This window comes from Rattus rattus, chromosome 4 (genome assembly GCF_011064425.1).
Source record: "Rattus rattus isolate New Zealand chromosome 4, Rrattus_CSIRO_v1, whole genome shotgun sequence".
Taxonomy (NCBI): domain Eukaryota; kingdom Metazoa; phylum Chordata; class Mammalia; order Rodentia; family Muridae; genus Rattus; species Rattus rattus.
Window position 1 is genome coordinate 137,928,963 of NC_046157.1, and position 144,179 is coordinate 138,073,141.

The 144,179-nt window shown below is 43.7% G+C and overlaps 1 protein-coding gene across 1 annotated transcript; it reads right to left on the minus strand.

The window, feature by feature from the left end:
* Positions 1 to 23,125: 23,125 nt before the first annotated feature.
* Positions 23,126 to 116,866, minus strand: Klf7 (Kruppel like factor 7). The gene is made up of 5 exons (XM_032901220.1): positions 116,744 to 116,866; positions 115,474 to 115,713; positions 73,305 to 73,932; positions 35,821 to 35,944; positions 23,126 to 29,382 (listed from the first exon to the last, which is right to left on the minus strand). The coding sequence occupies exons 2-5, from the start codon at positions 115,573 to 115,575 to the stop codon at positions 29,331 to 29,333; spliced, it is 906 nt and encodes a 301-aa protein (XP_032757111.1). The 5' UTR covers positions 115,576 to 115,713; positions 116,744 to 116,866; the 3' UTR covers positions 23,126 to 29,330.
* Between the last annotated feature and the right edge of the window lie 27,313 nt (positions 116,867 to 144,179).

Consider the following 144,179-nt stretch of genomic DNA (forward strand, 5'->3'; position numbering starts at 1 on the left):
TCTCCCCAAGAGAGCCAGAGAGTCCATCAACAATGAGTTGTCAAACTGAACAAAAGCCACAAGTTACACTGGTTCTGTGGAGCAGCCCAAGGCAGCATGCTGTCACGGAGACTACACTAAATCCGTTTTCCCCTCTTACTCTAGTCCATAGGGAAAGCTCCCCTCATCGGCGGCAAAGTGCCTAGGATGAATTAGTGTGCTCAAATTAAATTCCTATAAGCATATTTTAACGAAGCCACGTACATCGGTCACTTCTGTCAATGCTAGAAGTTGAAGGAACATTGGAATGAATACAGAAGTTACAGAAATAGAGGAGCACACACCTGTGCCAAATGGATTTATCTAACTCTGATAATTTGCAATGATTTGGAGTAAGAGCCGGTCCTGGAAAGCCCCTCAAAGAAGGCAGCAGCCTTCCTTTTGATTTGGAAAGGCAGCCAAAATAGAAATATAAGGGTGTAGAAAGCACCCAGCCTCTTACATCACTCCCCATTTGGAGGCTTTTCTCTGTAGGGACTTCATCAAAGTTAGCATCTGAGACAAATCGGTGTGAGACGACCTCAAAGTGTTTGGCTCACAGAACTAGGATTGTCAATGCTAGCATTTTGTCCAAGCTCCACCCCACAGTAACCTGGCAACAGCCAGGTATGCGTGACTCTTTATAAAAGGGGTTGCTTGCCCCCCTTCTCTCTCTCTCTCTCTCTCTCTCTCTCTCTCTCTCTCTCTCTCTCTCTTCTCTGCCTCTCTCTGTCTCTACTACCCACTTGACTCTCCTCCCCATGCCCTGAATAAACTCTTTTCCATACCATACTGTCCCGTGTGTGGCTGGTACCTCAAGCGAAAGGGACGCCTCAGCATGGGCCTGGGGAGGCCTCCCCTTTCCCCCACACCTGACAACACATCCACCAAACATATTCCTCCTCTCTTTATCTTTTTATAAAACACAGCAGTCAGTGTTCTCCTAGGCTGTCCATCTTCATCCTGTTCTTCAGTTGTTTCAAGAGAGAGCAGCACAGATCTAGATCTGGGTCTTCCTGTGGCTTTTCATCAGTTTTAGAGGAAATGTGTGTGTGCCTGCACATACACACACACACACACACACACACACACACACACACACACACACACACATGCACACACAGTTCACAAAATGCCATTCTCAGTCCCAACTCTCTTCTTCCTCAAGCCTGAATCTCAGCTATACCCCTCCTACCCTCAAACATGAACTTAACCCTGCAGATCTCCATTCCACCACAAACCTAGTTATAGCCTCTTTGATGTTCCTGTCCAATCAAACATAATTTCTTTTAGAAAGCTAATCTGGCCACCCGGTCTAGCTTCCTTCCTGCCATGTGTCAGCACTGTTCTGCAGTCTGTGGTGACCATGCAGGCAGGTGAGTCACAGCCCTGGCACTCAGGGAGCACCCAGTTTGGTGGGACAAGACACCAACCTAGCAAGCATGGACATATACAAGTGTGATAATTAAACATGAGGCAGATACTGTGTGGAATTAAATTATGAGCTGGCAAACCCCACAGGCAGTGAGGGGCAGTGAAGGGCCATGAGTAGCATAGGCAGGTATCCTGCTTAAGGGAATGGCCAGAGAGTGTGAAGCCCTTCCCACATATGTTCTGTAGCCTGCCCTTCCCCATCACAGGCAATAAGCAATATTGATAAGTGGTAAGTGTATCCTCCAGGTGGGATTATAAATCTATTCATTTCCTCATGTCCCCCCCCCTTTGCCATTTAACCTGGTGTCTAGGATATGTTGCTTGAGAAATATTTGTTTGGTAAGTGCGTATTAAAAGGAGAAAGGGCCAAGTTTAAAGATCACCACAGTGGTCAAGTGAGAGCTTATGATGAGAGCTGACGGTGTAGGGGATGTAATGTGAGACTAGATGTGGCACTGTAGAGACCAGAGGAACGGTGACTGGAAAGGGGAGAGCATTCAGAAGAGACGGAGCCTCCCTTCATGACTTTGGATGTAAATTTCAGAGAAACTTGGAGAGCAGCAGCCACCCATTAAAACCCTTCTGGGCCCGCAGCGAGGTAACATTACACTGCTCCTTGCTGGATGACCAAGTGTAGCCAATGTAGACACAGCTGCGTGTCACTGTCTAACCTGGCCTGTGTACATCTCCAGTCAGGATTCTCAGTGCACTGTTTCCTCTTGCCCTTGGGATAGCAACACCTGAAACTTCTGAGGATGTCATGTATTAAAGATGGAAGGATCTTCATGACCTGGTCATGACCTGGCCCCTGAATGGGGTCCAGAACCAAACCTGCTCTTCTCTATCCCTGAACATCTAAAACTACCCAGAGTTGCTTCAAAGTCCAGAAGGGAATAAGATTCGAGAAATTAAAGAAGAAAATAATGGCTTGGGTTTCGGGGTTGGGAAAAATGATCAATTTAATCTTTATAAAGCTGAAAGTTTTGGAGAAGAATGTACAGAGGGAGTAGGAAAAACGCGTCCAGACTGGGGATGAGGTGGACAGATAGACACAGGTGTCATCTGTAGTACAAGTGAGATCAAGGGAGTGGGAAGAACTACAGATCACAACATCTGGAGACCAGGAAGAGGAATAGACCCAAAAGAACAGTGGAGGTGAGAGAGAAGACCAACACAGCAGGCAGCAAGAGACTCAACATCTCCCATTCCATGGCAAGGCCAGGAGGAGCAGAATACTGTCAGGATGCTGGTGGTGCTGAGGCCAGGGCAAGAGCACAGCGAGAGTAGAAGTCAGATTGTACCTGACGTCATGAAAACACACGGAGGCCTTCCCGTGAGCTTCCAGAGGATACTGAAGCAGAAAGCTGAAGATGCCTCTCTCATGAGGGTCTGGAGGGTGAGCATCCATGGGATGACCCTGGCGAGCATTTGAACAGTTTAAAAGATGTGGCTAAGGACATGTCTCATCAGGGACTCTTTTCAGAGGATTCATCATCATTGAATGAAAACACAAGTGCTTTGACTTCATAAAGGGTCAAGATGTAGAAAGAAAGGAAAGGTTCCAGGCAGAGGTGCAGGTGGCAAAAATTTGTCTCCACAAGGACCAGTTCTGCCATTTGGGCAACCTACTCCTTAGCTCTCCCACCAGCCTGTAGTTCTCATCCCGTTTTAAAACCTGTCTTCCTTTTAACATTTCACGTCTCCAGTTCTACCAACTTCTGCCCACCAAATTTTAAGACAGTGTCTGGTGACAGTGCTTGGGACTCAGATGGCACTTGAAATAGGTGTGATAATCAAGTGAAAACTGGATAAAGATGCACCCTCTTCCCCACTGAGACAGGACCTAAGGGGTCCTGAACTGCAAGGTAAGCTGCTTCTCTTGAGTTGTAAATTCTCAGACGTCTGGACCACTGGAGTGGGAAAGGAAGATCTCCTTTCTGGCCCTAGTACAAGAAAGATAATAGAAGCTCAGTGAATGTCAGCAGCTCTCATATTAATATCAACCATTTCCCCATGGAGGGGACTTGTTTTTCCCCAAAAGCATTACTATGGACTCTAAAGCCAAAAGATCTTTCATGGCTACAGCTAAAAGCCAGGACTTCCATGACAGGGATATTTGCAGGGTCGGGATGGAAAGGGGGACAAGATGACCACGAAGCCTGGGACTCCCCAAAACCAGGGTCCTCTTTGCACTTTCATCATTTCTCCAGGTGAGGTGGCACCCTCCGGTCGGACCCGATAAGACTGGAAGAAACAATGAAGAATACATACAGCCTCAAACTTGCATTCTAATCTTGCATCACAGTTACCCATGGCTTCTAAAAAGCCTTTCTTTTGTGCCTCCTTTAGCCATCGTGAGATATTAAACTGAATTGCAATTTATACCTAGTGTGATTAGGCTAACTGTAGGCACAGGTTACAAAACATGCTTACCCGCTTGTGTAATGTTAAAGCTCTCTGTCCACTTTCTGTTTTTCAATCATGCAGGAGCCCCAATCCATAAGGAATGAGGTTACCTGGCCCTCTCTGACCTTTCGTGGCTTAGTGATTTTTAAGCACAGGAGCATGTTTGAGTCACTAGAAGAATCTTGGGAAATGAAGCTCCACCTGACCCAAGATCATTATTCTGGAAGTCTGGGGTATATTTGGGACCCGTGTCTATGCTGAAATGCCCTGGGGTGTTCTGATTAATACCCATCACATGGCCCAGTTGTCTCGCCTGCTTCCCCATCTGGGGCTCCACTCAGGTTCGCAGCCTGCGTGTCATTTACCAACATATGCCCTGCCTTGGAGGGCCTGGGGCAGCTGCACGTGTTCTTTCACAGTGTGGGCCAAGTGAGTGGTCTGCTTCTTGCCTCCTTATTAGGTTGAAGCCCTGCAGCCAGACATCAGTGCAGTGCTTCTAAAAAGCCATGTGAATTTGCCTTTAGAAACGGTTTCTGTATTTTTTTTTTAAAAAGAACCATCTATCTTTCCTTCCCTCTCTCTTATGAAATTTCGTGTGGGAAGCACATGTCCTCAAACTTGGATTGCTGATGAAAGAGAAGCTTGCCGTGTGGGGGAGGCTTTAATTCCCACAGCACTGGACATGGAAATGTGCTCCGTGAATCCCTGCTTCCCCCCAGCTCGTGTGCTCTCAGCATCCCAGAGCCGTGTGCCTTACATTAGCATTGAGTGGCTTTGCTCTCCCCTCTAGGACATTCAGGACCCCAGAGATACATGTGTAGCTCAGAGCGTCCAAGAAAAGCGATTGCCGATATGCCGTATACTCTTGAGGGATACTGTGGGACACAGATGCTCCCCGTTGAGGTGACAGACCTCGTGTCATCTTTGCACCACCAGAGGGTCACAGCAAATTAGTATTTCTTTTGATCCCTTTCAAAGAGAGGAAAATCTGTCTCCAGATCACATTTAAATTCTGGACTTACTGGCTATCTACATTTGATACTAAATCATACCCTGTCTCATAAAATCAATGATCATGCCTTTCTGTTGTTTCATGACTTTATATGAGAACGAATTACACTGGACCCATCATACACACACACACACACACACACACACACACACACACACACACACACCAATCTCCCCATCCCTAACCCCCAATTACAGGAGATTACAGGATTGTCCATGGCTATCAGCCTTTCTCACAATTCAGAACCCTGGGGGTCTTCGGCAACTTCAGATCAAACGAACAAAAGAGCTTAGAATAGCACCGAAGCATTTCCTATTACTGGGCCAGTGTTGGGAATGTTGTCACATGCAAATGTCACCAACACTTGAGCCTTGTCCTTAACTGGGCAAAAGGTGATAAAGTTGGTTAGCAAAAAATATTCCTGGGGCTGGGGATTTAGCTCAGTGGTAGAGCACTTACCTAGGAAGCGCAGGCCCTGGGTTGGTCCCCAGCTCAAAAAAAAAAGAACCAAAAAAAAAAAAAAAAAAAAAAAAATTCCTATTGTCCAGGTTGGCTCCCTGGAAACGGTCAGTCTTTACTCTATTGGGGGCTTCTCTGTAGACCTCACTATCTCAAAGTCCTGAAGCTTCCTGAATCCTAGAAATGCCACAGCAAAAGAACAATAAACCAAGAAAATGGTTTGGGAGCTTTCTTACTTGAGGTACAACTTACATTTACACAGATGTTGCAGCGATTGCCAGGGGCCTAAGGAGCCATGCAGTCTTAAACACAGCTGGCAACCATGTGAATCAGCATTGCCCAAAACAGGATCCACCACTTTAGTCTATTGGGCCTCGCAGTAATTTTTTAAACCAGCAAAAATTGCCTATACTTACTATGTGTATATGGAGAATGGCTGAACCACGCTAATTCACATTTGCATTCCATCAGCTCTGTTTCTAGGAATGTAACCCTAGGAAGTAAAGAGACAAAGGTGCAAAGATACCCATTTGAAAGTTTATGAAAGCCAGGCATGTTAGCTCACAACTGCAATCTTAGCACCAGGGAGGTGGAGGTAGAGGAGGGTGGGGCAGTATTAAGGAAAGTCTTGGCTGAATAGTATTCCATGGTGAGGCTTCATGAGAACCTGTCATCAAAAGGCAAAGCAAAACCAAAACAAAACAAAACAAAAAACAAAAAAACAGCAAACAACAAAAACCCAAAAAAAACAACAAACAACAAAAACCCAAAAAACAAAAACAAAATAAAACAAAAAAAACAAAAAAAACAACAAACAACAAAAACCCCAAAAACAAAAACAAAACAAAACAAAACCCCAAAACTTAGTGTGTTGGCTACATTTTTTAATCTTTTTAAATTTTTTTTTTTTTTTTTTTTTTTTTTTTTTTAAATTTTTTTTTTTTTTTTTTTATAAAAAAAATTTTTTTTTTTTTTTTTTTTTTTTTTTTTTTCCGGAGCTGGGGACCGAACCCAGGGCCTTGCGATTGCTAGGCAAGCAAGCTACTGAGCTAAATCCCCAACCCCAGTTGGCTACATTTTTAAACTGCTATTCCATGCTTCATCGACTCAAAGATGCCTGTAATTTAAAATATGCCCTGCCCATAAAAAGGAAGAGTGACTACTGATTATCATAGGCAGACTTTTTAACTGTAAGAAACTAATTACTTTCAGAGATGTTATACTAGTTTTTTTTTAAACTTATAAGTGATAAGATATTTTCCCTTCCAAAGTGGACATTTGTGTAAAGGAGGCAGGTGATAACCTCAAGGCCATGTCTCAAAGTCCACCATCAGACAGTTTTCAGAAGCCCATTTGCCTGACTGAGCCCCTGTGTGAGCACCATTTTCAGTTGAACTTAGCTAATGGGGTCAGGAAGAACGCTGGAGGCCTTGTCAGAGAAGTTGCTTGATGGGGAGACAAAGGAGAAGGAACAAGCTGGACGTTATGTGTGTGAAATGTTCCCTACAGGCTTGAGTTGTGAGCATTTGATCCCAGAAGGCACCCTGGTTTAGATGCTGGAACTTAGGAGGCAGGGCCTAGCTGGAGGAAGCAGATTAGCGGGCACACATCTAGCATGGGTCCACGTGGAGATTTTACCCTTGGCCATTTCCTGTATCACTCCCTGCTTCCTGGTTCACCATGATGTGACTCTGCCTTTCTATCATGATGGATTGTACCCTTTGAAACCATGACCCTAAATAAATCCTTCTTCCATGAGCCATACATGCTGTCATGTGTAGATGCTGTCATGTATACATGCTTTCATGTGTAGATGCTGTCATGTATACATGCTGTCACGTGTAGATGCTGTCATGAATAGTGGCCACAGTTCTGATTTGTTTTGTTTTAAAGTTACACCAGTGGTATGTGAAGGAAGAGGGTGACTACTGTGATCGTGGAATAAGGAAAGGAGAGAGAAATCACAATAAAGAATTTTTGAAGCAATCTATATAATTTATCTTCTTCACAGTTGCACTAGTTTGGTATGTGGTGGCCCTGGGGCTTGTATTCCCTCTAGCCTCGACTGCAGAGCCAAACAGCAAATGCTTAAAAGGAGAACTCAAAACAGGAGAGTTACTGCTTGAAATCCCTTTTTTTGTTTTTTGTTTTTTGCATTTAATTAGATTACATTATTTAAACAGTCATAATTGGATGATAAGCAATCATTTAAATTTATTGAATGTGCGATTTTTAAATTCCCAAGCATTGTACTAGGTGGAATGTTATTATCAATTAAATTAGCCTTCCTACCACTTTTGTTCTCAATAACTTTGCAGCCTCTACCCCTGTCATCTGGAATTTTAGTAGCACCCAAAGTAACAAAGACTCTGTGGTTACCTGTGTGTCTCTTTAAGTAAACGAGGTGACAGCTGTTCCCTTGTCCACACTCCCCTGCCCCCTTCTTTCTTTACAAAGTAATTTCATTCTGGCCATTTTCATTTTTATTCCTGAGCTGTTTCTTTCTATACACACACACACACACACACACACACACACACACACACACACACACACACGAGAGAGAGAGAGCGAGAGCGAGAGAGAGAGAGAGAGAGAGAGAGAGAGAGAGAGAGAGAGGTAGCTTAGCTCCTAGTATCTTTCACAAATGGACTGCACAGTCTCCTCTAATGCTCGCCCCGCCCACCCCAATCTGTTCTCTCTTCTTCCTCTTGGTTTCATCTCTGTATTCATTTCCCCTTCAAAAGCTGTTCTCATACCTCAGCATCTCTCCTTTGGCTCTCCTCATACCATGGCATCTTCCCTTCGCTCATCTTTTCTACTCACTTGATTATTCTCCTCTGAGCTCTCATTCCTCTCTCCAAAACAACTCAACCACATTCTATTCTTTTGGTCCCTTTCTCTGACAATTTGTCCATTGTGGTCTAAATATACAGGCATAGGAAGATACAGAGAGGGAGGGAGGGAGGGAGAGAGGGAGAGAGAGAGAGAGAGAGAGAGAGAGAGAGAGAGAGAGAGAGAGAGAGAGAGAGAGAGAGAATATGTCAGGTTCATTAGGGAAACCCCTTGTGATCTTAAGACTGTGGCCATCATGAAACAATTCCTGGTTAGGCACACATACCCCTTTAAAAATTCAACTCTAGGTTTTTCTGTAGCTATTTTTCCTAATGAGAAGGAGAGACTGTTAAATTTGGAACAACTCCATGCACAAATATAACTCCCAGGAGACTGTTTCTTAGGCAGTTTATCTTCCAAAGCTGCCTTTTGCTTGAGACTCTTGTTTTGAAGTCTTTCCTCTTGTTGATACATAAACCAACTATGAACCTAAAAAAGAGTCTAGAATTATACTCAACTCACAAACAAGAAACCTGGCTGAGGATTCAGCCCTTACTGTATTTGAATTGGCTTATTTACTTCTGAATTGTGAATCTCAAAGCATACATAGTTGGAAAGGTCCTTGGCAGGTTTTCCTTTATAGACTGGGACTCTGAAAATACAAAAGGCTTGTACTTGTATTGGCCGTTCAGCAAACACTAGGCAATTTAAAATTTAAATTGACTAAAAGCAAACACAAAATATGCATCATTTCTTAGTAACAGTGGCCATTTTTGAGCATACAATGGATAAAGTGGCCAGTGACTACCAACATTGGACAGAACAGTTACACATTCCACATTAGCAGAAAGATCAATTGGTCTGACATCGTATGGGCCGACGTTTAAGAATCAGGAGCTCGTGCAAGCTAAAACCCAGTGCACTACAATTTTTTTTTTAACTTTGTGGTGGTTTACAGTATAGAAACTGGAGAGGTCACATACAGCAGGAAACAGAATTAAGTACAGTTTCATAAAGCTGATTGCTCATGTAAACGTGAGTTTCTGCTTGCAAAGCATTTTTCATATCTGTCATTGTATTTGGAGCCCTGTGTAATAGGAATGACTCGTACTCAACATCCTCACTCACAGAGAAGGGATTCGTAGCTGAGAGAAATTAGGGCTTGCCCAAGGCCAGGTGTTTTTTGAACTAGGACGCAAATTCGAGTCTCCTGTCCAAAATCCCTTGATCTCTGTCATGTTGAAATGTACCAGGAAGATGGGAATTAAAAAAAAAAACTGATCAAATGTATGGAGAACACATTAAAAGCCAAATGCTGTGCCAGCGACCTCAGTATGTCACCTTATACAACCTTCAGCCTGAGTTTCTGCCTTAGATGCCCTTCTGAGTGCAACTCAGGCTCAGAAGCAACCACAGCCTAGACAAGAGGGTGGAGCATAGGGGGAGCCAAGGAGAAACCAAGACATGTTGGGTTTGTTTTAGAGAGCAAGAGCTCATGACTGGTTGACTGGAGAGGAGAGGGAAACTGAGGAAGCAAAAATATCTCAGTCTTTTCCCCTAAGGAATTGGCTAGACATGGAAGCTCTTTCCTGACACAGTGCATATTTCTCCATGAAAATCAGGAAAGGATGCTGCTATTAAAATTGCCATGACCCTTTATCAGTAGGGATAACTCATCTCTGGTCACAGGGGCTTCCATCCTGTCCCCAGCTCTGTGTCCTATGTCCCCTCTATAGCACCTCTCTTTCTGGGTGCTCATTCTCATTGGGTCTTAGTTCAAATGTCACCACCTTAGAGAAACCTGTTGTAACCATTCTAAAGTTCACTGTCACATGCCTTGTCTGTTTCCTTGTAGTGTTGTATCAGAATTTTAGCTGACACGTTCACACAGTATCCTCCTCAGTCATTGTCCAGGGGCCCTGTCAACTCTACCTGTTGGTGTATCCCTCAAACCTTGAACAATGTCTGGCATATTGTCACATTGGATGCTATGTGATTTATTTCATTATTTCTGGACTTCCTCTGCTCCACAGATGCTAGGTAAGGTAGCTAGGCTAAGGGAACAGAGGGGCGTAGACTTCTGTTCCACTGCTTGGTTTGATTTGTTTTATGCCTCTGTGCCGGTTTCATGCCTCTGGACTTCCATGCGTGCAGTTCCCTCTCCCTGGAACGCCTTTTCCTTGCCGATTTTATTGTCCCATTTTGTGGCTTAGTTGAGCTTCACTTCTCTCTGTATACCCTCTGCAGTTGCAATCCTCTCCTTTGGCAGGACAGTTTCTCCTTTAAGACCTGTGTGTTTTTGAGCAATGTGGATCTATACGTCCATAATAAAGCTCATATTAAAATTATAGCATTAGGTTGGGACACTAGCTTAGCTGACAAAGTGCTAACTACATGTTGAACTGAGTTTGATTCCCAGAACATGTGTGTGTGTGTGTGTGTGTGTGTGTGTGTGTGTGTGTGTGTGTGTGTGTGTATAAAATCTGGGTTTGGTGGTGTGTGTAATCCCAAAGTCCTGGGAAGGCAGAGATATGTGGATCCCTAAACAAACCTTAAGAGGTGAGCCCCAGGACATTGAGAGGCTCTGTCTCAGAAAAACAAGGTAGACACTACCTGAAGAAGTCACCCTGCACACACACACACACACACACACACACACACACACACACACAGAGAGAGAGAGAGAGAGAGAGAGAGAGAGAGAGAGAGAGAGAGAGAGAGAGTCATGATCCCAGGGTTGTCTTCCCATGATCCCCCTTCTAGAAACAGCTACCTTCCACTTACACTCACGTGGATCTCATGTGGATATCACAGGCACCATCATAATGGTCCTGTGTCTTTGTAAAACCACACTTGGCCCTTGCTGATTCGTTGAGGTTCTGCCCCTGACTGAAGAGGAGGAGGAGGATGCCCTCAGTCAAGAGGGTTTTGAGCTCTTGGCCCAAACAGAGCTCATCAATGACTTTCCCTAGGAATTATGGTATTGCAACCAAGAAGTCAGCGTCTCTGGCTTTGACAAAGTGCACTTTATAGCTATGGCAGCCCCATTTTCTGATATGAAGGCCAAGGAGTAGGAGTTTTTAGAGAGAGAACAGTGAAATAAATGAGCAGAGGGGAAGGCCTGAGCACTTGAGTTCCTAGTCTGAATGTTTCTAGAAGTATATTCCATCCTATATTCCTGTAATGAATTATGTATATGCTAAGATACTTACAATGAACTCCGCTTTGTGCAAGGCCCCTTTATGTTGAGTTTCTGTCACCACCAAGGCAAGTGAGTAAGTATAAACACACAGTTCTAACTAATATAAATTGCCTTGTGCGTCTTTGAATTCCCAGTGTTTAGCACAGTCTTTAGCTTAGCATATACTCATTAGCTAAATTAGTAAATTAATTAATCCCAACTCCTGTATCATATACAACACCAAACAAAAAATGCCTCCTCTTGTAAAAGAGCAAATACAATGGTGTAGTTGTGTTTCAGCTTGTAAAACAAAGCTGCCTGCTTTACTCTAAACATAGTAGAGCATATCTTCAAAGCGAGCAAGCCTACAGAATACTTTAACTCAATTACAAATGAAGATTTGTTAGGCGATGTGAATCTTTATACAACCTATCATGGTTGGGTTAAATTTGCTTGGTATGGGCTGGACAGCACACCAAGGAGAAAGAAAATTATTAGAGTTGCAATGTATTTTTTTAATCTCAGGTTTCCTATTTAGGGTCCTCTAGCCAAACCTCCCTGGGCTAATGGAACCTCCCTGGGCTTCAGTGTCCTTCAAATACAAAGGAGAGGTGGCGCTAAGGATACGGGCTTAGATGGAGGCTGTTTTCCTAGTCCCCTGCCATGAGAACGATTACTTATAATCTAGATAATAAAGCAATAAAATCAGATGTGCTATCAGAGTTGTAACCACACTACTGCCTGTGATCAGTGTGTGACAGTCACTGTCAAGTGTCTCCTAGAGGAAAAACAACTCGTGTGGTCCAGTGTTAGCAAGAATGAGGAGTGCCTGAGTCTAGAGCTACAGCACCAGCTAAAAAGGCAGGCGTCTGTTACTGGGCAGGGGGCGATGGCAAAGACCGGAGGCTTCCTGGAGCTGGTTGGCTAGACACCTTAGTCCAATTGGTGAGCTCCAGACTGAGTGAGAGGCACTGTTTCAAAAAAAGGTAGAGAAAGACAGAGGTAAGAACTGACCTTGACCTCTGGTCTTCACATCTTAAACACATGCATGTACACACACACACACACACACACACACACACACACACACACACACACACACACACATTAAAACTGAAAGTTCCTCTTAGACCCATGTGGGGATGATTTGGAACCCTTGGTGTCTTTCCTTTCTCCATCTTCATCATTTCTCCTTGAAAGCTGCTCCTCCAGGCAGGAATGTTTTCTAACAACAGCGCGTTGGCCCTGCTTACATTTTATTTTGAAGGAAATCCAAACCAGTGAACAAGCAAGTAAGTGGAAAGGCATGCTGTTGGGGAGGGGCAGGCATGCAGGGATCATTCTGTTCAGATCGTCTAAAAATACATCATCAAAGACACTGTCCTCCGAGGGTGGGGCTTGTGGAGAGCCGCTGGTTCAGGGTACCAAGCTCACCCCAACCTGGAAAGGAAGGAGAGACCGGAAGCCAGCCAGCTTAATCACAGTCCCTCTACAGGACCGGGTTTCCTACCCTCTTCCTGCCGGTGCTCTCCAAGAATTGTAGGAAATAGAGGTCCAACGTGGAAAAAAACAACACTTAGCAAAGAAAATGATAAACATTCCTACTCAGGTCCGGTTTCTGAGAACACATTGATTAGTTTTTGAGGAATTGAGTCATCGGAGAAATGACCAGAAGGAAGCCGGGGAAAGCCCACCTAGTGGCCCCACCAGCTACTAGGTAGACTCTGAGGGGGTGGGGGCACCGTGTTTGGGAACCCTGAAGGGCAGTCAAAATGACTAACAAGAAAACCGCACACGTACTAGGAAACTCCCCCAGTGATTAAAAACTTTGTTTGTGATAATATGCATACTACCACAGGAAGCATACAAGGACGCCCCGATGTTTCCCTTGTGTGGACTAGGGTGATTCCTGCAGACATCTTAAAGAGCTGAGAGGGGCTGGAACAGTACGGGTGGTAGATAATTCATAATTAGTGTGTGCTCAAGTCTCCTCAATGCTTGTAAAATTAATCTTAGAATATTTTTGGAAGTAATTCTAAACTGCAAGAGGAAATCCTGTTTAAAAGACCTGGTGCAGGAGGGGAAGTGGCCTGGTGTCTCCCTCCTCCTATGTCTTTTTTTTTTTTTTTTTTTTTTTGCAGTGGCTGCAGCACTGCTGAAGGAACAAAGCCCAGAGAGGCCTAGCAATGGGCCTCAGGCCACACAGCTCACCAGAGGCACAGCCGGAGAGCTAGGGAGATAAATCTAGAGCCTTCTTCACCTATCTTTGTCTTCTAGTAGGCTGTTTTACACATGACAAGAAAGGCGTGTAACGTAGACACAGATCTTTGTCCTAATTGGAATGGAATTAGGGGTTTTTCTCTCACTGTGTTCTCTGCTCTTGGCTCTCGTGGAGCTGCTTTGAAGAATCCCTGTTTCCCTCTGTCACAGGTGGATGTCACAGGTACGAATGAGGAGGAACTCATCTTTCTGTTAAGGTGAGTAGGCGTGCCTTCCCTGAAGGTAGGAGTTCACCATGAATTATCAGCACACAGAGTTCAGCTGTTTGCAGGGCTAGATGGAAGGTTCTAGTAGTTTATCTCACTCTGAAAGGGCAGACCTTGTGCTATGCCCTGTGGAAGAGTCCCTGGGTAAGATGCTTTGCTCCTTCCTCACCTATGGCTTACCTATGGCTACCTGAGCTCTAGAAGGATGAACACATATTCCTTGCCAGGGTTGAGTCCCTGACCCTGAACAAGCAAAATTGTTTCTCTCAGGAAACCAGAATGGGGGACCAGGAGATTATCAGCTTCTGTGGGGAGTCAGGTGATAAGTCATGCCAGGAAAGAAACTCAAAGTGGGGGAACTGTGGTGGAAACTAACATTGCACCATATGCAAGAGATAAGGAACCAAGGGAATTGGGAGACACAAATGAAGTTGGGGGGGGAGGCAGAAAGGAGGGGGAAGTGTGGAAGGGAAAAAGAAAGGGAGGAGGAATGGGGGAGGGAAGAGGGAAAGAGAAAATCCTTACATTCCCACAGGGAGTATTTTTCCCACAGTAGCTTTTCCACACCCCCACCTCTGCATCTTTCTCTGAATCCTGGATACAACGGTAATATGTGGGGGGTTTTGTTTTTGTTTTTTTGTTTTTTGCCTTTCTTTGCTATTAGAGAGGACATGTTGGCTTCTGATTCATGGAAAAGCAATAGAACGGAAGATGCTTTGCTCTGAGCCAGGTGAACAGGTGCTGGGAAGGGGTGCCCCTTTGAAAACAGGGGAACCAAAAACAAGGCTACGGAAGAGAGCGAGTGAAAACAGAGGAGACGGGGTGTGGGGAAGGCCACCCATCCCTGCCTGCTTGTGAGCCCCGGCAGGAGGGGAAGATGGCTGACTTCCAGACACCCATCGACTCCCTGCCCAGCCAGTTGCATTTTCCATCCCCCAGAGCCAATCAGCTGCTCATCACGGCTGCACGGGGAGAGCATCAAAGGGATTTAATAATGGTTGGCAAATGTCAAATTACATTGAATCTAAACCAAATTCCAGACATTTAGGACTGTGCAGTCATTAACAATCAATTAGCGCTCTCACTTTTCAGTCAAAGCATTTTTATGCTATTTCCTTTCCAGGATCAGGAAACATGCTTTGCCTGCCCCCTCCCCCACCCCCGCCCCCAGCAGTAGCAGGACAAGGCATGGGGCGAGCTTAGTCAGTGGAGGAACAATTGAGTCCCTGTTCTCATTGTGGCTTTACTTTCTCTTATTTGTTCTCCCGATAGAATTTTTTCAGGAGGAAACGTTTCGAGTTTGTACATTCCGTCCTGCAAACGTGGCTTTGGGGAAGAGAAGTCGTCTTTCCTCTTTTATGGGCAAACACAAAGGAATGAAAAGCAGAGCTGTGGAGAGTCATCCACACAACGGTTTTCTCGAGTTGGACACTAAGGGGTCTGTGCACCGAGGAGCCACGCATTCCAACCACAAGGGAGGGCGTTCTGTGAACTCTTGTCACCTCTAACCGCTCAGCGCTAGGTGCAGGGGGATCACATTCCAGCAGCAGGGCCAGTAAGCACTGACCACAGAACAGGACATTGCTCTATTGATTACTGTATATCTGCTTCATCCTTCCCTTTCCAAATTAGATCAGATTTATGGCAGGCCCCTTCCTGTTCCCCAAGCCGCCCACAACATCTCCATCCTGTAGGTCAGGTGAAGGGGATAAGCAAGAACCTGTATATGAACATTTTAAGAAAGAACTTTCATAATCCCGAAAACTCACACTCTGTTTGTGTTTCTCTATTAGGGCTTCCAGAAATGTTATTTTTAGAGTAACTTTCTCAAAATATGGAGAAGCCCAGATTCTACAACTATGACACATAGTCCTTCCCCTACAGTAGTTGATAAAATATAGACATAGAACTAGACTTAACTCAAAATGCTTTGTTGACAGACATAAATCTACCTCTCTCTAACATAGGGTTCCTTCAGATGCTCAGTCCTAAGTGTCTTCGAACGGTGAAGAGAGACTTGGCTGAAGATAGTGTCCCTGGCTCCTCTGTAGCACAGGATGGCCCAAACTGTGATCTTATACCCCGAAGGAGGTGAGTCCTTTGGACTCAGTGTTTCATATTCCACTTAAGGCTTTGTCATAGCACGTCTCTGTGCAGGGTATCAGCTGCCAAGTGAAACAAGATGGCTGACTCAAGGCCAACAAAACGAAGAGTCATAACTTCAAGGAACTGTGCCCGGAGAGGATCACGCTCAGAAAAGAGGCAGAGAGGGGATGGCCACAGGGTCAGAAAAGGGTGCCTGCTGTCAAGACTGAAGGCCTGGGTGCCTGCTGTCAAGACTGAAGGCCTGAGTTGGATCTCCAGAACCTATACACCAAGTGAAACTGATTCCCCAAAGTGTCTGTCTCTCTCTCTCTCTCTCTCTCTCTCTCTCTCTCTCTCTCTCTCTCTCTCTCTCTCAAAAACAAATGAATGAAAACGTATAAAGGAAAAGGCCCATGGAGGTTCCATTTCAGCGCATCCTCAGAGGGAGCTGTCTGTGACTTTTTTCCTTCCACTCTGAAGTCACCTGAAGTAAGGGGTAAAGGAGTGTCTTCACTGTGACCAGCTCTAGAAGACACAACTCCAACAATAGATGCACCGAGCTAGCAAGTCACAACTGCAGCTGTTTGTAAATCAGTATTTTTACAGAGCAAAACCAGGAAAGTGTTTATTTGCTTTATAAAAATATTACTTTGCTTTGCTATCTGATTCTTTCTGGATAGTGTCTCTGATATGAGGGTGCCCTGGAATGACTTGTCAGAGCCTGTTAAAAATATCCTTGTCTAGCCCACAGCACTAATTCCTGGCCATTATGGTCAAAATAAAGTCTGGAATGAAACAGAAAATGGTACTTATAAAACAAATGCTGGCTGAGTCTGATATGCGTAGTCATTGGCTTCCACTCCAAGAATCATTGCACGCAGTAGGCTTCTGCATACATTTAAACTGAGGTTGATACTATTTTCCATCACTGAAGTGAGCCAATTCAAGCCAAATTAAAATATATAAAGGCAGGTTTATTGGTAAGCTGCTCTTGCATGGGTTCACAGCTCCCAAGGAAGGAGTCCAGGAGTCAGGAGACAGAAGGGAAGAAGACAAAGAGAGAAAGAGCATGATGCATGAAGAGAGAGAAAGAAAGCAGAGAGGGAGAGAGAGTAGAGGGGAGAGACCAAAATGCCTGAGTTATAAAGGGAAGAGCTTCTGGCAGAGGGGAAGCCCAGTCCTTGGGCCATAAAGTTCAAGGTAGGGAAGGAATATGTCAGCTATGCCCTGTAACAGGTAAGGCCTGAGGGATATTCAGAGAACCTGGAGGCCAGGTCTGCTTTGGTACGTAAAATATACACCTCAGTCATTTGTCTGAATCCCAACAGTTAATTTCTGTTTAGGAATTAATTATTTCATGTAAGTCAAAGCCTACCCTACAGTGGTAGGACAGACTGCAAACTAAGGGAAGTGGTTTGCATTTGGTCATGTTATAATCCTGTCTCTCTAGGATTCATGAGCTGACTACTCCATTATTACAGATACTTTATTGTCTATGTGTCGTAAGGAATATTGACATCTGTAGAGCCGACTCACCTTACACAGCATGTCTTCTAAGTGGCCGGCTCACTGCCTGACACAAATACTTAATATGTGAAGATAGGCTGGAGTCTGCCCCGTACTTCTCAATTTTATGACTCCATGAGAAACCAGAGAGCCACTAATTGCATTTGTTATTTATTACCATCCTAAAATTTGCGGAGAAACAGAGACTCGAGTTGGGAGGTGACTGTACAGAAGAGGAAAAGAGAGTGCAAAAATGCTGGAGGAAGATGGGCCATGCATGGCACTGGGACCTTCTTAGAGAGGGGTGCCCAACGGGAATGTTGGAATTGGTTCTAAGCAATAGGAGGACAGAAAGATGGGTGAGAAAGGAAAGGAAAGAGAATAAATGCAGAGAGAAAGGAAACAGCAGCATACAAAGCCACAGGATCCCAAGACCGGAAATTGAAAGTTAATGAAAGCCGAGGTTTAAACTTTGCCCATCACTTAGTACTGTTGTCAGGCACTGGGTACCCTCTGCTATGAGTTCACCAGAGCATGTAAACATTACTCCAATTTATCATTTTCATTTCTAATAGTTGAATTCTTTGCTCAGAAAGTCTGCACGTAGCTCCCATACGTCTCAAAATAGTTTGCGGTTTTAATGCCAAGAACAGAATATGTCGTGGAATAGCAGAAAATACACCATTGCTACTTTGGCTCTGATGTTATTTAGAGTCCTAAATGATGCGCCCTTAAATATATCCCCGCTGGCTCAATCATCCTCAACAGTCAGAGAGCCAGTTGGCTTTAGACTCAAGAGACCAGGGTTTTGGAAGCTGTCACTTCAAAAGACAGAGTCAACTTGCATGGTAGGGATATGCAATCGCCAAGGTTATTTATCTAGAGGTGACCCATTACTCAGTAGCTGTTCCTTGAAGTCAGCTCTGCAGACCTAGGCTCCTGAAGATGCTTCTTTTGATCACATGGGAGACCTTACTGACAACAAATAGTGCTTCAGCCCTTGATCCCCTGGTTGCCTCATGGCCTGGTAGGAATGGGTAAAGTGTAGCCTGTCTGGCTGTTTATCCCTCCAAAGTCAGCCACTGTTTCTGTTTGTTTCACCCATAATGTCAATACCTCTCATCATCTCTGGCTTTCGTGTGGAAGAATAAACTCATGTTTATTAACTCATATTAACATGTGTCCGTATTAAGAATCCGTAAGACAGAAAGAATTGCTTCTTTTTGGCTAGTTTAGGTGACAAAATAGGAAAGACCTTATGCAAAAATAGAACTGTTGAATAGAACATGAAGGATCTGCAAAATGATTAGAAAAGTATTTAGGAGTCTGAGTTGTGTGTCTGTGTACACATGTGGGTATGGATACTGCCTAGGGACCGAGGAACCGCGCATGAAGGTGAGTCCATTTTGAAAATGGACTACCCAGCATGCTTTGCTTTCCAGGCACTGAGTATTGTCCATGGAGCAGGAATAAAGGAAGAGAATTTGCTACTGCCGCTTCCTACTCGAGGCTCCTCCGTTCCCAAGCTAACAGCATACACAACATACATGTGAGCCCACAGTGAGAATGTCTTCAGAGCTGGGTCTTCTGAGGCAGGGAAAGTGAAGCAGGGCACACACATCTGTTTCCCAAAGAAGCCTAGAGGCTTCAAGAGCACTCCGTCCGGAAGTAACGTCCCATCAAATCAGTCTGTATTACATTCATATGCACTTACTTTTAGATTCAATTTGAAATGTGCTCCAAGGAGAGGCATAGGGGCTAAACAATTAGCTAAAGAGACACGGTGCAGCAGACACTTCAGAGAATGGCAACAGACCATGTCTCTCAAGTCCTTACAGCAATTGGGCATTGTAATGTAATTCAAAGACAGGTAGTTATATTTTGAGTTATTCTCTTATTTTCATTTATATTTTAAAAGAAAATAGTTACCAAACCAATGGTCTAGGAATGGCTTTGCTTAGCACAAACTAGAACCTAAATTTAATGCTTTAAGAAGTACATTGATTTCTGGGTGTGGTGGGCAGATGCCTTTAATGCTAGCATTCTGAAGGCAAGCGGATCTATGTGAGTTTAAGGCCAGTCTGGTCTACAGAGTGAGTTTCAGGACAGCCAGGGTTACACCGAGAAACCCTGTCTCAAACAACGCTAAGCATAGCAAAACACACGAAACAAAAACCAGTCAAAAGCACACTGATCTGAAGAAAATTACTAAGAAAATAGTTACTGGTGCAAAGATATCACCAGGCTTGTGAAGGTCATGCTTAAATAGCTCTAGCTGAAGAACCACAGCCAAGACCAATAGAACTCGGCTACCTATCAATACCCCTGGGCTGACGTCATTGTGCAAAGAACACGCTGTATGAACCTGCGCAACGGAACTCTCTAAACTCCACTGACTCAAGTAATACAGCGGCATCGGTAGACAACTCCAAGACGCCTTGTATTCTGGGTAACCTGAGGGTTTCCTTCTGTGGTAAGTGGGGAAGAACGAAGGAGATGGTATCAGTATTGATACTGATGTGATTTGAAACATTGAGGTAGCTCTTGGTTTCCCTAAAGCAGGGACACAGAAAGTAAATGTATCAGGCTAGGAAGCAAGGAACTGGGGGCCACCTCTGTCATTTGTGTAATGTGGCACCAATAAAGATCATGGACCCTCCTTAAGCCCCAGTTTCTTTCCTTATTTTTATTAATTATTTTAACTTTCAAAACAGTATATGTTTATTATAGAACATGATGTTTTGAATTGAATGGTGGACTTCTCAAATCACCCTAATTAGGATATTTCACATACTTACCCATTTATTTATTGTGATCAGAACATGTCACATCCATTTTGCTTGTGGTTTTCAAGAATATAATTATTTGGGACTGGAGAGATGGCTTTGTCACTAAGATGACTGATTTTTTGCAGAGTTACATTACGTTTCCAGAACCTACATTAGGGAGTTCACAACCACCTCCTTCAGCAACAGAGGCTCCAATGCCATCTTCTGAACTCATGGAGCCTGCACTCACACATGCACGCACATGCACACATGCACACACATGCATGCCCCAACCTCCACAAACAGAAAATACTAGAAACAAATCTTTAAAAGAGGAGTGCACTTAAATCGACTAGAGTCCATGTGTGGTCCAACAGATCTACTGAACTTCCTCCTTCCCACTGAAATTTTGTCTCCTTTGATCATCTTGTCCACTCAGCCCCACTCAGCTGTTGTGGCCTTCTGCTTTTGTGAGTTCAACACAGAAGATTCTCTCTATAAAGGACACCATGCAGTATTTGTCTTTGAGGGTGTCCATTTTCTCCACTTAAGAGTCCAAATGGCTATGTTGGTGGACAGTTTCTATTCAACCTATATACTCTTAATAGAAAGCTGGAGGTAGCTTAGGGAAATGAAAAATTCTCTGAAACAGAACTAGTTTGTGTAGATTTTCTTGGGCATTTTATCATTAAAAAAATGCCTTGGTTGTATGAATAGCTAGAGCAAAATCAGATGTACTTTTCAAAGGTAATAAAACTCAAACCAGTTAATATGGACAGTTTTGAAGGTTTCAGATGAAATATTGAAAGCTGGGAGCTGAAGTCAGGGAATTGGCACATCATAGGTCAACCGGAGACCCATCACTTTTAGGTAGCCTCAAAATCTTATTTTAGTTAAAAATTGTAACCATCTCCTCTTCTAAATCTGTAAGTGGAAGATGAGCTAAAAACACTAAATTATTTATCAGTTCCATTGAACTCTGCGTTTTCTGAGACTTCTTAGCACACCGTTCTCCACTGGGTACATAACCTCGTATTATAACTACAGCACACTCAGCTTCTTCCCATCCAAGGGAAGCCAGGTTACCCTCTCAGACTACTGTTGGGTTCCAGTTGCAGGTTTTTATTTTTATTTTCTTAATTAAGACATTCCCAGTCTCATTTTTCTGATCTTCTAAAAAAAATGTCAAACAAAAAAGCTTTGTCATATCCAAAGAGAACAAAGATCACAAAACAAACAAACAAACAAACAAAAAACCAAACCAAAACCATAGAACTATTCCACATAAAGTATAGTCTTCCAGGGCCAGGCGAGCAAAGCCCAGAGACCGGAGCTTCCCTCAAATTTATACTGCATAAAATGGATGCCAGCAAGATTTGTCAACAATGAAAGGTGCTTGACAACAAGCCTGACCATCTTGAGTTTCATCTCTCAGACCTACATGGTGGAACGGTCTCCTGAAAGTTGTCCTCTGACCTCCACATACACTCCATGGTGTGGTGTGGTGTGTGTGTGTGTGTGTGTGTGTGTGTGTGTGTGTGTTTGTGTGCACTCGCACATGCATACACACAAGTAAAAATGTTTAAAAAACAAACAAACAAACCAACAAACAAGGAGTAGAGGAGTGAGCCTTGTCCCAGGGTAATGTTGCAAAGCTATCTTTTCCCTTCCTGCTCAGAGAAGCTTCCAGAGAATAATTTTGATTATGAGAATTAAATTGCTCATCTGCTGAGGCCAAAGCAGGGGACTAAGGAGTTCCACCGTTTTAGTGTTGTGTCTTCCCTCACTGGGTCAAGTTATTGCCTTTCAGCTACATTTGGGCCACTCCCCTGCTCAGAGGTGGTAGCGGAGAATTAAGACTTTCAAAAGCATTTCTCTGGCTCCAAGCACCTATTGTTAACATCACTGGACTTTGAAGTGGGAAACCGGTCTGGTATTACCCATCTATCTCTTGGCAGCTCCCAGCCCACTCCTCATACTCATTGTCCAGGCAGCATGGCCTGCTCTTGTAGCAGGTTCAGTCCCTGTAGCCATGGTTTCTAATGTGGACCCTTATTGATGCTTTTCTTCAGGTTTATGCCACTAGGGGTAGAGGATTTTAGTCATCATAGCCATTTTAGAAAACCCAGAGCTTGAGAAGAAACCCCCAGGAGCTGTGTGTCTCCAGGGACAGTGTTTATTGTTGCTTCCAGTTAATAATACTGCTTACCCCGGGAGACTGGCTGGGCGAGGAATGCTGGCTCCTCTGAGTCCCTTCCTACCTTGATGTGCCTTCTAAAAGCCCAGCACAGAATCCATGTCAGAAAGCTCTTCCTTCTGAGAATTCTCTCAGATCTCTCTTCTCTTCTGCTCCTTGGGGTGCTTGTATCTGTTCCTTCTCTGTGGAGCCACCTGGGTTTTCCTGCCCTGCTTGGTCACTTCTTGCCCTTTCTTACCCACTGTTGCTTGTACATACCCTTACCTCAGGGGTTCCCTCAACCTTCCTACCGCCATGCCTTCTCTACAAACCGCCTCAATTGATCCTTTCTAAACACACTCCTGCTTAATATCAGCACAGAGCAAACTGCCCCTTTTCCCTCATCAAATAATCTGCTTTCAATAAGCCTCACCCAGCTCCCTAAACAAATAGCACTCCATAATCGACCTCATTCGAAAATATTGCTTTTCATAACCTCTAACCATTTGCCATTTCTCCTTTAATTCACTGAAACCATGAAGAACACACAGGCACACTCAGATGCGTGTGCACATAAACTTGCAGGCGCACATGCCCGCGTACACACTACCAGAGAAAAATTACAGTTTTTGCCTTCCCTTCATGAGAAAGAAAAGTTGTTTGAAAAATATAAGGAGCCACTTGTGTCTACTTGAGGAGTTTCTCCCTCCTAACGGAATGAGCTGTGGGGGAAAACAGTGAAACCATTCCAAGGCCAAACACATTCTACTTGTTTATTACACATATTACGTTCTTAAATAAAAATGCGTCACATAACATTTTTGCATAGATATCTTACAATATACCAATTTAAAAAAGAATTATGAAACAGACCAGTAACAAAAATAAATTTTTTCTTCATTAATAATTTTGTAACATTAACATACCACCATCATATAATACAAATAATAGTTTTAAATCTTAAGACTTTTGTACAGCAAAAAAACTTGACAAAGTAATATATTTATATATATATATATAAAAAGCTTAAAAAAAATAAAATGTCAAAAAAAGGCATAACCGAGGGCTATAAGACTGGGTACTTCTGTGATATATTATAAATACCAGAGAAGGCCTGAGAGAATGTGACAGGGAGGTGGGGGGAGGGGAGGGGCTGGGAGCAGGTCTTTCCAAACACACTTGTTAGACACGTCCGGCAAAATGAAAATGTATAGTGCAAAATTAAATGTCTTCAAGCAACTGTGAAGAGGATGATGGAGGGTAGAAAAAAAAGTTATGGCGGCTGGGAAGTCATGTGTTAAGAGCAGGAAAGGGAGAGGGTTGGGGTGTGGCTGGGAAGTCTCGTGTTGAGAGCAGGAAGAGGGGAGATGGGGTGGAGGCCAGAATTGGGGGATGGTGTGGTGGTCGGAGGGAAGCAGGGGAGGCTCTGAAAACATTAGACATTTAGTTTGCCTCTGTGTTAGCAAGGGGAACTTGGCCCTAACAGGTGTATTTTTTCCTCCCTGGAATGAAGCAGAAGTGAAAATGGAAGAAATCAAATTGTCTGAGCTTGGGTCAGGAGATGCATGCTGGGAAGCAAAAAAGAAAAAAAAATGGCCATGAGCCCCCAAATCTTTAGGACCTTGGTTTACAGAAATTATTCTGCCTCTGGTCCCAAAGACTAGGATTGAAATGTCCCCTATCCCCACCCACTGCCCCTCCCCTGAATGTGGAACTAACTCCCAGTGGTATGCTTTGTATATACTGGCGTTCTAAGCATCCATCCCCCCAAAAGAGATTAGGCACTGGTGGCTACCCCTCTTATACCTCAGTAGCCTGTTTCCTTCTGCGAAGGTACAGTAGGTACATGTGCACACCCATGCCGGTGTGTGCACACGCACCACCCTCATTATTCTGACGTGGGGTCCTTCGTATGGCAGTAGACAGAAGCTGGGCTCAAAGCAATTACGATTCCAAAGCTCACAGTTGAAACCAAAATCGTATAAATGGTCCCAACCAAGGATACATCAACCTTCCCTCATGACCAGAGAGGGAGCCCTGTTTGGAAGAGTCTCTTGTTTGGGATATTTGCTAACTGACAGCTTTGATCTCACTCCCGCTGTGGATACCTGTTTCCCAAGGACTTACACGAAAATGCAGAACACCTGAAGAATACAGTACTATATTGGAAAGATGCTCGTAAGAAAGTTAGTTGCAGCTTAGCCATTCCCTTTCTGGGATCTGTTAGAGGAACCAAGAGCGGAGATTTACGTGTTAAAAACAAGAAGCCCTGAAGCTCAGGCATTTGTCGTGAGATACCACATTTCATAGGAGCAGATTTTGCTTCCTCTGACATATTTCTGTTGTCCGTCTCAAGTGCTTCCAAAGATCCTCAAAGAGAAAAACAGGCCATCAGGAAGGGCAGCAATGGATACTCAGGCGGGGCCCTCCGGTTCCAAAGGAAGCATCACCGTGTTTCCCGAAATGCAACCCAGACACTCAGAACCAGGTATTCTCCTGCCCCAACTTCTGCCACTTCTATTTTTAAAAAAAGTTGAGGGAAAGTTTTCATTAATTTATTTCAGCAAAGTCCTACTTACTGAATTTTCACTTGGGCAATATTCTAGGTGCAAGATTTCAGCCAGATGTGAGGTCTTTTGTTTTCAAAGGGAGAAAAATCAGACTGATTTCTGGAGTCAAATGGGTTGTTCATGCCCTCCTCTTTCCTTCTGAAGTAACACACGCAGAAGAGGAAATATAAGTAGTCTCCACTTTTACTTTACAAAGTGACTTCCACAGAGAAAATCACTCAGAACCATGAAAAATAATCACACCGAGATTTGCACTAGCAAACCGTTTCTTTGGGACGCAGAAGTGGAGGCTGCAGGCAGGACAGTTCTGAATGCTTGAGTTAGCCAAAATCCCCTCCCCAATTGTTTCCCTTGGATGCAAATAGACACAGATCATTTGGAAGCATATCCCAAATTCAAGTCCCTAAACAAACTCTTCTCAAATTCCAAAGAAGATTTAAAAATAAAAAATAAAATAAAACGTCCTAGGAATCCATTCTGCTCATCAGACAAGAGGTTGGCTCTCTTTTTACCCTGTTATCATCAGGCAATCAACGATGGAAAAGGGTAGAGGTATGCGTGGGGAGGTGACAGCAGGGAGAGAGGGGAGTGGCCGAAGGAAACCGGAACGGACAGGGAAATGGCCAGCATGAAGGTCATTTGGGGGTCTCCAATATTGTTTTACAAAAATGCAGCTTTATCACGGAATCCAAACATCTCTTTTTTTTCTGGACAAAGTACTCATCCGCACAGGCCTGACGCCGGGCCAGTAAGCTGAGAGTGGAGGAGGCCAGGAGCAAGGAGCAGCATTACAATGTCGGGTCTCCACGCCCCTGAAGGTCACGTGGAGGAGAAGGAGGCGTAACTTGAAGTAAAGAAAGTCGCCAGTGGCTTAGAACCGTGTCTTCTACATAGCCAACTCTGGACCCTGGATAGAACGCTCAGGAGGACAGCCTGTGCCACACTGTGCCAGGCTTGCCCTGTCAAATCTGGGATCCCCTTGGAATGTTAGGAGGTAATGTCTTAAATTGTGAAAGGGATTTCGTGTTTCAAATATCCGTGACGCTATTCTAGATACCCAGTCCTCTTGGGAGCCAAATCCACGTTGAGGTTATTTCTTGAAAAACTTGCTCCCTCCAGAGGCGTCAAGTGACCACCTCTGCTGTTGAGAAAGAATGGAGGCCATGTCACAACCTATTTCTAAAATGTCCAAGGGCTGCCCGCCCCGAGCTGAGGACTGGTTATCCTCCCCAGGTGTTCATCGGGGCTAGAGAAGAACAGATTCAAAGCCATGCGCTTAGCACCCACCAAATTCTCAGGCCAATTCCCACAGTCGACAAAGGACTCGGAAGCAAGCAAGCACCATCATGGTATCTTAGCGCATCCTGCTCCAAGAGAGGTCAGGAGCAGATCACAAAGACCTCACTGATACAAAAGAGAAATTACCAAACGTTTCAGACACCAAAGAGGACCAAGGGGCCTTTGTTCTGCCACATTCAAATGAAACCACAGATGACGAGGGGGGGACGAACAGCAACGATTACTCTTTTGCATTTCTTTCTTTTTTTTTTTCCTTTTTCTTTTTTTTTTTTTCTATAGAGCCTTGCATTGGTCAGTACAAAAAAAATTAAATTAAGTACTATAAACCTTAGTAATGACATTTTGAGAGCAAGAGCAGCTCCAGCCTGGGAGAGAACATCTGTAAATCGTGGCAGCCATGGCTTAATGCCATCCCTGGCGTGTGCGTGCATTCATGCTGGACACTGACTGCTACAGAAGGGGGAAAAAGAAACAGAGCAACAGAATCTGGGCAGTCTAAAGTTTTCATCTAGTGCACTGACTGGAGGCGCTACAGTTCAATACAGTTGAGGTTCAAGGTCCCTCACACATCCTTCATCCAAACAGGATGCAGCACACATTCAAATATAATCCCGTGGTGTGCCCTGGTGGACTGGCACCTGTGTAGTGCACTCCATTGCAGTAACGAGATTGTCAGCGAGCAGTGCTCCAGAGCAGTCCTAAGTCATGTCCACTTTCAAATCTTTGGAATAAGTCAGATTTCTTTTTTTCTTTAATACCCTCCAACTAACATATACATAATTGCTTCTGGCAAATGGTGTGTGTGTGTGTGTGTGTGTGTGTGTGTGTGTGTGTGTGTTTACAATGGTTTCTTTTTTTCTCTTTTTTTGGTCTAAATTGAAAAAGTATAATAAAAAAGAAATTTCTAAAGGCTAGACCTTGAAATGCCCCAACTGTCCAACGGGAAGCTATACAGCATTTGTGACAAAGCGGTCCCTTTACCCTCAGACAAGTAGATTCAACATTTCAGTAAAACCAAAGTTGTAGAAAGCTGAGAGAGAACCCAAGTGCCAAGGATCTTGAAGGCTGCTGTCATATGTGTTTGTGATGCTTATAGTATTATTATTATTATTTCCTTTAAGAGACTTCAGTTTTGCATCCCAAATATGTATGGGCGGCATTTTAACAGTCAGTGGGTAGTGGGTGAAACAGTCAGAGGAGGGCAGGAGGGAGCCAGCTGGTATGAGGAGCAGCAACCACGGACGGACCGAATGCCATTTTTGTTTGTTAGACGTGTCTTGAAGGGATGGTCCCAGAATATACAAAATATACAATCTGCCTTAATACCCACCCCGCTCGCTTGCATAGGCCAGTTAGTGGTCCTAAAGGCAGTCTTTGGAGTTTAGGCCACTGCCAGCTAGCTAAGAATGCGGGAGGAGAGAAACCAACATCGGGTGTGTGTGTGTGATATGCAAGTGAGCAAAATAAATCCCTTGGAGTCGGCTTTCAGGGTAAATATGAGGCCTCTGTTGATCCTGGGTGCTCTAGGTCACAAGCCATGGTGGGTCTAGACAAAAGAACAAGCCCCCCCAAAGAAATCCCCCCTATACCCCTAGAGACATTGTAAGAGAGACACCTCTGCCCTTTCCTTAACGGACAACCTTCATTCCCACAATGGCATTTTGAAGTATGTATTTAACAAGTGGGTACCATGATCTCAGTGGGTGAGTGAGGGGCGGGATGGGGTGATGTTTTGGGAAGCCTCTAGACGTGGGAGGCATCTGCAGGCTCCCCCGCTCCTGGAAAGAGTGATATTTTTGGCTTTTTGTCAGGTCATAACCCAGAGTTAGATTAAATACGCAGCTGCCCTTTGAGACTAGCGAGACTATGCTGTAACTGGTTATAGGGTAGCAATGACAACACAGGAGCTGCTCACTGTGAGCTGAGGTCATCACGCCTTAAGGAGGGATGAGAGAACTCTGATGTCCCGTCTGATTGGCTGCTTCGAGAGCTAGACATCCAGGTGCCGAGAGAGTCCTGGAGAGGTTTAGTCCATGGAGAAAAGATAAAACATTTAAGCTTCCAAATAAGCTTTTTTTTTTCCTTTTTCAAGTTTTCATTAGCAAAAAATCAGAGAGATTTAAAAAGAAAAAAATCTAGCACTGGCAAGAAGGTGAGGCTCAAGGGTATACTGTGATTTATCGTCAAGGACTTTATTCTCTTGGCCACTTTGCAGTCATGCTAGAAGTTTCCAGAATCCCTAGTGCATATGATGTGCGAGAGTCAGAAAAAGTAAGAAAAGAAAACTCCTCCCTCGAGAGTAAAGTCTAGAGAGATGCAGGCCAGAAAGGTGTAAGGTGTAAATCCATAGTCTGCCGCCGCTAAGGCCGTTGGTAGCGATTCAAAAGATCTCAGAGGTCCTAAGAAGAACCAAAACCAACCGACAGTTCTGTGAGGAAGTCTGACGTACAGAATAGCAGGACTTTGCACACACAAAGGACAAATAAACCAGGAGTTAAGTTTGGCTACCAAACTGCAATTTGGTTTTCTAGGTCAATCTCCCCCAACTATTTAAAGAGAAACATTAGTGCTACACATATGCAACCGTAAGATGTTGGATTCTCTGAGCACGTTGCACTGAGAAGTAAGTTATGCAAGCCTCTTGGACTGCCGGCCACCATGGAGACATCTGTTTGCTTGGTTTTCCCTTGGCAACAGCAGGAAGAGATCCAGTAGTGCTGGAGTCAGCAGCCAGTGCTCGCCCAGTTCACCTGGCTTCCTCCTTCCTTGTCTTCTATCATCTGGCTAGGGCAAGGCATAAGAAATAGATGTATATACTTTAAATATAGTTGAGTGCATGACAGTGGGTATGTGTGTGGGTCTGTGTGTGAGAGGGTGTGTGTACGTGTGCGTGTACATGTATGTACACAGAGGTTTGTAAGCGAGAACTTTCTTCTGCGAGGCAGTGCTCCCCGCCTGAAGTCCAGCCCTCTGGTCACGGCATTTCCTTCGGACATTGGCTGCTGCCATGGCAACTCTGGCCTTTGCGGTTGTTTTGTTCTTGTTGTTGTTTACTTTTGTTTGTTTGTTTGTTTTTAAATTTTGTTCTGTTTTGTTTAGATATGTCTCTTCATATGGAGAGCAAGATGATCAGACCTGGAGAAACACCTAGAATGATAAAGAACAAGTGTGTTAGAGAGGTCTGGCTACTTCAGCAAATGATCAGTTCTAAAGAGATAGCACCCGTGAGTTCCAGAGAGAGGAGGCAGTGTGCTGGAGGCATCAGCTCTGGTTAAACTGCTTTAATTCAAACCCTAGCTCTTCCAGTCGCTATGTGGCTGATAGGGACCCTTGGGGCACGTCGTCTCATACTTTCGTTTCAAGGATTAAGCAAGATAAGTATTAGAATATCACATTACAGGCTGGAGAGATGGCTCAGCGGTTAAGAGCACTGACTGCTCTTCCAGAGGTCCTGAGTTCAATTCCTAGCAACCACATGGTGGCTCGCAACCATCTGTAATGGGATCTGATGGCCTCTTCTGGTATGTCTGAAGACAGCTACAGTGTACTCATAGGTAAATAAATCTTAAAAAAAAAAAAGAATATCACATTACACAGATTCAGATTTCAATCCATGGTAACTTATGATTAACTGTTATGGTAACAATAGCTATCTAAGAAGGAACAAAATGTGGACGTGCGCTCTAAGCACACAGCTTGCTCATGTACTGAGTATACAGTAATGGATAACTGGCCTGTATCATCAGCCAGTGCAGCACTGATGTTTCAACACCCAGAGTGCAGTCTCGAGCTTTACAATGAACGCCTAGGAGTGTACGGCCTGGAACTCCAGGGCCACACCAAGGCAAAGAGCAGAGAGCAGTGCTCATAGGCTGAGTATGTTGTAGAATGTGGGCACTGTGCTTGCATATCTCCATACTCTCTGACATCCCCATGGTGAGTCAGTGTGTGTGTGTGTGTGTGTGTGTGTGCGCGCGCGCGCACATGCATCTGTCTGTCTGTCTGATTCAGTATGTGTTGAGAGCTGAGTTGAGGCTACATAGGTGCAGAGTCCTGGAACAGAGACTGGGGCTGAGGCTCTTGTACGAACAGTTGGGGCTTGAGTTCCATAACGGAGCGCCTTCCTTGGCAGATGTTACGGTCATTCTCCCTCCTCTTTACTCTGGTAGTAGACACGTGATAGTCTCTTGGGGAGGAACCCTTTTCTGTTCTCAGTAGGATAAAGCCGACCTTCCTTCTAAAGTGAAAGCCACGGCGGCAGTGACTGCTAAGCAACAGTCACGTGACCCGCAGAGGCCAAAGTGGTTCTATAGCTGCCGAAATTACTGGAAGAGAGACATGCTCCTTCCACTGGGAATGCTAAATTGCTAGGAGATGAGCTTAGAGCTGCTAGTGTGCCCATATTGCTGCTGTAGAAAAACCTGCTGGAGAAGGAAGTGGGCAGAGGAAAGAATTTGAATGGTATCTGGGAACTCGGGTTTAGCCAACCTTAAAGACAAACTGAATTCCATTACTCATAGTTATCTGAGCTAATAATCTAAGCTAGTAAGTAACCTTTTACACTGACATCGGTCTAAGACAGGTTTCTGCATCTTACCAATAACAGTGTGGGCATTTCCATGTTCTAACAGTGCACAATATCAGGCTCTGGCTGAAGTAGCAGTTACAATGCGTGTAAGTCAACAGCCATGCATGGGCCGGGCTGTGTGCTCTCTTTCCTTAAGCTAGCCCTTGCCTTTCCTATAACGACATTCCTAGGCATCCCTGTAGCCTGAGATGTCTCCACCACTCAAAATCCTTGCAAGGATCTTAGCAAGCTATCCATTCGGGTTTGCAGAGTTTCCTGTCCAAAGCAAGACTTCCCTATGTTTGCTCATTCTTAAACAAACAAATCACAAATCCACCCTGTTCCCTGACCCCATACTCTCCACACCCTCTGTTTATGCCCATTCCTTAAATAGGCACATGTGTACAACAGGACCCCAGGAGATGACGAGGAAAAAGGACAAAAGGACAATGGAAAACTCATAGAATGGGAAAATTACAGCAGAACAACCTACTCCAACGATGCCCTGAAAACAGTACCAGCCTCAGCAGCTTATCTTGGCCCTTCATTTGGAGTGAACAAGTTATCTGGGCAATCCCCATGAAATAGCGGAGACAGATTTGATGTATTGTGAAACCATGATAAAGCTAAGCGATCAGAGGGGAATTCAGCTTTGAACTTGCACGATTCTGTACTGTCATGGGGCCTACTGTTTTCCTTCCTTCCCTCAATCCCCCTCTTTTGTCTTTAGCATCTAGAGGCTGCCCACGCCATTTCTGGAAACTCCAACTCTCTATCATCAAAGCAGAATCCTTGAAGATGACAGAAGGGGTTGAAAGAGACAGAGCAGCCTGTAGGATGGAGAACTGCCGTCTCCAGCAGTGGGAGTGAGCAGCCTCTAGCCCAGCAGTTCTCAACCTGTGGGCCTCAACCCTTTCTCAGGGGTCACCTACCACCATCAGCAAACACAGATATTTGTATTAGGATCCATAACTATACCAAGATTACATTTATAAAGTAGGATGGAGATAATTTTATGGTTGGGGGTCACCACAGCATGAGGAACTGTATTAAAGGGTTGTAGCACTAGGAAGGTTGAGAACCACTGCTCTAGAACCTGGAAAAGGGCAATAAATAAACTCCAGACCCTAAAATCTCTAGAATTAGAAGACAGGCTATCAACACTTTGACCACAGCCTAGGAAGAGGGACATAGGTTGAACTGGAAGCTATAGACTGTCTAGAGAATGATTTTGTAATGTAAATAAGCATGAGACATCTGTTGTCACTGGTTGCTATGGCAGCAACCTAGAGCATAGTGGTCAGGGTGGAGCTAGGAACCGAGAGAAATCAGGAGAATGGGCACTTGGGATCCTGTCTGTCTCCAGGGTATGTGGGGATTTGAACTGTCATGTTAAGGAGAGGCCCCTAAGGGGGTTAATCCCCTTTACTTTCTAGGTCCTGGGAACATGTCCCTGGTGTAGAACATTGTTCACCCACTCACGGGTGTTCTGCTTTCCCTCTGCTTCTTCTCTAACAGGACATCTAGCCACATATGTTCAACTATCTGCCCTTATCCTGCAATAATTTTTCAGGAAAAAAGCCAAGCCCTTTAGCATGTTATGAAATATAAATTGTGTACCAACTGACCCAAACAGGCATCTTCATTTGCTCAAATTCCAGGAAATGTTTGATATTTAGACTTAGAACAGGTTCCCCACCATTAAGATTTCCTCTCAAATTCAATATACCAGGTTAGGTACTTAGTTGGGACTAATTTATATTTATCAATTTATACTTACTGAGCTCAGCCTAGAAATAGGAAAGAGAAGTGGATAAACTGGGCATCTAGAAGTACAGAATCCAATCATTTTAAGCGTACCACACCCCAGTACATATTCATAATGACTCAAAAGCCCACTGACCTTACACAACAAGGTCTTTAGTGATTGTGACTGCTGTGTTATAGAGGACTGATGATGCCCACCGGTGTTCTCTTGCTTATGGTCAGGACCCTTTAGAGGCTAATACTTTTCAACACCTAAAGAGTTATTCCCGTCAGTACTAAAACACCCCACTCAACTATCCAAGACCATCTACCTTAGTAACAGCCCCACCTGGATCCTAACAGTCTACTTAGGAGGCTTTTCTGTGTGTTCTCTGGCCGATATGCCACCAGCAGTAGCCTCATGCTCCCTAGGCTGTGAAACACACATCCCTCTGGCACTGCATCACTTGGTTGTGTTTGACGGTGAGGCTACACTAATCATCTCACTGGTTTTCCCTCCAGCCTGAACCTGAAGCCTGAGTGTCTTCAGAGGCCAGGCAGGGAAAGTATACAATGCAATGGGGCCAAGTATAACAAATACGTCACACCCCCAGACTGTCTCTTTACATTTGTGGTAAGGCACCAAGTATGCAGAAATAGTACTCTCTGTAAGAGGAACTAATGCACAAAGTAGAATACCAGACATCAAATGACTTGCTCTCATGTTGAACAGGCAATAGGGAGTGGTGGGGATAGTGGAAAAGTAATCATCACAATACGTGACAGTTATTCAGCTCCAGTCCATGACAGCCATCTGGGAATGCAAGCCTACAGTGGTCAGATACAATCGTTCTAGATAAAAATATAAATACAGACCTGTTTTATATTTAACAACCTTCAGCATGAGCGGAGAAAACAAATATAATTACTTCATGTGTTTTTAAAACTTGCACACATAAAATGAAAACATAAATTATACATGGTATATGTTTAAGAAAAGGAAGAGTAAACCTCTAGAGAGAGAGAATGCTGACTGTTCACACTCTGAGGTCGCCCCCCCTCCCCCGCATTGTCACCGAGAGAAGACAACAGGGAACAGGCTCCTGCTACCAGGTGCAGATATCCTCAATTTCCAAAGGGCAATGTCACCTAAGGAATGGCAGCTGCCCCTCATGCCAGGCCTTCCTCTCTTCTGCTTTGGGGCCTCATGACAGTTCTCAGACCTGTCTATTCTTGGCATCCTAAGCAGGAAAATGAGAGGTACTGCCTGTCATAAGACACTAGTGAGTTCCAGCCCTCATTCCTGACGTTGAAAATGGACTCCTGACGGAGGGTATGGGACTCTGGTGGACTGAAAATCACCCTAGGTATCACCTCACGGCAGATTCTATCTCCAGAGACTGCAGTGTGCTCTGGAGAGGAAACCAAAGTAAATGACTAACAGATGACCCATCGCTGCTATTCCCTTCACACCAAACAGGCTTGGAATATTTTCCCACATCACCCACATGAGTGGGTGACTGCTAATGTATCGGCTGCTCAAAGTTAGGGATTCCTCAGCGTGTTGAAATGGCAATTTCTTAGTCAGTGCTCACTCTCCAAAACTCGCAATGCCTGAGCCTCAACGCCCCTCTGAGATGGGTACCTTCCGTAGCTACCTCCAACCACTACACTGGGACAACTTACAAAGAACTCATCTGCATCCCAGGTGATACAGTGGAAAGGTCTTCTGCACAGGGCCGTGGCAGAGTCAACACCTATAGGCTTCTTTCCTGGCCAAGGCTGGCAATAACTCAATCAGGGACATGAGAGACAGAAGTTGAAGAGACTGCCAAACACAGAGACACTGACGGGGACACACGAAGGAGGAAAAGCTGCTGCCCTCTGCACATTCCAGAGGCCTTCTAGGGACTGGGATGGATACTGAACCAGGGGCTGTGTTCCTGGGTAGCAGACACAGCTATCCAGGCAGTGGAAGACAATAGCTGTGACAGACACACTTCCTCCAGCCTGGGGGGAGGTTATCACTGCACACCAGGAGCCATAGGCTCTTTATTTAGTTCTCAGAGGATGAAGATAAGAGGAAAATAGCCTCTTCAGGAAGAATGGGGGAGGGAAACCAGGACTGTCCTTTATGTGCAGCCCAAACGAACACCAGGCCAACTTGGCTTAGCATGGATTTGGACATCCTCACTCTACTCTCGAAGCAAGCAAACCCTCGGAGGAAGGTCTGGCCAGTGGGTAGTGCAGGTGTGGAGCACAGGGACTGGGAGAGGCAGGAAGTAAGGAAGATCTCATTTCCTTCCAAGGACAGCCAGGCCTCCGTGAACATCCTGCTTCCCCCCCCCACCCCCCTCCTGCTATCCTGCAAGCGGCTGTCCAAGCCGAGGGGACCCTGAGGCTTTCAGGGGCTTTATTGTATTAGAAGCATTTTTCTCATCATAACTGAGACCTTTAGTATTGCATTAAAAAGATGGTTAATTTTCTTAAGCTTCCTTTTAAACACAGAAATAGGATTAGAAGGGTAACGTGCTCAGATGCAAGCCCATTATTTGATTATGTCTAAACCTAATCCTGCCTTCACCTTGGCCTGCAGAGTCTCCATTTTGGGGTTTATCGGCTGATAATGCCAGGGCTGTCAGATACTATTACTTGGGTACTATCTGTTGCTGCGTGATCCTTCGACTATCAAAATACTGAAGGTTTGAAATTGAGTTACAGAATGCGTGTGCAGAGTATTGCCATCTTTGGACCCTTGAGCACATCTTCAGCAAGGAAGAAATAGTCGAGATGTCCAAAGAGTAGGCCCATCTCCAATAATGCTTCAGGAAAAAGCCTTCAAAATTGGCCTTTTCCCTATTAACCAAACGTTTTCTTCTTTTCATTTGAAAGATGAACAAAGGTAATATGAATGATACTGAAAAGGTGAGAAGAGGCAACTTATATTACCTTTTTCAAGATGCTGTTAATTCTCTGCCTTATCATCTTACCTGCGTGAGGAACAACGTCTTGTTTGTACCTAGTGACTGGCACTGGTTCAAAACCAGCACTGAGTGAATGCTACACAACCGAACAGAGAACCTGAAATTTTATTACACGAGAGACTGCATTTTCTCACCCTTTCAAGCAGTAACCCAGTAAACAGTATTGCCAGGCTCATAGAGCTGGGCATGAGACAGGCCTGTTACTAGACCCAGTTCATACACACAAACTAGCCTCCAACCTGCAGCGCTACCTCCCTCCTCAGTCCAGGAGCTTCTAGGTCGCCTTACCTGTCGCAGTGGTTACACTTAAAGGGCTTTGCACCTGTGTGTTTCCTGTAGTGCCTTGTGAGCTCATCGCTCCGTGCAAAACGCCACTCGCATCCTTCCCATGAGCACTTGTAAGGCTTCTCACCTGCAGAAGACACAGAAGGACCATGGTCAGCAAGGAAGGATCTCATGCCCGCTGGGTTCTGCTGCCCGGTGGCTAGTCTCAGCAGATGACCTCTCAGATCATTTTTGGTAGTCTACATTCTCTAAAGTAGAATGTTACTTAAAAAAAAAAAAGCCTCCTAGTGCTGTGTGTTTCTTTTGTCTCTTTCCTTCTTTTTAACCTTCAAACCTAGGGCTGTCATTTCGGTTCCCAGAGTCAGGGCACTTCCTTCAACTGGTGAGGGATCAATTTTTATTTATTTTCTATTCCCCGGAGCACTCCGAGCCCCACGGTCCAAGCAGAAAGGAAATTGCTATTTTCATCTGAACCACAAATGCTTCTAATTCTATTTTTCTCAAGAACCTCCAGTAACTTACCATTTCAGTCTTTTTTGTCTCTCCCTGCCCCCTCCTCTTCCACCACAAACCATAGTCAGGGATCTAAGCGAGGAGACAACACCTCAGCCTCCTGGAACCCGTGTTCCTTCCAGTAAATATGGCTGGGTGGACAGAGAGCAGGACCATAACGGAGAGGGAGTAAGACGGAACTACTCCCCGACTCCCAGCATTCGTGGAGAAACTGCCCAGAGGGTCCCCTGACTCAGTGGCTCTTCTGGAGTGTCCATATTGGACAGTAATATACATCGTTGCAAAATATTTTAGAAGTCAATTTGTAGAGCAAGTTTTAGCCGCAGGGAAGCTGCTGAGAAATATGAAATTCGAGCACTGGTGCCCAAGTGACCTTTCCACAGAATAAATACAGATGGAGTATACGTACGGAAAAGTGCAGGACTTTTTTTTTTATAAACCCATCACATCTGTCACCAAACAGGACAAATATTTATCCTTCCAACTATATAGTGAGCTGGTCCTAATTAAGTAGAACAATAATGTTTAAAGATCCATGAAATCATGAAGTGGAGTCCCTGCCCACCAAAGGCAGAGGAGCAGAATGGTTTAGGGTTCAAAATCCAACCTATGGGCAAGGCTGGTCAATCCTGGGTAAATTAACCAAGTTCTCCGTGCTCCTGTTTTCTCAGGGATAACAACAGTGTGTTCCCCTAAAAGATTTGGAAAGATTAACAATGTGGCTATGAATTACATATTAATTAGAAACAGTAGTTAGCACATGGGAGACTCATATAATCAGTAAATATTATAAAGTATGTAATTTGAGGTCTGGGGAGATGGCTCCCTACAGTGCTTGATGCATAAGCATGGGCACATGGATATACACTCCCAGCACCCATATAAAAGAGCTGGGCACACCTGTGCACACCTGCAATCCTGGCACCAGACAGGTGAGACAAGCAGGTTCCTGGAGTTCACGAGCCAGCCAGCCAATTTGCTTAGCCAAGCTGGTGAGCTCCAATGAGAGATCCTATCTCCAAAACCAAAGGGGAGGGCAATTGAGGAAGACCTGATGCTGACCTCTGGCCTCCACATTCTTGAACAAACAGTTGCACATGTACCTGCATGCACACATAGACACAGCTACAAGAATACATACATCATATGTATATATATGCATACCTCCATATCTGCCCCCCCCACGCACACACAATTTCAGGCTACAGAGACTACACATCCAAAGTACGATGTATGCACCCATCTTCCTCCATTTTCAACACCTCCATCTCCATCACATGTCTTTAGGAAGACATTACTCAGGCTCTGTATGTCATATTTTTTCTTCCCACATTTTCTTCCCTTTAAACTTGACTGCAATACATCCACGATTCTCTTTTTGTTATCATGTAAAATCAAATCTAACATGCTTGAAATTCTTATGAGCCCACTGCTCTACAAGACCCTGTGCAGAAGAAGAGGGAGATATGAATTTCTTTCAAAGGGAACCAAGAATACATAGAGTACTGAGAGCCTGTAAGGAAAGATTCATTTTTGGAAAATGTGTGTGTGTGGTGTGTGTGTGTGGGGGTGTATGTGTGTGTGTGTGTGTGTAGGGGGGTGTATGTGTGTGTGGGGGGTATGTGTATGTGTGTGTACCATCAAACAGTGTTGGGTTTACCTTATTGCTAGCTCCTTGATATAAGACACTAGAAAGACTCTACCTGATGAAGGAAAGAGAAGAGACATTCTCTTAACTTGGGAGGGACTTTGCTTGAAGTCACGATTCTGTGCCTTCATCTTCACTGTGAGTGAACTTATTAGTAAACCCGTGATTTTGAAATAAGCTATGGTGCATTCAACAGGCACTTACTGAGTAGACAATGCACCCCAATTTCTTGCCTGACTCCTATATTTGCATGAGCTGCTTGTGGGGAGAGAGGGTAGGGGGAAACCTCGTCAGATGTCGATTACAAACACTGAGAGCTCATGGCTCCAGACAGTCAAGGCTGGAGCCAATGTAGTCAGCTTAAATACCAAGAAACAGGAAGACAGTTCAAGTTTTAATAGCCCTTTAGCATGTGGGTAGAGGAAAGACAGAGCGCACTCTTCAGGAATGTTCAGAATGAGAAGGACGCCATAGGAAAAGCAAGACACCCAGGGCCCTGTCCGATGCCTGGTGGGCATAGTACTTAATGCTATGAATCACTCACACAGCTTTGTTCTTTCACATGGAGATCTGATAAATAAATATGGAAATATGAACAAATTCCCTAAAGGGCCAGAAATTCAAAATGCCTTCCAGTCCCAAAGATATTCAAACAACAACAACAACAACAACAACAACAACAACAACAACAAAACAACAACAAACAACACTGTCTAAAGGCTGGAGTTTCCTAGTACCAGGGACCAAACACGGTCAAATCACAACAAAGAACTGAGAGAACACCGTGAAATTCCACAGCAATAAGCTGATATCCTTTGCTCCAAATCACCCTCAAACTGGAACTGGCTGGTCCAGCATAGTAACCGTGTTGTGAAGGACAGAGGCAGGTGTTTTGTTTCTTAAACAGATAACACTGAGGTTTTAGTCATTTTCCCTAAAATCCCACAGTTGCCCGATGTGCTCCCTGCACACAGCAGTTCTCCTATGCAGAAAGGAGTTCTGAGCCCCGGTGGCTGTGACACTTTTGGGTAGAGCAGGAGGCCTGATGTAGCTCAGGGCCCATTCTCCCAGCACTGTCTGCTGTGGTCAGGCACTGTGGGACAGAGCAGAAGGCAGGCCCCTTTGTGACTGGCATTTTAGGCACAAAATTATATTACGGGTGACTCACTAGGCTGATTTTGTTTTTGTTTTTTTCCCCTAATGTCTAATCAGTTTACCTTCAAGTTACCATTTTTGCAAAATACTCATTAATGAGAAAATTTAAATAATCATGAGAGAATGAGAGAATTTAGCAAAACAAAGGATCTGTGTTGAGACCACATAGAGTTCAGAGGTCAGAGAGGCAGAAAAGACATATGGAGTTGGGACTATGCCTCCCCATCCAGGAGCAGGGTACTTGGGCTGCAGTTCTTCCGCGTTCGGTGTCCAGACGCTTAGGTTGGTCTGTTCTTGTGAAATGGGTTTGTAAAATTCTTGTTAGCATTTCCATCATGGCCCAGACTCCTTCTCCATGGACCCCAACTCCCCATTAGATCTGAGGCGGGGACACACTGATGCCTAAAAGTCACCAGTTCCTATCCGATGAGTGTACCTGTGGGAAAATTCACTCACTCAGTGAAAGGTTTAACCTTCTTTCTTTATAAAGGGATTTCCCTGTTTGGAAAAGAAAATGAAATTAAATGAGAGAGAAGGAGAAAGGAAGGAAAGGGAGAAAGAGGAATTGAAGTGGGGGGAGAAAGTAGGCTGAAGGGTGGGGGAGAGGGGACAGAGGAGGGGAGGGGGAAGGAGAAGAGGGAGAAAGAGGGATGGAGCAGAAGGAAGAGGGTGGAGAGGCATAGGTGGAGGAGAGGGGGAAGGAGAGGAGGATGAGAAAGGAGGGAAGGAGGAACAATGGGGAAAGAGAGATGGGGTGGTGGTGGCTGCTCAGCCGTGAGTGGAACAGGTTAAGTTGTTACTCAGTTCTTCGTCCCACCTGACCATCTCCTTCCCCCTGTCTTGTCTATACAGATACTCCTCCAGGATATAAAAACGAAGCACACGGCAGGTATGTGGCACCTAGAATGGCTATACCATTCAGCTTGCTGCACCCCAAAAGTGAGCAAAAATGTCCAGGAGAAAGGCTTTCCACACAGGTAGATTAAGGGACACATAAAACCTGAGGCCCAGAGTCCTTGGTGGATCACATAGTAGATATAGGCGTCCCATTACAGAGGCGGCTCCGAGCCCAGCTAAGCGCCCAGCTCACCGTGAAGGGAGGAGAGCACTCTTCAGATCCCCCAGATTTCACACTGAATATCAAGAACCACTTTCCCTGCCTGGCAATCACCTCAGGAAACTTGTTTCTCTGGGGGAGACATGCTACCTCAGAGGTGATTTACAGCTGCATGAGGGCTCTTAAGGAGAGGTAAGGGTGCCGGAGAAACACAACTGACATTTATCGAGGTTGAATTACAGCAAGAATTCACGCACTTCCACAAAATGGATCTGAAATGGAGTGGGCTCTAAAGCAGCATGGTATTCTTCCTGCTTCTCCCAGGGCCACTCTCCCTAAACTGTGATCAGCAGGCGTGATCGATCAAATGCCATCATAAACGCTTTCAGACCAAGCACCCCAAACATATGTAGATTTATTCATGAATTATATAAATGTACTAAAGTGCTACTATGTTAGGATATTGTAAAACCTATATTGAACAGAGCAATTAAAAAGAATGAGGGCAAATTAAATATAAATAAAGCCACACATTATTCTTCTTACATTCAAAAAGACTGTAAATTAAATATAAATAGAAGTGATACATTTTTCCTGCTGCATTGAAATGAAGAAGTTGCACAGCCTGGCTTCTTGGGCTAGGGTCCTGGAAGGTAAAGAGAGTTGCCCAGCCCAGCTTCTTGGGCCAGGGTCCTGGAAGGTAAAGGGAAGCAGCTGCTTTGGCCCTATGCCACTGGTTGGTTTCCAATCTTGGCCTGTAAGCTTATTCTTCTTACAGTAGTGACAGAAACCTTTGGAAATTCACATCACAGCATGTGTCTCTTTCAGGGTACCTTGACATATCATAAATCCATACAATTGGCTTCTTTGACAGTCCGTGGTGGATTTTGTCATAAGCATTTGGATTTTGCTTTACAAATTTGAAAACCTTATTCTGAGGGCTGGGGAGATAGCTCAGTAGGTAAAGTCTTTTCCATAAAAACATGAAGACCTGAGTCTGGACTCCCTGGACCCACGTGAAAATCTAAGCATCGTGGCATCTGCTATAATCTCAGAGCTGAGTGGGTGGTGTCAGGATACCTGAAACTCGCTGGCCAGGCAGCCTAGCAAAATCAGGGAGCTCTAGGTTCAGTGAGAGCAGCTCTCAAAACAAATGAGGTATAGAGCAACTGAGGACGTTATCCAATACTCAACTCCACACGCACATATGCACATGTGCATGCAGTCTCTCTCTCTCTCTCTCTCTCTCTCTCTCTCACACACACACACACACACACACACACACACACACACACACACACACACACACACTTTTTCTGTGAAGGGTGGCGGTAGACTACACCAGCATACCAAAAACATTCTCACCTTAAAAAACGGTTAAAATGAAATCTAAGTGTATAATGAATGGTCCCCTATCACTCTCAGAATAAACGTCCCAAGCCTACAAGCAGTAGACGATGCAGTCAGGATGACCTGAGCTACCTTTCTCATCTCCTCTACCAACCTCCCCTTCCAGGAATCACCACCTTGCCCCTCTGCTTCCTGCATGCACGCCCACCTCAGGGCCTCTGTCCGCCCTTGTTTTGCTCTATGCCGGGAACATTCTTGCCCTGTCACATAATTCTTCATTCAGACGCTGGCTCAGAGTATACCTGCCCTCTGTTAAAAAGTCAGTAAAGGGTGACACGGTGGCACGCATTGTCATCTTAGCATGTGAGAGGTGGAGGCAGGGGGATGCAGAATTCAAAGCCAGCCTGGACCACAAAGGGAAGCCTTGTCTGTAAATGAAATGGAATGAAAACAAGGTGTTTCCTAACAATTGTTTCCTAATCCACAGCACTTGGTTGCTTCTAAATGAGATGGCAAGGTATTAGTGGGTGCTATCATTCCCTTCCTCAGCTTCAGGCAAGTATCCGTTTCGTTATTGCAATGCCAACAGCCCTGAGCATGCTGTCACAGGTTCTCTGTATAACATACCAAATTAACAACAACAACAACAACAACAACAACAACAATAATATCATCCCCCAAACCTATTGCACCTTCATTGTCAACAAAGACTGGAGTCCACACAGGAGAAAGATAGCTTGTGTGAATTCTAAGCCCTTGCTGCTGTAAGAGGTAAACCGTGCTTGGCCTTGTAAATCTGACATTCCTTTTGAAAGTAGACTAAATGTGCTCCACTCTGATGTATTCCTTCACTGTCAGCGGTTGCTTCTATCTCTTCCCCATCTCTCAGGGCCTAAAGAAAGAGTCCTGACCATCTTTATCTCACACAGACGACCGAGGCCTCCTGAGCAACTGACCTCTGGAAAAGTGTCAGCTTACGAAGACCATTTGTAAGCCTCTGGACCGGACCAGAGAGCAACCCTGGTAGAGCAAATGCACCGAGTTCAAGTTCACCTTTAAGATACAGACGGTGCCATGAAGGATGAGCATGAGGCAGGATCATGCACTCGGGGAGGTTTTTAAGAGCCTTGTGAATGAGCACTGTGCATGCAAATATTCTAAATCCCCTTCCTGATCGGGAAAAACTTCACTTCAAATCCACGTCTTAGAAAGAGAAGAACGTTGACATGCCTGGAGTTCTGCAAAGGTTAATTTGAATCCTTATGTATTTGCAATGTTAGGCACCTGGGCACATCCAGGTTAGGGTCCTTTCAGGACTTGGATTAAGAATGTGGGAATCTGTCAGGCCAGGACACGGAAAGGATAAAGAAGACCTGCAGAGGCTCCCTTTCCCTTTAGGAACAACAGTCAGCCATTAGCAAAGAGCCAGGGACCGAATCACAGGCGAGACAATGCCATGAGGCCTTTCCTAATTCCAGAAGGAGAACAACCTGCAAACGTCCGCTCTACTACTCAGCAACCCCAGCTCAGGTTATGGGAACTTCAGTTAAAAAGTTCCAATACTGAGTTACTGATAGGTTCTGCTTTGGAAAGTTGCCAGGATTTCTCTGTGATTCTAGCTGTATCTTAAGTAGTTTCTCTTTCTCTCCAGTAGTGAATTAGCTGACAGACAGAAACGAAGACAAAAGCTATACGTCTCCAGAACATCAAAAGCATCTGCAACAGCTGCTACAGAAAATGAAGAGCATCTCCACTAATCCCCATTCTGCACTGACCTCTCGCCAAGGCCTCGCTGGTGCCAGGACCTGAGCCACTGCAGTTACACAGAGCATGCGTCCATTTTCAGGGCAGGTCACTATATGTCCTATTTTCAAATTCATTCTTCAAACAGCTTTAAGGCAACGGCCAGCTTGGGTTAGCTGAACTCTTCCCAGCCTTGAGTGTCTTTACAGTGGTTGTTCAAAAATAAATAACTGAAACCACATCCTCAAGGATGTACAGGTCCTATGCCAGAACATGGAGATGGGACAGGTCCTGACTTACTGTCAGGGCCTCTGACCAGGACACTGGACACAAGCGCCATGTGGATGTGCCTCCTTGAAATGCCCTAAGAGAACCAAAGAGTTGAACCTAGAGTGGTAAAGTGGACCTAAAGAGCTAAGGCAGTGGAAAATGTTTGTACTCATAGCAGGACCATATTCCTGTAAGCTTACCACATGGATTCAGACATGCCATCAAAAGTAATATATTGTGGATTTTAAAGACTCACTCTAAAAGGGGTGGAGAACATGATGTATCGATACATTTTTTCATATTGATTTTATGTTATCATATCGGTTCACATTGGTTTATGTAAAGTATCTTGCCAAAATGACTTTTACCTGTTTTTTTTTTTAATTTTTGGCAGAGCTTTGTTTGAGCTAAGCAAAAATTCTTGCCAGTGAGCTGTAACCCTCAGTCTCCTTTTTACCTAAGTAAGATTTAAAAAACTGACTCCATGGCTTGCATATATTTCTGCTCTGGACGGAGCTTCACACAAACCCCATGACCAACGCAACCTTAAAGGTTCATCCTCCTCCATTTTATCATCTTCCTGCCCATGGCACCCAAAGCCTCACGCCCAGTGTTGACATTTCCATGTTCTTACGTGTGGGAGAAGCAAGCTTTCTCCCACACTCATAATCTTGCACGAATTCTCAAATACAAGAGGATGGGGGAGACGGAGTCTTGGTAGCCACGCTCAGTTACTCTACTTTGGTGTATCCTCAAACCTCCTCTTTTCTCTCCCCCTGCTCCTCTTAGTCAGCCCCACTCCCTGTCACTTATGTCTCTGTCTGGAAGGCTCTGGAAAACTCCCCAAATGTGAAGCCATCCCTCCCTAGTTTAGAAGATTCTCCTCCTTGTTGCTACAATGGAATTGATCAACCAAGTCACCCAAGTCAATGGAATTGATCACCCAAGTCACCCTTCTATGAAGGAATATGCTCTGAGAATCTCTATGCATGGGTTTTGGAGCCTGATCAAGTGATATCCAAGACAAGGTGTCCAGGGGAAGGCAGTAGGTATGTGTGGAAGGAAAGAAACTTTGTTAGGTTTAAACAGCAACATGTGCAAAGGGCCTAGGAACAGAAGGTTGGAACATTAAATCAAAAGACTCAAAGAAGCCTTCTCTGATCTCTCACAGCCAAACTTAATAGATGGCTGGAGTATCTCCCCAGCTAGAGAGCAAACTTCACTGAGATCAGGAACCATGATTAATGTCTTTACCTTATTCACAAAGCATAGTATAAACTTCCTTCCTCTGTGTATGAGTGAGAGAGAATAAACATACATACAAAACAAAAACAGTATAAAAATATTTTAGCCTCTTTGTAGGGCTACATTAACTTTCACCATTGAAAGTTTAACATATGTAATGAAAGTGTGCTCCTCCATGATGTATTCCTTCACTATGCCTTTAACATATATATGTTAATTTTGACATATATATGCTAATATATATATTCCACAAAAGTGCCATAAAAGGCTCAACATAATTTTTAGTAGTTTTTTTCTCCCACAGCAACATCTCTTGTGGTGAATAATCTCTTATTGCGGAAGGTCTCTCAGTTCCGTTTGCACTAGAGGCCCCTTAAAGTCCAGGAAAAACAGTTGGACTCCACCCTCAGTCCTCATGTGAGGACTCTGTAATCCCAGCTGATGCTTCAGAAACCATTGTTCCAGAGGGGAAAATGTCTTACTCTAGCTCTACTGGTGTCATACAACAGCAGCGTGTCCATATACAGTCCAGTAGTAGTGACTTTCTTTAAGACTTAGGAGTTCTTTGGGCTGGAAAGATGGCTCAGTGGGTAAATGCACTACCAATGTAAGCCTGCAGCCTGATGACCCAAGTCCAACTTCTGAAACATGTGTAAAACAGTTGGATGTGGTGGTGTACATCTGTTATGCCAACATTCTACAATGGGATAGGAGGCGGAGACAAGAGAATCACCTAGAAGCTGAGTATCAGCGAGCCTAGAGTACACAGCACAGTTACTGTGAAAGCCAACTTTGCCACTGACATCCACATGCGCTTTGGGGCCTGTGCTCATCTGCTCGTGAACTACAAAATCCGACTTGATCAGGAGCTGTTAGTTTAATCTGTGGTGGGGACAGCAAAAAGGATCTGGAACATGGGAGGCCAGGGAAGAGGGTAGGAGCAGAGTCCCTTGTCACGTGTACATAAGTGAGGGCAAGGACACAGGGCTTCTTCAGGAGGCTTACACTGCAAGTGGGGAACACACCGACCGAGTCACTCCCTGGCTTACCCTGCCCTGCACATCACAGGCAGAAGAACACACAGAAACAGACAATTCCTTTGCAGCCGTGTTCCACTTTTTAGTTCTTTATTCACAAAGCATAGTATAAACTTTAGGAAGCAAAGTGTCAGGTTTGTTGTGACTGTTTGAAATGTTGGAGGAAAACTGGGTTTGTCATGAAAACAAGGAAACGATGTAGATACTGAAATAAGTTTAACTGTTGAAACTTAAGCTTTTTCAATGTGGAACATGGGATTCATCACATGTGCTTGGAGACACACCTCACATGGGATTCCATCACATGTGCTTGGACACACCTCACTGAGCTTCCCATAAGCCAAAGGATGTCAAAGGATAGTCACAGGCAAGTTCCTTGTCTAATTAAAAATGTACAAAGTGTTCTAATATATGTAATAAGTGTTCTAGTGGGGCTGGGCAAAGAACAACCAGTGAATATCAGACCCCAACACTGCAAAGCCCCACACTGAATAGGACAGGTGCGCTGTTACTCCCCCAAGACTGTAGACTCATTTACACATTTAGGCATAAAGCAGCAATTCAAGGTCATTCTTGGCTACACAGCAAGTTCAAGGAACCCCAAAGAGAGGGACAGAGGCGGGGGTGGGGAGGGGTGAAAACAGACAGCACTGTATTCAGCATTCTATGCTCTCAAGTTATGAAACAGGAAATGATGACCTCCTGAACTTGAGACAGTTTAACTACTACTTTTTTTAAAAAGGCATCAAGATACTTACAAAAACATTTTTCTTGTTTTGTTTCTACGTGGTTTGAGTTTACTTTTAAAACTTACTTTTCATCAGCTATTTTGGAGATTAATCTAACAAAAAACATGAAACTTAAATATATTTTGGAAATCTAAATTATACTTAGAGACTTAAATACATTTTGCTGATGACTCGTTACAATACAGTTACAGACTAGGTATATGTTAAATTTGAATAAAAAGTTATTAAAGCATTCATCTTTTTCCTTTCGAAAAACAAGTTCACCACCATGTGAAATAATTTCAAATTAATCCATAAGATGTTCCTTCCATTTACAACCACAACGATTCTTCTGTAAGTCAAGCTCCTACCATTCATGCTGACATTTAGGTAGAAATTTGACTGTTAAAAAATATGAGCTTCATTTAAACTCACCTTTGGCCAATCCCTGGGATTTGCTTTCAAACATAAAGATCACCACAAAGTATTAAAGAACAGGCTCTTAGCACAGCAAAACTTGTAAAGGATAAAATCATTCATCCTTGCCTCTCAGACAATGCCTGGATCCCTAAAGAGACAATCCATTTCCAAGATTGACAGCCCCAGAGTGTGTATCCAATTGAATATCGAGATGAGTTTATTCGTCTTGACTGGAATTTGGTAGTAAGAGAAGGAACATCCAAGTCTAAGTAAGGGTTGGCCTAAATGATATCCCACTGTGTGAGATGACTGGTGCTTGGGAATCATGGAAAATAGAAGGGACTGGAAGGACAGGACAGGTGAGAGAATAATCCAGAGCTGAGAAGGCAGACTTCAAATGCCTTATCTAGCTGATGACATCACAGACTCCGAATGGCACATCACTAATGGCATCGAATGTACTGCCTTGGATATGCTGTACTTTTCTTTAGTGCTGACTAAAAACTGAGTAATACCAGCCTGAATTACTATTAGGATGAAGAGTTAGCTTTTTACTATGCATGTCATAAATATAAAGAGATGATATATATTTTTTAAAAAAATAGAACAGGGTTATCAAAACCACTTGGAGCTGCTTTTCAAAAGCATATATACTATCAAATGGCTGGAGTCAGCATCCTGAGTATGTGTTGATTAAAATCATGATGGTATTAATTGTTTTTTCCTGAGTATACAAATTCAGATAGTGGAGATAAAGCCTAACCTCAGCCATTTTCGTAAGATAGTTTGCTTTAAAATTTAACAAGTCAAAAAATGTAATCCTATTAAACCCCAGAAAGCTCAAATTCAAAAATTTACACAGAGGTGATGGGGGTCAGATGCTTCTTCTGAATGAGCCACCTTTCAACAGAGTATGTGCGAATCTAACTTCTTTAGAGGCAAATGTCAAACAAGTGATGGGTTAAGTCGTCAGTAACCTACCCCAATCTCTTCTAAAATGATCAACAGTTTTTCCAGAGGTTGGATCTCTCTGTTATCTAAATCAGCCCAACTATCTATTTTACCTTAGCATAGAAGTCTAAGACAATATTAACCCCAAGACAAAAGTCTACATTTCTTACTTTTGACCAATGACAATGTAGGGCTGATGCTGTTCCCATGCCACTGTTAAGGCATTTAGAAGAGGGTGTCCACGAAATTGTCACCTGCTTTCCTACCTTAGCAGCTATTTGCCATTTCCAAAGTGTGGCCTGTCCACCCTCTCTAAATACCACCTCTCTACACCACTACTTATTGGAGTGTCCACTCAATATGGTGTTTGCTTCCCTTGTCACCCCCTACTGAAGCATTTTACCTTCCCCCCTAAATTTTGGTCTTCTCTACATCTTCAATCTTTGGCCCCCTACTTTCTATTTCTTGTAGATAGTTATTTTATCATGGTACAATAGTCTGTCCTGATTTCCCCCACCGGAATCAGATGTAAAGAATTTTAAACAGGGACATTTTATACTTGCAATTCAATGAATACTACACATATAATAAATACTATATGCTATATTCTATATAATAAATACTATCCCAAACACTGGTACAGATGTTTTGTTGTTTGCCTCTTTCACCAGGAAGTGTCTAACACAGACTCAGATACATGTCTACACCCAATCCAACACTTGCTAATTAACAAGTCAGCGATCAACCAAACTCCAATAGTACAAGAGGCTTGTTACTGCCTTGCCTCCCAGATCCACAGACCTTTAAGATGGATTATCTTAAAGATAATGGACTCTTCATCTCTGTCCACAGTAAGCAAGCCAGGTCAATCTCAGACTTCTTCTCTAATTCACGGATAGGAAAAAAAGAGGCTCTGCTTTGTAACACACACTGGGTTCCACCAGCGTTAGTTCTAATATGCACCTGCCAATTACATGGCTGGAGATGAAAGTGAATGGGAAAGAATCGCTCCATCAGGGAAATCCCAGAGGGAAAGAACTAGGCCCACAGAAGTACTGCAGGGCCCAGTGTGTGTGTGTGTGTGTGAGAGAGAGAGAGAGAGAGAGAGAGAGAGAGAGAGAGAGAGAGAGAGAGAGAGAGAGAGAGTGTTGCCATGTGGAGAGGAAAAGCCTTCAACTCATTAGGACCATTAAGGCAGAAGCTCCCAGAGGAGAGCGGACATACTGAAATCTGAAGGATGTCAGGGACAAGGGCATTCTGAAGAGAAGAACCAATGTGAAAAGGCCCAGGTAATGATAAGCAGCAGTGACTTTTCATAGCAGAAGTGAAGGGTGAATACATGGGGAGCAATGGACAGACAGATGGTAACAGCCAGACCAAGGGGCCTTAATTACAACTGGTTGTCTTGAGGGCAGAGGCCTTGAACCAGTCTGTGATACACCTGTATGTTTGGAATGTGACACAATGTATGACCTTCATACTTCCAGAAGCCTGTCACTACCACAGGCAGGCTCTCCACCTACCCTATCCCCCCAGTTCCCGATGTCCCCCCCCCCCACTGCTACCCTCTATCCTTCTGTCCTTCCTCCTCTTCTTCCTTTTGTGGCCTAGAAGAGACTAAGCATACTGAGAAATCCATTTGCAAGCCATAAAATTACAAAAACCAATGGCAACGCCAAGTGTATCCATCTCAGGGTTTCCAAGACATGGAAGCCTGGAGATCTGTCAGAGACACTCACACTCATGTCTGTTCTATCTTCTGCCCTTTCTCCCACCACTGTCTTTTCAATCTGCATTTGTCCTCTGTCTGATGCTTCCTAACAGGGATCAAGAAAACTTGATGATGAAGTCCTCCACGGAATCGACATTAGTACACACAAGACCTCCCCTTCCCCTCAAATCTGCAAACAATTCAGCGCAAACACCTGACACCCACATATGCAGAAGCACCCCCACACAATCTGTCAGACTACAGAGCCCTAACCTCAAACAGCCTGAATTTCTTCAGTGCTAAACCCACAGCTATATTTTCTCTTTATTCTTGTACTGAAAAATGAAGGCATCCTGGAAAGAAAATGTCAATGCAATTTGACTTTGCATTCAGGAGGGAGAAAATGTGCAAGAAATATTAGCATGTGGCCAACCTGACCCTATAGACTGGCTCTCTCAAGGTGCTGATTTCATATCTGCTCCATACTATTCCAAAATAGTACTATATTCCCACGAAATACAAGATATACACGAAGCTTCCAATCAAAACTTCCTCCACTTCACAGGGATCTAACTTCCACACACTTATTTTGATTCCCAATGCACCACCAACTAGAATACACTAAGGATTTCCCCCCAGAAACCATGGGCCACATTAGGAAATTCATGAGCCAAGCATTTAATATTAGGAGGTCTGTATTATAGGCTAAAAAAAGAAACTACTTTTAAGAGCAAAAGCTTATAGCAGCTACCGTCTCCATTTACATACTTCTTAGCTACAGTAAAATCCCCTAACTGTTAGTTAGACCAATGACACTAAGACTAAAGACCAAGTGAGGATGCATGTACCTATCATCCAAGTGCTACAGAAGCTGGGGCACGAGCAATGCAAGCTCAAGGCAGATGGGGCTATAAAGCAAGACCCTGCCTCAGAAGATCTCAAAAAGTAAAGTAGTAAACAAGCAAGCGAGCGAGCGAGCAAGCAAGCAAGCAAGCAAGCAAGCAAGCAAGCAAGCAAGCAAGCAGGCAAATAACTGCTCCAATGCAGTTGCTGGCTGATGCATGACTAAGCCCTGGCTGTTGAGACAGGAGTGGAAAGAGGACTGGCTAGGAGCCATCTTGAATAATGGGGACAAGCAATTCCTTACACACGGCCCTTCAGGACAGGGAACGTAAGACAACGGTAACTCTAGGTGTTGAACAACTTCTTAGAACAGAGCTAAGAGCCCAGGTTTCTTGTAAAAGAGGACAAAAAGAATCTTACACAGGATTCAGCTAACTTGAATCTTGGAGAAAAAGCTCTGTTAAGGACCCAATGAACTTATAGGAAACCAGACAAGCAGATGAAAAGGATCCATATCCAATGACCAGGACCTACAGCAAAAAAATTATTCCATCACTCAATCGCTTTCCTTCCCTTTCAGTCACATTGTCAGAGTCTGCAGAAAGGTGTCTTGTATGCAAGAACCACTTAGTAGAAACACATACACATGCATACATGTACCACATAAGCACAGTCCTCTCCAGCAGGAAGCCTGGGTTCTAGTCTAGCTCCGGAGATTACTATGCATTCTTAGGAGAGTTATGTGGTTTGTGAATTAGCTCTCCTCAACTAGATAGAGTTGATTCCTTCGTTGGCATCAGTCTCACAGGTTTATTGTGAAGTACAGAGAAATGATATCTAGAGACCAGTGGGAAGGGTCTCTGGATGACAAGCCCCGAGACTGCTGTTTCATTCAAGAGATGCTCCTCCGTATCCCAGCTCTTTAACACATGACTAGGTGCTGGTTAGAAAAGTAAAGGGTTTGGGCAATACAACATAACCTCCACACTGCATTTATAAATATAGCCCAAAGTCTAAACGGTACTCAACTACGGTGTGTGACTCACCGATGTCACATATTTCATTCAGTGAAATGTGTTTCCCTTTCCTAGATGCAGAATCAAACCCTGAAGGGATGTCTATGTTTTTGCCCAATACATCTAGGTATCTACCCTAGTGGGGGAGAGAGAAGGGGAAAGAATGAGAATGAATGTGGGGGAAAGGAACAAATGTTCACCTGGACAAGTTTAACAATTAATGTGTCACTGAAGAGACACCTTGAATGAGTGGCCTAATTCTACCTCTTTTTAATGGCTGATGGTATTTTACAGATCATGGTGGGATAGGCCATAGGTTAACTCATTCATCAAACACCTTCTAGAAACTGTATCCCTTAAGACCCTGAGCTGCTTCATGGATATTCTGTTCTTTAACCCTCTCAATAGCCCCCAATGAGACAGTGGCCCCTTTGTTTTTCTAGAGGAGAAATGAAGCCATTTACCAATTTACCTAGAGTATGAGAGAAAGAATGAAGATTGCCGACCAGGCAATCTACCTTAACTTACATAACATTCATAATCACGACATCACTGCCTCTTTCAACAATTACAATAGAAAAAGAAAATGCACCTTTACACTCCCTTTGGAGATATGTTCTGATAAATGTTTCAATGGGAAAGAACGTCAGAGCTACTCATTTAGTGGTGCTTTTAAAACATGAAGAAGCAAAGGAACGTAACCCACAAAGACTGGAAGCTCTCCTCTCCAAAAAGGTTTGAGGCCTCATGTATGGTGTACAGCATAGCAGTGCTACTGGCTACAGGAGAGAAGTGTGGGTAGGCAGTCCATTTTTCTTAGACAAGACTGCCTGTCACCTTTGTTATCATTTTCTCATTTTATTTTCTCCACTTTCTCCAACATCTTTGTTACCTGAAACAGTTCTAGGGAAACCAAAACCAAAATGCCACACGCCAACTACAGAGCAAGTAGTCATTCTTCACCAGTGTCTGCGATGGCTGTAAACCTTGCCAGAGACTGTTTCCCACAGTTTCTCCACAGGGATCGAGGTTCTCTCATTCCTCAGACATATCCTCTCCTATACCTGGCCCAAGCAAAGAGAGGAACTGAGCTGTGGAAGAGTGTTCTGTGGAAACATTTGATCCTGCAGAGAAGCTCCTTAAGATAGAAGGTAAACAACCCAAAATAGCTTCAGGAAGTCCCTGAAATTGATCAGATTCACTAGACCCCTCCCTCCCAAGAATAAATAGTAAAGACTGATGAGAGTTACCTCGGACAAGACAAGCTGCAAAAAGGACTGGAGGTAGACCCACTGCCTAGAACAAAGAGAGACCAGAAATGTTTAGATCAACTGAAGCACCTGGAGAGGACACTCTCCAACCTGTTGAGCTGCCTGCCTGTGGGCTATACAGTGTGTACCAGGTTCCCAGCCCCTGTGAGTTGTCACCCATGCTGGGGTATACTGCATAGGCTGCAGCTGTCTTTGAGTCTTTCTGTTCCTGTAAGTAACCTCAAGAAAACTCATTGGTTCACAGGTTGGTGGACTGCTACTCTGCAGTGGGATTGTATGCTGCATCTCCTCAGAAAAAGTCTTGTCACACACCAGAGAGATACACGACGTGAATGGAGAATAGGGAGAAGGCAGAGTGTGCAGGCTTCCCGAGTCTTCAGCACTGCAGATGCTGAAGGATTCCGATGTGATCAATCTGTACAGAGATGCATCCTAAGCACAGGACTGCAGTCCGTGAAATGGGGGAAGAAGGCAGTAATAGGAGGAATATAAACTAGCTCAGTAGCTATTTATATTGATTACATTTCAAGTTATATTTTGGATATGTCAAGTAAATAAAACAGTATTATAATTAATTAATTGGGGCAACCAATTGCTTTTAATTGAAAGTGGTAGAAAAAATTTAATTATATACATGGCCCCCATGGTTTTCTGTTGAAACTTCTTATCGCCATGTTTAACATCTTGGACTTCACTCTATGAGTGTGGGACTGTGAGCTTTAAAATGGCGGCTGGACATGATCAGGATTAAATTTAAGATGTCAGTAGAGATGGGCTGAAGCAGATGCTGGTTTGGGGTGAAGAGAGCAGGGGACCCTGGAAGGTTCTACAAGCTTCCCAGGGAGAGAAGATAGTGGTTCCAACATGGATTTTACCATTCACAGAAGCTGAGCTGGAGAAAGTGGGAAGACAGAAAACATACGTAGACAGCAGTGACCTTAGAGATGGCCATTGGTTGAAAGCAGGACTGTCTCCCAGGGCTCTGCCATGTGCAGCGTGGCCATGCTGCCACTAATGTTTATGGTTTACCAAGTATCCTGAGGTTGCAGCAGCCAGTGTGCACGAAGCTCTTCTTCAAGATGCCCTGGGGATGGTGGAATTAGAGCACGCTGCTCCAAAGTGCTTTCTTTCTGAAGAGCTCAGACCAACCACCTACAGCTTCTGCTAAGCCAAGAAACACTTTGGAATGCTGCCGGAAATGATGATAGTAATTGATGCTGAGTCCAGGAAAGAGGCTGAGAGTGCAGCAAATGGGACCCACTGGGCTGGGAGGGGCGGGGTCTTTGCTATCGGTACCCTGCTTCTTGGTTTCCTTCCTAGGGAATTTTAGCACAATAGTGCAGCGGGCGAAAAAGCTTCACAATCACACCCAGGCTTCAAGGTTGGCTCAACTCAATGACCACTTAGTGCAGACACCTACCTAAGCTCCTGCACTGGGAAAATCCTGCCTTCCCCGTAAGCGTTCAGTGAAATAGCCCAGATAAAGAACCACTGGACTCCCCAATTTTTTCCACTGACTTCCAAAAACTCAGTGTTTTCCCTCTCCTCCAGACAATATTGATTCCTCAGAGAGGGCACTGGGTGGAAAGGAAACTAGTCCTCGGGTCACAGGTGAGGAAAGCACAGGAAATCTCACAAGAAAAGTGAGGTGGGCATTTCAGTGTTAACTGCACAGAGAGCAGAACACCAGCCTGCGGCTGCCGTGACATCGGAGGCCTGCTCCTTCCAGGGCAAGCATTATCATGAATAATTAAAGCCAAGCTCTGCTTATCAAAATAAATGAACAAAGGATTCTCTGACAGAGCAGTCCCTGCCCCCACCTTTTAAAGGCTGTTCGGGAGACCATTTTCCCAGCTCCATCTCTTCCTTCCACCCTGAGCATCTTCAGAGTCCTCCTTGTCAATTTGGCTAAATTAGCAAGCCTCCCCTCCATATGGACCTGCAGCCGTAAATCACAAATATGACTGTGCGTAAAATTATATAGCATGGGCCCAGTATAATAATAAACACATTTATATTTTATAACTGCTGTTTTCTCCACATCCAGTCTGCCTCATCGCCTGGGCCCCAGAGGTTCCCAAGTACTCCCCGCCGGCCCCCCATATCCAGCCTCTCTTCAAGTACCGTCTCCCCATCTCCCCGCTTGTCACACTCAAACTATCTGCCAAATGCCAGCCAGATCTTCTTTGTGCTGTGGCGCCAGGCAGGAGCTCCATGGATTCCTGGCCCTCTACGCAGTCACACTCACAGGAATAATCAGGTGACTTTTCAATCCATGGCATTGTGGGCCCTTGACCCACAGACCTCAAAATTTCAGTGGTCTGAGTCTCAATCACATCTGAAAGGACTTGGCGTTTGGACAATGTAGTTGTGTATACAAAGATTTAATGCCTCAATAGAGCAAAAGCTGTTCAGCTAATTTTAAGTATCGCTTTATTCATCTCACAACAGATCAAAAAAAAAAAAAAGTGTAACAGTGTACCCGTGGTAATTGATCCAATAAGCTTTGTGCACATGGCCCTTCGAGGCCACTGCATGACAGTTGCGGGAAGGGTGCACACAGCGCTTTCCTTGGCTGAAAAGGGTCCTTTCCAGCCCTTGGCTTTGATCATTAAACATCCCGGTTTTGGAAGAAGGAGGGGACAGCAAGGAAAATCACAGGAAACTCTGTGGCAGCACGGCTGGGAAACAGGGACACACAAGTGGACTAGTAAGTGCTCTAAATGCTTAGCGGCAAATTCCAAACAAGCCAGACTCTATTATCAAATGGACATGGGGGTGGGGCATGCCAGTTACAATGGCTTCTGACGCTTACTTCCTGGTAGGTAGGACACAATGAAAGGGAGAAATAGATTTGAACACACAGTGATTCACGGAGAGAAAGGAGCACACAAAGGAGAATCCACAGGCGCAGTCCTCAGAAGGGTGAGCCCTCGACAGTGATGCTTGCCGTTCACTTTGCCGTCTAAGAGTCTGCCCCGGTTGGTGTTAGCCTCTTCCTTTTCCTTCAGATCTCTGGAAGACAACGAAGTGCCCACTGTTCTGCTGTTCCTAGACATGCTTTAGACAAGATGGTGGAGGACAGTCATTCTTCTACACTGTGGGCCGTCTCTGAATACAGAGGAGAGAGATCACAGCACACAACGGCCAAGTCTAGCCCAAGTGAGTGCTCCTGCTCATTAGTGCACACACGGTTTCTGCATTTCCCAAGCCGTCCTCTTCTGAAGACATTTAACTCATCCATAATGGCCCTCAGAAAACGGGGCATGGGGGCAGGGTGGGGATTCACACCAAACAGAATTATTCCTGACTTGGTATTTTTCATATAAGCAAAAGTAAAAGCAAAGAAACCATTCTTTCCAACACAGCCAGGAAGACTCTAAAAATCAGGATGAAAACCTTGAATGAAATCCATACACGACATCCTTTCATTTCCTTGCAGTTCCTTCATTTGATTTCCCGGCTTTATAACCAAAGGTAGTGGCTACTAAGGGGCCAGAGAGAAATTTCTCTTTATACTTCTTGCCATCGATTCTCTGTTATTAGATATCATGTCAGGAATCTGCACCTTGCATTTGTTTGCATCTTTCAAACTAGCTTGTGGTTGAGAATATCCACCTAAGACTGAGAACTACCCAAGGCAACCCATGGAGAGAATGCACCAGACACTCTGGTTTCTCCGCTTCTGTGAATCTGTCAGTCACTGGACAAGATGTCACTGCCCGTGTTGTCAGGGTTCCCCAAAGAAACAACGGGCTCTCAGGGGAAATAGCGTGAGAAGTTCTGCTACAGTCACCAGTGACTGCAGTTAGTAATCTTCTATTGTCCTTTTCATCTGTAAAATGGGTATGAGAATAACTAACTCAGGCAGGTGAGAGGATTCAGAGAGAGAGAGAGAGAGAGAGAGAGAGAGAGAGAGAAAGAGAGAGAGAGAGAGAGAGAGAGAGAGAGAGAGAGAGAGAGAGAGCTTTGTAAGCTACACACTGACGTAAGGGACAGTATTGCTTACTTGAGTTTAAATGATAGAGAAAGGCTATTCCCAGACTTGGTACCAAATTGCCTTCTCACCCTCAAAGCCAGCCCAAGCCACAATGTCTCAGCCTCTCCCTTCTTTGGCACATCTGCTGTGGGGAAGTGGTTAAATAACCATTGCATCTACAGGTCATCAAGATAAATATTACTGATTCCCAACAGAGTCTAAAACTATGGTCCAATAACAACTGTGATCCAAACATGACACTTACTGTGACCCCACGAGGCCGGCTCACTAATGGCAATCTCTCCAAGTGGCAACGGATAAGCTAATCTGCGTGAAAGCCACAGATGTCACGTACTCCCTACAGCCACATTCACATGTATAAGAGCAATACTGTCGGTAGTATTGTGTCCAAACAGCAAGAACAGTGGCAGACAATTATAATAGCATATTGTCCATTGTATCTGGGGAGAGCACGTCTGACAATCTTATTTTCTATGCACGTGAATAAAGCTAAAAGAGCCAATGCATAATTCACATCTCCTCACAAAATGCACATATAAAGTGCATGTGCAGTAGACTGTGCCACTTAAGTCCTTTTATCCGAAATAGCACCGTTCTCCCTACAAATTCCAAATACTTCTAGGCTATTCCTTATGGTGCTATTGCAGATCTTAACAGTGAATGACGGAAAACATACTGGAGCAGCAAATCAAATACAATGCCAGGTCTCCTCAATAAAAGTGATATTTTCAGGCTGGAAATACATCGCTCCTATTTCTGTACTGTAAGAGTTAATCTTTTTGATAGCAGGGAAATCGGTTTCATAAATCTCTGTGGGCATGCCACACGAGCAGACAGGTACAGAAAGACAATACCACACGGTAGTGCAAAGCGCGTGTCCGGATCTGCCAGGCCCACTTCCAGCAAATTACTGCCCTCCCATATACCAGCCTGGAAACTCATGTAATTCAAACCTTTGCCTCAGCAAAGTCTCAAAGTGTTACAGGTCAGGAGCCTTCAGCAAAAGCAGTATGGATGGTGTTCACGAATGTTAATCTAGAAAGCTAAGCATCTAGCAGGTAAGGTGATTTCCTTCACCTCCTGAGGGGGGAAACAGCATATGTTCTAAGTCTCAACAGAAATAATAAGGTACGTAAGCATCTATTTGGTCCATATTGTTAAAGACCATTAAACAGAAGGGAAAACCTGGATGATGATTTTTCTTTTCTTTTTTTTTTTTTGGAGTTGGGGACCAAACCCAGGACCTTGCGCTTGCTAGGCAAGCGCTCTACCACTGAGCTAAATCCCCAACCCCCAGATGATGATCTTAAGTGGATAGAAGATTCTTTTCAAGTTGTCTATAGCAACTTGGAGAGTAGTGGCGAGAGTGTATCAGACAACTAGCTCTCTCCTCAGGTGTGAGGCTGTTCTGGGCATCATGGGATATTCAGCAGACTCTTAACCTCTATTCACCAGATGCCAGTATTACCACCCTCCACCTCTACCAAGATGACAGAAGAAATGCATTCCTCAGACTCGGGCAGATGTCACCTGTGGGGAAACTCTCCCCACCCTTGGCCTGGAACCACTGTATTAAGCAACTGATGATCTCACATTTGTGAAAACAGCAAGCAACTGAAGGTTTGCCTTCATGTGTAGTGGCCTGTTCAGCCATGAAGAGGAGGCCTCAGTTTCCCCTTGGACTGCTGACTTTCATGTTCCTGTTGAATCCCCATTAGTCTCAGTGCTTTAGAGTCTGGAAACATGTATCTGAGTAGGCACTACCGTAGTGAGAAGGTGGCCATGTCAGACAGTTTAAACACACAATGCCCACCTAATCAGCAGAGTGGGTTAGAATTCAGCTCTGCTCCCAAGCACAGGGCTGCACCTACCCCATGCTGGGGGCACCAGTTCCAATCCCCACAAAGGAATGCTACAAGCCAGCACTGATCCATGCCGGAAGTACTGATCCGATTCCTCTTTCCAGATATCCCAGCTGTCTTACCTGATGTAATAGGTGTTAGCTTTGCGAGGCACGAGCACGGTAAGCCTGTTTTTAGGACTAAGGAGTTGAAGCAGCTATGTGGTCTATCTCCTTGCTTCACACCCCAGAGCAGACTTGATTCAATACCTGCATTTTTATAATTGCTTTAGAGATTGGGATCTCCAAAGACAAGAAATCTATTTTCTCAGAGAGTACGGAGGGAACTCAGAAGTGTGTACCGATGGTCACCTGTCACTGGGACTAATCACAACCACCCGAGACTTCAAAGGCCTCCACCTTGAGCTTCCTTGATCAGAAACACAGTGTGGCCATATTACCATATCCAAGTAATGGAGGAGACAAATAGGGCCAGGTACAAGAAACCCTCAGAACTCCTTTGGGACTTTTCAATTCACACACTGCTTAAGTCGGCTAGGAACAATCTACAGCATACATTTAAAACGTTGTCATTCCTGCAATTTGCTACCAACAATGATTAAACCTTCCAATTACCAAAATTCTTCCCATCGGGATATACAACTTGCATAACCACAAAGCGATGTTTTTGACCTTTGGTGGTTCCATACTAGCAAACGGTACACCTTTTCAATGTATAATACTTAGGAGTGATTAACAGCTAGAACTCTTAATACAGACAACAGGAACAACGCTGTACCTGCTCTGGTATCTTCTAAAGGTGAGACTTGTCTCTGGCTTGCTGAATGCAACTAATGGCTAGCTGGTTTTCTGTTGACCAATGGGACACACCACCGTCTCGACATCACCTAGCAGAGTGTGAGTCCACCCTGTTAAGCACAAATGATTTCCCAGAGCCTGGACTTAACTTGCAGTGGAAGGGCCTGCACCTCCATCAGAGTCTTCCTTTCATACTTCCGAAAGGGCATAGTGACCTCGCTAGGATAGAAAACCAGCAGCATCAGTAAGTGTCAAGTAAGAGTGAGTCGCCTTTGATCACTATTTCTGTGTACAGTCACACGACATGCTCAGAGTTTTCTCAATAAAACAGCTCCATCCCAGGGGAAAGAGCTGTCTCTTCAAGGGGCCCCAATTTACACAGACTTTCTCAACCATTTAAAGTGGATATCCTTGGAGCATGACTTCACATCTGAAAAACCCTCCTCACACTTCCAGTGAGAATTTCAGTAATGATGAAATAGAGACTTCTACTTGAACAGGTGATATCAACTGTAATTATACATTTTACTTAAAAACAAACAAAACCAAAAAAACACCCTTCTTAAGAATCCCAGAATTATCTTCAAGTTTACTTTGCTTCGTATCTGGTCACTTGCTGTAAGTGATCGAGTTGTGTAAAATATGCCTTATAATTCTTTGTGCTGCAACAACATACTGTCCTTAAGCCTAGGATATGCGCTGTGCACATCAGAGGAACAAAACCATAATGCCAAGTCAGCAGGGTCCAGAGGCCTTCCTTTATTACTTGGTAGGGAACAAAACCACCAGGAGAAAACCTATTATGTTTTGGTTCACTTTATTTTGTACTTTGTGCACCGTGAATCAACAAGCCTTACAAAAGAATCCTGTCCGTTTAAGAGAGAAAGTGGCACTACCCTTGAGACGCTTGGGCTGCTGCTTTGTTAGTGACTTGGTAATTTTAATGTTTGTGCAGATTCTCCTGGTGCCTCTATCAAATGCCAGTGTGTAATGTTCTGCCAGATTTTTTTTTCATAAGAAGGCCCAATCTATCATTTATGTGATTGGTCTTTAAATGCCTTATTTCTTTTAAACTACACTCATAAGGCATGCAGAGAAAGGAAAGACTTCAAGAGCCTAATGTGTTTTTCAGAGCTAAAGGGTTTAGTGGAGAAAGCGGGACAAGGGGACGCAGGTGCCAGACATTGTGTAGAATTCGCACTTATGCTCCATTAATTGCCAGCATATCTTCCTCTCCCCTTTCCTTCCCCTCCCCCACTAAATCCCTCTGGAAAACAGCAGAGCAGCAGGCCCAGACTGGTACCCAGCAGCAACACCAGGAGCAGAAGTAGCCAATTACCCTCCAGAATACAAAGGGGGAGGGGGGAGAAGAAATGATGCAGTTACCTAGCAACCAGAAGGAGCAGAAACAGCTGTGTAGCAGGCCCAGGCTGGTACCCAGGCAGAAGCAGGATAGCCAATTAGCACACTGTATTTAATGCTGATGTGGTTTCCTAGTAACAAGCTGTACAAGTCTGTGTGTTGAATTCTCTCCCCCACCCCACGTTTTCCTCAATCATGCACAGTATTACTATTTGCCCTAATTACTGTTTCTCCTCTGCTTCAAGCAACCATTATTTTGTCCCCAGAGAAATTGGAAGAACTCAGAAAAAAAAATCTTCTGTAATGACAGTATTTAGTTTCAAAATCAGTTTAGCTGTAAGCCTTGAAACGCTAAACAACAACAAAGAATGAAGAAAAAGAAAAGCCAGCGATTCTCCTTCTGCCTAAACGTCTAAGGAACCTGTGAAACCTTTTCTACATGGAGTGTTTGCATACAAGTGGAATAAAGGTATTTCTAATATGTCGTCCTAGCATTTGCCATGCTCTGCATCCTCAAATAGGTCGGATCCTCTCTGTACTTGAATTTATTCATATTGATTTTCTGATGCTCTCCTGAACACTAGGAACATAAAATGTCTTATTACCTGTATCACAGAAGGGAAATGTATCTTTTGTTGCTCTTTCTAAAATACCAATACTAGTTCCAACAGGCTCATGAACAATTGCGAATTCAATATGAGCAATCATTTCCTTCCTACAAGTCGAGGGGAGTGAAGGATGCTGCGTATCCCACTGTAGGGAAGCTTCTACTTCATGTTATCAGTTCATAACCACGCAATGAATCCCACTGAGGCAACGTTGAACACCATGAACATACAGATAAGACAGAACAACTTTTAATATGACTTTTCTAAAATATATCTCCTGCTATACTTGATGATGATATTCGGTGGAACATGCATTAGAGTGAGCATTTCCTTTATATTCTATTCACCACCACACACTGGACAGTTCAACTTTTCAAAAGTGTGCCCATCAGAATACTAGGATCTTCCTGCTGACATGACATAGATTTAAGAACAATGCAATCTTTTCTTTCAGACTCCCCCCCACCCGATATGGAAATGAATGCTCCAGAGGACGGTGTTTGAAAGAATAGCACACCTAACTGGGCAATGCCCCATATGAGGAGAGATTCTCCTTCTTGGATGCAACAGAAAGACTGGCATTCTTCATGATCTTTAGCTCATCTGGTGAAATGGGTGGACTGCTTTGTCACAATACGCCTGGGAACCTTGAAAGCTAAGTTCCTGAGAACAGAATGCACCTCTTTCCTGATTTCCATATATTTAGTGTTTGTCGTGGCTATATTGTGAAGGCAGAAACAACCAAAGAAACGCAAGTAGCTGTTATGACACTAAGTAAGTTGTTCATAACATAAAAGAGGTCCAAATTATAAACGCATTTTAATTTGTGCACATAAACAAAAACAATCTTACCTGAGTGCAGATCCAAGCTTGGGGGAGAGAAAAGAGAAGATATAGGTCAGAAGAGAAGAGAGCCTTCCAAAGAGACTAGGCTAGGACAAAACTGTTTCTCGGCTCTGTAAGGAACTGTCAATGGGTTATTTCTTGATCTTCGTTTACCTGAAGGCTTGAGCCTCATGCATCATAGGCTCTGAAAACGTTAGCACTGAGAGTCTGAGAGCAAGAGCACCTACAAATGGAGGATAATGCCAGCTTTGCCTCACCAAATAATGAGCACGTGAAAAGCTGCTACCATTGGATTATTTAAATGGTCATGTCTCCACTAACATTTAGTATGATAACCGTCATGCCAGTATATTATCTGTACACAAAGCTGGAGAGAAGCTAGTCTTAGGAAAAGACAGAGAACCCAGAAAGGGTGATGAAGAGTGGAGTCACTTATATACATCGTGTCTCCTAGCTGCCTTAACGATTCTTGATATTCTATAATCTCCTATGACCGAGAATTTTAAAAATTAAAAGAAGAAATCACCCTATTGTTTCCAGTTACATGTAAGCCAACAGTTAGCCTTATTTGCTGCTACTGGATCCTAATTTAAGGAAGGCTATAAAGAGAACTGGAGAAGGGGACCTAGGGCTTTGCCTCAGCTATCTGAGTAGGGAGTGCAGAAGAAAGGAATTGAGATTTGAGGAAACCAGACTAACCAGGGCCTTCAATATGCTCCCATTAGGAACTGTCTGGATGGGAAGGGTCAGGCTTTCTATGTGTCTAGTCAGCATGGAAGCCCAGATTCCCAAGCACCTCCATTGGCTTCTCAGAATTCCTCTATATGAGAAGCTGGTTTCCCAGTGATGCGCTGCCAAGGTTTCAACTGTAACTTCCACGAGATTCAAATTAACTAAATAGAATGAAACAAATACCAGACAAATACCGAATGTTTTCCCTCATATATGGAACCCAGACCTAGACTTAAGTATAAATACATCTATGACATGAAAGCAGAGAAAGACTGGGCGTGGATAGGGGATGGAGAGGTCTAAAGAAGGAATGTGACCAACACAGGGTAATCAGGAGAATGAAGAAGTCACACACGGACAGTCTAGTTACTTACATGCATGGACACACACACATACACGCACACCCTCAGAGACATGGAAGCGGAAGGCAATATATGGGTATATGAATTGGACAAGTGAGGGGATAGGAAGGGGTGAAGAAAGGGAAGGGGACAACTACAATGAGAAATATATGCACACACGCACATACACATGCCCGCACAAACACACACATACTCTAATATATCCTCCTTCTAAAACAACAATAGCAAAAACCAAACAAACAACTTTTTGTACAGCTCAGTCAGCTAAGTGCTTGTTCTGCAAACTTGAGGATCTGAGTTCCACCCCAGTGCCCAGAGAAAGGGCTGGCCGTGGTGGAAGGAGTGCATTTGAAATACCAGCACTGGGGTGGAAGAGACAGGAAGAGGAGGCTGGCAGGCTAGCCAGCCTGGTCTAATCAACCCGCCTCAGCTCACCTTGAGAGATCCTGTCTCCAAAAAAGGGTGGAAAGCTTCCTGAGGTTGCCCTTCGGCCTCCACACATGTGTGTACATGCATATGTGCACACACATTACGTTGTTTTCCAAGGATGCTTTTGTCTGTCATCTTTTTACTTTGGGGGAAATGACCATGTCCAAGTAATTGGTTGTCCTCTAATTGTTTTTAAGGGTTCAACTCTTTTTCCCAATTCAAACTGAATCACCTCATTATTGTTCAACTGCAGGAGATCAGGTGACTTAGAAAATCTATTGTCTGCTGCCAGGAAGGTCCTTTAAGAGCACCTCACCCCTCTAACATCTACTCCTTACAGAGCACCACGTCACTTTCCTCAAACCTGCTGACATGTACACAGGGGCGCTGTGATCATCATGGCTCCTCCTGTGCTTCCTGTAACAGAAAACACCCAGCCGCCATCCTGACTGTACTCTCCCTTGAGAAGAGGTCCCAAGTCAACAATGTTAGGAAATTGCATTTTAAGCTTCTGTTCTAGAAGAGACACATTCTCAGAGATGAGGGTAAGGAAGTGCTTCTAGTAGAGCAATAAAATACTGATTAATTTCATGTTTCTCTCTTTTTTGGTTCTTGTATTTTAACATACTTATTTACTGTGTGAACACCAATTATCCATTAAAAGGACATCTGGAATAGGCGTCCCACAAAGCCTGTATTTATTACTATGAGTATAATGATAAAATTAATGTGCTTATTGTGTATATGCGGAGTTTAAACCATTCTACCCAACATGTGTTTGGATAAATTTATCTTCATAAATGTTTAGAGATTTCACATTACTAGATTATCATGTGGTGAAATCTAGATTTCTCAGAATCATACAAGTCTCCCATTAACTGTCTCCTGCCACCTCATTTCAGAATCTTCAATTCAGGCTCCCAAGTCTGCTAAATGCAGACTATTAAACTCTCCCCCCTGGTAAACTCAGCCTTTAACCCCTATTCTGCATCCTGTCCCATAATAGAGGCCTAAATGAGTTTCTGCCTCAACACTGGATACATGTCATTAGCAGCCATGTGTCTTAGCAACTTAAAGGCCCCTTTAATGTCTTTAAATTGTCCCCATTTCAGTTACTATTGTATAAATTCAAAGGAATCCTATCTACGGCACTGAGGCAGTTGAAAGTGGGCCAATAGGCCCCCTGCAGTCTGATGCCGAGGTATTTAATTTTATCCTGCTGATATGCCTGACCTTGAATTAGGTCTTCTATTTATATAAATTAGTGTATTATAACATTCCTGTCATTTCAAAGCATGAACAGCATCACCACACATCCCATGCAAAAAGGGAAAAGTGACTTTTTAATCCAGAATCTTCCATGCTGCCTCCTCCTCCTCCTAATAAAGCCCTTGCACTTATCCAATGCACGCTCCTCCTGAGGATTCCTCAGAGTGGCCCTCCCTGTTCTCTGATGGCGACTGAGTGGCATGGTGCCTCATACCTATGGGCAATGTGACAGTCAGTCTTGATTCTCAATTCCATAGCAGTGTCTCAGGTTGAAAATCTCTTAGCATGCCTGTGGAGGGAATTTCCTACATGTTTAACAGTCAGGAAGACCCGCTCTAAACATGGCCAGCACCACTCCATGAGCTCAAGTGCCAGAGTGAATAAAAATGAGAAAGTATGAGTTCCAAGATTCATTTCTCTCTACTGCCTAACTGCAGTCACAATGTGATCAGCCATCTTCCCTGCCTGCCTCCATCTTGCCTGCCTGCTATGATCCTGCAGCCATGATGGGCTGGCCCCTGAAAGTAAGAGTCACAGTAAACTCTTTCCTCCTTAAATTATCAAGTGTTTAGTTACAGCCACAAGGACAGCAAGTACTGTTAGCCCTTAATACCCACTGGAGGGATAGCTGAAGATCAAATAAAGGGAGCACGACAACTGTCACACTGGATGAAAACCCATGGGCCAGGAGATCGGGTCACACTGTGATTCTGCATAGCCTGCTCTGTCTGTCTGTCCTTCTAGACCTCAGTTTCCCCTGTGTGTGATGTTTCTTGCCATTCTTATTCCACAGGGATAGTGATTAATACTTATCATTTAAACAAACAAACTGCAGTATCCCCAAACAAGTTCCTCCTTAATCCTAATGGTGAAGACGGTAATGGCCATAAAGATTAACAGCTAGGCTTGCTATTTCCTTGTTCCCAGTCCCAGGGAACGAGAGAGAAGCATTTAAGGTGGTTTTAAGTCTTGGTTTTAAAGATGTTTTCCTTGTCCATCCGTAGTCAATAGCATTTTCATCTCCTCTTAAGAAGAGGTTAGGAAGAAAATCTTACTTCCTCGTGTCATTAGAGCATGAAAGTTAAAAGCTGAGAACAGAGTTCTGTTTCTTGATTTAAATCCTTGCCCTGTGAGCTGTGCAATGCTGAGAAAATTATCTGACCTTTCTGATCATTTCATTTCCCATATGTAACTCAAGACAGTACCCATGTCATTTAACATGAGAACTGAAGGGATACTATTCGTAAAAGATTTGTGTAAAGAAGGACTGGCATACAGTGGTACTTTTAAAGTGTCTGTTGAACGGGCAAATAAACTAATTACGTTCAAATTAAAAAAAAAAACGTTTGCTATATATAATTATATGTGTATTATATGTCTATCAAAATTACTTCTGTTTACCTTCCAAACATCCACACCTGTCCCTTTGACATATCTTCTCATTTGGAAGAAACCCTATCACCTCTTCAGTTACAACTTCCCCAAAGCAGATGTAAGTGCTAAAGCCAACTTCACTCTTGTGTTCCCTTTGCTGGAAAGCACCCTGTTACACCTCTCAATGCAATCCTATCCCCTTTTGTACATTAAATACCTCCCTCCAGCACTGCTGTCCTGCAGAAAGAAATCTCCAAGAAGCACCCAAGAGAGCAGGGCCCTGTGAGTGACCCAGAAACCAAGATTTAATTGCTGATCTCTGTGTTGACTTTGTCTGCACAACTTACTCCTAACACAATGAACTCAGACATGCCTTTCTGTGAATCTCCAAACAAGCAATGCTGTCTCCTGTATAGGGCACTCTTCCTTGGCAGTCATTTCTTCTGAGAAGTGACAGGGGAGAAGTGGGAAAAACAGCTTTGTCTCTGTGCATAAGACTGCTCTCAAGAAGTGAAGAAGTGCATGCTGACAGGAGCCTGATATAGCTGTCTCCTGAGAGGCTCTACCAGAGCCTGACAAATACAGAGGTGGATGGATGCTCACACTCAAGCATTGGACAGAGAACAGGTCTCCAATGGAGGAGTTAGTGAAAGGACTGAGGAGCTGAAGGAGTTTTCAACCCCATAGGAAGAGCAACAATATCGACCAACCAGACACCTCAGAGCTCCCGGGGACTAAAGTACCAACCATGGAGCGACATATGGCTCCAGTTGCATATGTAGCAGAGGTGTCCTTGTCAGGTATCAATGGGAGAGGCCCTTGGTCCTGTGAAGGCTTGATGGTCCAGTGCAGGGGAATGCTAGGGCAAGGAGGAGGGAGTGAGTCAGTGGGTGGGTAGGTGGGTGGAGCACCCTTATAGAAGCAGGGGGAGGAGGACAGATAGGGGGTTTCTGGAGGGGAAACTGGGAAAGGAAATAACATTTGAAATGTAAATAAAGAATATAACCAATAAAAGAAAAAAGAAAAGGCTGCTCATGTCTTAACAGATTGTGTGGTACTGAGAATGAGTACTCTGGGTTGTTTTCTTAAACACTGGAAGTGAAGTTCCCCTGGTATTCAAATGTAAGGGTAATTCAGATGGTTGTGGACAGGATGGGGAAAACTATGACCACAGCGAGTCAATAATCAGAAAGATTATCACAAATATCAGAAAAGGGGGTGTCAAGGGCATCCAATGGCATGACTGCTGGAAAGCTGAATAAACTACGTCAACAGTATACACACCTCCCTCTTCCAAGATCCTTCTCAGCATTCCTGACATCTAGTTCCCTGCCTCGTTTTCTTGCCCCTCAACCCTGGATCCCATCTCTAACTTCCCCTCCTTTAGAAAACAGTATTTGGGTCCAAGTTACCAACTTGAGCATCATCTGTTACAAAAACCAACCCCCCTCAAAAAAGAAAAAGAAAAAAAGAAGAAGAAGAAAAAAGCCCACACTTCATTGCTTGATATCCTTTGGGCCAAAAACTTTGCAGAATTCAGCATTTTCAAAAACTCCCAAAGAAGAAAAAAAGAAGAGCGAGTGTTTTTCCAGCCCACTGAACCGCATCTGTATAGAGACTAAATAAATAACATTTTAAAAACTCCTGGATGTGAGCAGATCTGCATCACCAACAATGCACTGTGTTTATGTGGAGAAGACAGAGGCGCACACATTTTATTTTACTTCATTTCACTTTGGAACTGTGTCTCCTTTCCAACATACATCTAATACACACACACACACACACACACACACACACACATATGTGTGTGTATGTATGTATGTATGTATGTATGTATGTATGTATGTATGTATGTATTTATATAAAAACTCTAGAGAACTCGAGGCCAGTATCTCTCCTTTCTTTGGGATCCCTTCCTCAAGGCCTTTCTTTTTCTGTCCCCAAACACCAGAAAAGTAAGAAATATTTCTACCGTCTTGGAGTGAATCTTATCCTTCAATAGTTTGCCTGGACCCATCCACGGCCCATCTTTTAACTTCATTTCGACCTTTGGTCGGTGCTCTCCCCACTACGCTCCTTCCATCAGCAAGCAGACTCTCCCACCCCACACCCCACTGCTGCCTACCCTCAAGCTCTCTCCAGACCACTCCCTTTATATGTCGGCACTTAATCTGATTTTCCCCTTCATGCCTTTTTCATTACTTAGTTCATCCACAGCACATAAATTAGCGCCTTTGTTTTCAGTTCCCCATGTGCCCCATTCACACCAATTCCAAATAAATACTTGATTCCCATCCATTTAATCCAAACTAATTCATATTCCCTCTCCCATCCCCCACCCCTACTCCTGCCTCACTTCTCATGCATTTCTCTCTCTTACAGCACTGAGTCCTCTCCTTGTACCGTTCTTGTCTTTCGGGACCATTTAGATAGAGAAGATTTTTGTAGGCTGGATAGAGACTGCTCCCCTTGCTAGCTTAGGGAAGTCCTGTCCTATATCACTGCCAATTTCCACAGGCTAGAGCTTGCAAGGTCAGTTTAACTCTGCGCCCTGGTGTCCATGAGCATCATCCCTCCCTGCGGACACATCAGCCCCTGGAGTCAGGAAAGAAAACTCGCTCCACTGAGAACGCACTTCTCCCAAATGCTTGGGTGCAGAAACATCAGAGACACTGCTTTCTGATCCTGGAACACCCATGATGAAATTTCTTAGGCATCAGACTCAGTTCAAACGCAAATCACTTTTGTCTCACGAGCACCTTATATACATTGTCTGAAGGTAATATTTTATAACATTTTTTCTTTATCTGCATTTTGGCTGTTGTTTGTGTAAAAAGCCAGGGGCAAAACTGCCTACTGGTGTCAAATGGGGATCTCAAAAAGACTTGCAGAGGGTCTGCAGAGATGACTGTTGGCCCAGTGTTTATCACATAAGCATGAGGATCTGAGTTCTTCAGCGACCACATAAACGAAAGGATAGATGTGGTGGTTCTTAATGATATTCTGCTATCCTCACAGATGGTGCCTGGTCCTCATCAGAGACCTTCCTCCAGCAGCAGATAGGAGAGGATGCAGAGACACTCAGTAGTAATTATGTGGAGAGAGAGTCTAAACCAGAGATCTTCATGGGCTCCCTTCCCTCGGAGCTCAGGGAACCCGGAGGGAAGGAGGGAGGAAAAATGACCCAAGTAAGAGGGGATGGAAGACACCAAAATCTTACTTCCCATGATTCAGCGGGAACATGGCCTCAGATGGGCTCACAGAGCCTGTATCAGGTCCTCTGCATATAACTTTTGACTGTTAGCTTAGTGTTTCTATGGGACTCCTAACAGTAGGAGTCAGTGTATCTCTGATTCTTTTGCATGCTCTTGGGATTCTTTTCCTCCGAAGGGATTGCCTTGTACAGTCTCCATATGGAGGTTTTTGCCTTGTCCTATTGTATCTTGTTTTGTTGGATTTAGTTGTCTCTGAGAGGTCTGCTCCTTTCCGAAAGGAAATGAAGGGAGCAGATCTGGGGGAGAAGGGAGGGAGAGGGAGAGTTGGGAAGAGTGGAAGGAGGGGAAACTTTGGCTGGGATGTACTGTATGAGAGAAGAGTCTATTATCAATAGTAAGTAAGTAAATAATTAAATAAATGAATAAGTAAATGAATGGATAGATAGATACATATAGAGATAAGTAGATAGATAGATAGATAGATAGATAGATAGATAGATAGATAGGTAGATAGGTAGGTAGGTAGATAGATTTTATACATAGAGATAGGTAGGTAGATAGATGATATATATAGAGAGATAGGTAGATAGCTAGCTAGATATATTATATATATATATATATAGAGGTAGATAGATAGCTGATATATATATATATATATGTCGATACATAGATAGATGATATATATATAAAGATAGACTATATACGTAGATAGATAGATATAGAGAGATAGGTAGGTAGGTAGGTAGGTAGGTAGATAGATAGGTAGATAGATAGATAAATACCAAGTATGGCAGTGTACTTTTATAATTACAGAGCTGGAGAAGTAGAGACAGGAGGATCCCAAGCATTCACTGGCCAGAAAGCCTAGCCAATCAGTGAGCTTCATATTCAGTATGAGAGCATTTCTCAAAATCTAAGATAGGAAGGAGATTGAGGGAGGCACTGAATGCTGACTTCTGGCATCCATGTGTGAACACACATGCACAACCCCCACAAACACACATATCAACACTAAAAAGGAGCAAGAGTTTGGAACGTTTGGGGTTTGTGGTCAAGGATACTCAATCATTCTGTAGCTCTAGCTGACCGACTCATCTCTAGTCTGCATAAAGCTGTTTTAGTTATCGAGAACCAGTGTCACCATCAGGAGTGACAACCCGAACCACCACAGCAGTAATAAGAACAAAACAACCCCACCACTGTTGTTAGTAAGCTACCATGACCTGCCATGAGAACTGCCCATTCAACCTTGGAAACTATCTGTTACGTGGACACGATTACCTTTCTTTATAGATGAGGAGACTGAAGCTCAGAGGAACTAATGTCTATGAATCGTAAGTCTAGTAGAGACAGAACACAAAACCAAGTGGACTTGGCTATAGCGCCGGCTCTTAACTGCTATTTAGTACTGCCCTTCTCATAAGACACACTGACGAGGCCAGTAAAGATCCTTTTGAGAGGGATGTTGGCATTTCCGTTCATTACAAAGCAAGCAGTTGCTGGAACTGTGCATAATGACCTCCACCTCGGTACGCACTCTCAGTAGCCGGTTTTAAAGGACAAACCCCCAAGTAACATATCAGTCACCAGTCACCACCTGGATATCTCTGTGGGGTAACAGGTGGAAAGAAGAAAATGATCTGGATTTTTACTCACCACCCCTGAAATCTCTGTTCCTCCGAACTGCCTTGAAACTACACAAGAGGGAACCTGTTTGGGGTCAAAAATTCAGAAAGGTATCTATTCACTGCCATGCATTTCCCAACCCAGCACGTCTCAACACTCTTGCTTAATATTGCCTTCTCTGGTTTCCTTGGGGCACAGGAGGAGCAAGCTGTGCATTGCAGCCTGGAGGTACTGTAACATCTTGTTATTACTTTCTTCTCTGACTCAACAAAGAAATAAAAATTAAAAGTTGAGCACGGTATCAAGAGAGGGAAAGGACACACAACACAAGGAAGCATTGACGTTGGTGTGGGGAACTGAAGAACTTGAGCTCAGATTCAGATAGGAATCTGGAGCTGGGCCAGGAAACGCAAAAGCTGTGCTAGGGAGACCACTGCCCAAACCTAGCAAGAGTCACGCAGAGTTCTTGCTCAGTCCTAGGGGTGTATGCCTAAGTCAGGAAGCAATTCGAGTCCTCTTTACTGCACGAGGAGTACCACGGATGCTAAAACCTATGGCTTCATTTTCCTTCAGGAAAACTGTTCACGGTCTCACAAAGACATCACGGGGTTCACCCGAACATCAGAGTTGAAAGAAGCCTTGGGGGCCATATTGTTCAACAAATGTGGAAAACAGGGCTCCAGCAATAGACACACAGTCACAGAGTTAGTCAGTGGCAGAGCTAGAAACGGTACCCAGGTTGCCTGACTTTCTAGCCAAGGTGACTTCCTTGGTGACACGGGGTACAACAACCACCACCACCACATGCCACCACACTCCCATGCCTCACCCCAAGCCCAGGTTGGATGGGCTGGTTGTGTTTTTAGGCAGGGTCTCACTCTGCAGCCCTGATTGTCTGGCACTCACTTATGGAGCTGAGACTGGCCTAAAACTCATAGAGATCCAGCCACTTGTTTCTTCTGCCTTCCACATCCTGGGACTGAAAGGCCTGCACCACCATATCTGACCCCAGCCATTGCTCTTCCCTCATAGGCCATCACCCACTTACCCTGAGAACATTCGCTCTCTCTAATATCACTGGGGAGTCCCCATAAGCAGTATGTAAGAACCATACAAGTGATACACTGTTAGCGACTCACTTAAGAACTACCAATCCCAGTAATTGCTCCTAGTGGCACTTCAGCCGACCAGGAAGAAACATCACCCCGAGCTCCAACCCCAGAACTGAAAACAAAGACCATCTCAAGGAAAACGGCCATTTCCTTCTTTGTTGTGTGAACCCCTGACTTCCAGATAGTCTCACTGCCCCAAAGACCAGTGTGATTCCTTGGGATCAGCACAGAAATTGTGAGTAAAACACACAGAACCCCAGTACTTCCCCACCCATCCTTCCCACAGACACGTAGAGCAATGTAATCACTTTAGCAACTTCTCGGTAACAAGCTCATTAAAAAGCAATTCTGCCATCTCCCCATAAAGCACGCGCCAGAGAACAATGCAAAAGAGGAGATGCCAATTAATTATAGAATGATCACATCTAATGAACTCTGAAACCCTCCTGCTGTTGGTGACTTTGATAAAAAATCAGGGATGCTGGGAAAAGAGTGGATAGGGACACCCTGGCTACCTTGCTCAACTGTGAATGCTTTGAAATGTAACCCTTCAACTTTTAATGTTGATCACACCTGCGGAGACACACTCACAAAACAATGGCCAAGGCCAGCGTGGAGGGACTGGGGAATGCCACGTAAGTCTGTGAGTCCTCCCACCACTACCCACTTCCATCAGCCTCAGGACTGCCTGGTTCTCTGCTGGGGTTGGCATTGCTTCTGAAACTAGCTCTCTCCTCAGCCAGGCAGTGACAAATCCATGTCCTGGGCTAGAACTTCCTAAGATCTTAGGGTCGGAAGTGAGTCACTCCACTTCCTCTCTGTACCCTCCTAGCGAGCCTGAAGATGACTTCTTATAAGAGAAGCCCATCCCACCACCAGGGGAACACACCCAAAAGAGGGAGAAAAGACCTGCGGCCAACTTGTACCACTACCTGTGTGAGTCCTCTGGTGGGCCTTTAAGTGGGAGCTTTTTGTATAAACTTTCCGGCACCCGTTAAACTGACAGCGATGGACCCTCTTCTTGTTTTCAGGGCATGTGTCAGCCCCTCCCCCTCCTTGCTCACTGTCACTCTGTCCACTCTTAACTGCTCCAGCTGGTGTCACGGCTGCTGCGGCCGCCACCCCTCCCGCCTTCACTGAGCTGAGGGAGGCCTTCTTGGCCACCAGTTTCAACGTCACTGTGCCATCCACGGCTGAGAGAGGCTGTGAGGCTTTGACCAGATGGCGGCTGAGCTCCGGGGATGAGGGGGGCGTTAATGAGGTCACTGCGTTGAGCTGGGCCTGGTTGACGGCTGTGTAGCTGTCTAGAGAAGAGCTGGTTGGCTGGAGGCTGAGGCAAGTCTCAGATAGCAACTTGTCCCGAGAGAGCAAAATGTCCACTGCAGAGCTCTTCTCGCAGATGGTGGCTTCCACTGGGAGCAGCAAGGGGTCTAGGCGCCGGAAGCTCTCCTCAATGCACGGGGGAGGAGAAGCGTGGAGGAAGCAGTCCAAGTCCTCGCCAAAGGTCTCCGAGATCCGCCGGGGTTCTGTCTGGAGGTAGCGTTCCAACTCAAGGCATGTCTGTGAAGGAAGGAAGGAAGGAGAGAAGTAACCATCAGAGGTAAAAGACACCAGGAGGCCATGCATGTATTGACAGGCAAATGGGAAGGACAAAGAAGCTGTTCATGCCTAGTATCTGAAATGCTCTTGCCTATGCTATGGGCCTGATACTTTGGTATTTACTCTTTGAGTATTTCTGAAGAGTTCAGCAGGGCCACATGGAATGACTTTAACCATTGTTGTAGAGAAACCCAGGGCCCCAGAAGGACTACCTTATACTTTCAAAATTCATAGAACCCCAACATCTAAATCACGATCTCTTTCTATTCTATCCATTCAGCAGGTAAGACACTCCCAACATTCCTAGGGCTTTCCATGGAAGCAAGATACAAAGAGAAGAAAAGACTGTACAACATGGTCCCATTTAATTTTCAAAACAGACTCGATTAAGTCACAAAACTAAGTCAACTTTACAAATTGATCTGCACAGAAAACCATAGCTAACCAAAGAAGCAACTTGTAAAGCTATTAAGGCAAGAGCTAAGCCAACAGCCTCAGGTTGGGCCTGGGTTCCATGACCATGAGAAATAGATATCATTCTACGGAATGCCTATTATAAAATCCTTGAGACATAAGACAAAACCCCTATTACCCGTATAGTACGTTATAACAAATACAATTGCTCTCCACTGTGTGGCAAGGGGCATGGGCCTTATGATTGCTTAGCATCTCTGACTATCCAGTCAATGTGAGTTCAAAGACAGCAGTTAAGACCTATGAAAGGTGCCAGGTATGGTGGGATATAATTTTAATTCCAGTATTCAGGAGTCAGGGGGCAGGCAGATCTCTCTGAGTCTCTGGCCAGCCTGACTTAAGTAGTGAGTAAAAGAGCTATGAAAGACAGAAGATTATAGCACAACATAAACGTTTCACCAGGTAGAGAGAAACCAAAACAGTTTAGTTTTAGCAAAAAAAAATCTTCTACCAAGGTGCTAAGCCCTTGCAAGATGATAAGGACTTGGTCAAAAGTAAGTCTATATTTCAAAGTTCTCTATTTTGCTACTCCAGACTCTTACATAAAATGACATTGCTAACTTGCACAATCACCTCACTTCCACCCTCTTCCTCTAAAGGCTTCAAAAAAGAAATGCTAATGGCAATTCAAAATATGACTAACTCCAGATTTACTGCCTCCACGATGCTTCAAATCAGCCAGTGTCCTGGTTATAGGAAGTTATTCTGTTCAGAACATACTCTGATGATATACCAAGTCATGTTGTGTCTGTCAAGGATTTTATTTTGGTAACACTTAAGCCAACCAGTTTTTAGTCAGATTTCAGGTGAGTCTTTGCATTTCTGAATAAGAACCAGATTCATGACAAAAAAAAAAAAAAAAATGAGCTTTGGGTTTCACCGCTGGTGTGCAATGGCATGAGCTGATGAATGGTTCCCATAGTCACTCAACATTCACACTACAAGTATTCATACAACTACCATGCCTGAAGCAAGGCTCAGGGATTTATATGATGAAGATGTGATCATAGATCCATGTAATGTGGGCGCAGAGCAAATAGTCATAGGCTGAAAGTGGCATGAATTCACAAAGCGGGGTGACTGCAAATGCACTCGTAAGTTGTTAAGGGGTCAGTGTGTAAGGAACTCTCACTGTCTAATGTGTGTGGTGCTCTCTAAGGAAGGCTTACTTGAAAGCTAAGTTCTGATGCTTTACTTGCCAATAAATATCTAGGTTGGTTCTCCCAGGCACTTTATATTACAAACAAATAACCCAATATCTTCTCCGGTTTAGAATTTGTAATACCCTCTCTGGACCCCTTTCTGAATTCTATGCCTGAACATGTCCCCTTTCACTTTTCACCTAATGGCTGTGAATTTTATCACCATCTTTCCACTGTGGAAGCCCTCGGTCAGCACCTAGTAGATTCACTTCTGTGTTATAAAATTCTAACCTTTAAGCTCTTAAGCTCCCCTCTTAAACTGTTTCCCACCAAGTACAGTGCCTGGCATCCAACAGGTACTTGGTGTTTATCAAAGATGCAATTACTCTGTACTACTGCTGTGGTCATTATATCTCCTCCACTTGTCAAAAGTCAGTTACCCCAGTAACTGCCCCACCCTCGATATCTAGTGAAGATTAGGAAAAAAAAAAAACAAAAACAAAAAACTGGAACATAACTGTATATGTAGTTAGTTCCCTTCCTCTGTGTATGCGCCATCAAAATCTATGTGCTTCTCTTAGTTCTCCAGCACCTTGTAGATGTTTTTCCTGTTATGTTATTATTTTTATAACTGGTTCAGTAGAGGAATCCATCATTACTGGGAGCAAGGAAAAGGTATGTTAATGTCCAGATATTTGGAGATTTTTCTAGATATCTATTACTATTTCCTGGTTTTATTTCTTTGTGATCAAATGACAGACTTTATGGGTATCAAGCCCTTTAGATTTACTGAGGTTTCCATTACAGTGCAGAGTATGGCCCATTGTGCTGAGGCAGGCAGTTTTAGAAATGACCACTAAAACATGGCTTTGAATATACAAACAGAATCAAGACTGTTTCTTGCCCTTTTGCCCAAAGAGGAGAACCAGAGATTTGAGAGGCGGACATGCTCCAGGTAAAAGTCAGCTGAGTCATGGGTTACCGGATGTCCTTGGGGTAGTTCTCTGTCTCCTGCGCAAGGATTAATGTGACACACCTGGTTGCCGTTGTCTGTGGAAGGAGTTTTACTATAACCCTGTCTATTTAAACAGATTTCAATTCAAAGATGTGAAGTAAATGGATTGGTCTGAGGCTCAGATCCCTTCAGATTGTACGTTCTGAGAAGCTGGAATATTTTAAACACATCGGAATCTATTATAGAAGGATTTAAAAACCAGCCTTCTCACTACCTCCCAGGAGTCTCTGCTAGGAACGAGGAAATATCACAGCTTCTAAAATCTGCGCTGCTCCAGAAAGGCTGTAATTTGTAGGACATCTTCCATGACTGTCAATCAGGAGGTGCAGAAAACTCCACACAGTCACTATGAGGAATTTTTTTTTTTTGTCTTAAGAAAACTAGTCCCTGTGATATCCATTAAAAATAAATAACAAATTAGTAGCTTAGATGAAAGACAGACTTTCAGCAGGAACTAGGATGAAGAGTTTAAAGAATTTCCTGTCACGAGTACAGGAACTAAAATGTTACGGGTAAAGAGAGTGCTACGATGAGATTACATCGAAGAAAAGAGCTCACTTGCAACATCATTTATAAACATCTGTAAAACTGCTTTAACCAATGCCTTCAATGTTCAATTTGAAATGGGGGGGCTACTATGTGTTCATGGGTTTTAATATTATCAATTCTACATACCCATATAGGTATATACAGAAAGAAATAAGTTTATATTATGTACAAGTATACATACAGGTATCATCTAACTCTGCTGTCTTACTAAAAAAACTTAAAGGTTAAGATAGTCCACTAGCAATGGCACAAAAGCCGGGGTTCATAAATATGACCATCCATCAGAGGGAGGTAGAGCGCACTGGAAAATCACATGTTCTATGCATTGGGGCAAAAACTATAAGCTAAGCATAAGATCCCATTGTCTCAGAAAATAATGAAAGTAAGGGATGGCCAGAAGGGAAGCAGAGTGCTGTCTAAGGAGGTCTTAGTGGCCAAATCTGGACTATGAGGGGACATTTAGTTAATGATAATGGTTTGTAACCCACCAAATAAAACAAAACCCCATGTTACCATAAATGAATGTTTAAATAAAAGGAAAGGCACAGTTTTTCCTTGTATAAAATTACAATTTATGCTCACGGGTTTTATATATTACCAATTCTACATACCCATACAGGTATACGGCTGATAGGAATTTTAAAAAGAGTCATGAAACAAAGAACAAAGCAATAATGATACAATCACGACTCATCAATGGAAGCTCAAGTCAAGAGACAGACATGTAAGAAACAAGGATTTTGTCCTCTCAAAGGATGGATGCCTCAACCAGACGTTAAGTCCAAAGACAAAACGTGGTATCTTCAGAACGGGGAAAGAGAGTGGATACCACCTGAACCACTTGATCATAGTAGCATACCAGTGACAACTCATATTGGTAACATGCATCCTCTGTAGGACATGTTCAAAGGGGAACTGCATTATTCTGTGGCATTCCTGCCCAAGGAGCATAAACCCAACCTAATCACGAGAAAACATCAGGCAAGCCCGAGTAGAATGCATTACACAAAACAACCGGCCGGTTACAAATGTCAAGGTCATAAACTATAAAGAGGCTGAGAAGCTATGACAGACTAGAAGAGATGATATGACATTTCAATACAATGGCTCTTAGATCAATAAAATATTGGGAGAATAATGCAATTCAAATTATACACACACACACACACACACACACACACACACACACACATATAGCTAATGGTATTTTCCCAATGACACCTGGTGATGATAATAATACTACAGTTAGATACAGTGAAGGGAAGGAAGAATGAAAGGGAGCAAGCATCAACAAGCTAGTAATGCCTCTAGGCTATAAATCTCAAAAGAGTTCACATGTTTCTTTCTATTCCGTGACACTCCAGCCACTAAACTCCAGGTCTGGGTCAGCATGTGTCAGTTTAATGACACAAATTATGCCCGTCTGCTATATCACCTTGCTGATGGAGGCTTCTTCTAGCTGACCTAGTAATACAACTTAAGGTTTGATCCATTGCATCAGCCTGACTCCTGAACAAACCATTACTTTCAGCAAAGGGAAAGACTCTTTCCAAGTGCTAAATGATTCTCTTATATATTTATGAGTCATAGATAAGCTCCGTGAAGACTGTGATATCCCACCTCTGAAATGCATGGCTTCTCTGCCCAGTCTCCTAGTAAATATCATCTGAAAGTGGCTCTGAAACTATCTTCCTAAAAGCTCCTCTAATAACTCGCTTCATGCTTTCACAGCCCTTTTGCTTGTTGAAACAAGCTTGTTAAAGGTAATAATCCAAGACCTGGCTTTAGAAACAGAACAGAAGTGCGCTGGTGAACAGGCTCCATGGGTGAAGGCGCTGGCAGCCATTCCCAATGGTCTGAGTTTGGAGTTTGACTCCTAGAACCCATGTGGCAAGAGTGAACTGATCTCCACATGGGCACCTTGACATGACCCTACCCCATCCCACACAACACTTATATACACACAGTAAATGATTAATAAAAGTATTTTAAAAAGAAAAGACTGCCAAGCAACCAGAGCTTCCAGGAAGTAAGCCACTACCTAAACACTATACATGGACTGACCCTGGACTCTGACCTCATAGGTAGCAATGAATAGCTTAGTAAGAGCACCAGTGGAAGGGGAAGCCCTGGGTCCTGCTAAGACTGAACCCCAGTGAACTAGATTGTTGGGGGGAGGCAGGGGGGAGGATGGGGGAACACCATAAGGAAGGGGGGGGGAGGGATGTTTGCCGGAAACCGGAAAGGGAATAACGCTCGAAATGTATATAAGAAATATTCAAGTTAAAAAAAAAAAAGATTAAAAAAAAAAGACTTCAAACCTATTACTGCCATACACTCTGCTTCTATGACAAGTTCCAGAAACCAGAGTTGAAGGAGAACAACACAATTCCAGTCTTGTAGCAAATAAGCCCATCGAAAATTCCCCTCCCACTGGCAGTAAGCAGTAACTGTCCTGGGTTCAAGAGAAATGTAAAATACTTGGTTTTATGATGCCAAAGTCGCCAAATGGCTTTTGCCCAACCCATGCCTACTGCATCATGAACTATTCCCAAACCTACCAATGCAGAGGGCAAACTGTTACATCTCCCCTCAACACCTCCCTGCAGGGTTTCTCTCGCTCATTTCTCTTCTTGACTTTTCCCCAAGTCCATATACTCAAAGCAACCTTTCCCCTGCCCTCCTACTAATCGTTCTTCACTCACATTTCAGCATGGTGCCGATCTCCCACAGGAAGGCTGGTCTACAAAACTGGTGCGAGAAAGTGGACTGATTGCCTGATTGGCAAATGTTGAAAGACACTCCTCGCCAAGCCTGGACAATGAGACGTATCTGCTAAATGAATCTAAGTGCAGACACACTGGTGGGATGTCTGGATGTTTAAGATTATGATCTTAAAAGCACAGAGTGCAGATTCTAGACTAGGCTTCTCCCCCCACCACCACCCAGATAGCTTTTAGGGCATAAAATGTTTTAACTTTTATTCTGGGCCTCAGTATAAAAATGAGACAAAGACATAGGTGAAGTATTTTTGCTACTACTTAATAACCGCGGCATGACGAGTGGCCCAAAGTCTTGGATCTAAGTGTATTCAAGTTAAAAAAAAAAAAAAAGGAAAAGAAATTACATTTTGCTAATGCTTATTTTTCTGGAATAATGCAAAGTCAAAGGAATAAAAGGGCAGCAGTCAATACCTAATTTGCTAATCAATCCATGGTCATTTGTGGTTCCCTTGCCAGTTGTCCATCGTCACAATAATCCCACTTCCCTTGCCTAAAAGGGTCAAGAGTTAAGCCTTCACAGAGATAAGGCAATTTTAAGGAAGACATATAGCTACAGAAACATGGAGAAATCCAGCCTCCCACTTCTTGAAACATGCAAAGTCCTGCTTCCTCTGAGATCAGACCTTGACCTGGTCTTGCTCTTAATGTTGGTAATGACTACTGATGACGATGCTCCTGGCAAGGAAGGGGTGAACTCTTCTTCCAAGCAAGAATGTTCACCCAGGTAATTACACACAGGTGAACTGCACTTGGCTGCCCATGGGAACCTCTTCCTGCCAATTATTATATGCGGTTTTGCCACGTGCTATTAACCACAGTGCCACAGTCCCTAAAGAGGCTCATAGAGAGAAAGAGGGGAGCAACCTTTTGCTTTCTCCTGGGAGGGCCCTAAAACTCACTTTGTGTGTGTGAGTGTGTGTGTGTGTGTGTGTGTGTGTGTGTGTGTGTGTGCTTTGAAATCTTCAGACACATCCCAGAATGGAAATTCAGCATGATACCAAACAGGCTACTGATAGGAAGGGAATCAGGTTCCTTTTCTGTAGACATTTTCTAAAATATTCTTTCCAGAGGCTTTGTGGGTGTGCTTATACTTAGACTTTTTATCAAAAAAGACTTCATCCAATTCCTGAAATCAACAAAAAGATTCATACGGATTGATATGGGTAAGAACTTCATGGGTTTTCTCTCTTCAAAGGATAGGATCAAAGATGCTGACATATTTCCACTCTTTTGAAATTAGGGCAGAGCTGAAAGATGGGAAAGAACCAGTGGTGTTTAGTACCATTTTTCTCTGTGGCTGGATGTGAAGAGACACCACGGACAAACCCAGGAAGCCTATGGGAGAACCTCAATTTCCAAACACTAGAACTCTGTCACCTCAACACTTTAAAATGGGTTGAAGAAGAACAGTCCGTCACACAGAACATCCTTCAGGGCAGAATGAGCAAAGGAACCAGTGTCCAATCCACCTCCTACAGGCTTAGAAAGTCAGACTCAAGACCATTTTTATCATTTCTTGATTTTTATCACCAGCACATTAGCATAGAAATCTGGAAAAGAATGGATTCTGCCTAGAAGACTCCAATAAGATACAGTATAAGTAAATATCTTACTTCACCCTTTAGCTACTAGGTTTAAAAAAGAAAAACCCACATCAACAGCACACCCATTGGTAAATAGTATTATTTATTGCTGTCAGATCTGCTAACTCCACAGAACAACCAGGGTACTGTAGCCAATGAAATTCCTTCTGACTCTTTCTCAGATCCATTGGTTGCCAGAGCTGAAACCAAATTAAACATCTCCCTCTAGCAATTTGTAAATTCTGAGAGACAATGCTGTGAAAATTAATTCTAAACAAACACGAAAGTTAGGAAATTTATATGGAAACCTCTTTAGTGCCTCTCCTCCCCAAATCATTTCCAACATACAAAGAAAATATTTGTTTGTATATTTTTCCTTGGGGAAGCCAGGAAGGAAGGAGATGAGATTAAAGGCCTGGGAAGAGGACGGTGTCTTTGAAATTACTTCCCCTGGGTACAAGATGTACAGCATCCTCAAATACCCCTTTGATCTTCCAAGGGATTTTTAGTTGCAACGCGTAAAGTGGATCCTACAAACCACCATGTTCCAAATTTAACACGAATGTCACGCAGTCCAGGCAAAGCTGGATTTTGGGTTCTTGAAGGAAGATTCTAGGTTTCCCTTCTTGTCCAACTAGAAATGCCTGATCCTGCCTCTTAGCAACAATTTTCAAAGTAATAGTATCAACTGGAAGCCAGATGGACCAAGCACAAACAGACTGACAAAACTCGGTTCTTTGTAGTTTTTTCTGGGTGCAGCCTCCCAAAACAATCCAATGTGAAGTCCAGTCAGCCCTCAGAAAGGTTCCTCACTGTTCGTCAGACACTGAACAAAAACTAAGTTCCAACTTGGGAGTGATTAAGATACTATTGCACACCAATAGCTAGACAGAGAGATGATTCCTTGTCTCCTCTACGCATCTCTTCCAACCAAGCCACCATTTAGGACCAAACAGGTGAGAATACTATTTGCTACTAAGTACCCTAAAACCAAGTTTCAGTAGATGTTCCAACTTTAGTCATTATTTCACTCTCATGCACATAATAAGCAGCCTGCCTTAAGAGTCGAAGAAAATTACTCTATACACTGCTGTCAAGAGCAATGGTCTATATCTGAAAATTAAACAAAACAACTCCCTAAGGTAGTGGTTCTCAACGTCCCTAACGCTGCGACCCTTTAACACAGTTCCTCGAGTTGTGGTGACCCCAACCATAAAATTATTTTGTTGCTACTTCATAACTGTGAGTTTACTACTCACAGTATTTACAGTAATGTAAATATCTGATATGGGTCTCGAGTTGACAGTCCTAAAGGAACAAGTATATTCCAGTTGGTGACAATGCTAAGCCGTTCCCAGACAGGAAGAAGAGCTTCTCACAGAGCCCATGGACCTGGGGAAAGACCTCTTTTCTGCAAGATGGTGTCCCAAGAACAACAATGAGCCTGACGGTTTTCGGCTTCACCATTAATTTTCCATAAAGAGCAGTTTTCTTGACGAGCGCTTGTGTCAGGCAGGGCCTGATGCTTCGGAAACCTGTAATTATTCTTGGCTCCCCACCCCCCACAGCCTCTGCACCTGTGTCAGTTCAAGGCACCAGCTGGCCACGTCGTGCCTCCTGCCTCCTAAGAGAGGGGTGGGAGGGGGGCATCGCTGAAAACCCAAACTCATGCTACTCACTTCCTCCAAAACGCACACACAAAACAAAAAATTTTAAACTCACCAATCGCAATCCCTACCCCCCCCACCCCAACATGCCTTGCCAAAAGAAACAAATAAACACTAATTGGCTAGAGAGCTCTCTCTCATTCAAACTAAAATTACTGAAAAACACAGTTAACGGGGAAAGGTCTGACAAGGGGTTATTAATCCTGTTTTACAGCTCACTCGTACACACCCCACCCGTTCCGATTAACCCTGTACGCACACTCACACACCCTCCACAAACTCCAGGGGCCTCCTTCCTGTCAGCAGCCAGGATGGGAACATGCCGAAACGATGACATCATCTCCCCTTCCTCTCCCAGGTCACTGCTCAGCCTGACTGGGGCTACTGGGATTATTTCTTATTTATTTAGTAAAGTCGTTTCACTGACACCCTCCTAGAACACTGTTCCAGCCTTCTCAGTTGGGTTAATTAAATATGCCCTTTCTCTACTCTCCGTAGTACACACACACATACACACATACGCACACACAATTACTTCTTTGACTCAAGGCACCAGTGCACACATGTACCGTGTCCTCCTCTCCCTCTCAACAGCTTGAATTTCCCGAGAAGAGGAGGTTCAAAGTCCACTGGGACCCTCGGTGGCAGATGTAATCTAGTTGCTGACAATCACAGAAGACACTCAGAATACAGCTTCCAGGAACCTCTGGTGCGGAATGTTACAGACAATGCAGGGTACGGGAAGAGTGGTGTACTTCCTCAGACCATGGAAAATGCCAGCCGGGGGCACAGGAAAGCAAGCCCTAAACTGCTTTTCTTGCCCAACAGTTGTGATTTTGTGTAACTGTGTACCTGAGGAATCAATTTCCTAAAATATTTAAAACGGCCAAGTGACGGAGCAACCTTAACCATTCTGAGCTCAGTTCTCATCTACTGGAGGAATGGGGTGAACTTCTAAAGCATGCACTGTCTGTGGGACATGGATGGCTTGAAGTAGCAATGGAAGATCAGAGTAAGACCGAAACATAGAAGTCTGGGTCAGAGCATGAGACGCCCACTGTGAGGGGAAGGGGTTTGGAGGACCTGGACTGTGGCATGAGACCCCAATGCCTCAGACACTCAGTAATCCTGGCTTACAGAAGGCTATGATCTTGTTTTTCTTGGCTCCTCAAGGTTATCAACTTCATAAAGTATCTCAAACGTGAACTTAGGGAGAGTATGAGTGTGACGAAGACATCTGGACTCATTCCTGACTGGTGGCCTGCCACATCCATTTGTTCCACGAGTGAAAGGTGGGCGAATGCAGGTATGAATGGATGGATGAATGAATGAATGAATGAATGAATGAATGAATGAAGCAAGCAGCTCTGATTCGATCGAACAGCCATCAGTGATCACAATCCTGGAAACAAGCGTCCAGGAATGTGATGAACTCAAAAAAAAAATTCTTCACTGAAAAACACCAGAGACAGGGTGGCTGTCCGTGTTCAAATTTCTTAGGAAGCTTTAACTGTAAGTATCATGTCTGCTTCAGGGCTGTTTAGGATACGTTTATATGTTTACAGTACAGAACAAATCGTATTCTAAGCTGAGAGGAAATTTTATTTCATGGAGTAGCCCTGGAATATGTACCTGAGTGGAAAGAAAATCCATTTCCTTGGCCCACAGAATTGCCATCTCCCTTGGCCATCTCCTTCTCTTGCTTCTAAAACACTGAGAGCAGCAGGTTGGACAAACAGACACCATGCTCTTCTTGTCGTCCCCCCCCACACACACCCCGGCCTGTGAATCTGGCTCACTGTCTACTTTTTCTGCCTCACCCCTCAGCTTTCTTTCCCCAAGCAGGGGTTCTTGCTTCTCTATAAAGCGTGTGAACCACATGTTCAATGGCTCCCCTTCAAACTTCTGCTGCTAATTCACTAATGGCCTGCCATCCTCTACTGCTTCACCATGGCCCCTGCTGACCTGCCTTTCTCCCTGTCTCTCTTTCACTCACTGCATTCCTTGGGCAGACATCATTCTAAGAACAAGTACCTTTGTGAACCTAGTACCAGTTCCTGCCCTCTGACTGCCCGGTGTGTAGGCTCCTGGGTTACTGCACATCAGCACTGTTTAGCCTAGTATGTTTCAGTTCGTCTTTACCTACGCAGACAGTCCTTCTTTGGCTTGCCTGAACAAACCAACCCAGAACGCCCCACCCATTCATCTCCATACTACTTCATCTTATGTGCAACTTAGTGTTTACAAAGTCCCGGACTAAATTTGATAACACTCGAATTGTATATAAGAAATACTCAAGTTAATAATAATAAAAAAAAAAAGTGAAAAAAAAAATACAATCCTTAAAAAAAAACAAAGTCCCGGACTGATCTCGGCTTTCCGCTTTCATGTTTAACTGCCCATCTTTCCCTACAAAGAAGAGCAGTTCAGAGAAGAGACTCTAATGTACCAATTAGGCCCTGGCACACAGCAAAATGCCTTTAAGGAGCATCTAAGATACTCTGGTTGAATGAACAAATGAAGCTATGTCTCAACTCAGAGTTTTAGGTAACGCTTGAGATGATCTCTGGAGCCAGGAACTCCATCCTAAAATGGCATCACATTGATGTGAAAGGTACCATCATTTCGCCTAGAAGGCACCTGCTGCCGATTCACACTCATCAAGCAGGAGGGGGAAAGTCTCTTCTGAAGACAAAGACGCCTCCTTGGCTTGCCCATTCCAGACAGATGCAAACACCTGCCTGTTTCTTCTCTGCAGTCCGTATTGCATCATGAACTTCCAGAGCCACTCAGATGAACAAAACCCACCCCTCTCGGCACCCACATGATGGAAGCTTATTAACCGCTGTCCTGGGGGAACAGGGGAACCACGGAGAGGCTCGACCCATTCTATAGCATTTATTCCCATTGCTGCTATCACTAATGGGATGTCCATGACGAAGGCTAATCTGCCCACTGGACTCCAAAGCATGAAACACCTAACAATCTGGCCTCAAGGATTAGCAGCAATATAACCATCAAACCATAAGCAAGACGGTTTTCCATGTAAGAGTCCATTGCAGCCTGCACATGTCCAGCCACCACAGTTTTCTGCCATTCAGACCCATTCCGTGGGTGAAGTCCTTCGAAATCCTTTTGTTGGTTCATTTGTCTATCTTTCCCATCATTTCCTAACAAAGAAGCATCTTCTTCCTCTCTGTTCCCTTTCAGAATTTTACATAAAAAAGATATCTCTACTGAGAGGTACTATTTATTTCAAGGCATTATTCCATGGGTACAGGCTCTCAAGCACTGGAAGTGAGCCAAAATTCAATTAACAGGGGATGGCGTTTGAACCAGCCTGAGCTGGAGGTGAAAATATTGAAAAGTGTCTGTACAGGATTCCCTTGAATGTGTGTATGTGTTTGCACGCACACTACTGACAGCACGCGTATATTCCTTTTAATGCATTTCAGATGCCTCTTCCTAATGCTGCCATGGTTGGGAGTCACAAACCTGTTCCCTTTCGAATTCATTATGTTAGGCCCTGGGAATCTTCCACGGGCTGCCTGGGAAAAGATGAAAGAGAAAAGAAGAGATGGTTCTCCATCGTGTAAGGAAAAGGCCCACTTCTGAACCACTTGTGAGGATGGTGCAGGTTTCAAATTAACCATCCAACCCAAGTTGACAGGAAGACTCAACTGCTGGGACCCTGAAGTTTGGATTCCCGTCACTCCGGCACCTCACTTAACCTTACGTGGCTTGACTGATAGCGGGTGACACGCACTTTCAAGCACACCAGACTCTTATTGAAGAAGAGACACTAATTTGAATCATCACTGCCGTCCGTCCTCTCTCCCCCTTTGTTCCTGTCTGAACCAATTTCCATAGAGTTTCAGAGACATCATCAGCCCATGCGAAGGGGAACTCCCAAAGGAATGAGAACTGCATTAGCTGTGGAAGGGAAATCTAATTTCCAATCCAGTTGCTTTGTTGTTTCAACCTCCAAGGAAGGTTGCTACGTATGCACAACCCAAATTAAGTTTTAAACCATTACCATGATAAAAAAATTAATAATAATAATAAAAACTCTCAGGAGAGAAAAATGGCCCTTGGTACAAATCTCCTCACAGGATGAAGGTCAGTGCCACAGGACTTTGTGGGTGGTCTGAACTTGAGGTTTCAATCATTTTGTCCAATAAAATAGCTAAGAACGTGCAAAGCATTGCACAGGACACTTACCACTTAGAGTGAACTAATTCTTAGTCAAACTCGGTAGTAATGTAAAAATTCTTAAATTATTTTGTTGACATACCTCACAGAAACATATTATAATGGCCCAAATTACAGATTTCTCTTTGGTATGACAAGATAAGCCAATGTGATTTCCTAGTGCCCTACTTACTGGAATAAGGCTCATGGCAAGACACCAGGGTGACTACATCATTAATTAACCTGAACCACATACCGGAACATCACTGCTAATAAACTCGCCTATAAAGAAAACATGTTTTCTCTACTGAGAATCCTGGAATGTGGGGCCCCGGCAGAGCCATTACCTTAATTAAGGGGAATTTTGATGTTTTGCATGAACGTCTTATCATTGCAAGTTTGGTCAGATTTGGTTTGATCTTCAATGACTCAACATTCTTCCTTGCACGTTTTGAAAAACAAAAGTGATATCTGCACTCTCAGCATTTGTTAATGCCCCCATGAATGGAAGGGTCACTGTCTACAGAGTTCTTAAAAGTACACTGCGAGCTGACATTCCCTGATTTACTGATTCAGAAACCTATAGAAACCCACCATTTCTCTCTACAGACAAAAACCAAAAGAAACTGGCAGACAAGGAACAAAGTCATAACGAGAATACAGAATTTTTATTAATGAATCCAATATTTTGAGTGTAGGACTCTGCATATTCGATCCACACAATGTGAATCACCTGAATTATTTTTCAAACAGAGTTAATGTTCTGAAAACCACCTAAAAATGTTTATCAGTATTTTCACAATCTCACACCTGGGAGTCCCCTTGTGAGACCCTATAGGCTTCTAGGATTAAAATTGCAATTTATAGGGAACCTGACCTAGTAAGAAAATTGGTATTTCCACATTTACACAGCTAAATCAACAGTAAACCCAGAAATAGAATCAAAAGGTTTCTGGCAAATAACAATTAGGTTCAACAATTCTGGTCCAACCCAGACCCCTGATTAAGGATCTCGGTGGAGTCTAAAGCTTCAACACAGGATTCCTCAGAAATGTTTGAGGAATAAGAGTTCCCGATAAGGGAATGGGATCTTTCCAGCTCCAGGAAATCTGAGGCCCTTGTCTGATCTCCTTGGGCATCCCATCAAAACACATGCATGTCTTGTGTGTCACACACACACACACACACACACACACACACACACACACACACACACACACAGACACAGACACAGGGGGCGGGGTGTGTGTGTGCTAGAGAGATGGCCGTCAGGTCATTGGTTAAGAGTTCACTGTTCTTAGAGAGAACACAAATTTTGTTCCCAGTACCCCTGTCATGCAGTTCCCAACTGATCAGACCTTGAGATTCAGGGCAATCCAATGCCTCTGGCCTCTGAGGACACTCAAGTGTACATACACACTCCTACACAGATACACATGGATACACATAAACAAAAGTAATGAAAAATAAGATTTTAAAAATAATTTTTAAAAAAGCAGAGGAGGAGGAGAAATGGAAGCAATGGAAAAATAGAGCAGCAAGCCTCTTCCTTCGGAATGTGAAGATCCATCAAAAATTTGGCCCTGCTTTCTACCTGGAATGTAAGCATTACTTTCAAAGCATCTTGACTGTAATCATCTGGTAGTAACACACTAAACTGGGAAAGGACACTGTAGACGAAGTTGAGTGTAGTTCAGACATGGGTGGTGGCAGATCATGTTAGCATCTTTGGGGAAAGGGATAACCAGACTGTCCTGAATAGCAAAGTCTTTCAACTTTGGGACTTTTTAAAGCATTTATTATCAAGGGCAATATGGAGCAAAGAATGTAGACCAAAGTCAGGAGAACTTTCACCAGATCCTTTTACTTAAATTGTGTGTCCTTCAGTGAGTCACCTTGAACTTACCCAGCTAAAGGTGTTAATAAAACAGACTAGCTATATACAATCCTCTTCAATACCATAAAAATCCCCTGATTGTAGATATAATGAACTTCTTATGGCCAAATCTTACCTGTCTATAAGAAACCAAGTACGACGGAGATGCTATTTACCTGTCTGATCCCTCCACACATAAAAGCCCAGGAATCTCAATCGTTGACTTGAAACTACAGCATCTAGCCCATCTCACAGACAAAGTCCAACTGTTACCCTGTCACAGACAGTATTATTTCTGTACATAACTGCCTGTAGGCATTCAGTCCTCTTCCTGATAAACCAATAGTTCTCAAATACAAACAGGGCCAAGGAAAATAAGATATATTAGGGAAAGGGATAAGGTGGTAGGGAGGGGTAGGGACTGTGGTAAACTGGATGGCATATACCATCTCAAAGAGAGAGAGACTACAATAGTTTCAGCTGGCTGATATCATGTGGGAAATGAAGACCCAATGTTGACCCCTGCCCCCCTTTTTAAAAGAAGCTTCAAATTTAAGGCTATCTAAAATGTCCTGAATGCTTAAACTATTAAAAACTAGAATGTACATGACAAGCCTATGTCCCGCAGGAGGCATGGAGGCTTCTGTTTGAAAAGGAGAAGAGGGCGAAAATCCAGGCACATCTGTACCGTTCTTTCCTGCTGTGGACTCTGGCTCTGAGGTACCTACCAACTAGGAAAACCCAAACCATTCTCCCCCATTTCCTGAGGAAATGCCCCTTTGGAGGAGAGACCCGCTAGAAGGGGTACTGAGCATGCGGCATTGCATGCTGGGTAATGCAGCCCTGGCTGCAATCTCTATTCCTAAGCATCTCAGCACAGGGATACAAACTTTGGAGGCAGTAGCAGGCAGACACAATGACAACACACAGCCACCCTGAAGCTTTAAACTTCTGCTGAGCTCAGCCCAGTGTTTGGTATAATTAGCCGGTGTTCAGTAAAGTAACTTTTATATGAAAACATTTTTTGTATGCATTAAAACAGTCATTTATGAACTAGATGCCTATGTTTTAATGTAATTTTTTGGTACTCTATATACCTTTCATATTTAATTGTTTTATACAATTTCCTATGTGTACATTTTGCATATGGACAACTCAGACCGCTCACCTCGCTAGCAGCCCTGTCTACCCTTCCCACAAACCTCTCCCTCTTTCACGTGAGTTCATACCTTTCTGCTTTGTTTTGTCAAGATTAACCAGGGCCATCCGTATCTGGAGCTACACCTCTTAGAGCCTGGGGGGGCTCAGCAGAAGGTTCACAGCTAAAGACATGCTTTTTGGGCTGGAGAGATGGCTCAGTGGTTAAGAGCACTGACTGCTCTTCCCAAGGTCCTGAGTTCAATTCCCAGCAACCACATGGTGGCTCACAACCATCTGTAGTGGGATCGGATGCCCTCTTCTAGTGTGTCTGAAGACAGCTTCAGTATACTGATATAAATAAATAAATAAATAAATAAATAAATAAATAAATAAAATATTAAAAAAAAGACATGCTTTTCTTTCAACTGGATGACAAATGTTAAAGATTTTTATTAGCAAAGCCATGTCTGTCTCTTATTGCATGTTCTTCTATGAGGGGACTGAGACTCTCTGAGAGGTAGGACTGTCTAATAGGATAATGACTGAGGAGAAAGAAGGTTCTGGTAGGATGATAGGCTGCTATCTAAATGGTAGCAGATCATTAAGAGGCAGGGCCTCTATCTTTCACTGCTATGAAAGTATTTCAACACTCGCTTTCTGAATTTCTACTTTTTTTTTTTTAATCAGGCACTGATGGGAAACTGAGGGGCTCCTGTACGTCCTTGTAAGTTACCCATGGTATATTATACTGGTGTTTCCAATCCGGCTATGGCAGCCAACGGCCCTTCTGCTCCTGGATAGCCATTCAGGATCAGTCAGGACATCTGGCTGAAGGGCTGGGGCCATGTTTGTGTTTAGAAATACAAACAACAGAAGGTGACCTGGCATCTGTGTAACTAATAACTGGGATGGACTCATTGCTAGGGCAACACAGAAAAGGAACCAATGTATGACACTGGAATGACAAAGTCATATTTGAGGTAGACCCTGACAAATGACAGTGCTTTTGCAGCGTGGAGGACAGGACAATGAAATTCTAGAAGGGTAGGCCCCACGGTACAGGTGAGGAGGCATCAAGGCCACAATGTAGACTAGGGAAAGAGTTCCAGTCTAGGGGATCTGACACACATGATCCAGACTGGCAAGAAAAGTACCAGCAAGGCCCGGAAAAGGCCAGGGGCATTCAGCTGCAGGTCACATGGTTAGTTTCCTCGGTTTCTGCTGTACTGGGACATCCTTTGAAAAGCTCTGGCTGCTTCTCAAGATGTTCAGTGGCAAATCAGGGAAGTGGTATTTCTGAAGCTACATTTCACGAAGGCTTCTCAGGCATCGCTTTTCCAGATTTGTAATCCCAACATAAAGCACATTCATAACAAACACAAAATAGAATCAAACCATAGTAAGAAATCAACACAAATATACCCCCTACGCACAAATATCTTTAAAATATGTGTGTGTGTGTGTGTGTGTGTGTGTGTGTATGTGTGTGTGTATGGGAAGAGAGAGAGAGACAGAGAGAGAGAGACAGAGACAGAGAGAGAGACAGAGAGAGAGGCAGAGAGAGAGGCAGAGAGAGACAGAGAGAGAATGAATTAGATCATGGGAATAACTTGTCCCCTACACAAAAATTTTTCATACAAGGAGAAATCTTCCTACAAAACCCTCAAAAAGGTTTGGTCAAAGATCCAACCACAGGTTCATGGCCTAAGTGTGTTTTTCTCTTTTGCAACATCTCACTGTGGATGTTTTTCTGGCTTTCTACGTGAAGAGGAAACCTCTCCCATTCCTGTAGGCCGCAGTTTTTGACCCGTCTGTGGCAGCCAATGGCATTCAAGGCTCCTGGGAGCCATCACCAGATGCAGGGTGGAGCTATAGTTCCAGCTAGGGCACCTGGTTATGGAGCTGGGACTCTGCTACAGCTCAGGTTCAATGCTGGCCACCTAGGAAGGGCTCCAGACAGAGCTCCCTCATTCACCATAAAGTGCTCAAGCATGCCTGACCTTTGAAAATCCAGCTCCAGCCTGCAGCTTCCAGACTGAAAACAAAAGTCCCAGGGCTGGAGGGAGTTGGAAGCAGCTCAGTGCATGCTCCAGGCCCAGCCCCCACACGCTTCTCTGTGACTGCAGCTGGCAAAATCAATACAGCAGCATTATGGACTCTGCAATATCATGAGAGAGCTTCAGTACTGCCTACATGGAGCGAAGTGGGGGAGAGAGGCTGGCAGATGCAAGAGAGGATGCTATCCACCCATCTTACACTAACCATGCCAGGGAGGCAGCAGCCCTGAAGGGACAACAGAGGAACCCTGTGTTCCCTTAAAAGGGAAATTCTCCAGGTCCAAACGTTGTCACAGTGCACCAAGAACAGCTCCACCAGGCAAAGTCCAGGAGGCAGAGAGCTGGTATCTGGTAGCTTCTTGAATGTCGAGGAGAAAAAGTCATGCCAAGGGGCTAAGGCAAAAGTTTGTAAAGTGCATCAAACACACATGATGTCCCTTCATCTGCAACCATACATGCTTCAAGCATCTCCTGTCACTAATTTTCCACTCAAATTTCTTGAGTCGCCTTCAAGCACCAAAATGAACACTTTTGTTTTGTTTAGTTTTGCTTTCGCCAGGACAAAAGGCAGAGAAGACATTAAACCTGTGCCAAGACACTTGGCATTGCCATCTTTGAGTCATTTCCACTTTGCCTAGGACTCTAACCCTAATGGACACCATTCCCACTGTTAGGTCTGATGATTCAATCCCAAGGTCAAAAATCACCACCAAAGCCCATAATACTCAGTGAAATGAGACTCCTGGTGTTTGCCTTCATGAGAAATCACGTTGTCTTCCAACACCACACCTCAGTAGTGCTAGTGACAAGTGTCACTAAGGGTGAACAAATTAAGTTTTCAGATACACTGTACTCCCCGTGTCCGAGTCACAGCCCCGCTCAGCTTCTCAGCTTCTCGCTTTTGAGTCTAAATAAAAGTGGAGGCATTCCCTACTGTAAACCAGACGTTAGCTCAGTCCACTTGCTGTTAAGGGAGAACTAAGTAGAATCAGACTCCTGTAGCCTGTTCTGCTTGTTAACATTCGCATCTGTCAACAGAGAACAATGGCATCCTGCTGATCAGGCCTCCAGCAGAACTTCAGGACTAGAACATTCACCACAATCTACCTTCAGAAACTACCCACCGCCATGATGGCCACAAGCCACCTGCTGCTTTTTTATGGACTTTGGTGGTGCTATTCACTAATAGTATCATCAGGGTCTCCTCTGTCTAGCATGACTTACTAAGTCACTAGAGACATCTATCAACTTTTCCTTTTCTTCATCCCTCTTTCTCCCACACAAGGGAAGAGAAATAAAAAAATTAAAAAAGAAAAAGAAGACTTTAAACAACACATTGATTCAATGCTAATAACAACATTCAATTCTAGAATGTGGGAGGCTCATTTTTAGAACAACCCCTTTCTACCTCAGACATTAAAATCTACTCAAAACACTTTATCTAAAATGGAATGATATTTGTATATAATCCGCAGGCCTCTTCGATTAGATTGTTTCTAATGCTCTTTACAGTGTACGTGTTTGGAGCTGGCCACTGGGCCACATTCTTAGGAAAGGATGTGGAATTACAAAAATAAAAGGGATGAGCACATGCTCAGTTACAGATGTTACTGTCTAAAAAGTTTTGACCTATAGTTTAAATAGACACAAGGCCACCATACTGAGAATATGGAGGGTGATAACATCTTGGTTTAGCAACATGCAGCTTAACATGGAGAAAGGGATTTTATACAACGTAAGGAGATTCAAAATAATGAAACGCAGATGTTCAAGAGTTCCAAGAATTGTCAAATATCTGTTCCATTTTAGAGTCTTTCTGAGTAGTAACTCTAAACTTCTGGGGAAAATTCTGGGAGATCAGTTTTGGGAAGATGGGTAGGAAAGTTCCTTGGCTATGTCAGATGTATCCGTGGACACCATCCACTCTTGGCAGCCCACTGCTTTCCTCCTGTTCCAAATGATACTTCATTTTCATATTTATTTTCTTCTCTTCTTGTCCCACCTCTACACACTAAACTCCATGGAGCAGGGCCAATGCCCCTTTGTTTCACTATAGTGTCCTCAAACACACTCCACAGAGCTTAGCCCTGTCATCGAAGAAAGAGAAGAGTCAAGGGATGGAGGAATGGAAGGAAGGAAGGAAGGAAGGAAGGAAGGAAGGAAGGAAGGAAAAAAACAAAAAAGGGAAACCCTGAGTTACAGCTGTAGCTGGAGCAGGCACCCCTTCCTTGTCAAGCATCCACTGGTTTACTGGGGACTAGGAGTTTGATGTAAAGTGAAAAAGAACAGGCAGGTAGCAGGTGGGCAGGCAAAAGTGTGGGAAGCCAGGGATTCTCGTGTTCTAGTTGCTCTGTTTAAACTACCTGCCCACTAAGACTCCTGGCAAATGCTCCTCTCATTTTCCGTCCATCTTCTTCTTTTAGGCAAAGTCATTCCCTAAATCATTCCCTTTAACTAGCTCCATTCTACCACTCTCCCAAATACTAAGAGGAAATATTCCCTTGAGTCCTACTCCCGAGCAAGGACAGTGTCTGCTGGCGCTGATTTCTAGTTCCCTTCTCTCCCTCAATGATCCTTGTTTTCCCCAACCTTCCCATCACATCCTCTGGAAAGCTCCGCCTTATTTTAGTCTCCATTTTCTTATGGGAGGTGTTTCCCTTGTCCTATGATTCCAACAGAGCTTCACTGACATAAGGAAACTCTGCTTGACAGAATTCCTTCTACTCCCTTCACCCACTGCTGCCCAGGAGAAATGAAAGAAGGATGAGGAAACAGGTCAATGCATGACTCTCCTATCCTGTCCCTACCCACCTCTCCCTCTCCCCGGAGAGCTGTCTTCTCCTGGGTCTACCCCCTTCACCAGCCCAGACACAGTGACTCCACTGAGCCCAGGCAGCACAGGACAGACATACAATAAACATCTGCCCAGTGGAGGCTCAAGCCAGGGCGAGAAGTGGCTAGAGATAGGGACGTGGGACTGAGATTGCTCCTGCGGGGTCTGTGTGCAGCCTGGGCAATAACACAGCTGGTATTTGACTTGCACCTGTCTAGCTCCCGTGTCGTCTTCAGGAAGACTCTAGGAAGAAGAAAGGTCCATTTATTGCCCCTGCTGAAAAAGCAGCAAATATTATTATAACGCTCTCTCAATGGTCCAAACCTCCTAAGAACCCTGCTCTCATGTAAGCTAACACATATGACTACACACACACACACACACACACACACACACACATACACACACACAGAGACACACACACTGACAGACACACACACATGTACACACACAGACACATACACACATATATACACATACATACACATATACATGTACATACACACATGTACACACATACACACACATACACACACACAGACACACATGTACACACAGACATACACACATGTACACACACAGAGACACACACACATGTACATACATAGACACACACACATACACACACACACACACACACACACACACACACACACACACATGTACACAGACACACACACATGTACACACATAGACACACACACAAATACACACAGACACACACACATGTACACACACAGACACACACAGACACACACATGTACACACACAGACACACACGTGTATACACACAGACACACACATATATACACACACATACACATATACATACACACACGTACACACATACACATACATACACACACACACACACACACACACACAAACATACACGAAGACATAGCTGGCTCATCATTCCATTACCTAGACTGCTCTTTAAAAACTAAAAAACTCCTCTTCCTCCCCCAAAACTGTCAATAAGTGTTCTCATATGGTTTTGATTGAAATTTTATGCACTTCAGCATCCACAACAGATATTTTTTATTACTTTGTCTTGTACGCAGAAGGAAAGTGACTGGCTTTTCATTTTAAGAGCAGAAAGGTACAGAGGCTGGGCCCCTCCCCCACCTCAGCCACAGCCCTTCTTTCTCATAAAGGCAAGGTTTTTCTAGGCATCCCTCCTACCACACCCACGCCTCCTAAGAAATGCCTCAAAATAAAACAAGCCTTAGGATGAGTGTGTAGGCCCCATTGGAGGAAGCTAAGTAAAGGACACATAAGTCCCTTTGTACCCTTTCTGCAGCTTCCCATGAGTCTGTAATTATTTCAAAATAAAAAGTTCTTTAAAAAAAGAAGCAAGTCCATGCTTTAAGGGCCAAGGCACAGTGGGGGCGTCCCTAATGTAAGAGAAAGGGGACCTACTTAGGGAGAGCAAAGATTTACAAACATCACCACTCCTGGCCTGGCTACTTCTATGGTCCCAGCCAGTTTTTGAACTATTTTAGGATATATTTGATTTTTTAAAGAACATAACAGTGTTTTCCAATGAAGCTAACTGTCAGAGTTATGAGCTTTGAATGTTGCTACTTGATCTGAACCATTTAACATTTTTAAATAGTTGAGCCTTTTTATCTTCTCTTAAAAATCAAAAGTAAATCTTCGAAGTATACAAATATTTAAGTTTACAGAGAAAGGTTACAGCTCTCCAGATGGAGTTTATTCAACTCATAACTCAAGCATTTTATGGCCACACTTGCCTAAAAGTCATATTGGTGGCTAAACCTAGTTGCATGCTCCAGTGTTCTGTAGCATTCCTGATGCTACAGCTCAGGTTCGGGAAGGTGAGCTAAATGTGTGTCCCAAGAAATCCCTGGAGAAGTGGTCAGGAGGCTGATGAGTATTAGCCCAGCTTCAGCTCTTGATGACTATTAGCCCAGCTTCAGCTCTTGATGACTATTAGCCCAGCTTCAGCTCTTGATGACTATTAGCCCAGCTTCAGCTCTTGATGACTATTAGCCCAGCTTCAGCTCTTGATGACTATTAGCCCAGCTTCAGCTCTTGATGACTATTAGCCCAGCTTCAGCTCTTGATGACTATTAGCTCAGCTTCAGCTCTTGATGACTATTAGCCCAGCTTCAGCTCTTCTTCCTTGTGGAAATCTACAGCCTAGATCAATGAGAGCTGTGAACTTCAGAGACCCTCAGTGGATTCTACCTAAAGTCTATCTACTCAAGCAGACAGACCAAGAAAGTCCTGGTAGATGACACAACTGTCCAATGTCATCCTGAAATCCAAACTTTCACTTTGAAAGAACATGAAGGGACAGCTTTGCCTAAGTCAAAAAGATAAATGGGCTAAATGCCCAATGGCCCAGCGTCCAAGCCCAGTCAATTGTTTATTTGAACATTTAATATTTTTATTCTACCTCCATTTAACCAGGAAACTACAATTCTTAAATTCTGATTGTTTTCTCTTTTTAATTTGTTTGTTTGTTTTAGCCCCTCTTGAATGCTGAGATCTGTCAGAAGATTTTTGTCCCTCATAGCAGCATCGGGCTGGCAGTAAATGGTAGCTTCCCCTTTAAATGGGCAAATACCATACACAGCCAATGTTACCACCTCTCCATTAACTTCATTCTGCCAGACTCTCTCCTTGGCTCCTAATATCCATGCCTATGGCTACAGCACTCTTCATTTGCTAATGTTTAGCACGCCAGGAAAAGACTCTCCTTAGCCCTTCTATCCAGCAAACTCCCCCGTCTAAATTCTTGGTGCCCTGACCATGTGGTACATACCCAGTCTTTATTCTACCATCCCCCACAACCACCCCACGCAATGTCTTTGTTTTGCTTATAATCACAAGAGAAAAGAAATGTCTAAACACCCTTCTTGCTCTACCTACAGCATGTGGACTTTCCAGCAGCTAGTAAGGGCGGACATCTGCTTTCTCCTAGGTCACATCTAGTCACATTGGTTTCTTAGACAAGAGTAAGAAATCAGAGTCAGCGACATGGCTCACTGGGTAAAAGTACTTTATGTGCAAGGCTGACAAGACAACCTGAGATCAAATGCCTAGACACACACAGACAGACACACACACACATAATAATAATAATAATAATAATAATAATAATAATAATGTTTTAAAATCTTGTAAAACAAAGAATAAAAAATTAGCGGCATGTGTTCTGGTTGTGGGACACTGAGACATCAATCTCAAAATGATAAACTTCCTTCCTGCTGGCTAGCTTTCATAGTGGAAGGTGCTATCTCCATAGCCACTGGTAGAGAAAAATCAACAAGGGACCTACCCAGTGGTAGACCCTACATACTGCAAAATCCTGCCCAGCAAGCTGTACCTACTGGTGGCATGACCATTATGGAGGTAACCAACCACCTTCCAATTTGATTTGAGGCCCATTCTTGCCTGATACTATCCAAAAGTCCATAGCTAGGTAGGTCACAGGCCTTAACGTAGAACTTTCTGGTATTGTTTTGCTAAACGCTCATGTCACCAAAACTGCCTTCTAAATAGGCGTTTATACCCACAGATTAGGTAACTCCGAGTTTTGGTCAGAATGGCTTCTTTTTCACTGGGCAGCAGTCAGTGCCAAGACCAATCACTGGTTACCGATCACTGAGAATGAGCGACTGCTGAATGCTGGCATAGTTAGCTTCAGCTGTCGTCTACATAGACCTAAGGTCAGCTGAGAAGAGGGAACCTACTGAAGAATTACTCAACTCAGACTGGCCTACGCGCTTGTGTGTTTAGCATTTTCTTAATCACTTTCGTTGATGTAGGAGGGCCCACTCCACTGTAGGAGGTGCAATCCCCTAGGCAGGTGGGCCTACATAATAGAGGTAACTGAGCAAACAGAGGGAGCAAGCCAGTAAGCAGCATTCCTCCATGGTCTCTGCTTCAGTCCCTACCTCCAGGTTCCTGCCTTGGCACCCCTTGATGACAGACTATAACCTGTATACCAAAGATGCCATTTCTAAGTTGGTTTTGGTCAGTGTTCAATCACCAATAAAGAGCAAACTGGGACAAGTGCTGGGCCCTAAGTGGGACATCTAAATCAGCCATCCATCCCCCTTGACTCTGGGAGTATCACAGGGAGAGGGAGAATAGAGAGGAGCAATGCTGTCTCCTGGATACGGCAGGACTGCAGTACTCATGAACTCACAGCAGCTATGGTTATCTGCACAAGATCAAACAAGTCAACATTACATCACAGAGCAGGAAGTGTTTAGCAAGCACCCAGACCTAGCTGAGGACCTATTGGCCGCTGACGGCAGGGAAAGGTCAATTTTCTTCTGGGGTACGGTCCTGGTAGGATGTCTGTGCTCCTGTGGGCAGTCCCCGACGCGTGTATATGCAGGCAGCACAAACTGAACTCACTGAGTTACTGTGGGGGGAGGGGCAAGAGGGCATGAGAGTGGGAACAGGTGCTGTGGGGAGAGACCTGAGAGGAAGTACACTGGTCATGTATAAAAGTGACAAAAATACACTAGAATACTATTAAGACTTGGCAGGATTTCTTGTCTGTCATTGGTATTAAATGATTTTCTGAGGAAGAATAAAAGGTAACCCGTATCAATACCAATGCTCCCCACTCAGAGACGTCACTCTCTCCATGAGTACTGTCATTAGTTAGGTTCTTTAGGGTACCAGACTCCCATTAAAAAAAAAAGTCCTTAGGGATACCTTGCACATGCCTGCCCTTTTAAAAAAAATATCTGTGAACTGCCTAAGAAGTGATGAACGGCCCATCCTATAGCACTGGCCACTGTAGATACAGCACTCTGGCTATGTCCCTGGTGACAGGAAGACATAAAAAAGTCTCTCCCCAAACCCAAAAGTCACCTCACTCCCCAGTGTTCCCGGGGACATAAAGTGAAAATGTCATTAGTGTCTGACACTTGATTCCCAAAGGCACAGGACCCACCCTGAACAACAGATAAATAGAGCTGCAGCCGTGAAGACTTCACAGGACTTGGCGTACTCCTTTCCTACCTGCAGGAACCCCATCCAAGGTCACTATGTCTCCTTCTTTCCTACCTTCAGTTACTCTGGACCTACCAAGGTTATCTCTGGCTGAGCCCAGAGGCCATAATCCAGCCAGCCACATACTGTGCTGCGCCTCCCTTAGAAGGGTAGATACTTACAGGATTGTCAGGGAAACGGGTCTCGGAGGTCCAGTAAGTCCAGGACTTCCTACCCAGGTGAGTGCCTGTCCTATCACAGATCAGCATGTGACAGTGTGCATTGTTAATGAGTCACTGAGCCACACAGGTCTGCCTTCAGAGCAGAGCTCTCCCTTCTACCCCCAAAACCTAGTTTTTCTTCTTGCACACACACACACACCACTCTACCAGACAAGACATGTGCACGCACCTACCACAGCCCAGAAAACAGTAGTGAAGCTTACATCCATGTGTGGCTCAAGCACTGCACTCCTGTTATTACGGCGCCTGCACTGCAGAGGGGAAAACAGAGTTTCATGGCTTGTTGTGGTTTATCCTTACAAGACTAAATCCCTCAGATTTTCCATGGCACCATCGCTTCAGTCTCATCCACATTTCTATCAAGTTAAAAAAAAAACCTATCTGTAGTGTCGTTCCTTACTAAAGCTGCACGTGTTTTAAAATTTCTTATTAAAAATGTCCGTTCATATGGGACAATCGTAAAAGGAAAAACACGAAGTTAAAACGAATAGTATAAAGTTTGAACCAACGGTCTGCCAGTCAGATATCCTGGATCTGAAGCCTGTTCTCTTCATCTTAAATGGTAATAACAGCGATAGTAATGCGATTGAAAGAAAGAAAAGAGGGAACATGGAAGGAGAGGCTAAAGGCAGGAGCTACTCCAAAGCTCATTTGTCCCTTGTATTAGAAGGATGTAAAGAAGCGGAGAAGGGAATAAAACTGTCTCCCAAGGTGATTCTGTGTAATTTAGCACCGTGCTCACAAAACCCCTTGGAGTGCAACCCACCCTCCCCTAAGCATTGGCTTAAGTAAGCCATGCTGAACCCACACCGTGCACTGTGCACACATGCAAATGCGTTTACATTATTGCAAAGGGGGCTCAGGATTCTTGAGAGGCCAATCCTGGCTTGGACTTAATGACCCCTAAAGCTCAGCTGGGTTATTTGCAAATCGAGGGGGAGGAGAAGGGAGGCCATGAAATGTCTAGAGCTCCTAAAGTTTTAATCTTTATAAGCCTGGGTCTCACGGTGCAAAGGCCAGAGGAAGAAGTCAAAAGACACACACCTTGGGCAGAGCAAACAGGCTGCAGTCCACTATCTTTACCCGTCTATCTTTACCCCTTCTTTCCTTCTTTTTCTCCTTCCTCGCTAGAAATATTTTATAAAACATTTTCATAGCAATTCACTCTGACAGTAATGAAAACGGCACTTGGGGTTTCAAACTTGTTCGAACACATACAAAAGGAGAAAAGGGTAGAGGGAGGGGAGGAGGGATTGGGACTGACCTTGAGTCACCATTTAGCAGTCAGGAGTTTTACAAAAGAAAAAAAAAAATAAGAGATTGGAGAAAAGAAGGGGAAATACTTCATATTACTCAAGTCAGAGGGGCAGCTTTAAAGAAGGTAAAAATGACCCTGAAAAAAAAAAATCCCCATCTGGGCAACAATAGTGATATCCTTAGTAGCACGAGGAAGCCAATATAAAAGAGTAATTCCTTTAAGCACCCCTAATGTACAAGATCATCCTGAAAGCGCTGGAAAATGAAGGCCAAGTGGCGGGCGGGCAATTTCTGAATGCCAATGGTAGGAAGACGGCAGAGCACTTGAGACCTGGAAAGGACTTTTTACATAAAGAGCATCACTTCTTTAAGTGAAATAAGTCCCACAAAGTCAATTTCCATACAAAAAGAAAGAAAGAAAGAAAAGAAAAACAGGCAGCTAAAGCAGAATTCTGTACCTGTTTCTACATCAGGGTTTCTAAGAAAACCCCTGAACTGATTATACACACACACACACACACACACACACACACACACACACACACACACACACAGTGTTTTCCCACCATTTGTTGGTTTAGTCTCTGAAAGAGGCAAAGGAAACCATGACAAAAGCATTTTTGTTAATGAGTATGCGATGCCTGATGGGGGAAAAAAAGATTTCAAGTGGTTGGTTTTGTTTTTTTACTTAATTTTATTTTCTCACTTAATTTTATTTAATAATCTATTACTTTTAAGTTTCATCATAAATAGTACTAAAGGGGTTGAGGAGTTTTGAGTTTTTGTTTCTCCTTTTTTTTAAAAAAAAAATAAATCCATTTTACTCCCATTTAAAACAAGAAGGAGGCTGCACGCTTAGGAAACTCAAAGTCAGTTTCTTTCCAAGTTGGAAAATGTTGCAGATACCAAGAAAGAAAGAACACTCAGGAGCAAGTATTCCACACAGGCGGGGGAGGGGCAAGACAGATGGTCTTTTCCACCCCATATTTCCATGATCTACAACAGAACCCGGATGACTAGGAAAAAGTGAGATGCGATTTGGAAATTGCCTTATAAAATAGAATCAGTCCCAAACAAAGACGTTCAACAAGATGGAGAGATTAAAAAGAAAATTAAAATGGACCCTGAGTGATGGAGAAGTCAAGACTGTCCCTAGACAGTAACTGCTAGGTGACAGTGCCTCAGAGTGCTACTAGCTTTGGGCTACGAACATCGGGGGCGAGGTTAACTTGACAAGTATGCCGTCCTGTCCAGAGACATCTAAAGTATAAAGAAAACTGGAACACGCATACTAGTCAAGTAAGACACAACTTCAAGCCAGTGAGCTTCCTGTTTGTGTATCTGATACCACCATAGTTCTTAGCTCCATCTCCATAGTAAACCTGAGGGAGGAGACTGGAGAGGGGGAAAAGTGCTTGGAGGAGGAACACAAGAGAAGCTGTACATGGCAGAGCCAAATGCTAGAACTACGTTGCACACGGATGCAAAGTGAAGCAGAAAAATTAATAACATTAGAAGGAGAGTCCTCCTCTGGCTCAGGTATGCCTCGTTCAAATGACTCACTGTTTCAAGAACAAATTAAATTATGCTCTAGTTAAATGAGTTACAGAGAATTGGGGAGGGGGGGTTGAGATGAGGAGGAATCTGTGCTAAAAAGGAAAAAAATAGCTTCAGTGGTCAAGTGTGACATTAAATTAAAAAATACCCACCCCAAAACAAAATCCCCCAAATACCCAAACCAAAACCAAAGAACAAAACCTGTTACATCAACACCTGAACTTCTAAAGAAAGCCCTGAATAAGATGCGGCACGGGAACCCTGGGACTTCCATTGTACAGACAGGGAAAGTTCACACAACAGCAGCTTCACTGTCCGCTCTAAAATACAAGTTTGAACATCTAAGGCTCATAGTTCCTTCCAGATACTACTCAAAGGAAGAAGTTTTTTTTTTTGTTTTTTTGTTGTTTTGTTTTTTAAAAAAAAGGCTTTTTCTATTTCTGAGTATTGGTAAGAAAATGAGTAAGAAAATGAGTAAGCTTACAAGGATTGAAAGTCTAAATCCAGGGGACAACAACATCCTGAGCACTGTGCAGTGCTCTGACATCTTCCCAGGACAGCCCGTGAAGTGGAGGAGGGATGTGAACGCCTTCGCCCAGAGTCATCCGGAAGGGACACAAGTAGCCAAGGAACACTTCAGGGCAGAGGTTCTTAGTCTGTGAGTCGAGACCCGCTTTGGTCGCATAGTAGATGTTCTGCTTATCAGATATTTACATTACGATTCATAACAGTAGCAAAACGACAGGTAGGAAGTAGCAAAAAGAATTCTACGGCTGTGGGTCAGCACAACCTGAGAAACTGCATTAAAGGGGCACGAGCAGCGTTAGGAAGGTTGAGAACTGCTGCTTCAGGGAGACTGCCGCCTTCCCTGTTCACGGGGACCCTCCTAGCCTGGTTTCTCTGTCTCTAAGAACACAAGAGACGCAAAGTCTACGAAAGGAAGGAATGCATTCTACACCAGGCCGGCATCTGTAAAATAAACCTCTTCATAGGTGCCGAATTAAACCTTAAATTCCAAGATAGAATCTTTGAGCTTTATAGCAGTGCATGTGCAGCTATGCCCCTCCCCAAGAGAAAGCTCCCAACATGAACAACCATATCAAACGATTGCTTTTCAAAGGCCTATTCGCAAACACCCCACTTTATCACAGAAAGAATATTCCTCGTGTATGTGAGTGCTTCCATTATGTCTTATTTGAAGGAGGAAAATGAAATAAAATTCCTATCTGAGATATTTATAGATCTCATAAAACCTGATTTGTTCTCAGAAGCTGCTGTAGGCTCAGTCATCAGGTAAGCTGGAAATGGGCGGTGTGGTAACTACCACTGTATTATGTTATATGGGCCTAATTCTGGCTCCAAGAGGGGGGGGTGGGGAGAGGGGAAGGGGGAAGGGAGAGAACAGTGGGGATGTAGATGGAAAATCCTCAGGAGAAGTAACTTATATATAAGACGGAAACTAAAGTAAGGAGGAAAAGTCCGATATCTGTATGAATAAGTCAAGAAAATCCCAAGGGCGTCAATCACCCTAGGTCCAATGTCTGGGGTCAATGGACTCCTTTGCCTAGTTCTAAGTACTAGGAACATTTGCTGAGTCACTTATATGTCCTATGCTGGGTCACAGAACCAGCTCTTAGGAATCAATAACTCCATTCCAGATAAGGAATAAGGCTTGGTAACAACCTTCCCAAGGCTCCAGGTAGGTGTCCATGGAATCTGTAGAACCTTAGGAGCACCTGCAAAATGCATAATTGAGAAAACCAAGGTTCAGAAAGCAATATCTACAGGCTGTCGAAATCCTCACAGGTCTCCTGGAACCAAGTCCCTGTCCCCCAAACTAAGGGACAGAATACATGTAACACCTGAAAGTGTTGGAGGCCTATCTAGGTATGGATTCTGCCAAACCCCTTTCATGGCATGTGATTTTAGGTAAGCTACAGAATATCTAAAACCACAGTGACTCCATCTGTAAAGTGGGGAGAAGCAGAAATCTATGTTTTGCATGGCTACGTAAATGGTAAAATGAAATGAAATATAAACTCAAAGTAGACAATCTTTGGGAAGTATCTGACATGTATTAGTATTGTTTTGATGTTTTGTACAATGATGAATAGTAACCAGATGTAAGGAGGGAAGACATAGGCATACTCCAACACCACTTTTGCAACTGGTTTGCTGTTCAGCCACTGTAAGATCATCTCCACCTTGAGCTCCTCACCCCTGAGTAGGAAATTCTGAAACATTTGCCTGCTTCTCAATTACACACAGAGTCAATGGCAAGAGGCCATGAGCCCCTCAGAACTTTTAACTTCAATACATCTGTTTGTGGAGATGCTCATAAACAAATATAAAACTCTTTATCTCAGGGTAAATTACCTCTTGGTCAGTAGTAAAGGAAGTAAGAATCTTGAGTCACAGGGGAAGACATACAGTTAAGGACAGACAAGTTTTGAGCCCAGAATTCATTCAGTGACTCGATCTGACATTGAGCAGAATCTCCTATGGCTCGCAGGACAGCTGCTATGCACACAACCTCCTCACAGACCTGCAGTGCCCTAGGAGGAGCTGTGCCCCTTGAACAGGCACTACAGTGCCTGATGAATAAAACATGAAGGCTCGAAATGTACGGGTAGGTAGAATCTATTTCTGTTCTTTTGTAGATTGTGGATATCTGCCGCCTCTCCAAAAATAAGCACCAAGACTATGTCCACTCCATTGGATTCTGCTCGCTCCACCCTGGAAGGTGAATGTGAGTAGGGTCAAGAGCAGGCACGCACTCTCTTGCAGGGCAATCGCTCCATGGCTAATTGCCATTTTCACAGCTGGGCTGAGCTTTCCAAAAGGCATCCTTCAACTTTGAGCCCTGAGCTCTTCTCCTGGTGGTCTCTCTTGCCAACCATGCCCCTTCAAAGACAGTTTATAGATAAAAGGACAAAGCTCCAGGAGATATCATTTTGCAAACATCACAGTTTGAGAAAGAGGCATTTCTAAGGCTTCTTTGTGAATGTCACCACATGCTCATAGTCCTTACCACAGGAGCCAAGCCTTGCATGATTTGGAGGCTGCCTCTTTGCCCGAATGTCCTCGGTAGCGATTTTTCTGCAGTTTATTTTTGTCCCTCTTACTAGAAGGATGGCTCCTTTGAAATTTTTTTTATATATATAAACAAAGTCTACTTCCAAACAGTGTGGTCAGAAAAAAAAAAAAGGAGAAGTGGTACCTAATGTCTATCTGTATGATAGACAGGCTACATGCACCCATATATTCCTTTAAAACCATGGCAAGAGGTTTTAAACTAAGGTAAGTGGAAAATCCTGAATGCAGACTTATTGAGGATAAATGATCTGAAATGTCATATAACTGGATATTAAAAGCAGAACACCACAAGGTTTCCAGAAGTGGAATCTGACCAGGTTAAGCAAACTCAGGGTGGGTCAGAGGAAATGTGAACCAAACAGAACTGCCTTAGACACACCAAGTTTGGAAAGCCAAAATATGAAGGGTGGAACACTTAGGCAGTTACCCCTAGCCAATGAGCTGGATGAGGAATAGTTATCAGCTCTGTTCTGCCGTGTTAGAAATATCTGGCAATCTTACAATTCAAATTATACAAGGCATAAAACGCTCTGACGTAAGGGTTAGGCCCCTGTGAGTGGTGTTACACCTCTGTATATCAATGGTTCAAATCCGCAGCTGCATACTGGAATCCACTAGAAGCCTGACAAATGTGGAAGTCTCACCGAGTCTCTCCCAACAAGACCCCAAGTTCCCTGATCTATGTGACTGAGAACCACTGTTAGAAACACAAATCTTAAACCATAGCCACAACAAGCATCCAAGTAACTTATGGAATGTCTACTGGAGTCAGTAAACCCCAGGAGATTAAATATTAAAGAGTAATTATCAAAATCATAACAACTCTGTTTTAAGCAATATAACCTAAGTGGAAAATGTGACAAGAAGAAAAATGTCCAATGGAAATAAAAGAGTTAGACACAAAATTGTGAAAAAATATTAGCAGTTGCTATTGACTAAGGGAGACAGCAGGCTGATTTCCTGGAAATATAGTAACTATCTAAAAGTTAAGGATATAGAATTTAGACCAGCAGTTCTCAACCTGTGGGTCACGACCCCTTTGGGGCTCGAATGACCCTTTCACAGGGATCACCTAAGACCACAGAAAACACAGATGTTTACATTATGGTTCATAACAGTGGCAAAGTACAGTTATGAAGTAGTAACAAAATAATGTTATGGCTTGGTGGTCACCACAACATGAGGAACTGTATTGAAGGGTCACAAGTTAGGAAGGTTGAGAACCACTGATTTAGATAAAGAGAATTGTGGAGGGGAAAGAGATGGAAAAAGAGGTAAAAGGAGAAGAACCCTAAACTAAAAACGAAGGCGGTGAAAGTGACACACCTCTTTTGGATGATATCTGCCACTCCTAAAACAGGGAGGATTTGCCAATGTTATACAGGCCCAGTCTTGGAACAACTTGATACTTAGAGGTTTTGGACCCATCCTGTGTGTAAAATGGAGGCACTGGATGGGGGCTTGAAAGCTGACCACAGGAGGTCACTGAGGTAGGAAGGCAATTCCAGAGCACTGACAGAGGGAACCAAAAGGCCAGTCAGTGCGAACATACCAAAAACAACTCAACGGAGACTTAACACTAATTGTATATATCAACTCCTAGGATTCTTCAGTCTAGAACTTCATTTATTCTAGGGTATACAGAGAGTTGTATAAGATGGCTGGTTAGTGAAGCTGGATCCTGAGAAGGGTCACCGTATCCACAGAAGGAACAGGGAGGACAGGGAAAGAAAAGCCAAAGGTAAAAATCAAAGGGGCTTTGAAATGTCCTCAGCTATGGCAATAGTGAGCAATCCTAAAAACCTTTGTGGCACAAAACTAAGGACCCGAGAACAGCAAAACAGAGTTCTGGGAAAATAAGGAAGAGTTCAACTATGGGGGAGAAACTTCAGCTTCTCAGTCCTTGGCACAAGAGAACCATGGGGTGAGTTCCAGGGAGAAGCTCTCCCTTTAGGACCAGTGGGGAATATGAAGGGTAGATGAGCAAAAGAGGAGCTGCTCTCCCTGAGATGACGGCTGTGTGAATGTCCATATTCTGTCTGTGACACTGAACCTTCCCGTGCTTTATGAGAAAGAAAAGTACCTTTTGCTTCACTTTATACAACATTCCAATCTTGCATCTCCAGAGCTCCAGAGAAGTTAAAACACGTAGGAAAAGACTGTTATGAACTGGGCCATGAACAGGTGGTTGTTTTACACAGTCCCTTGGTTTTACACAAGTTGTCACTGTCATGGGGTCATTTCACAGTTGATGCTTTCTATACAACCCAGGTCTGTCTTTTATCCAACCTCCGAGGACATACATTTTGATGCACCTGCCCATCCACTTGTTACGATTTAAAAGATAACATCCTTCTTGTGAGTGGCATTATTACCACGGGGGCTCTTGCTTCTCCCCACACAGAAAAAAAAAAGCATATTTTTATTCTTTCAAAATCACCGTAGAGTACTGAGAGTTGGAAAAGAATCACATTAAACTACTCTATGCTTTGATCTAGGGCCCAGGCAATGTCAACGTGTTTGTTTGTTTTTGTTTGTTTGTACTGGTACTCAGAAATAACAGGAATATTTTCTCGTGTCTCTTTGAGATGGTAGAATGAGAAATAAGCAGTGATTTGAAACTTCCTCCAGTGTCAGCCCTGGGTCCCAGAGTCAGCAGGGCTAACAAGAACCTGAAGGATACAACACCTCCTTTGGCTGCGACAGCCCACAGTGATTCAACCCCAGTAGTTCAGGGTTAAATAAACCAAAACCCCCTTCAGGATTTGAAATGATAAGATTTCAGAGTCTTCGCTCTGTTACAAGCCAGAGGCCAGGCTTTCAAGATGACCCTCAGGAAATGTTAATGAGTCCATATTCAGAAATAGATACTGCTTGTGGCTCTACATTAATTGTTTTAATTACGTCAAGTCATTTCCGAATGACACAGACACAGACGCCATTTCCTGGACATTATGGACATGTGAAGTCACACTGTTGCTTACCAGCCCCGAACGTGACCTGAGCTAAAAGCATGTCCACGACAGAGCTAAGCAAACCTCATGCCTGGTTTATATAAACAAGTCCATGAGTTTAAAAAAAAAAAAAAAAAAAAAAAAAAAAAAGACAGGACAGACATTGTCTGTTCAAAACAGTACTGAAGAGTTCATTTTTGCAATGGTCTCTTATTCTCTATCACTTAATTTTAAATGTGGCCTCTTCTAGAATGAAGGTGCTGTGGGGCAGAATCTACATCCTTTTTAATTTTGCATCACCCAAATACAACAGTCTGCATAAATAAGGGGTTAGGAAATGAAACATTTAACATGGAGTAGACTTAAAATAGTTTTATACATACTATTTTATTGAGAGCAAAGTCTCACACAGTCACACTGGGTCTACTGGCAGCTCAATCAGGAATGGCTTCCCCCGTTCTCATCTCAAGCAGGTGGGCATTGAGGCTCATTTTCCCCAAGGCAGCTGCTGACTCAGCACACACACAAAGGAGGTGGCGGACAGAGCTCCTGTGACCGAAGGTGGGACAGACAGATTGCAGTCCACCAGACCGAGTTCTTAGGTTCACACTGAATGACAAGCTAGCATCTTTGGCCCAAGGCAATAGAAACGATGTTGCAAGGTAAGAAGCAGGGAGCATCAGGAGAGGAAGATCAGGACCACTCAGGCAAACACACGTCTTAAAAAAGTGGCAATACTTTATTTGGGGGACATGAGATTTAATAAGAATGTTTTTTTTCATGAGGATGTTCTAAGATGGGCATGAAATACAGGGAAAAGAGTGGTGTTTTCTAGCTCGTCAGTGCTATTTATATACATTACTGATTAGGTGTCATTAGGAGCTGTAGAGTTTTCTGGGTCCTTTCTTGGCAGAGTGGGCTGGCAACTGAGGTTAACACATTTCCACCTGTTTATGCTAAGCAAGCACTCAGCTGATTTGGGAGAACAAAGAGACGCGAAATCTCTGCCCTCGCCATCCCAGCATTGCTGTTAAATTGGGGAGCTGTCCTAAACTTTCAGCAAATCCTAACTCCAACATGCATGCTGGTGGAGTTGCTGCTGCTGCTGCTGCTGCTGCTGCTGCTGCTGCTGTAACTGTAGCTTCAGCTGTAACTGCAACAGCAAGGGACTTGGAGTCTCAGCACACAGCGAGTGAGCCAGCATCGGGGAGGCACTGTATACACTCATCAGTGACCAATCCAATGTTAACCAGAGGTGGGAACATCTACCAACGAGCTGGCCGAGTATCAGAGCAGGTATCCCACCAACATGAGCTGGCTGGGTCTGGCCAAAGTATACTTCGTACTAAACGAGAGGGATTCTGTGAAGGGAGACTTTTCAGAGCTGTAAGAGAATGGCTATTAAAAGCTCCATTCCGACCCTCTCTAAACTATCTCCATTTAAGTGGAGAAGCAAATTAGCTTCAACAGGCATTTCTATTTAGAAGGGGGCTGGGAGAGAAGAGCCCACATTTGAACACTTAAGGTCTCCAATATGCCCATCCATAAATCATCTCAGGGCAAAGCTGTCAGCCTGTATCTTCTACTTTGCCTTTTAAATGGATAGGACCCCCCCTCCATCATCCCTCTCTCCTCAGGGTGATGAGTAGGGGTGTGTGATACATGGAGAACAAAGAAGGGTGAGTTCCTTTCCCTTCCTAAGGACAGGTGTAGTAGCAACATCTGCACTGACCTCTTCTCTTGCTTGAAAATACCAAATTGCACACAGGTAGACTGAAGGGTTATGTGCCCACATGAAGCTGTGTGTATGAAAAGAACATAAAAATGAGTCTATTACAGAAAGGCTAAATGTGTGACTGATGGCACTCACACGTGCTCTCATTTTTTAAAGCCACGTTTATGAAGTGGCTGCATCTTCATAAAGAAAAGCTGGAGAATCTGGGCAGTTTTGATTCTGTTTCAAATTTAAAAAAAAAATAAGATTTACAGGAATTGACGAACACACAAATCACATACAAAAAATAAATTAAATAAATAAATAGCCAGCTATTTTATCCTTTCAATGTGGTTACCAAGGCTCCTTTGTGTCTACAAATTTCTCAGGGTGGTGCTGTTGCCAAGAAATTCTAATTCATGATAAGGTTTTCTGCAAATTGGGACAGTGGCAAACCTGCGGATACGCAGACCCTGCAGTTTGCTTTGTCTTTCTGTGTGAGACGGCACCTGGCTGCCCAGCCTGTGGAAGGCAATGCAAAGGAAGATCACACAGAGGAGAAGCAACATGGTGCGGACCAAATCAGCTCCCGGTACTAGGAGGCTGTTCTTGGAAGGCAAACCATTTCTGTAGGTTTTCCCCTAGAGATGCCTCATACCAAAAGCCCTCATAAAAAGTGTTTCAGGACGCCTGAACCTGAGATGAAATTGCAGAGTTACAGGGACACTTTAGTCCTTACAGAAGCCAAGTGTGCCATTAGTTTAAAACAATGGGGGAACGGAGGAGGAGGGAAGAATGTTCTATGATTTATTTATTTGTTTCCAGTAGCAGTGGAAAATTTTCTCCAAGCAAAACGGAGGCCTGAAATTGACCCCGTTTGCCAATTATGAATCAGCATTAACCACGATCCTAATTCCATAGGAGTTTTCAAGTAAACATGCTTCTCGGTGGCATGTAGGAGAGTTAAGTGCAAATAATCCTCAGTGTCATTACTTGGGCTGTCCTTACGAAACGGCATGCTGGGAATAAAGAATCTATAAAAATCCTACTCCTCTGTAGAGTCTGGAAGAAAATGAAAGTGTTATATGTGAAGTGCTTTCTATTTTCTGAGTCAGCAGTCAGTTCAAAGAGTCCAACTTCCCTCGTGACATTCAGGATGCGTCTCCCGTCAGCATCAAATGGTACCCAAAAATCTACTCTAGCGTCTGTCCTAATCTTAACTGTTTGCAACTTTTGATCAAACAGCTTTTGAAATATTTCCTCTAAGTTTTCAGAGAGCTTAAGGCTGGCAGCCTTCAAAGTGGTGTCAGCTGAATGCCATAAATAAGGGACCACATAAGCGCATAAACACGGCGTAATTTACAGTTACATGACACGCAGAGATGACATTACTTGGGCCGAGGGCTTGAGAATGCAGTTAGAGTTCAGAGCTGGAGAGCTGAGGCTCTGGGATGCCCATCTGGGTTTTTAATTACACCAGCCATTCTTGGAGTTGGAATCCCGGTTGAGTAGCCCTGCCCAAGAATTCACGTTAAAGTGACACAAGGAAGCACTGTCTCCGTCGCTGTCTTTGTCATGGGCTCACATGGCAAAGTATCCCACAGCCTAAGTTTGAAGCGACGTCTACGCACAGTCCCTCCTCGATTTCCCAATGCACAGATGTTCTTGGGCTTATCATTCAGAGCCATTCTCTAGAAACCAAATTAGATTATCAGGATATGCACCCCACCCCCACCCCGCCTGTGTGCATCTCCCCGAGTATACTGCTCACTTTAAGAAAAACATCTAATAATGATTCCTCATTTGACCTCTAAAATATGATTACCCCAAGAGCATCGGAAACTTCCTCCTGCCTGGGGTTTTTGTAGAAACCTTCTTGAGCTGTTTTGAGCAAAGGAGTCTCAGAATTTCACCATCTGGTTAATTTTGAACTAGCAGTTGCATAAAACCACCACTACCCCTTAGAGTCAGAAGCAAGGGGGGCTGGGGTGGGGATGGGGAGGAAGGAAGAGATAAAGGCTAAAGGTTTTGTCATCAGCAGGAACTCAGGGTCCTGGTCACCTTTACACAGAGCAGCTGTGAACAGTCCTGAGCAGACAGCTCCGGGCCATACTACCTTGTTTAGAAGTGCTTGCCCGCAAGTCGTGTTTCCATGTGGACTTGGGGAGGGGTTTTAAGATGAGAGAAGATGGCAGTTGGAGACAGTTGAGACAAGAAATAAGAAAGAGGGTGGAAGTGAGAATTCCTTTGCCTGGCGATGAAAAAACAACTAAGCTAGAGGTTTCTACAAGGGGGAGGAGGAGAGGAAGAGCAGAGCTGGCTTCTGGGGAAACAATAGATCTAATACATCCCCTAATTGTCAAGCCAGTGATGTTTCCTTGAAGCTGTGCCTTCTGGATCCTCTAGGCCGATCTAGAAAAGCAGGTTTTCTCTAAAGAAGCCCCCCACCCCCAACCCCAGGAGCAGGTTTTACTACCCTGAAAACTTGAACCAAAACAAAGTTGTGTGATTCATCTGGAGGGAACGTTGTAACAAATAAAGCCAACTTTCTTCCCTCCAACACTGCTTAACAGTTAGTCACAAACAAGGGCTGCCTCGGGCAGGCTGACTAAATCAACAGATTCCCTTCCCTAACCAGTCTAGACTGTAGTTAATATGCAACGGATTCCACACCAGTGGGCTGACAGGGTGAGAAGAAGGCTGCTTTAGAAAATGAGATTCTGGCAACATTTTGGCTTACTTCATATCAAAATAAAAAGGAAGAAAGGATGTGGGGAGATCCTACATGAGACATACTCTTGTTAAGGACGATAGGGAAGGATGTATTAAAGAAACGATGTGAGTGCTCTGCCTGTGTGTTTAGCAAGGGACAGCATCTCCCAGCCTTCCAACTGGAATCCATGCCCTACACAGACACACAGACGACACACAGACACAGGCAGCCGATACCTGGAGGAAAACTCCGCAGCCTCCAGCCAGGCAACAACTAGTAACAATGGCACAGTGTGAAGAGTGAGCGCTTTACCACTGGCTCCCTATACCATGAGCTCAACACCGCTTCCTAAAGCAGCAACTGTTACATCCCAGCCTCAAGCTGGCAAATCCTGCTTTGGATCCTGGCAGAGGAAATTCAGCCGTTCATTAGCCTTAACAAGCTGCTGTCACGGAGCAGAGAAGTTACAAGAGCAGCCACACACCAAGGATCGCAGGGCCCTCCCCAAGGGCAAGGGTTTTTGGTTTGTTTTTTTTTTCCTCCTCCAGGATGGACTGTACAAATTCACACTCCGAACCGTGCAAATCCAGACTGTCTTTCTGGACTTTCCACGGTGCACACTGTAGAGTTTTTAAACACCCATGGTGTCCCCTATCCCCAACCGCCCCGCCCCCATCCACCACCATCTTTCCTGCAGAATGTCCCCTCAGCACCTCCTAATCGCTGCTGGAAAAACCACTGTTTCCGCAGCAGACCCAGCACTTTCCACTGACCAGCACTTTCTTTATTCCACTTCACAAAGCCCAGTGAACTTGTCCCCCAGTCAGGCTTCAACGTCCCTGAGATGCCAAGCGAACTTGGCACCGGTACCCTTTAGCATCCTAGGAGTTTTCTAAACTAGTCCTCTAAGACAAAGTAGGGAAGCACAGAAGCACACACCACCCTTTGTCCAAGGTAGTGCTAACCTGAGAGACACCCCAAACAAATAAACAAGAAACAAGGACACAGTAGAAGCTGCTCCTTCTGGAGGCATTAGCTGGGGAAATGTACAATGCATTGTCAGCCTAAGAGAGATACATCTCATCTTCCTTGTACAATCCTTAAGCGTCTTTTGTCACCTGGCTTCTCTTCCTACAGCTCACCTTGTATAATCTAAAAATCAAGCTCCTGTTCTGAATTGACACTCGCTAAATCACTGGGAAAAAACATTCCGTGCCACCCTCACCCAACCCTCCTTGACGGTCCTCAGGACCAGTTGAAATAGATAAAGCTGATTTAAGTACTAAGACCAGAACTCCTGCATCTAGGAACGTGGTATCCTGTCAACCATTGCTCGACCACCTTCCCACCCGGTTCCTCCAAACCCCAGAAGTTCGCCAGCAATTCTCTTGCTGGGGGACAGCGAGCCGACAACGTGTGCGCAAGGATGTGTGTTGGTGACAGAAACGCAGGCAGCTAGGACCGGCTCCGCTCAGCACACTAAGGGGTTAGGGGTGGGTGGAGAGGTAAGCGCATATGATTGTTTCACAAAACATTTTAAACAACACACAGCCAATAAATAAATAAATAAGAAAAAAAGAATTAAAAATTTTTTTCAACTCAAAGCCCACACCAAATGCAGCCCCTGCGTCTCCGCCGCCGCCACACGATTTACACAAGTAATTTAAATCATTCACCTGCTGCCAGGTCTCCTCCAGGGATGGCAAAGCTGAGAAGTAGCCGGTGTCGTGGACAAGTTGTAGCTCCTGGAATATACTATAACTAGCCAACACGTCCATGCTGCTGCTGCCGGGCAAAACCGGAGGAGAAACCCTCCCCCGAGCTCAGCTGGGTCTGTTTGTTTGTCAGTCTGTCTGGTTCACCCCCCAAGAAGGCAGACATCCAGTGGCCCTTTTGTTTTGTTTTGTTTCAGTCAACTAAAAAAAGGAGAGAAAAAAAATCAATGCAGGAGAGAGGGAGAGAGGAGGTGAGAGAGGAGCGAGTGAGTCGGGTGGATGGAGAGAGGGATCCAGCGTGTACAGTGCAGATGACTGCCAGGAAAAGGGGACTTCACGGGAGTAACAATTCCCTTCCAGGGCTCTAATCACTCCAGCTCGTGGATCAGGAAGGGGGACGCAAACTCACTGACACGAAGCTGCCATCTATATCTGCAGCGCTGTTCGCTCCTAATGCAATCTTTGCTCTTTATTTTGGGAGGTTGCATTTTTTTTCTCGCGATCGCTTCTCTCCCCCCCACCTCTTCCCTTCCCTCCCCACCCCCAACCCCATCCTCGCTAGTTTGTAGTCCCCCCCCTCCCCCTTGTCTCCTCCTCCTGCTCTTCCCCCTCCCCAAACTCCCTCCCTCCGCCCTGCTTTGCGCGCAGCCGTGGGATCTCGGAGGAGGGCGTCCATTAGGCCGCGTGTGACCATGTAAGGTAAACAGGGGGCTCATGAAGTCACTGAGGACCAATGCGGCACTCGGAGCGGACCCTGGGGCGGGGCCAGGCCCCGACGGCAGCCGCCGATTGGCGCGCTGCGGATCTCCCTGCTGCCTTACAAGGCGGTACGAGGCAAGCTATTTTTAGAGGGCTATATAAGGGGGTAGAGGAGTCCGCCAGGCGGCCGGGGAGCTCGAGCGCTAGGGAGGGTTGCTGCGACACTTGCGCTGGCTCCCGGGACTCCTAGGCGGCTGGGCTCGGGTTGCGCGCTGGCCTCCGACCCTAGCTGCAGGGCTCGTCCGAGCGGACGGCGCCCGGACCCCGTGCATATCCGAGGGAACGGGTTGCCGCGGTGGCCGATCGGGAGGTGCGGTCCCCAGTCCTGGATTAGGATGCCTCCTGCGGGAGTAGCCGGTAGAGCGGCGGCGCAGCCGTCGGGGGCAAGTAGCTCTTTGCACTCGGCCTTCCTGCCAAGCATGGGGAAGAAGGGTAGCAAGGGAGAGGCTAGGCTCAAAACAGCGTCACGTACCCCAAACTAAAGCCCAAAAGCCAGTTCCGAATTCCCCACAGGGTGCAGAAATGAAGTGCCAGAGGAGGAAGTGCCTCACAATGGCAGAGAACAAAGGCGAGCTGCGCGGAGACTTGTTTGTGCCCGCCCCCGACGTTGCACGCTGGCCCCGCCCCGGCCCGCGCGCCTCCGAGCGCGTCGCCGTTCGCCTATCGCCCTCCTGTTCCCCTGAACGGAGCTTAAAACCTGGCCGGGAGTCTGATGTCTAGCATATTAGAATGTGTATGAAGAAGAATAGGAGGAGAGTGGGTAGAATTAGGGAGCATGCAGCCAGCTAGCAGATCCTTACAAGAGGTTTATCCAGTAGCTTCCTGGAGGAGTGTGCATAGCAGGGGTAGAGCAAGGCTCTAAAGATATCGAGATTCTGCAAGCTCAGAGATGGAAGCCTGTGCAATGCACGTGGTTAAGAGTTGCCCAATTGTTTGCTTGACCTTAAATGGCTAGTATGGCTTCTCCAAAATACACCGAAAGCTGGACTACTTTAGGAATAACTACAGAATTCAGTACTTAGAGACAAGAAACATCCTTGTACATTCAATGGAAAAAATATATAATTTCATCGTCTCCATATCATTCCCTTCTGTTGATAACAATATTAAATTAGTTTAAAAAAAATAAAAGATCACCCATCCCCAAGAGGAAATTAAATAAATTACTAAGATTTGAGAAAAACTGGTTTATTTGCCCTTTAGTGCCTGAGATTCTCGTTAGTCAAAGAAAACTCACTGTATAAATTCATTGAGGCCTTGCTTACAATATGCGGCCACCGATTAGCTCCATGACTTGAGCAAGTGGCAGTGACCGTCTCTGCTTCCCAGGAACAATCACAAGAACAAGAATGCAAATCTCTGCCATTCTTGTTAGAAGAAGCAAAATGCTGTTTGCAATTCTTCTAGCATAGTATGTCACTGTTAGAAGCACTAAATGTTAGCTGTCACTGTCCTCAGACTTTAAGCAAGGAAATTAAATAGTACCTGAACTAATAGTCTCCACAGGGAACAGGCCAGGGTTTAGAAGAAGAAAGTGAGGTAGCAAAACCTTGCAATTATTGGTTAGATCTCACCCTGTCCACTCTTCCCCCAAAGCTATCTGATTGTAAGTCTTAGGCAGAAATCCATTGAGAGATCCTAATGCAGATGTGTACATGAGTAATAAGAAAACGAAAAGAAAAAAGCAACCTTGGATACAGCAAGATCACATAATTTGCTGTTTAAGACTCAAGGCAATTTAATTATTGTATTTTATATTTATACTATTACTATTTCTATTTGGTTGTTTTGGATTTTGTTTTTGTTGTTTTCTTCAAGGCAATGTTTCTCTATTTAGCCCTGACCAGTCCTGTAACTCAACTTTGTAGACCGGGCTGGCCTCAAACTCCTGCCTCTACCTCCTGAGTGCAGGGATTAAAGGTGTGCTCCACCACACCTGGCTTATTGCAAGTTTTGATCAATATATATCTTAACTTTGGAGTTTGGAAATTTGGGAAATGTTGATCACACTCTCCGTACATCGACATTCTATGTGCCCAGTCTCCTTCCACCCTCAGCATGCCACCCACATAGGGTTCTCAACTTAGAAGATGAAGGTCTCCAGGCTTAGTATATAAATTAACGATGGTCAGACAAGCAGAAAGTGACCAGGCAGTGTGCTTCAAGTCCTGGAGAGTCTGACTTATAAGGCTTCTGCATGAGCTCTGCATGGCAAAACATTGAGGTTTTGGTTTTAAGTTCATATGTGTTTATTGACATTGCTCTGGTGGGTTGGAAGACTGCCGTCGAAGCTTTCCCTGTGGAACTTTCAGGCACCCAGCCTACAAAACGAACAAACAAAACGACGTTTTACAAAGTAAATCTTACAAATTAGACTTGGAGGTCTTTTTCAAAGTGTTATAGGACATTTAAGAACTCATTCTAAGAGGTGTAGGCAACAAAGTGCTCTAAAATGCATGGTTTCAACATTCGTCATATTTAGATATTGTAATTTTTTATTTGTTTTTAATTTACTACCTTCCCTTCCCTCCCTCCAACTCCTCTCATGTCCCCTCCTGTTCCCTCTCAAATTCATGGTCTCTCTCTTGAGATGTGTGTGTGTGTGTGTGTGTGTGTGTGTGTGTGTGTGTGTGTGTGTGATGCTTAAATATGTAAATATAACCTGTTCAGTCCATTTAGTATTTCTTGTATGCTTATCATTTTAGGGCTGACCTATTGGTATTGGCCAGCCAATAGGGAGCTCAGCCCTGGAGAAGACTGTTTCTCCTGCTCTCAGCCTGCGGTTTGTTTTGTCTACAGGGTGGGGCCCTGTGAGATTTCCCCCTTCTCTGTTACCACGTCTATTGATATCCTGCTTGTTCAAGTCTTTAGGCTCGACACAACCCCACAGCAGATTTCTTTCGTCTTCTGGCTCTCAGGATCTTTCTGCCTCTTCCTCCTTGATGCTCCCTGAGCCTTGGATGCAGGAGTTTTGTTGTGGATATAGCAGCTGAGGGGAGGCACCCCCAGATTACTTGTTCTCTCGGATTTGACAAGTTGTGGTTTTCTGTTCTGGTATCTGACTAGCAAAGCGACATTCCACTGATGAGGAATGAGGGCTACCCTCATCTGTGGGTGTGCAGAGAAGGTGGCCGAATGAAGTGGCAGTAGTGGGTTCTCCTGTAAGATCCTGGGAGTTGACTAGATTACTAGTGCCAGTCATGATCTCCCTCCTGTTGAGAAGCCTTAAGTCCAGTTAGAGAGCTGATGGTTGCCACCAAGATGAGAGCCCCTGCGGTCACCAACCATGCTAGTTGTTGTGATTCACAGGCTGGGTGCCTTTGCTTTCCTCTCTTGGAAGCTTGGATGGTGCCTTCCCCTGCTGTGAAAACGAATCCTCAGGGAGCAGTCTTTCAGGTCTGATCTAGCTGGGACCCTCTGGGTGCAACCTCCGAAGTATATGTTTACAGCAATAGGCACCTGCCTCCAACCTCTGGGTGGCAACCAAGGCCAACCGAAATAACCTAAATTGTTTAGGTCTCTTGGACTCCATTGGCCAGCAACTCACAAAGGTTTCTCATATATTGGGAGTTTTGTTGGGTATTTTTAATAGCCTAGAAATCCTAGTTTCATATTGCAAAAACACATGAAGTATCCCGATATATAAAATGATCAATAAATTAAGACCATAAGGGAACAAAAATAACCTGCACTTTTATGACCCACAAATCAAAATCCTTTGCAATATCTGGTATTTTTCAGCTTTTCACATCAGGTCTTTACTACTATGAAGCGTTGATCTGTTTTAATGGGTGAAGATACTGGAGTTCAGACAATGCATGTATTTTGCTCATCGCTCCCTGTCTATTTAGTACCAGAAGTAAATTCAAATATAGGTGTTGCTCCAAGTTACCTACATAATCTGTCTCCTATGCAAACACTGTCTTGGGAAACACTGAGGAAAGTATTTCCAATAATAATGGCTGGGAATAGCGGTGCATGCCTTTAGCATCAACATCTGGGAAGTAGAGAGAGCCAAATGTCTGTGCTCAGGCTAGCTGGGGCTACAGAGTGACAGTCTGTCTTAAATAAGCTAGTAAATAAAATGCTTTGGAAGTGGCACTGCAGGAACCACACAAGAATAAATAATACTAACCCCATGAATTCAGAAATAGGAATATTTTTTTAAAAATAATAAAAATGTAACATGGCTGGAGAGATGGTCAGTAGTTAAGAGTGCTTGCTGCTCTTGTAGAGGGCCCTGGTTTGATTTCCAGCACCCACACGGTGGTTCAAAACCATCTGTAACTTCGGTTCCTGATGCCTTCTGACCTCTGAAGACACCAGTCACACAAGTGGTCCCACATGCAGGCAAAATGTTCATACACATAAATCTTTAAAACGTTTTAGTTGACTATGTAAATAGGACACAGTTTGAACCTGAATGTCCCCCATGGTCTCATGGTTTGAATTTTTGACCACCACCCTCTCTCCCCCAGCTGGTGATGCTGGTTGAGAGGTGGCAGAGCCTAAAGAAGGCAGGGGCTGACTGTCCACATTAGATCACAAGTGGGGGAGTCGCTAAAGATGTACCTGCCTAGTCTGGTCCTTCTCTCTTTGCTTCACAGTTCAGTAGATGTGGCCACTCTGTTAATGTCCTACAGCCACAGACAGAACCCTCTGTATTAGTTAGGGTTTTACTGTTGTGAACAGGCACCATGACCAAGGCAACTCTTACAAGGACAACATTTAATTGAGGCTGGTTTACAGGTTCAGAGATTCAGTCCATTATCCCCAAGGCAGGAACATGGCAGCATCCAGGTAGGCCTGGTGCAGGCAGAGCTGAGAGCTCTGTATCCTCATCTGAAGGCTGCTAACGGAAGACTGACTTCCAGGCAGGCAGCGAGAATGAGGATTCTTAAAGCCCACTCCCACAGTGACATACCTACTCCAACAAGGCCACACCTCCTAATAGTGCCACTCCCTGGATCAAGCATCTATAAACTATCACACCCTTCCCTGTAGAGACTGACTGCAGTCTCTCCAAAACCATAAGCCCAAATAAGGCTTTCATGTCTTATAAGTTGTTCTGAGCAATGAAACTTGGCATGAAAGTAGCAGATAGGAGACACATCACTCACAGATGTAAGTAAGGCATTCATTACACCAGATAAGTTCAGCTTCATTTATACATGAGTGCCTTTTCCTACTGTGCTTCGGACTGGTAGAGCTTCCTCAAGGAAAAGCAACTTAAAATAGGGACTGGATTTTAGAGCATTGTTTGTTTGTTTGTTTTTTTAATTAAAGGTTTGTTTGTGATTTTATTGGGAACTAAAAGTTGAAGTTAAATGCATGCAGCAGTAAGTGGACTCAGTGGTTTTTAAAACCAAGAGTAGATGAAATGGGGAAGGAATGGTGGTAGAAGAGAAAGAAATCGTACTTAAATGTAACATTGTACTTAAATGTAAAATTCTAAAAAACAACAAAAAAAGAAAATTTAAAAACTCCCAAGATGCCTATTCCGTGTGGTGCTGGGGGAGGGGAGAAAAGGTGTCTTTGAACAACTCTCTGCTAATTATAGAATAAATAAGATCACAATTTTGTTGACTTGCTTTGCCTATAAAATGCAAAGCACCTGTCTGGGGTGTGGAAACAGTATGTCAACAGTATGTGTTGTATTGTGCTGAGAAATTTGAGTTGAAACTGAAGCAAGATCTTCCTGGGCTACCCTGGCCCCTCCTTACCTCCCTTGAAGTTGTGGCAGAAGTTGAATTCTTTTCCTCCAAAGTGAGCCATAGCTAGTAAGAGTGTCACCCTGGGACTTCCCACTGTCTCCCCTAAGAGCCTCATGTAGCACACATCCTACCCTACACTGGCAGAAACGTTTGAGCAGTAGTCCTTGCGGATTTCCCAGTTTCAGTCATATGTTCTTTGTTCAATCCTACTTCCATACAACCTCCGTTGTTCATCCGTTCACAACCTCTGTTGTTCAACCTCCGTTGCACAAAAGTGCAATTTTCCTTGGGTTCTCATTCTGAAGGGCCTCATCCCATACATAACTTTGCTTAATTCAATAAATCTGATGTCCTTTCTCTTCTAAGCCAATCATTTCCTATTAGTATATAAGACATAAGGGGTTGGGGATTTAGCTCAGTGGTAGAGCGCTTGCCTAGGAAGCGCAAGGCCCTGGGTTCGGTCCCCAGCTCCGAAAAAAAAAAAAAGAACCAAAAAAAAAAAAAAAAAGTATATAAGACATAAACCATACAATGGGAGGCGAGAACTAGTCACATCCTAAGCCACTTTGTCTAATTTACAGCAAAATTTAAAAAGTGTCATTTTGTAAAAATGAGAGACTTCATACATTTCTTCAAAGATCTCTATCCTTTCATAATCAAAGTCTTCTTTTCCAATGCAACAATAACCTTGCCTGTTAATTTTACCTTCATTTTGAGTTCAACTCTGCTGTTCTCATTTGACAGTGGCTTTTCTGACCTTGCTCTCATTGGCATTATGAACCCTTCTACCTCTTGCAAGATCTGCAGTTTCATCATACAACAGAGTTGAATGTATTTGCATTATATTGCCTTTGTCTTCATGGGGTAGGGGAGAATTAAGGAGCCTTTGAATAAGAGACCAACTTACCAATGGTCTTATCATCAATAAATACTTTCCATGCATAGATATATCACAATGAGACTCATTAATATGTCTAATTAATATGCAATAGGAATTTTAAAATACTTCCAATTATCATGACTCCTTTCCGTCTACACTCTTACTAGAAGAAAATGTAAAACCAGGGAACATTCTGTGGTTGCATCATGTAAACAAGATTATCTAGCAAGAGGAAGAAGTAGATTAAAATCAGAAGACAAGATTTAAATGTGGAAGATGTAAAGAGGGGAGAAAGAAAAGAGAGAATTGCCCCTGTGATTCAAAGTCAAGAAAAAAGAAATCAGCTTTCTGTGACCTCTCGTCTTGTATTAGTTATTTTTCTGTTACTGTGATAAAACACCATGACCAAGAAAACTTACAGAAGTGTTCAGTTTTGGTTTATAGTTCCAAAGATTTGGAGTCTGTGATGGTAGTGACAGTGTGGCAGCAAGTGGGAGGCATGGTGGCTGGGGCAAAATGCTGGGAGCTCACATCTTGAACTGTAAGCATGAGGTAGAAAGTGAACTGGAAGTAGGGTGAGTCCTTAAGCTCTCAGAACCCAACCACAGTGGAACACTTCCTCCAGCTTGGGCCCTGACATTTCTCATTCAAACCACCACCCATGTATAGAATACTAATTCTAGAGACTAAGCATCTCTCTTGGTTTTCACTCTGCTCATCTACCACTCATACTTTTTCTTATTTTCTTATTTTCACTTATTCTGCCTGTAGGGAAAAGATGTGCCTCCTTGAGGAACATGGCCACTGTGACCATAGTGACTGCTATTGTCTATACAAAACCAATTTAATTCTATGTGTATTTGTCTTAGTTAAGGTTTCCATTGCTGTGAGGAGACACCATGACCAAGGCAAGTCTTATAAAGAAAAATGTTTAATTGAGGCTAGTTTACAATTTCAGAGTCCATTATCATCATGGGAGGAAGCATGGCAACATCCAGGCAGACACGGTGCTGGAGGACCTGAGAGTTCTACATCTGATCCAAAGGCATTCAGGACACTGCTATCTTCCAGGAGGCTAGGAGGAGGGTCTGTTTGCCCTCCACTGTAGGGATGGTTCTGATACTGTCCTGTTCCCCAATTGGTTCTTGAGCTGTCAGTAAAGAAGCCATGGGTTAACTGATAAATGGAAGGAATAGGTGGGTGGGACTTCAGGGTCCCTGGAGATGCAAGGGAAGAGAGACAGAGTTGGCCACACTTCTGAGGGAGAAAAGGTGACCAGTCATACAAGATAGAGCTAGTCATGCAAGGTAGAGCAGTGGCCTCTTCTACAGGTAGGCAGTCAGGGATGTAACTGAGTGACTAAGTTTAGGGTAGGTGGGAGGTGCAGAGGTAAGAGTATTGATAAGGGCATGCTAGCAGTGGGAATTAAATAATGCCCAGCAATTGTGCCAAGAAGGCAAGTTGAAAATGAACAACTCTGTGTGTGTGTGTGTGTGTGTGTGTGTGTGGTGTGTGTGTGTGTGTGTGTGTGTGTGTGTGTGTGTGTGTTTTATCTGTGGATTCAAGGGAAACTGAGTGGGGGCTAGTAGTGTTGCCTATTCCTGCAGCTTAGGCAGGTAACAAAAGCTACACGCAACACCCCACAGTGACACACTTCCTCCAACAAGGCTTCACCTATTCCAACAAGGCCGTACCTCCTAATAGTGCCATTTTCTATGGGCCAAGCTTATTCAAACCACCACAGTATTCCTTATGAGTTTTGTGAGCATGGACCTCACTTTCTACGTGGGTTCAGTTTTGGGACACTGACATGCTGAGAACTCTGAAGGTGATTGGCCAAAAAATTTTGGTCTTGGTTGAATTAACCAAGAACTCTTTGCAAAGCTCCTTCTAATGTTGCTTCAAGTGGTACCAGTCTTTCTGTTTTTAACCTTTCAGAATTCTGTGGTTAATAGTTTAATAGAACATTTATTTTTAACATAAAATGGCAAAGCCAACACAGAACATTGAAGCTTGCATTATCCTGGGTCATACATCTGGATAAAAGGATGACTTACGTGAATTGCTGGTTTCAAGTGTGGGCAAGGAAGACAACCTGCTTCTCCTCCTAACTTGAGTGATCTATTGCTTAACAGAACTTTGTCTACCATGATGGAAAAGTAAAGAACTCAAGAAGGCAGCCAAACCCCATTGTTAAAGATGCATAGCCCAGTCTTTATGTGGTTTAGATGTTTAAAGCCACTGTTAGGACATGATTCCTATGAAAACCAATGTCATTAGTCACTTAACTAATTGTGAGTACTAGCCCTTAAAGCACTAATGAATATACAGTCATGGAAATTCAGTCGGTCCTTCAGCATACACTCAGTCTAACAGCATATTGTGTGAATGGCATAGGTTGAAAATAAGATGATAAACATAGATATATCACCAGAGTTACACAGTAGTACTCTGTCCTAGGAACTAGACAAGGCACTGGAAACATCTAGTCCAGTGGTTCTCAACCTTCCTAACTTTGCGACCCTTTAATACAGTTCCTAGTGTTGTAGTGACCCCTGGCCATAAAATATTTCATTGCTACTTCATAACTGTAATTTTGTTACCATTATGAATCACAGTATAAATATCTGATGTGTGACCCCCCCCAAGGGGGTCGTGACCCACAGGTTGAGAACCACCGATCTAGTCTCTGCTCCATGGGACTCAGTGCTTGCTTCTGTAGCATTTCTTCCAGATGGCACTCGGTTCCCTTAACAGTGGGGAAATCTCTGCTGGCACACAGGGTTGAGCCACTGTGACTAAACCTGGTAGGCTGATTTTCTTCTTCTAAGAACAGTATCAGAAGCCATTAGGGGGTTTCTGAGCAAAGATTTAAAGAAAGAAACCAGCAGGAAATGAGAAAAGATTTTTCTAAATGATAAAAAGTGACTTTTGCTGTAGATGGACAGAAATGCCGAGCCAGGTATAAAGGTAGTGATAAATTACGCTCCCATGTTTTGGGGATTATTTCCCATTGTGAATGTGAGGCAGTTTTATATTTTACCCTGAACGTATTTTGTTGTGACATGTTGAATGCAACACAATGTTATTATTAATACATTACATATCAATGTCACTTTTATTGGAATATTATCATTTTTCTTTTAAATGTGCCATTTCCAATGGGTTCCTTAGGCCGTTAATGGTAGTTAACAGCAGAATGCACCTCAGATTTTGTAATGGAAATCAATGGGAAAATAAGATTGATTTGATAGAAAGTCTCTGTGCTGCAAACTTTGCTGACAATGCCCATTTCTTAAGTGAAGGCTGCCTATTCCACAAGTGCCCGATGATGAGTTTTTATGTATATGATGGATTTGAGTAATTTTGAAGATTAATAATGTCAGCAGCAGGTTTTTTTTTTCCTGACCAGTGGCTTCTTTGAATGCTACTGAATTTTCTTTATCAAGAATGCTTATTCGAGTGGGTTGCAGTTCTTAGTGGTGATCACTGCTCTTCTCAGGAGGAGCCAAGCAGAAACTGGGACACTCTACCCCACAGCGAGACAACTGTTGGAGACAACTGTTCAGAGCTCATCTGACACTGTTTGCAGTCCTCCACCAACTCTCCTATATTTGCTGTTCGCGTTGGTCAAAGATGGCTTTAAGTAAATGTGGTCATGTTTTACCCTGGGAGTCGTTTCACGTTGGCTCTTTGACAAATGCTGTTTGCCCATATTGTTGCATACAAGTTGGGATGCCTCTGCTTGGGAAGTCAAAACAGCCCCATTTCACAAAGACCCAAAGCAAGGCAATCCCGAGAAGACTCCTCTCTACACCCAACCTTCCAAATGTACTTCAACCTATCTCCCTGTGTCACAGATTAATTTCCCTTTGCTTTGTGAGTACCAGTTCTCCCAATCTGAGGAATGGCCGCTCCAGATCAGTTCCTTTATCCGATGTCCTTTCTGCACACTCGTTCCATCACAACCCTTTTGAGGAGACAACTTTGTCTGAGAATCATCTAATCATCCTACAGAGATTGTTTTTACCATCTGTAGAAACATATCAGTTTTTAAATAACATATTCAATGTCGGGCTGGACAGATGGCTCAGTGGGTAAAACCTTTGGTCCACTAGCTTGAAGATGGGATTTAGATCCACATCATCCACTTAAGCACCAAGCAGACACTGCAGCCTGCCTGTAATCCCATGGTTCAGGAGTCAAAGATAGGGGAATCACTGTAGGAAGCTGGCTAACTCCACTGACTGAGTCCGTGAGCTTTGGCTTCAAATGAAAGACCCTGTCACTTATTATATAAGGAGAGTAATCAAGGAAGACACGCAATGTCAAACTCTGATCTCTGTCTGTACACAGACTCACACATATGTGCCTACCTAGGGACCTATACATACCTGTGAATACACACACACACACACACACACACACGTGTACATCACACAGCTATGCATGCAAAGAATAAAATAATTCATTAAAATTTTCTAATAAAATATGTTTTATTTTAAATAATTATTTAAAATATTTATATTTTATTTATATTGAAACTAAAAGTTTTAAATACTATTCCTCTTTCTCCAGTAGTTTAGACATCATACCAGCTTCTATCTAATTGGCTAAACTAAAGAAAATGTTACTTCAAATGATGTCAAATAGACTCCAAGGAATTGAAAGTTCTAAGATTTCTAAGAAAATCTCTGTGCTTTCGGGTTTTTGTATGGATTCTACATCTCCAGATTCAGCTAACCATGAGGCAGAAATCTCTCATACACCCAAAGAATGTTTTCAACAGGCATCAACATTTTTCTTTAGTGATTCTCTAAGCAATACAGTGCGACAAGTATTTACACAGCATTTACATCATATTAAGTATTATGAATAAGCAAGAGATGATTTAAAATACACAGGAGGATGTGTGGAGGTTATATGCAAATACCCTACCACTCTATATAAGGGCCTTGAGCACTGGGGAATATTAGTATTCAGTAACTGCATTGTCTGTATATATTAATACTATGTTTAATGTATAGTATTCAGTATGTATGTTGCTGTTTTGGGTTTTTTTTTTTAAAGGCAAGCTCTCATTTTATGGTTCAGGCTAGTGTGAATCTCATTATATAGCCCAGGCTGATTTCAAACTTGTGATTCTCCTGCCTCAGTCAATCTCTTGATTGCTGAGACTACTGTCATGTGCTAGCACACCCAACCTCTTTATTTTTCTGTAAGGTGTTCCCCAGTTATGTCAGCATCCCTTCATTACGACAAAGTACTGAGAAAATTTAATTAAATGGAAGAATGGTTTGCCTTGGCTTGTGGTTTTAGAGGTTTTTTTGTTTTTTTGTTTTTGTTTTTCTTTGGGCCATGGTTGTTTAACTCATCTCTTTGGGTTGCACAGTATATCATGACGGGAATGTGAGAAGGAGAAAAGCTAGTCACCTCTTGGCAGCTGGGATGTAGCAGGAAAGAGATAGCAAGGGTCTCCAATGTACAGTCTAGGGCACCCCTCTCTTGTGACATAATCATCTTAACTGGGCCCTACTTCCTAAAAGTCCCACCATATCTTAACAGCTCCACAGACTGAGGACCAAATCTTTAGCTAGTGAACCTTTGTAGGTTTTAAAGCTAAGTCATAATACAAGTCTACCCAGCAAATACTCATGTTCATATTTATTACATTTTAAAAGAGAAACTGTATGATCTTAATATCACATTACACAATAGCATGTAATAATGGATCGTTTTTGTGAACCAGCAGCAATTCTAGTGAGGAAGAATTTGTTAGCTACAAGCTTCTCCCACATCATCAGAGGTTAAGACATGCTGTCACTAAATGACCTTTAAAGATTGCTTAGTCTTGAAAGAGAGCTCCTTCAGAAGTTTTAAAGTGAGTATTTGGCAACCTTGAATTTCCCCTTTCTTATTTGCCCTTACCATGGCAACCCCTGGTCTGTGATTTCATTTTCAGAATGGACTGACTTAATACAAAATTGCCCTTGGTAACATGTGGATAAACACATGGTATCAATTTTTATTTAATTTTATTCTTGCCTATTACTTCTACTCCAAGAGAATCATATGAACAAGTGCAATAAAAAATAAGATCTTTAATACAAAAACCTATTCATATTTAAATAAAAGACAAAAGTCATACATAAAGGGAAAATGAAAAAAGAAATATAATAGGTGCCCATTATCATTCTAGCTAGGTCTCCCATTAAATACCGATCATACTGTGATTTTTTTTTTTATAAATTAGTTCCTGGTAAATTTGCTTTGTGAATCAATGTCCCTAGAGTGCGCACGCGCGCGCACACACACACACACACACACACACACACACACACACCCCAAAACAACAACAACAACAACAACAACAACAACCACAAAAATTAAAAAAAAACCTTACCTCTGTGAATTTAGTCATTTGACTTTTAAACTGGTGGAAGAAAACTGAGCTACAGGTTTTTTACTTCTTGTGAGTCCACTACCCAGATTCTCTCATTCAACACTATATAATTTCAATTACTCAGAAGCTACAGACAACCTGTTCTGTCAAGTACTGCTAGGTTGGGGATTGGGCCTACAAGGCTGAATGTGATGCTTCCACTTTGAGAACTTCCATGTTAACTGAAGACAGAGCTAAATGAAAACTAAGGAGAGTAACACAGCTGAGGTGATTGATCATTACGGCAGATTTCTTTATATGTAAAACAACCAAAATCCTAGTAGAAACAGAAATGGAGAAAATCATGTTGAGCTGCCAAGATAATAAGAAATTCTTGGGTGGAAATCCAAACGCTGGTCAGATTCCTCATGGCATTTTCAGTGAGTGTCCTAGAACTTCATGTTCCCAACCTTGGCTTTTAGATAGTGTTTCCGCACCACAATCAGGCTCAATATACCACCAGCAAAGGTAGACCAGATGGCTGTTGGATGGACACTCCCACCAAAAATAGACAATACAGGCAAATGGTGCAAACATCAACAAAGCAGGATAAACTCACCGAGCCTAGTTACTGCAGAGAAAGGGAAAACAGAGCAAAGTTTAACCACTGCCAGAATTGTATGCCACTAAAATAACTCTATGGAAGACTGAGGCTGGAAGATAAGTAGCAAACACAACTGAAAATATGAGCAAATGAGAAATTTCAATAGCTTCAAAAAGCTAGGTTTTCACCTGGCATGGTGGTACACACCTGTAATTCCAACACACTGGATGTTGAAACAGGTGATAGCAAGCTCCTGACTGAGATCAGTGTTGGAACACTTGTTTAGCATGTGCAAGACCCTTTGTTTGTTTTGCTTTTCTCTAGCATTGTGGGGTGGAAGGGTGTGGGAGGCTGAGAGCATCAATATGGTAAGGGGCTGGGGTCAGAGACCAGTAAATATAGGTGGCCCTTTACAAGGAAAGGACTTTTAGTGTCAAAAACTCGTGATTGGAGTAAGCTTCTTAGCCATTTCTGAGACTTAGATGATGTCTATCTGACTTCTCACATTGGGCATAGATCTGTCTTCTGTAGTTCCTGCCATCCCAATATGTCCTTTTCCATTCCTGTACCAACCCTTAAAGACCATATTGACTGTTACCAAATCTTCCCTGAGTCTTCCTAGTACCAAACATTTCCTTTTAAGCTATGTATCTAGGTGCTGGAGAGACGGCTCAGCAGTTAAGTGCACTTGATGCTCTTGCAGAGAACATGGCACCCACATGGTAGCTCACAAACTCTGGTTCCAGGGATTATGATGCCATTTTTTGGCCTGCTCAGGCACTGCACATGTGGGATACATTTTGTGTGTGTCTGTGTGTGTCTATATACAGATTCATATATATTTATTATAAATTATATGTATGGGTATATCATGTGTGTATTTATTATATATTATATACATACATATTATAGGTATTATATATTGTGTGTATCCATATTCATGTGCATTTACTATATATTATATGTATATATATTATAGGTATTATAGTGTGTGTGTGTGTATGTGTGTGTGTGTGTGTGTGTGTGTACACTCATGCAGGTGACTTTTGGAGTCCAAAACTGTGTGTGTTCAGGCAAAGGACATGCATCTAATCCTTTGGTTCCTTTAAATGTACTTACTCACATTTCAATGCCCACTACAAAGTAGAATTCCAACTATATTTCTACCACTTTAGAGTCAGTTGTTGGACACTGTATTTCTATTAAGGTGATTTCAATCTAATTTTTCTCAAGTATATCTTAAGTTAAATTAAATGCAATCAGATAAAAACCTGTAGGTCATTTTTTACATGTGCTGCTATCAAGACGATCTTAATCTTTGTTAGTTTGTCCCTTTTAGGACTTTGTATCATTAAATATCACTTAATATTTTGTTTATGTTTCCTGTCTGTCAAAGTCTTTTTAGGTTCTTGATTTTATAGTTTAACACATTTGCTTCCCTTCCTAACTCCATGCCACTTAGGCCTACCCAGAGGATGAGGCTGAGAATTATGCCAGCATACACAGGCTCGCTGTGTGCCTGGCCCTGTGTAAGGGTTTTACACATATTATTCTGTGCCTACCCTGGTATGGGCACAACACAACCTGTACACCCACTGTCCATCTACTTAAAATAGTGGGGCACAGAAAGGTGAAATGAGCAACTCCAGGCTGCACAGTTCCGGAGAGAGAAGGATATGGAACAAACCCCAAAGCCTGAGTGTCTTGCTTGCCACACCACTGGGCTTGCCCTATCAGGACTCTGAGGGTGGTGTCTCTGGATGACACTAGAATCTTCCCAAACCCTTTCTACCCTGAGCTCAGTCTGACTTCATCTAAGCACTGGGCTGACCGATCACATGCTGTGCAGCTCATCACCTCTCCTATAAACGATACCAACTGTGCCAGTTACATTTATTGCCACTTCAAAGGAATTTCCTGACACGCAACAGAAGGGAAGAACCCAGTCTCTTCTACCTCATAGTTTAAGGAGATAGGGCCCAACATGGAAGGGTGACTATGTTGGGGGGCAGTGCATTGTAGCTGGAGGCTGCAGTTTTTGCTTCCTCTCCTCCTTGCATCCTGATAGAACAGGAAGCAGAATATGGACAAGAAGTGGGATCAGCTGTCATAAGCCACTTCTTCCAGAGAGAGTGACTCTCTCCTAAAAGTCTCACAACATTCTAAAGAACCACCAGCTTGGGACTAAGAATTCAAACACATACACATTCAAGCACCAGCACCAGCACCAGCACCAGCATAAGTTTCACTGGCTGTGTTGCTTAGAAATATTGTGTCCCCAATCCTCCTGCCTTTACTTGGGTCATCACTCAGGCAGAGCCATTACCCTGCTTGGCCTGACTCCTACTTAAAGCAGAGGTGTTGATCCCTAGAGCATATGGCTTATCTTTCTGAGTCCATACACTCTACGAGTTTAGTTGTAACTCTTAGAATTTTGTTAAGACATTATGTGAAAATAAAAATATAATCGTGACTTAGAAGATTTTGGTGGGCCTCCAAGCAGGCTGCTGTAAGAATTCCCACAGTGTTCAGGGAATGGGGTCTGTACCTTAGGTCTGTCTCCTGAATCTCCTTCATATTTTCCTTAAATGATTTTAAAGTGGCACGACTCACTCTGCTTTAAAGTTCCAGACTAATCTATACCCTTTGCTTATAATTGCTCTCTGGCATGTGCCTCTCTGACCAACTTTCCCACATTCTTTTGTAAGCTGAGTTTGCTGAAGAAACCTGCAGGATACTCAAGTGAGGATCTTAACAGTCTTCTCTCTCTCTCTCTCTCTCTCTCTCTCTCTCTCTCTCTCTCTCTCTCTCTCTGTGTGTGTGTGTGTGTGTGTGTGTGTGTGTGTGTGTGTGTGTGTGTACGCATATGCACTGAGAAAAGTCAACACAATTGAATTTCAGTTTGGAAGGCCCCCGTCTCTGACCCGCTTCTCTTTGGAAGTCAGGGCAGACCTTGCTCTTCCAAGTACGGCCTTTAGACCTGCACTACCAGAGAAGCTGGCAATGTAGAACAGCAACTCCACTAGACTTACAGAGCTGCAGAGTGCTTTTGAGTAAAAGTCCCCAGCAATTTCTACATGCTAAAGTTAGAGACAGGAGGCAGGGGAGAACACTCAGTGGATAAAGCATTTGATGTGCAAATGTGAGGACTAGAGTTTGGATCCTCTGCACCCACAGTAAAGCTTAGGGGTAGGGGACATGTGTGCTGGGCAGTTTTATGGCATCAACTTGATGTAAGTTAGAGTCATCTGAAAGGAGGGGACCTCAGCTGAAAAGAAGGCCTCATATAAGATTGAGCTATAGGGATTTTCTTAATGAGTGGTTGATGGAGGAAGATCCAGCCCATTGTGTGTGACACTATGCCTGGTCTGATAGTCCTGGGTTTTATAAGAAAGCAGCCTGAGCAAGTCAGTAAGCAGCTCTCTTCCATGGTCTCTGCATCAGTTTCCACAGCCAGGTTCCTGCCCTTGTTGCTTCTGATGGTGATTTCATAGGTAGAGCCATGAGTGTAAAACCCTTTCCTCCCCAAGTTTCTGTTGGTGATGGTGTCTCATCACATCTCTGGTTGTCCTAGTTAGGACAGTGTGACACACTCCTGTGGTCCTAGTGCTCTCTAGGAGGAGACAAGGGATTGCCTGGGGAAGCTGAGTAGCTAGGCTTGCTGAAAGTGCAAAGATCTGGGTTTGGTAAGACACTCTGCCCCAGCAAATAAAATGGAGAGCTGCCACCATCAAGAAAGACACCAGATGGCAAGCTCTGGCTTCCATACACTCATATGAACACAAATCACACACACACACACACACACACACACACACACACACACACACACACAAGCCTTCTGAACTTGTATGTAAGCAGCATCATTAATTTCTAAGGCAACACCATCACCTACTTATTCCTCTTGACTTTGAGGGTAGGGGCTTGTTTTCTGTAGCATCCCGTTGCACCAATGATGCCTTCTCTGTCATAATTAGTTTTTTTTGGGGGGGGAAGGGGACGCTACTGTACCCGTTCCATTACTATAACTTCCAAGAAAATTCTTATTTGTTCCAGATTAGATATTGGATCTGGGAATCATCATAATACCTCTTCAGCTGAATAAACAGCCATACTTCCAAAGCAACACTCCTCTTGCCACTATTCTTAATCCTCAGGATAGTTTCTAATATTGCTAACCCTACAATACTATGTATATATATATAGTCATATTCCCTTGTCCAATAACAGAAGTTATGTAGAAACTGTAGAAATTGATATATATATATAGAGAGATAGATAGATAGATAGATATAGATATATATGTAGATATAGATATATATATAGTCAGTATGGCAAAGCCCTGCTGTCTGTAGCCCTCTGTGCTTTCCACAGAGCAACTTGAGCTCCAAGGTATTATTTCAAATTTCCCCTCCATGCTGGAGGGTTCCCTGGACCAGCCTGCATCCACTTCTCAATGCAAACCTGTACTCCCCTAGCTTCTCTAGCTAGATGTGGTCCAAGGTATACTTCTGGCCAATAAGGTGGAAATGGAAATCTTCTGGCATGCACAGGTTTCCCAGAGCTGCTGTGAAAAGTACCAAAATGGAGTGGGGGAAGGGCTTAAACAGCGGTAACATCATTGCACTGCTCTGAAAGCTGAAGGCTGAAATTGAAGTGTTAATCAGATTGCTTCCCTCTGGCCAAGGGAAGGCCCAGTTCCAGGCCTCTAAAAGTGGCTTATGGGTGACTGCTTCATGTTTGCTGGGCATTCTTCCAGCATGCATGTCACTGAACCCACATCTCTCCTTGTCGTGAGGAAACCAGTCATATTGACTCAGGTGCTCACAGATGACCCCCATTTTAATTTGATTGCAACCAAGATCTTGGCTCCAAAGATATCCATTCTCCCAAGGTACAAGGGGCAGACTGCAACATGTCCATTTAGGAGGAGCTCCAGCTCAAACAACACTGAAGGAGTCTCCAGTTTGGGGAGGCTTCTGTTTTCCTCACAGATGGGACAGCCAATCCACATCTTCCTTGTGCCTTTCCTGTCTACCTCAGTTAGCTAGAGATGCTCAGTCACATTTTAGTTATGAAGGAACAACCAAGAAGACTCAGGGTCAAGCAAAGGAAAAGAATCACTACCTGGATACTTTCCTGCACTAGAAAATTAAGGCTGTGTGCTGACAGATACTACATTTAGATTTTCCTATTACTCTAGCCAAGCATTTCCCTAAGATAGTACACATTGCTTTTCTAGAAAACATTTGCTACCAGATTATGTCTACAGATGCTTTCCATTGAGAGGGCAGTTGAATGAATTGAGGACTGAAAGTAGGAGTCCTTACCTGCTTTGGAGGCACATGTGGAAGGGCAAATGCTGAAAAGGGTGTGAGTCAGGAGGAGCATGGGTTTAGAGCCAACCCAGAGTATCCACACCCTTGCAAACCCTTTACATATGCTGTCTAAAAGAAACATCTGGGCTGAAGTCTGAAGCCTGACTACAAATTTCCATCTATCATCTTTGAAGGTAGTTCTTTTTCTTTCCTTCCCTTTTCTTTTCTTTCTTTTCTTCTTTCCAAAGAGCTTTTTTAGGACAGAGTCATGGCCATAGGCAGTCATGATGAAGTCCTGAAGAGGGAGAGCATAAGAATAGATAGCAGCTGTGTGACATGATGTGGTCCTTAGGGGAAGAGACAGAAGCTTCGGTTCCAGAGAACAATGGGGATGGGGAGGTGTGTCTTGCACATACAGATTACTGGGGGGTGGCAGTAAGGGAGAATAAGCTCCACATAATGTAGCCTAGGCCACAGTACCTAACCTACTGCAGGTAGTTACAAGACAGAAAGGCACTGGGTAGAAGTTAAGTTATGACTAGGGGTTGTCTAGGCATCAAAGTGACTGGACTTACATGAGAGTAGAGAAAAGCAAACTCTTCCTCAGAGTTGCTAGGCCACCACAGAAGTTGGTAGCTGGTCTTAAGGGACTGACATGCCTTTTGGGAGGTGGAGCAATCAGAGGTTCTAACATTACCCATGGAGCTGTCTTTGCCCTAACCCTAACCCTAACCCTAACCCTAACCCTAACCCTAACCCTAACCCTAACCCTAACCCTAACCCTAACCCTAACCCTAACCCTTTGTCTCCACTTTTCTTTGTACTTTCCTGAGACTCACGTTGCTCAGGCTGGCTTCAAGCTTACAGTGTAGGACAGAGTGATTTATTCCTGTTGTTTCCACTTCCCTGAGTCGTGGGATTACAGTCTTAAGCCATGACACTTAGGATATTCGGTATTTAGGGTTGAAACAAAGGCTTCAAGCATGCTCAGTAAGCACTCTGCCACTGGTGTTACCTCCCCAGGCTTCTGTGTTCCTAAGGACAATTCGGTATCATCACACCTAGGAGTTGCGTTTGTGCTCCCTTTACAGAGAAATTGTATAGCACTCTCTGAGTTCTCTTGCTCTGTTTCTTGAGGTTCATTAGACTCTTGGCTTGTCTTCTTCCTTATGGGGTTCAGCTTTTGAAGGTGGCAGTTGTTTCTCAGCCCCCAGTGGGTTTCCTGGAAATCTAGTGAAAGGATCCTACTTGCTATTCGTAGTGTCTTCACTAAAACTGGCATGAGAGAGAATGAGGTTATGACTTGAGGTTACCCTCGGCAGTGGAAAGTTTAGCAAGTCCCTCCATGGATTAGGATGACCGAACATGGGAGCATCTCTGCAGTTCAACTTCAAAGTCCTCCACAGAACTCCATTCCCTCTCAATGTACTCGATCCTGCAATGCTGTCTTAGCGTTCTTCAGTGAAAGTGGTTGTTGTAGTTTCAGTGGTCACACTTGATAGAGGTGTTGTTCTCTTGGTGCTCGGTGCAGGCTATGGTCTGTGGTCCTCTAGGCAGAAGGCCTCCTAAGTGTCTGGCCCAGTGCTACTCTTGGAGCCCTATTTATAGCTCTACCTCCAGCAAGAATAAACTCTAATGAAGACTCGTACTCAACATTCAGTTAACCTATCTCCTGCTTCTTGGTTCGAACGAATGTCGGGGTTTGAACAAATTTGGGTTGATTATCTTTACTTTTAACCAGAATCCTAATGAGAACACATTTACAGATAAAGAGTTTTCCTTCCCTTAGAACAGCCCAGGCATTTAGTATTTTATAGCAAGGACTCTAAATAATTGAATAGCAAGATTTAGGCACTGCACTTAAACAGGACACATACATCACATATACAGTGTGTGAAACTCACCAAGAAATTCTCAGTCCTTGCATTCTTAGCCTGTGTGATAGATGAAATGCCAGTGCTGTAGCCCTATAGGAGAGAGGACACTTTCTGCCTATCCTCACACTGAAACAAATCCAAGTCACCCTTGCTCTGCCTTCCCTTCAAGACTCCAATCCCTGTTTTCTTAGTATTTATTTCTGCATAATCACGTGTGCATGTGCACGTGTGTGTCTGTCTGTCTACATGTGGGTATGTGCACCCGAGTATAGGCCAGAGGAGGATTTAGGATCCCCTGAACCTAGAGTTATAGGCAGTTGTGTACTACTTGCTATTGGTGCTAGGAACTGAATTTGGAACCTCTCTAAGAGTAGCACACTTAGCCACCAATCCATCTCTCCAGCCCCATCCTTGTTTTTTAATGCTAATTCCTTTAGTCAGTTACCACAATGGTTACCTGTCTCCTCCTTCATTTGTACTGTTGTGGCTGGAGGGAAGTTTAATCGATTTATTTGATTTGGTTTGTGTGGTCGTTTTTTTTCAGACAGTGTTGCTGCTATGTAGCCCAAGTTGTCCTGGGTCTAGGTGAGCCTCCTGTCTCAGGCTCTGAAGTGAACCACTAATTTTATTCTAGTCAGAGATATCCCTAGTAAAAAGTTGTTGTTGTTGTTGTTGTTGTTGTTGTGCCTTGAGGATGGCTCAGTCAGTAGAATTCCCACCATGAGTGTAGTACTTGAATTCAGAACACTAGCATCCCCATAAAAGCTGAGCAGAGGCATACATGTAAAATCATAGCACTGAACACAGAGAAACAGACATAGATCACTAAGCTCATTGGCCAGTCAGCCCAGACAAAAATCCATGAGCTCTGCTTTAATGAGAGATGTGTCTCAAATATAAGGTGGACAGAAGGACCCAGCATGATGGCTCAGGGGTTAAAGGTGCTGGCTACCAAGCCTAAAATCCCAAGTTTGATCTCTGGAAGTTGTCCTCTGACCTCCTCATGTGTACACATCCACGCTAAGTAAATACAAATATTAAGATGGCAAGCAGTCAAGGAAGACAGCCAACGCCAAGCCCTGGCCACACACACACACACCCGACTATGGTCGCATACCTACACATGCATACACCCACACGTACATGTATTTAAAACACACACACACACACACACACACACACACACACACATGCGTGCTTGTGTGTGTGTGTGTGTGTGTGTGTGTGTGTGTGTGTGTGTGGTTTCTTTCTCTTTTCCACCAGAAAAAAAAAATCATTGTGTTTGAGAGTAGATCAGTATGTCAAGTTTTCTTGAAATATTCTTGAAAGCCATTTTCTGACTGAGATGTCTAGAGGGCATATCTAAATGGGGCCACCAGGTAAGAAAGCAGGACAGCCTCACACACTTAGGAGGCATGAGAAGGAATAAAATGGAAAGGAGAAAAAAATCTTATTAGGTTTTATAGGTCAGGGAAATCCTTTCTAGCCTGGATTTCTAAACTCTCTGAATTTTAATTGAAAGTATTTCTCCAGGGTATTTACTTTAACATGACTGTGCACTCTCAAAAAAATATTCCCTATCCATATGAGAAAAATATTACAAATATTCCAGGAAGACAAGATTGCATTAGCAGGAAGAGTTGATGATGTGCCCCTTCTGTGTGGGACAGTCACCATAAATTGCTGGCAACTGTGGGATGCCAAGCCTATGTGGAGCACCTCTTCTGGGAAGAGAGGGCATATGGGGGGGGGTGACAGTGGCCCCCTCCCCCACCAAGGACTCACCATTTTAAAATTTAAAAACAGCTCGTTTTTTAAAAAGAGCAATATTCCTCTCAAGATTTATGGACATCTACACCAGAAAATGTCCCCAAATTATTAAAAGATGAGTTTGAACAGATTTGGAAATTATTGTTAGAAATGAATGAAAACTAATGAATAAAACTTTAAGTCACTTTCATTTTCATTTGGTGTCTCAAATGCAAAGTACTGCTTCTTCCTTTTACTGTACATACACACCTTCCAAAAGGCAGACATTCTTCTTTCTTTTTTTTCTTTTCTTTTCTTTTTTTTTTGGTTCTTTTTTTCGGAGCTGGGGACCGAACCCAGGGCCTTGCGCTTCCTAGGCAAGCGCTCTACCACTGAGCTAAAACCCCAACCCCAAGGCAGACATTCTTTTTTTTTTTTTATTAACTTGAATATTTCTTATATACATTTGAGTGTTATTCCCTTTCCGGTTTCAGGGCAAACATCCCCCTCCCCCCTCCCCTTCCTTATGGGTGTTCCCCTCCCCACCCTCCCCCCATTGCCTCCCTCCCCCCGACAGTCTAGTTCACTGGGGGTTCAGTCTTAGCAGGACCCAGGGCTTCCCCTTCCACTGGTGCTCTTACTAGGATATTCACTGCTACCTATGAGGTCAGAGTCCAGGGTTAGTCCATGTATAGTCTTTAGGTAGTGGCTTAGTCCCTGGAAGCTCTGGTTGCTTGGCATTGTTGTACATATGGGGTCTCGAGCCCCTTCAAGCTCTTCCAGTTCTTTCTCTAATTCCTTCAACGGGGGTCCTATTCTCAGTTCAGTGGTTTGCTGCTGGCATTCGCCTCTGTATTTGCTGTATTCTGGCTGTGTCTCTCAGGAGCGATCTACCTTTCAAGGCAGACATTCTTAATTGTTCCTTTGTATCCCATGTAAAACCAACTGCTAAGTATTATTCTCCATCCTTAAAGAAACCAATCCATGAGAACATTTTTGTCCATTTTTTTTCTTTCTGAATGTAGGCTCATTACTTCAATTTTTATTGCTAGTTATTAATGAGGATTATAATGCCATACCGGTTTAAATACTGCCTTTGTCTTTCTGCCTTAATATATGTTTTTATATTATATATTTTCATCTTCATTGTGTTACCGAAGCACGTATTTGCCCTGAAGTATCTGAAGTACGTAATACGCAAAAATCATTGAATTGAAAAGAAAGTGAGGTCAGGAGTCATGAAGAAATGTCCTTTAGCCTCCCTGTGCTGGAGTTAATTAGCTCTTGTCTGATCATGGATGAGAAGGAACACACAATTGAAGTGTGACTCGGCTGTAGAACCTGGTTTCAAAACGTGCTTTTGTTCTCCGAAAGTCTTTACACCTTATAGTGCATTGAATGGTCTCAAAGCAAACCCACCCGGGTGAGCCAGAGCATTTACTGGACAGTCTTTTAAGAAGTCTGAGTAGGAAGCTTGGGAAGCTTCCTCTGGGCAGGCATCCCTGATTGCCTCTCCCAGCTCTGACTCGCTTTCTCCCAGTGCTCTTCTTAAGAACAAAGACTCTTCGTAGGTGCCCCAGGGAAACCTGCTCACTGACAATACAGCAGAGGCTGCCTCCTTCCTGCTCTATAGTCCTGCCTGCAGTGGGAGTGAGGTTTCCCTCTCAGATTCCAAGCAGAAAACCGGGTCTTAGCATACAAGGAAGCTCAGTACATTCCTATTCAGCTATCCCTGGTCCAGAACTCATAGCTATGGTGTCTCTCTTTTCTCAGTCTCATTCTGTCCCAAGGAACTTTGCGGCATCTGAATCTCAAAAACAACAGTGCATTGACATAGGCAAGGCTCCGCTCACAGCATGTGGGGCAGAGAGTACTTTGACCCAGCATGAAATGCAATGCTAGCTGGGAGTCGAAGGATGATGGAAGCCATTCCCTCTTTGAAACCTGCAAGACTATTCACTTCCCCTGCTAGGGTACAAGTGACACTTTCCAGTATTTGGCCAATTGATTCTAATTTTAGCTTAAGCACTCTCTTGTTTTTACTCTCCGTTTACATTCAGACCTAACAACTTCTTCCTTGGTAAGCTCTGAGTCCCAATTGCATGTGCCCAGCTTTTACACATATGTAGCATTTCATGGGAACAATGATTGACTTTTTTTTTTTATAAAGTCAGCTAGTGTAATGGTTGACTTGGGAATAGACATCCAATCAGAGTGAATTTCAGAATGTTTCTACAATTTAGCTGAAGAGATTGGCTCTAGCTGCATTGATCTAATGTTGGGCGTAGCCAGGCTGGGAGCCTGAAGTCGCCATGCTACAAGAATGAAGCTAGAGAGGAGCAACAGGAAATGGTGAGGCAAAGCCAAGAGATAGACCCACCTACCTTGCTGAAGACTGAATCACACTCATCTAACGTTTCTCCTGTTCTTGTCATTTTAGTTATAAACTCAATCTTTAGCCTGAGTCACTTTTCATTGAGTCCTCTGTCACAACTTCTATAAAATGATCTCCTAACAGATTGTACAGGACAGTTGTTTGTTTTGTTTTTTTTTTTTCCGGAGCTGGGGATCGAACCCAGGGCCTTGCGCTTGCTAGGCAAGCGCTCTACCACTGAGCTAAATCCCCAATCCCTATACAAGACAGGTTTATGTCAATTTGACACAAGCTAGAGTCATCAGAGAGGAGGGCGCCTCAATTGAGAAAACGCCTCCATTAGATATGCTGTAGGCAAGCCTGTACAGCATTTTCTTAATTAGTGGTTGACGGGGGAGGGCCCAGGCAATTGTGGATGGTGCCATTTGAGGGCTGATGGTACTGTGTTGTGTGAGAAAGCAGGCTGAGCAATCCATGAATGGCAAGCCAGTAATTAAGCAGCACTCCTCCATGGCCTCTGCGTCAGCTCCTGCATCCAGGACCCTGCCCTGCTTCAGTTTCTGTCCTGAGTTCCTTTGATGATGAACTGTGATATGGACGTGTAAGCTGAAAAACTTCTTTCTCTCTAATAGCTTTGATCATGGGGTTTCAACACAGCAATAGTAGTGCTAACTAAGACAAATATCTCTTTTTGCTACATATATTGTAGAATAATCCAATTATTCACAGTATTGTTGTAAATTGAAAATGTGGTAATTTACATACAGGAGATTTCAAGAGTGCAAACAAAAACGAGAAAGACTGTCAGCATTCTTCCATGAAGGTGACATCCTATTGAAATATTTTTCTTCCCATCATGATTGAATTTGTCATACCTTCCTTTGAACTTAAATTAATCTCAGGAAAACCTACCACTAAGTGAATAAGCCTAAAGCCCTACTCTTCTCTAATACCTCTTACACTATCTGTTCCCAAATTCCAACAGATGTATTGAAATGTCTCTTTAGTCCATTCACTTCTTGTCATTACCTTGACCAAAGTTGTCATTAGTTGTTATATGAACTGATAAACTTGGATTCCGGTGTGGACCACTGAGGAAAGAAAGGCAGGTTGGGAGTCCTGGTTTTTTACTTGCCATGTGACAAAATATACCAAACATAATGACCCAAACCAAAATAGATTGAGTTATTCTGTAGTTTCTGTGAGGTTGTGTTTGAGAGTAGCCCAGCTAGATGGTTCATTTAGGGTCTCTTGTAGTTAAGGTGCTGGCCAAGGTTGCAGGCATCAGGGGCTTGGCTAACGCTGGTCTCCTTCCAGTTTGGTTGACTAGAAAAGGCAAGGTAGGGGTCGAGTTCATGCTGGTTGCTAGCAGGAGGGGCCACTTGTGACAAGGGGTATCTTTTTGGGGCTCATTTTCATGACATAGCAGCAGCCTTCTCTTACAGTGAGTGGTGTGCAAAAGACTTTAAAGGAGCCACAGCCTCTTCTAAAAGCTAACTTTGGAAGACAAGTGCCATTGCTTTCACAGTGTCATTTGAGGTATAATGATCAGTGCTCTCTGGTATGAACAGTGGTACCCAGTGGTGAAAACACTAAGAGCTGTGGTTGTCTTGGAAGCTGGCCACAAGATGCTGAGAACTTCAGTTTGGGGTGTTTGGTTTTGCATGGAAACACTTAGTGTCAAGGTAGACTCTAAATCAGGTAACAAGCTAGATTTATGAACTATGGTACAAATACGCAGTAGGAGTCATCAACACAGGGAGGGTTGCTAAAGGCAGTGATCTCCCAGGCATAGAGAGGCCTGTGAAAGACAGAACCACTGATATTTAAAGATGAACAGAGTAAGGAGGGCTGCATGCAAAAGACAAAAAATTCAACAAGAGAAATGGAAGGCCGAGTAATACCATCTAAACCCAAGGAGTTCCAGGGGAAAAATCCCTAAGATTCCTCTGAACTCTAGAGTTCTCTCATGTCAGGCATAACTGTAACAATATTCATTTTACTAAGGGATGGAGACAATTGAAACAGAATAGGGGGGGGGGACCAAAGAGGTCACAGGGATTTTCTGTCTAACAGATTCATTAAATTTCTCATTCTCTTTGATAGGGCACAGGATGTATGCCCGTGTACTTGCCTGTGGAAGCTGGAGAGCCGCCTCAACTGCCTTTCCCTACGGTTTCCCCACCTGACTTCTGGAGCCAGGGTCCCCTCTCTGAACCAGAGTTTCCCATTTAGGCTTCACTGTCTGGCTGAGAGTTCCAGGGTTCCTTCTGTCCCACTCCCCCCACTAGGGTTACAAGTGCACTCTACTACACCCAGCTCATTCATGGGTGCTGGAGATTTGAACTCAGCTCTTCATGATTTGTAGAGCACGCACTTTATCCACTTGTCTTCTCTCTGTTTTGTCCTTATATTTCTTCCATTTTTTTCCCAGTCACAAAAGACTAAGTTTTCATCTAAAATGTCATACCTGATATTTTAGGACAAAAGAAAGAAAGAAAGAAAAAAAGAAAGAAAGAAAGAGAGAGAGAGAGAGAGAGAGAGAGAGAGAGAGGGAGAGGGAGAAAGAAAGAAAGAACCCTATTAATTTTATCAAAAGTGAATTAAAAGAATTGTTTTGCGTTTATCAACTTAATGTATTCGTCTCCTACCTCTTGGAGCAGTACTCACTGTGTGGTGACATCTATGGTTTAGAGGATCTCAGGTTTCCATACCTCTGTGATATACGACATCATAGACTATCATAGTTTGTAGCAATTTTGCACAAATTGTGTTTTGGGTTGATTTTTTTGATATTTTGATCATTATAATTCCAAGAATCAAGCTTTAGGCCACAGAATTCTATGAAGTATGAGTATGAACTACCATTAATACATTTGAATTTTTTTTTTATCTTTTTGTCTTTGAAAACCTTCAGGTTCTGTCTGTATGACTCAAGAGATTTGTTTTGTTTTATTTAGGGCAATTTTAGCCAATCTATGATCTATTTATCCTGCACCTGGCCAAATAC

Excerpts from the sequence above, each read along its gene's own strand:
- Klf7 (XM_032901220.1), bottom strand. The coding sequence starts at position 115,575 with ATGGACGTGTTGGCTAGTTATAGTATATTCCAGGAGCTACAACTTGTC. Across the intron at positions 73,933-115,473 it reads TGGAGGAGACCTGGCAGCAG|ACATGCCTTGAGTTGGAACG; the intron begins GTGAATGATTTA and ends CTTCCTTCACAG. Across the intron at positions 35,945-73,304 it reads CCACCAGAGGACTCACACAG|GTGAGAAGCCTTACAAGTGC; the intron begins GTAGTGGTACAA and ends TGTCTTCTGCAG.